The sequence below is a fragment of the Pezoporus wallicus genome, unplaced genomic scaffold (assembly GCF_028554395.1).
Source record: "Pezoporus wallicus isolate ANWC-B61680 ecotype Strahan unplaced genomic scaffold, APGP_CSIRO_Pwel_v1 contig_7118, whole genome shotgun sequence".
NCBI classification, from domain to species: Eukaryota; Metazoa; Chordata; class Aves; order Psittaciformes; family Psittacidae; genus Pezoporus; species Pezoporus wallicus.
The window spans coordinates 42,820-186,998 of record NW_026636008.1 but is presented as its reverse complement, the minus strand read 5'-3'; the positions used below and the strand labels follow the sequence as shown (position 1 = coordinate 186,998).

General features: G+C 43.1%; 1 protein-coding gene and 1 pseudogene across 1 annotated transcript; one reads left to right on the top strand and one right to left on the bottom strand.

Moving 5' to 3' along the window:
• Nucleotides 1-26,459: 26,459 nt before the first annotated feature.
• LOC130593593 (ubiquitin carboxyl-terminal hydrolase 10-like) lies at nt 26,460-74,726 on the bottom strand. The gene is made up of 15 exons (XM_057398856.1): nt 74,706-74,726; nt 74,429-74,545; nt 65,753-65,821; nt 62,660-62,705; nt 55,789-56,799; nt 42,977-43,068; nt 41,288-41,397; nt 40,779-40,834; nt 39,304-39,407; nt 38,425-38,524; nt 37,003-37,183; nt 33,310-33,475; nt 30,599-30,743; nt 29,378-29,443; nt 26,460-27,106 (listed from the first exon to the last, which is right to left on the bottom strand). The coding sequence occupies exons 1-15, from the start codon at nt 74,724-74,726 to the stop codon at nt 26,919-26,921; spliced, it is 2,472 nt and encodes an 823-aa protein (XP_057254839.1). The 3' UTR covers nt 26,460-26,918.
• Nucleotides 74,725-80,904, top strand: LOC130593595 (kelch-like protein 36; annotated as a pseudogene).
• Nucleotides 80,905-144,179: the final 63,275 nt, after the last annotated feature.

Below are 144,179 nucleotides of genomic sequence, written 5' to 3'. Positions count from 1 at the left end.
TCCAGATCTGCAGTAGGTTTTCCATCCCACTTCCTCATGATCCCATAGGTAAAACCATAGGGTGGCCTGTGGAATATACCTGCTGTATCTTATCTCTCGAGCAGTAGGACGCCTTTTGTTAACAGCTGAGACATGGGCTGGTACACGTGGGGAGCTGGATAGATCAAATAGATCGTCTCTCAATTGTTTGAACTCCTGAGACAGATGTTCCATAGCTGAAATGATGGAAGGTGTGAGATTGTCTTAGAACTCCTTGAGTTGTTGAATCATTTCATCCACTGTTGGTGGTGCTATATCATTCCACGTTATTGTTGCCAATGAGTGGGCATATGATGACAGTGTATTCTGTGTAAATTTCCGCCATATGCGTCGTGTACTTTTGACTTCATCTGGATTTATGTCCCCTTTCCCGGCATCCTGCTTGCAAAAGATCATCTCTACAATGGCTGATTCCCCCAGAGACTGGATGACTTTCTCTAGAGTAGTCCACTTGGCCGAACAACTCAAAACATCATCCTTGTCGGGATACCTTTCCTACACAGCTGCCAAGAGCCGCCTCCAAAGGCTGAGGGACAGCTTCTCTTTTGCAATTGCTTTGTCATTCCCCCTTCCCTAGCAAGTGATCCCAGCTGCTTGGCTTCTCTACCATCTAGTTCGTGACTGTTAGCCCCATTGTCCCAGCATCGGAGCAAACAGGCGATGATGTGCTCCCCTGGTTGATGGGTAAAATCTTTTTGCATATTCCGTAGCTCGATTGAACTCTGGGATCGAGAAGTCACCTCTTCTTCCTCTGAATCACATACTAATAACTCCTGGTCAGATGCTGTCAGTGGTGAGTACATTGTTTCTTGATCTTGCTTAATCTTTCTTGCCTCTTCATTGGTTTTCCCTTTGTGTACAAGTGTTAGCGGCGAGGAGAAGCAAGACATGCCAACCCAATATGGGTGATAAGCAAGCTTTTGCTTTATTTGTGGTGCACTTCACTTATATAGGCATGTGGTGTTTAGCCACGCCTACTAGTCAGAACAGTATTGGTTAGTTCTACACAGCTTCCTTCACATTCTCCTCCCACATCCGGTATCCGGTTACCTGTGAGGCCTACACCTTGCTTTGCTCGCACAAGGCCTCTAAGGATCCATGGCCTTGCTCTTGAAGCCATTCTGCAACAATTCCCCCCTTTTTCTTTTGTGCGAGCAAAACATTGTGGGTCGTTCTGTTCACTTGTTTCATCACGCAACTATAAGCAAGTCTAACAACTGCAATGATTGAAATAACAATGATACATAAGCGCAATCCTTAAAATAGAAGTGTTTTAAGCCAAACTGTAATGCCCCATGAGGACAACCATTTGGCTATCCCTAGGTCATTGCTCACTTGCAATTGCTGGGTAAGCTGAGCCAGGGTTTTCAGCTGTGCATGTATCGAATTAGAATGATCAGAAAGATTCATACAACACATTCCATCAAACTCTTCACATCCATGTCCCTGTGCAAACAACAAAAAGTCTATAGCCGCTCTGTTCTGCAGTGTTGCATGTCTTAGAGAGTCAACATCAAACAACAAATCAAAAATTGCCTTCGATGTAGCATTTGTCTGCTTAGCAACTCAGCAACCCAGATTGTTTAATTGAGCCAAGGCCCCGGCTGAAGCACTTACAGTGATTTGGCATATTATGATTGGATACATGTCTTGAAGACCCTTAGTGACTAGCATATAATTGGTTAAACACAGGTGTGAGAACTCAACCTTGAAAGCTTGCCAACAGTCCACAGTTCTCATTAACCTGGTGAATTCCAGCCTCTTATCTTGCTTGCTTAAGCTTCTTCAGGCCTCTCATGGCCTTGCTGTATCTTTCAGGATTATTCAGAGTTTATGTACCAATTATGCATTCTCCCGTGAGAACACTGTCTCCACATCTCCCCCCTTTTGTTTTATCCAGTAACAAGAAGTCGCTACTACAGCAAGGCACACACATTTACATTAGCAGAGTAACTATTACAGGGTGCAGCAGCATGTTGAAGATGCTGATGGCAGTGAGGGACTAGCCAAAGAAATTTCTTACCAGTGGAATTCTCCCACCCTCTTCATTTGTTCCATTACCTGCTTTATAACACTACCATTGTATTAAAATCTTTCTAGCTTTTGCCTTAGCATTTTTCTAGCAGCTACTGCAAATTTGCATACTCTAACATCTCTTTTACAAGTGACAAATCTATACAATACAAGGTGCAGTTTCTTATTAGCAACTAGCTAGTAAATACAGGTGGTTTTATACACAAAATCACAACCTCTAATAATAGCTACTTTACAAGCACACATATTCAGGATGTTACTTTTCAGTTGCCCCCAAGTGATGTTTTGCAGTTATTTGTTCTTTCTCTTCCTCTATCTCATTCTGCTTGGGGTATTCACGGTCAGCTCCTGTAGCTGAGGCATCAGGTTTTTCCATTCGTCTGTCCAGCTCATGGCAAGGCTTCACAAACTTTGCAGACAGTCACCATGGACATGTAGTAAGGAGGACACAAATATACCCCCTCCCCCAGGTTATCAGTTGTTGAGAAGTAGACAGGTTAAACTGCATATTTGCAGCATCATTACTCTCTCCCCCCCCTTTTTTTTTTTTAATCCCTGAAAAAGCCGGCCTGCTGGGCAGCAGCAAAAGCGGCCTGCCTGCATCAGCAGCAACCATAAATACCTGCCGGCAGCCACACTTTTACATTAACCCTTTCATGCCCGAAATGTTAGCTACCTGTTTAAAGCTTTTACATGAACCCAACAACAAGAAAAATACACAGAACACCGTCTGCCCTCAGAGTGCACACACACACACACTTATGGGATCCCACAAGCACACGCCACACAATTACAATATTTGAAGCACAAAATCCAGACAATCATTACTCCCACTACAGTTCCATGTACAGAACGTGGAACAAGGACCCTGTGGAAACTAATAGCAAACCAGTTCCGAGAAGCATCATTGCAGTGTGAGGTGGCAGGCTCAACCTTAGCGGGCGTCCCTGCAGAGGCTCTGCCTCCCCCACATCGTATGAGGCTTGGGCTTTTATACTGACCAAAATGCACACTCATTCCAACACAGGTGGCCAGCCTGTGCTGGAAGAAGTGGCCAGCAATATCTACAAAGGTCTCCAAGGGTTGATAGAAACCTGGACATACTTATTTTTACCAACTTCTAGTACATGAGTGTCACAGAGAAACTGTATGAGCTCCCCCTGTCAATCGCAAGAAAAAATCATAACAATACAGCTTGAGTATAAGAGGATTTTAACCCATACGTGGTCACTGCTTGTCAGGCCTCCTTAACTATTTTGAGATCAAGAGCTTCCCACTCTTTAGCCCCCTGCTGTGTAGTAAACACAGGATATGCAGAGAGGCCCATTGCAGAAAATTCACCAGTAATGATCGCATCTTTGATTAACCCATGCCACCAGTGCGCAGGATTTGTGCCCCCCCCCCCCCCCCCCGATACCTCTCCCACCCCCTCCCCCTGTTTGCCTTCTTTAAGGAAGGGGTTTTACGGAGGATAGATGTGTCAATGAGTCTCAAGGGCTTCAAGCTTTTTCATCAATTGTTGCAGCTGAGCGTCTCCAGGGCCAGTAAGTCTGAGCAGACTGACCCAGGAGACAAAGAGTCAGAGTCTGGAAGCAGAGGATATAAATCTGGCTTGGATTCAGGGGATTCAGGGTCTGATCCTGGGCCGAACTCAGGGTCTCCATTGTTCGCAGCTATGTCTTTCTTGTCAGATGTCTCTTGTTCGTTATGTGGCCATCTGCAGACCTGGCTCCTCCATAACTGAGTTAAAAATTTCCAATCTAGGGCATAATGGGTTGGAAAGGCTTGCAGTTCCTTCAAATCTCCCGCTAGCGCATAATCTCTATTTTCTACTGCGTGCTTCAAAATGGCGCCCCAATCGATCTGGCGCCGAGGCACCACCCTCTTCCTTTCAGCTTCCTCAACATTCATCATGCGTATCTCTTCTAATATACCTTCTCTGTCCTTTTCAAAGTCCCTGCTTTCGGAACTGGGGTGGTGGGGGAGCAGGGGGTTGCACCTCCTCCGCTGCACCTTGTAATGAAGAAGGAGGGGGAGAAAAGGACGGGGGGGGGGAACAACCCTGTGCTCCAAGCACAGGGAGTGCCCCGCGAGTTGGGGGAAACAACTTGTAATCTTCCCCTGGCTTCAACCAACCGGGGACGTCTGTTCCTAGGTTCTCTGTTGCTATAGCGGCAGTTTTCTTTTCCGCCTTGTATCTTTTTATACAATTTATTACTTCTCTCCGTGGCTTACCGAGTTTCTTTGCCGTTTTATCATCATTAAGCACTGAGTCAAATAGTTCATCACCAAACTTTCGCCACTCACTCTCCTCAAAAACTGTATTAGGATCTACAAAAAATCCCTTAGCCTTCCCTACAGCCACTAGACCTGCTAGCTGCTGAAGAGTCTCAGGCTTAATTCCCCGCTTTTATAAAAAGCACTGTAATAAATCAGGGGCTACCTCTCGGTCCATTTTCATGGCTGGCCTTTTCCGGATCGTCCTATTCTGGATCGTCCTGTAACCTCGGTCTCCGGATCGTCCAATACTGGATCGTCCTCCCGATGCAGCAGTGCCTGGTTCACCCCAGTGGCGGACTCCTTTCGGTCAGTCCAAGCACCCGGGTCAGTCATGCCACCGTAGTAGCACTGCCCGCGCTCCCCGGCCGCTGCCGCCGGTGCCGCTCACTCGCCGTTCCGGGTCCCCGTTACTCAGGGCCCTGTTATCCGGGTCCCCGTTATCCGGGGCCCTGTATTCCGGGTCCCAGTTATCCAGGGCCCTGTATTCTGGGTCCCCGGTAACCGGGGCCCTGTAGTCCTGGTCCCTGTTCGGGCGCCATTTGTAAGCAGCGAGGAGAAGCAGGACAGGCCAACCCTATATGGGTGATGAGCAAGCTTCTGCTTTATTTGTGGCGCGCTTCGCTTAAATCCTCGTGGTGTTTAGCCACGCCTACTAGTCACAACAGTATTCGTTAGTTCTATCCAGCTTCCTTCACATTCTCCTCCCACATCCGGTTTCCAGTTACCTGTGAGGCCTACCCCTTGCTTTGCTCGCACAAGGCCTCTAAGGATCCATGGCCTTGCTCTTGGAACCATTCTGCAACATACAAGGGCAACCAATATTGGTGCGAATTGGTTCTCACGTTTATCTGCAGTTATTATCACTGTGGTCAGAGTGGCTGCAGTAGCTGTTCCTGGGGTTTGGGTTTCTGCTGTACTTGTCACTGGGGCTGGTGTAGCTGCTGTGCTTGGAGCTGGAGTAGCTGCATTGTCTGTTGCAGTCAGAGTTTGAGTAGGTTCTTGTCCTGGATTCAGCAGTAGCAGTCATGTTTCTCCTTAGTGGTAGCTGGTGCAGTGTGGTGTTTTGACTTCCAGCCTGGGAACAGTGTTGGTGATACCGATGTTCTCGGTTGCTGCTAAGTGATGTTTACCCTGACCAAGGACTTTGTGAGCCTCATGCTCTGCCAGAGAGGACGGGAAGCTGTGAGGGAGCAGAGACGGGGCACCTGACTCAGGCTAGCCAAAGAGGTATTCCATACCACAGCACGTCATGCCTGGGGTGGGGGTTAACTGGGAGTTACCCGGAACGACACGGGCTTCCGGGTGGGACTCGTTTCCTGGCCGGTGATATTGTATTCCCTTCCCTTGTTATTTTTTCTTATTGTTGTCGTTGGTAGTAGCGGTGGTGATTTGTGTTGTACATTGGTTGCTGGACTTAATCCATGCTCACTTAATCCATTTTGCAAAAATTCTAATCCAGGTCCCAGAAGGATAAGTGTCAATAATAGTTAGATTGGGTAACATAGCACCTAAGGTTCATGCCCACTTCCAGTTGGGGGGTAGAGTCTTATAGGCATTTTCTTCACATAACCAATACCATCCTTTCCCTTTAGGAACGGGCCACCACTGAACTACGATACCATCTATATTAATAGTGTGATTGCAATTTGAATGGTGACCTACATCTGTGGCATTTAAACAAGCATGATCTCCTACCCTGGTTCCTGGTGCAATGCATCTTTTACACAGGTATAATATTCTTTATTTGGATTAGGATTAACTAACCAAATCTTAACCTTTCCTTCGGACTCAGATTTGCTAGTATTCACCCACAAATTTGTCCATGAGATAGCGTTGGAAATTGGAAAGCCAATTAACGAAAGGTCCTGATCTTCTTCTGATATAGGAAACTGTGCACACACCCAACAGTCACTACAATTAAACTATCAACAGCCTATTATCAGTCCAGTGATGCTGTCAGCATGGGTCCCTGAATAGGTTAGTCGAATCACCCTCTGATACAGTGGGCTCTCCAGGGGTTGAAACACAGCCCTACTATCATCCATGGACTGATCCAGACTGCACTGGAACAGGGGCAAGCTTCCAGAACACCTGCAATACACTGATGACATTATCGTGTTGGGCGATACGGTGGAAGAAGTCTTTGAGAACGGGAGAAAAATAATACAAATACTGCTGAAAGCCAGTTTTGTTATAAAACAAGTAAGGTCAAGGGACCTGCACAGGAGATTCAATTTGGCAAAACGGATGTCACCAGATCCCCACAGATGTGATGAACAAGATAACAGCATTGTCTCCACCAACTAAGAAACACAAGCTTTCTTAGGTGTTCTGGGGTTCTGGAGAATGCACATCCCGAATTACAGTTTGATTGTAAGCCCTCTCTATCACATGACCCAGAAGAAGAATGATTTCAAATAGGGCCCTGAGCAACAACAAGCCTTTGAACAAATTAAACGAGAGATAGTTCATGCAGTAGCACTTGGACCAATCCAGACCAGGCCAGATGTGCAAAACGTGCTCTACACCACAGCCGGTCCTACCTGGTGCCTCTGGCAGAAAGCTCCAGGGGAGACTGAAGGTTGACCACTCAGCTTTTGGAGTTAGGGATAAAGAGGATCTGAGGCCAGCTGTACCCCAACTGAGAAAGAGATACTGGCAGCCTATGAAGGGGTTCGAGCTGCTTCAGAAGTAATTGGCACTGACGCACAGCTACTCCTGGTACCCCAGATGCGCGTGCTGGGCTGGATGTTCAAAGGCAGGGTCTCCTTTACACATCATACAACTAATGCTACATGGAGTAAATGGGCTGCACTAATTACACAACGAACTCGAATAGGAAATCCCAGTTGTCCGGGAATTCTAGAAGTCATTCTGGACTGGCCAGAGGGCAAAGATTTTGGAATGTCACCAGAGGAGGAGGTGATGCATGCTGAAGAAGCCCCACCATACAATAAACTGTCAGGAAGTGAGAAGCAATATGCCTTGTTTACTGATGGGTCCTGCCATATTGTGGGAAAGCGTCGGAGATGTAAGGCAACTTTATGGAGTCCCCTACAAATAGTTGCAGAAACTGCTGAAGGAGAGGGTGAATCGAGTCAGTTTGTTGAGGTGAAAGCCATCCAGCTGGCCTTGGACATTGCTGAACAAGAAAAGTGGCCAGCACTTTATCTCTCTACTGACTCATAGATGAAACCACCAATGTCCTGTGGTGGTTTCAGCAACGGAAGCAGAGAAACTGGCAGTGCAGAAGTAAACCCATCTGGGCTGCTGCAGTGAGGTACGTCACTGCCCGGGTGCAGAACCTGGTGGTGAAGGTACACCATGTAGATGCTCATGTACTCAAGAGTCGGGACACTGAGGAGCACCAGAAAAACCAACAGGTGGATCAAGCTGCTAAAATGGAAGTGGCTCAGATGGACTTAAATTGGCATCATAAGTGTGAACTATTTTTGGCCTGGTGGGCCCATGACACTTCAGGCCATCAAGGCAGAGATGAAACATATAGATGGGCTCGTGATGGAGGGGTGGATTTAACAATGGACACTATTGCCCAGGTTATTCACAAATGTGAAACGTGCTGCAATTAAGGAAGCCAAGCTGTTAAAACCTCTCTGGTATGGTGGACAGTGGCTGAAGTACAAATACGGGGAGGCCTGGCAGATTGACTATATCAAAATCCCACCTGAGACCAGGAAGTAGAAATGAAATATAATCCTTTGTAAATAAGTAAGCTCAGTTCTGCTTTGTGGCTATGTAGCTTGGTGGGTTTGTTACAGTAGCAATGTGGAAGTATCTTGGGTATATGTTTCATCACAACCAGCCAGAACCGGACTAGTGGTTGCTAACATGACTTTCATGACTAACAGGACTTTCCAAACCTACAGTTCAGCCATAGGACGAAGTGATGAAGAGGAAGATGATGAAAAAACGAGCACCAGGGGTCCCAAAGACCACTATCACATTCTTGTGCGCATGCAGAAATGGGAGTGGAATTATGTAAAATGTTTCTCAGAAACATAATGAATATGTATGACATTTGCTGCAAATATAAGCACTATGTATGTTGATCAACAATATAAACACAGTCTATTTGATGCTTGGATGAGACACATTAGGAAGAGATATCCCACATGTCTCCCAGCGCTACACTTCAAATCACAATTACCCGTCAAGGCAAGAGCAATGTGCTTACCATTGTTGCGTATCAAAGACAGACTCCAATTCTGGTGAAATCTGAAGATCTTTATTGCGCATCTCACATCCCTTTTATAGTCCACTAAGTGCTAAGCAGTAACTTTCCACTCTCTTACTTCCTTGTCATCCTGATTCAGCAAAACCACTAAGGGTTACAAATATTTACATAGTTTGGTCTGTCAATCCTGCTTTATCTTGCAAACCGCCTGCTTTGTTTTGCTAACTGATCTTGACACTTCATTGTTCTCTTTACTGTTTCCCAAGGTTTATGCCCTACCAAGCCAATAATGCTTGGATCCATTTCATTAACCATTTCTGTCCAGTCACCCACATACCATGGTGGAAGCAACCACCAGATGGCTGTAAACATAGGCTGTGCCCCACACCACTGCCCGGAACACTATCCTGGGCCTTGAAAAACAAATCTTGTGGTGACATGGCACCCCAAAAAACATTGAGAGAGACAATGGGACTCATTTCTGGAACAACCTTATAGACATTTGGGCCAAAGAGCATGGCATCAAGTGGGTATATCATACCCCCTACCATGCACCGGTCTCTGGGAAAATGGAACAGTACAATGGGCTGTTAAAAACTACACTGAGAGCAACAGGTGGTGGGACTTTCAAACACTGTGACACACATTTAGCAAAAGCCACCTGGTTGGTCAACACTGGGGATCTGCCAACAGGGCTGGCCCAGCCCAATCAGAACTTTTACATACTGTAGAAGGGGATAAAGTTCCTGCGGTGCACATTAAGATTTTGCTGGGGAAGAAAGTCTGAGTTATTCCTGCTTCAGGTAAAGGCAAACCCACTCATGGGATTACTTTTGCGCAGGGACCCAGATATACTTGGTGGGTGTCGTGGTTTAAACCCAGTCAGGTAACTCGTTCGCTCACTTCCAGTGAGTGGTGCCGAGCTGACAACAATCAAAGTCCGTGTCCGTCTCCCCCCCCCCCCGCACCGGGGCTCTCCCCTTCCCCGCTCCCGGAGGAACGGGGAGGAGGATCGAGAGAGTGCAACTCCTACGGGTTGAGACAAGAACAGTCCAGCAACAAATCACCACCGCTACCTTCAGCTAAAACAATGATAAGGGAAAATAACAAGGGAAGAGAATACGATACCACCGGCCAAGAAAACGAGTTCCACCCGGAAGCCCCTGTCCTTCCGGGTAACTCCCAGTTACCCCCCACCCCGGGCATGACGTGCTGTGGTATGGAATACCTCCCCGGCTAGCCCGGGTCAGGCGCCCCGTCTCTGCTTCCTCACAGCTTCCCCTCCTCCCTGGCAGAGCATGAGCCTCACAGAGTCCTTGGTCAGGGTAAACATCACTTAGCAACAACCGACAACATCGGCTTCACCAACACTGTTCTCAAGCTAGAAGTCAAAACACAGCACTGCACCAGTTAACACAAAGGAAAAAACATGACTGCTACTGCTGAACCCAGGACATTATCCACCCCTTATTCCATACCATTCACGTCGTGCTCAGATCCCACATTTTCAATACACCATCGCTCTCCCACATATATACATCCATATACATACAGACCAAGAGGAAAAAAATCATTTTCTTAGTGCATGGACCAATCCCTATAATGCTGCCGAGTCCATTCGGTCCATGATGTTCCAAGTTCATTCTCTGTTGGGATGATGGCTGGAGGGAAGTCAGGGCCAGTCGCTGGTGACCTGGAGACATCTAGTTGATGGGCTATAAAAGCATTACACAGCAGGCAACAGCATACAATTGAGTTCACTGGCTGTTTTCCCTTAAAATCAAATCCCCTTGAGGTATACATCGGACTTCCCCATCTTCCCGCATTACCCACCAAGTATATCCAGGTCCCTGAGCAAAAGCAATCCCACGAGTGGGTTTGCCTTTACCTGAAGCAGGAATAACCCAGACTGTCTTCCCCAGCAAATTCTTCATATGCACCACGGGAACTTTGTCCCCCTCTACAATATGTAAAAGTTCTGACTGGGCTGGGCCAGCCCTGTTGGCAGATCCTCTGGTGTTGACCAACCAGGTGGCCTTTGGTAAATGTGTATCCCAATGCTTGAAAGTTCCCCCACCCATCGCTCTCAGTGTAGTTTTTAACAGCCCATTGTACCGTTCGATTTTCCCAGAGGCTGGTGCATGGTAGGGGATGTGATATACCCACTCAATGCCATGCTCTTTGGCCCAAATATCTATAAGGTTATTCCGGAAATGAGTCCCATTGTCTGACTCAATTCTCTCTGGGGTGCCGTGTCGCCACAAAATCTGTTTCTCAAGGCCCAGGATAGTGTTCCGGGCAGTGGCATGGGGCACAGCGTATGTTTCCAGCCACCCGGTGGTTGCTTCCACCATGGTAAGCACATGGCGCTTGCCTTGGCGGGTTGGTGGCAGTGTGATATAGTCAATCTGCCAGGCCTCCCCATATTTATACTTCAACCATCGTCCTCCATACCAAAGAGGCTTTAACCGCTTGGCTTGTTTAATTGCAGCACATGTTTCACACTCATGAATAACCTGGGCAATAGTGTCCATTGTTAAGTCCACCCCTCGGTCACGGGCCCATCTATATGTTGCATCTCTGCCCTGATGGCCTGAAGTGTCATGGGCCCACCGGGCCAAAAATAATTCACCTTTATGTTGCCAATCTAAGTCCATCTGAGCCACTTCAATCTTAGCCACTTTATCCACTTGTTGGTTGTTCTGGTGTTCCTCAGTGGCCCAACTCTTGGGTACATGGGCATCTACATGACGTACCTTCACCACCAGGTTCTGCACCCGGGCAGCAATATCTTTCCACAGTGCAGCAGCCCAGATGGGTTTACCTCTGCGTTGCCAGTTGCTCTGCTTCCATTGCTTCAACCACCCCCACAGGGCATTTGCCACCATCCATGAGTCAGTATAGAGATAAAGTACTGGCCACTTTTCTCGTTCAGCAATGTCCAGGGCCAGCTGGATGGCTTTCACCTCGGCAAATTGACTCGATTCACCCTCTCCTTCAGCAGTTTCTGCAACTTGTCGTCCAGGACTCCATACAGCTGCCTTCCATCTCCGATGCTTTCCCACAATACGGCAAGAGCCATCAGTAAACAAGGCATACTGCTTTTCACTTTCTGACAGTTTATTATATGGTGGGGCCTCTTCAGCGCGCACCACCTCCTCCTCCTGTGACATTCCGAAATCTTTGCCCTCTGGCCAGTCCATGATGACTTCTAGAATGCCTGGACGACTGGGATTTCCTATTCGAGTTCGTTGTGTAATTAGTGCAGCCCATTTACTCCATGTAGCATCAGTTGCATGATGTGTAGAGGAGACCCTGCCTTTGAACATCCAGCCCAGCACGGGCAACCGGGGTGCCAGGAGGAGCTGTGCTTCAGTGCCAATCACTTCCGAAGCAGCTCGAACCCCTTCATAGGCTGCCAGTATCTCTTTCTCAGTTGGGGTATAGCTGGCCTCAGATCCTTTGTATCCCCGACTCCAAAAGCCGAGGGGTAGACCTCGAGTCTCCCCTGGAGCTTTCTGCCAGAGGCTCCAGGTAGGACCGTTCTCCCCAGCTGCAGTGTACAGCACATTTTTTACATCTGGCCCGGTCCGGACTGGTCCAAGGGCTACTGCATGAACTATCTCACGTTTAATCTGCTCAAAGGCTTGTTGCTGCTCAGGGCCCCATTTAAAATCATTCTTCTTCCGGGTCACATGATAGAGAGGGCTTACAATCGAACTGTAATTTGGGATGTGCATTCTCCAGAACCCCACTGCACCCAAGAAAGCTTGCGTTTCTTTCTTATTAGTTGGTGGAGACATTGCTGTTATCTTGTTGATCACATCTGTGGGGATCTGACTACGTCCATCTTGCCATTTTATTCCCCCAAATTAAACCTTCTGTGCAGGTCCCTTGACCTTACTCCGTTTTATGGCAAAACCGGCTTTCAGCAGGATTTGGATTATTTTCCTCCCTTTCTCAAAGACTTCTTCCGCTGTATCGCCCCACACAATAATGTCATCAATGTATTGCAGGGGTTCTGGAGCTTGCCCCTGTTCCAGTGCAGTCTGGATCAGTCCATGGCAAATGGTAGGGCTGTGTTTCCACCCCTGGGGCAGTCGGTTCCAAGTGAACTGGACACCCCTCCAAGTAAAAGCAAACTGTGGCCTGCACTCTGCTGCCAAAGGAATGGAGAAAAATGCATTGGCAATATCAATCGTGGCATACCACTTGGCTGCCTTTGACTCTAGTTCATACTGAAGTTCTAACATGTCCGGTACGGCAGCACTCAATGGTGGTGTGACTTCATTCAGGCCACGATAGTCTACTGTTAGTCTCCATTCTCCATTAGACTTTCGCACTGGCCATATGGGGCTATTGAAGGGTGAGCGGGTCCTGCTGATCACCCCCTGACTCTCCAGTCTACGGATCAGCTGATGGATGGGAATCAGGGAGTCTCGGTTGGTGCGATATTGCCGCCGGTGCACTGTTGTGGTCGCAATTGGCACTTGTTGTTCTTCAACTTTCAGCAACCCCACAGCAGAGGGATCTTCTGAGAGACCAGGCAAGGTGGACAGCTGCTCAATTTCCTCAGTCTCCAAAGCAGCAATACCAAAAGCCCACCGGTACCCTTTTGGGTCTTTGAAGTACCCTCTCTTGAGGTAGTCTATGCCGAGGATGCATGGAGCCTCTGGACCAGTCACAATAGGGTGCTTTTGCCACTCCCTCCCAGTCAGGCTGATTTCAGCCTCCAGCACAGTCAACTCTTGGGATCCTCCTGTTACTCCAGAAATATAGATGGGTTCCACCCCTTGACAGCTTGATGGCATCAGGGTACACTGTGCACCGGTATCTACTAGAGCCTTATACTTCTGTGGGACTGATGTGCCAGGCCATCTGATCCACACAGTCCAGTAAATCCGATTGTCCCCTACCTCCACCTGGCTGGAGGCGGGGCCCCTCTAATGGTCGTCACAGCATTGGACACTTAAGTCGTGTTGAAAGGGATTATTCTTCGTTATCACAGGAGCTGGAGTAAAATCAGCTCTTCCACTCCATCTGGGAAACTGCTCACCAGAGACTGAAGCCGTAGCTCTCATGGGACGATCAGTCTTGGCCCTTGCTCCCCTCTTCAGTTCACTCACCCGTTCCTCCAAAGCTGAAGTAGGTTTTCCATCCCACTTTGTCATGTCTTCTCCGTGATCCAGCAGGTAAAACCATAGGGTACCCCGTGGCGTATACCTTCTGTATCTCCTCTCTTGAATAATAGGACGTCTTTTGTTAATAGCTGAGACGTGTGTTGGTACACGTGAGGAGCTGGATAAATCAGATACATCGTCCCTCAATTTGTCGAGGTCCTGGGACAGTTTTTTCACAGCTGAGATGATGGAAGGAGTGAGATTGTCTTCGAACTCTCGGAGTTTATGAACCATTTCATCCACTGTTAGTGGTACTATGTCATTCCAGGTCACTGTTGCTAATGAATGGGCATATGATGACGGTGCATTCCGTGTAAGTTTTCGCCACATGGGTCGTGTACATTCAACTTCATCTGGATCTATAGGTGTATCCCCGTTATTCGGCTTGATGTGATAGATCATCTCTACGATGGCCGATTCCCTCAGAGACTGGATGCCTTTGTCTATAGTAGTCCACTTGGCCGAACGACTCGTAACATCGTCCTTGTACGGAAACCTTTCTTTCACAGCTGCCAAGAGCCTCCTCCAAAGGCTGAGGGACTTTTTCTCTCTTGCAATTGCTTTGTCAATTCCCCCTTCTCTATCAAGTGATCCCTGCTGCTTGGCTTCTGTACCTTCTAGTTCGTGACCATCGGCCCCATTGTCCCAGCATCGGAGTAACCAGGTGATGATGTGCTCCCCTGGTTGACGGGTAAAATCTTTTCGCATATTCCGCAGCTCGGTTGAGGTCCGAGGTCGAGAAGTTACCTCTTCTTCTTCTTCTTCGTCATGTGATGATGACTCCTGATCAGATTCTGGACCGGGTGGTGAATTCATTGGTTCTTCATCTCGCTTCACCCTTTTTGCCTCCTTTTTGCTTGTTCTCTTGCGTACAGGGGCAACTGATATTGGTACGAATTGGTCCTCTGGTTTGGCTGCAGTGATTATCACTGTGGTTTGAGTAGCGACTGTACTTGTTGCTGGGGGTGGTGTAGCTACTGTGCTTGGAGCTGGGGTAACCGCGCTGTCTGTTGCAGTTGAAGTTTGAGCAGCTGCTGTACTTGCCACTGGGGTAGCTGCGCAGTTCATTGCAGCCAAAGTTTGAGTAGCGACTATCACTTTGCCCTCAAATCCGCCGACATTCTTTTCCTTTTGAAGGTGCTGGATAGTGTTGAACAAGGCCCTGTAAGCATAGGCCAAGCCCCAGCACGTTGCCGTGATTTGTCCATCTCTGGTATGGCCAGAATGACCACACACCTCATTTAAGTGTTTTACTAATTCTTCTGGATTTTGCAGTTGTTCGGTAGTGAAATTCCAAAATACTGGAGGGGCCCACTGACCTAGATACTTGCCCATACTATCCCACACACCCTGCCACTCATGGCTGTCCAGCCTCTGGGAAAATCTCTCGGTCCTCCTACATCGTCGTTTGACCTCAGACAAGACCCAAACCTGAATCTGCTTAACTCTTGAAATCAGTAGTGGGCAAAACACACTCTGTATGCGTGTTAGCATGGTGATTCCCATCACCATCAGTAAACAAGTCTCAACAGCATTAAAAGGCCATTCAAAAAATTCAAAACTCTCAAATGTAAATGGTCTGGGGGGACGACTAGGAGGGTAAAAGGATGTCTCCTTCACAGGTTGAGCACCTGAGAAGGAGAAAAAAGATGTGTAATTGCTAAGCACCTCCATCATATACCTCCCAAAGTATAAAGGTGGTGACCACACTGGGAACATAAGCCAGATCAGTTTCATGATCAATGATTCTATTGTATTACAAGTCATTACCATAAAGTACAATGGGATAAAAACCTTAGCCCAAGCCCCACACTTGAAAAACACTAATACAGCCAATACCGGATGGACGTAAGATATGGTATACTGAAACTGTGAGATCAAGAGGAAAAACCTTGAGAGCCAATAAATCAGCATTGTGACGAGTGACTATCAATCCAGTCAGATCTGTTCTTATCTCAACCCCTCGTGCCCCACGTTGGGCGCCAAAAAGAACTGTCGTGGTTTAAACCCAGTCAGGTAACTTGTTCACTCACTCCCAGTGAGTGGTGCCGAGCTGACAACAATCAAGGTCCGTGTCCGTCTCCCCCCCCTGCACCGGGGCTCTCCCCTTCCCCGCTCCCGGAGGAACGGGGAGGAGGATCGAGAGAGTGCAACTCCTACGGGTTGAGACAAGAACAGTCCAGCAACAAATCACCACCGCTACTACCAGCTAAAACAATGATAAGGGAAAATAACAAGGGAAGAGAATACGATACCACCGGCCAAGAAAACGAGTTCCACACCGAAGCTCCTGTCCTTCCGGGTAACTCCCAGTTACCCCCCACCCTGGGCATGACGTGCTGTGGTATGGAATACCTCCCCGGCTAGCCCGGGTCAGGCGCCCCGTCTCTGCTTCCTCACAGCTTCCCCTCCTCCCTGGCAGAGCATGAGCCTCACAGAGTCCTTGGTCAGGGTAAACATCACTTAGCAACAACCGACAACATCGGCTTCACCAACACTGTTCTCAAACTAGAAGTCAAAACACAGCACTGCACCAGTTAACACAAAGGAAAAAACATGACTGCTACTGCTGAACCCAGGACACCCAGTCTTGCAGCCTGGTACAGCCATGAAATCCTCTCTGGCTGCTCTTCTCCACCAGCCACATTCTCAAAGATGTACTGACAAAGAGTTCCTATTTACTTCAAAACAAGTTGTGTATGATGGTACACAAAACCAGCAACATGACTCACGGCCCTCAGAAGATGCCATTCACTCCAATTACCAGAAAGCTGAATTAACTAATTTTAAACCGCATGTACCAAAATGCAAATGATTTCCAGACTTCAGGGAAACTCGGTATTTTGTAATCTCCACAAACGTTCCTACTGGAAATTAATCCCTGTAGGATGGTTTGGGCTAACTTCTCCATCAACCCTGCTGCTTAACAAAGATTTTACTTTAATTTAGTTTTTTAATATACACCAGTAGGCTTTCACTGTACAACTCATACATGGTTGTACTTTGGGATGAGGAGAGCCTGGAATGAGATATTTTATCCACCTCATTTTGTCTTAAGTCAGCAGTTTCATGTCATACATTTGACCAAAGCCAAAACAATCAGAAGTTACTTTTAATCATTCAGCATAATTACTGCCCTGATTAGAATGTCTCCTTTTCATATGTGGTAAAGCCACGTAAAGCAGGCTGCATATACAAGTATATATTAGGAGAGAAGGCTTTTAATGTAATAGCCAATGAATAGGAAGAAACAGAGATTACACTATGCCCTACTAATTGAACATGCAGACAGCATGTCTTGATTTTCAACTACAGCAAAATTCCCCTTTATTTCCTATTCAAATGGTGGTTCAGGAATAAAGACACCAAAACTGGGCAGGGGCGGAGCAAAGAGCAGGGTGAGAGGCCCAAAGCCATAGTGCTAATTCCTGTTGTATCTGGTTTGAATTCCAGCTCCAGATGGCTCCTTACATCCATACACAAAATGAGGATGCCCCAGCATCTCAACTATATGGCGTGATGCTGCCTTGGCATTATCCAGAGGCTGCACCAGCAGGTTATTTGACAGCGCAGGGATCCTGTATCTCTGGAGTGAAAGGCAGGCATTTATAGATTGACTCCCAGACACAACTAATGTTTGGCACAGTGAACCCCTATTTATTCTTTCTCACTGCTCTCCTGTTCTGGGGCAGACTAGACTGTGACCACCTGGGTTCATCTGCAGCTTCTTTTCCTCCTCATAATAAAGAGCATCTCCCCAAATGTTTAATCTGCTGCTGATATACAAGAAAACTCCTCACAAAACTTCCCAAAGCCAGTGCTGTTTCCTCAGTGCCCAGGTAAAAACTGAAGTAAGACAAGGAAATCAGAAAACAAATACAGAAGCAAATTCAGACAATTTTGGAAGCACTGCTAACCCCGCCAAGTACAAGGGAAATGTGAACTAAAAACTCCCCCCCTTCCTCCCCCCACTCCCAGAGATAAGAACAGTCCAGTAACTAAGGTATAACACAAAACCACTACTACTACCACCAATAATAATAATGATATGGGAAATAACAAGGGAAGAGAATACAACCGCTCACTGCCTGCCGAGCGATACCCAGCCTGACCCGAGCAGCGATCTAGCCCTTTCGGATAACTGCCCCAAGTTTATATACTGGGAATGATGTGCTGTGGTATGGAATACCCCTTTGCGTAGTTTGGGTCAGGTGTCCTGTCTCTGCTTCCTCCTGGCTTCCCCTCAACCCTACAGAGCATGAGACTCAGAAAGTCCTTGGTCACAGTAAACAATACTTACCAACAACTAAAACCACCCCAATAGACTTTCGCACTGGCTATATGGGCTATTAAAAGGTGAGCGGGCCCTACTGACCACTCCTTGGCTCTCCAGTCTAGGGATCAGCTTACGGACGGGAATCAGCGAGTCTCGGTTGGTGTGACATTGCCACCGGTTCACTGTTGTGGTCACCATAAGCACTTGCTGTTCTTCAACCTTCAGCAACCCCACGACAGAAGGATCCTCTGAGAGACAAGGCAAGATGGACAGCTGCTCAATTTCCCCTGTCTCCAAAGCAGCAATAACAAAAGCCCATTGGTACCCTTTTGGGTCTTTGAAGCACCCTATCCTGAGGTAGTCTATGCCGAGGATGCATGGAGCCTCTGGACCAGTGCTTTTGGTGCTTTTGCCACTTCCTCCCAGTCAGGCTGATTTCAGCCTCCAGTACAGTCAGCTCTTGGGATCTTCTGGTCACTCCAGAAATAGAAATGGGTTCCACCCCTTGACAGCTTGATGGCATCAGGGTACCCTTTGCACCGGTATCCACTAGAGCCTTATACTTTTGTGGGACTGATGTGCCAGGCCATCTGATCCACACAGTCCAGTAAATCCGATTGTCCCCTAGCTCCACCTAGCTGGGGGCAGGGCCCCTCTAATAGTGATCACAACATTAGTCACTTATGTCTTGTTGACAGGGATTAATCTTTATCACAGGAGCTGGAGTAAAATCAGCTCTTTCACTCCATCTGGGAACCTACTCACCAGAGACTGAAGCCGCAGCTTTCATGGGATGATCATCCTTGACCTTTGTTCTCATCTTCAATTCAGGCACTCGTTCCTCCAGAGCTGAGGTAGGTTTTCCATTCCACTTCGTCATGTCTTCCCCATGATCACACAGGTAAAATCATAGGGTGGCTCGTGGTGTATACCTCCTATATCTTCTCTCTCGAGCAGTAGGACGCCTTTTGTTAATAGCTGAGAGGTGGTTTGGTACATGCGGGGAGCTGGATAGATCGGATAGGTCGTCTCTCAATTGTTTGAACTGAGACAGTTTTTCCACAGCTGAAATGATGGAAGGAGCGAGATTGTCTTAGAACTCTCAGAGTTGATGAATCATTTCATCTACTGTTGGTGGTGCTATGTCATTCCAGGTTATTGCTGCCAATGAGTAGGCATATGATGACGGTGCATTCCATGTAAATTTCCGCCATATGGGTTGTGTACATATGACTTCATCTGAATCTATGGGTGCATTTCTAGCATCCTGCTTGCCATAGATGATCTCTACAATGGCTGATTCCCCCAGAGACTGGATGCCTTTCTCTAGAGTAGTCCACTTGGCCAAACGACTCAAAACATCATCCTTGTCGGGATACCTTTCCTACACAGCTGCCAAGAGCCACCTCCAAAGGCTGAGGGACAGCTTCTCTTTTGCAATTGCTTTGTCAATGCCCCCTTCCCTAGCAAGTGACCCCAGCTGGCTAGATTCCCTACCTTCTAGTTTGTGACCATCAGCCCCATTGTCCCAGCATCGGAGCAAACAGGCGATGATGTGCTCCCCTGGTTGACGGGTAAAACCTTTTTGCATATTCTGCAGCTTGGCTGAGGTCTGGGGTCAAGAAGTCACATGTTCTTCTTCTTCCTCTGATTCACGTAACAATAACTCCTGATCAGATGCTGTCCCCTGTAGTAAGTGCATTGGTTATTCATCTTTGTTTGCTATGCTTTTTGTGCCTCTTTTTTGCTTTTCCCCTTGCGTACAAGGGCAACTGATATTGGCGCAAATTGGTTCTCTGGTTTATCTGCAGTGATTATCACTGTGGTTGGAGTGGCTGCAGTATGTGTTGTTGCGGTTGGTGCAGCCACTGTGTCTGGGGTGTGAGTATCACCGGCAGCTGCACTGTCTGTTGCAGTCGAAGTCTGAGTAGGTGCTGTACTTGTCACTGGGGTTGATGTAGCTGCTGTATTCGAAGTTGGAGTAGCAGCATTGTCTGTTGCTTTGCCCTCAGATCCAGAGACATTTTTTTCCCTTTGAAGGTGCTGGATAGCCAAGCCCCAGCATGTTGCCATGATTTGTCCCTCTCTGGTATGACCAGGATGACAACACGCCTCATTTAAGTGTTTTACTAATTTTTCTGGATTTTGCACTTGTTCAGTGAAGTTAAAAAGCACTGGAGGGGCCCAGTGGACTAGATACTTGCCCATACTATCCCACGCACCCTGCCACTCATGACTGTCCAACCTTGGGGAAAATCTCTTGGTCCTCCTATATCGTCATCTATCCCTAGACAAGGCAAAAACCCAACTCTTCTCAACTTTTGAGATCAGACGAAATGGTCGTGTGTAAAACACACTCTGTATGCGTGCCAAAATGCTGATCCCCATCACAATCAGCAGGAAGGTCTCAAGGGTTGTCTCCTTCCCTGGAGACATTCAAAACTCGCCTGGACACATTCCTGTGTAACATTATCTAGGTGTTCCTGCTCCGGCAGGTCGTGGTTTAAACCCAGTCAGCAACCCAGAACCATGGATCTGCTCACTCACTCCCCCCCCCCCCCTTCCTTCCCATGCTCCCAGAGGGATGCAGAGGAGAATCAAAAGAATGTAACTCCCATGGGTTGAGATACGAACACTCCAGTAATTAAGGTATAACACAAAACCACTAATGCTACCACCAATAATAATAACGATAAGGGCAATAACAAGGGAAGAGAATACAACTGCTCACCACCCACCGACTAATACCCAGCCCTACCTGAGAAGTGATCTGGGCCTTCTGGGTAACTGTCCCCAGTTTATATACTGGGCATGACGTGCTGTGGTATGGAATACCCCTTTGTCTAGTTTGGGTCAGGTGTCCTGTCTCTGCTTCCTCCCGGCTTCCCCTCCTCCCTGGCAGGGCATGAGGCTCAGAAAGTCCTTGGTCAGAGTAAACATTACTGAGGAACAACTAAAAACATTGGTGTTATCAGCGTTGTTCCTGTTCTAAAAGTCAAAAGCACAGCACTGCACCAGTTACTAAGACTGAGAAAAAATGACTGCTATTGCTGAACCCAGGACACAACTCACTATAGTTCCTGGTTACATCTGCAATAAGCTATTTTGAAACACACTTTTTTAATAATCAAACTAACTGATCCAGATCTGCAGACTGAAACAGTTCAGAAATATTAACCCCACACACCCATATCTTTGGAGATTTCACCTGGAAACAGAGAAGGTGAATTGCAGTCACAAGCTCTACAGACATTACATCTTATTATTTGCCAGTACAAATTCTTTCCAAAATCCTTTGGGCCATTAGAAATAGCCCAGAATTAACCCACGGCTGTGTGAATCCCCAACACCTTGGGAACACCACTGCTTGTCAGACACTCTATTCATTCCTGTTCAAACCCAGTGAGATTTAGGGTACTTTTATGAAGATAAACCCCTTGCTGACATCCCAGGAGGTCCCCAAAACCTGGGCAGTAATTCTGGGAGCAACTTCAGAGCTGCAACACCGCAAAACTTGGGAATGCTACCACTGCCCTCTGATGTGACACATCTGGGACCGTCCCATGACATCAACACCAGGGCATAATTGTGGAAAACAGTACAATTTCTTAATTAAAATTCACATGACCTCTCTCCACCCCCAAATACCTTGTGCTTTTAATAATCCTTCTCCCCACCCCATCAAATCCATTCCCACCCAGATTTGGCTTATGGAACAAGTTTCCTTTTGGCCTCACACATCCCAAGTTTCTAGATGAAAACTTTAGGTCTTAATGTGGGTATTTTAAAAGCCATTTCTTCAAACCTGGTTTAAGCATCAGTAAATAACCACCAGATTTGTGGAGTACTGGAAGGGAGTTGGGCGTTGGGTTTTTTTTCTTTTACATAATTACCCCCAGACAAAGCAAATATCCAAAAGGCTGTAAAATCCTTCTTTTGCAACAAGGGGAGGAGTCGAATACAGAAAATAAAAATTGTGGTTATGTGTCCACATCATACTCTTGCCAGATACTTTTTTCTTTTCTGGCCTTTGAGCAATATGCTGTTAATATCCTTAGTGAAAAATCAATAAATTAATTTCCATTTCATACTAAGGGAGGATTTCAACACCTGCTTTCTAAACCAGCAATTACTCATTATTTCTTTAGAATTAATAACACTCGTAACCTGTTTCTGCTTGTCATGGTTTAAACTCAGTCAGCCACGCACTCTCGCTCACTCACTCCCTCCCCTTTCCTCCCCCTGCTCCCGGAGGGATGGGGAGGAGAATCGAAAGAATGTAACTCCCAAGGGTTGAGATAAGAACAGCCCAGTAACTAAGGTATAACACAAATGACTACTGCTACCACCAATAATAATGATAAAGGAAATAACAAGGGAAGAGAATACAATACCACCTGCCGATCAATGCCTAGCCCGACCCAGCAGTACACCAGCCCTTCCGGGTAACTCTCAGTTATATCCTGGGCATGACATGCTGTGGTATGGAATACCTCTTTGCCTAGTTTGGGTCAGGTGTCCTGTCTCTGCTTCCTCCCGGCTTCCCCTCCTCCCTGGCCGAGCATGAGGCTCAGAAAGTCCTTGGTCAGAGTAAACATTCAAGCAGTAACTAAAAACATCAGTGTTATCAGCACTGTTCCCAGGCCAAAAGTCAAAAAACACAGCACTGCACTAGCTACTAAGGAGAAAATTGACCGCTACTGCTGAACCCAGGACACTGTTAAATAAAATGCAGGACTGAATATACAGGCTCAGGGTGAACTGCATCTTTGCAGCAGGAACACTTCTCGTCACCTTCCCTGGTCGTGACAACTTTACCAGGTGTCTACACAGGTCTTCTACAAAGAGGAAAGGTCTCGGTTGTATACCAGAACCATGTTGTAATATAAATTCATTTCCTATTTTTACCCCAGGGAATTATGCACAGGACATGGGAAAAGCTCCAGGAGCTCCCACAGCTACAAAGGAACACGGCACCGTTCAACACCAAAAAACTTCTGTAGCAACTCTAAGCAAACTCAAGCAGAAATACAAGCACAGCTAAATTAAACAATACTAAAATCTCATTAGTTGTACACCGATTCTTTTGCATCCTACTTTTCATTTCTTCCTCTCTTCTTCGCTTTACCTTTTTAAAGCTATTTCTGTTGTGTTGGACTCCACTCGAAACTGCTCCTCACAGAGGCACCTGCTAAGGGTGGAACACTGTTGTTTCTGAGGCTGATATGCTACCTACAACCAAGACTTATTTTATTCACAGCAAGACTGAGATGAAAACATTCCCTTTCCAACTGACGGTGGAAGAGAAGACTTCTGATAGCAGAAAGCCAAATTTCACTGCACATTCCCACATCCTGGGAAAGCCTCACAGGGCAGTAACCATCCTCAAAATAAAAAGTATTTTATTACACTTTTATTTTAAAAGTGCCTGTATTGCAAATCCATCTACAACTGGTTAAGACATCTGTAAATAGAAAAAGCTTTTTGCTAGAAACCCCCTCACCTGTAGAAGTAGACCAACAACACAAGGTCCAATTTGTTTCTACTAAATATACCTGACATCTGACCTGCAAAGGTGAAGCCGGAATTTCTGAGTAACATCAGTCAAAACTCAGCAGCCAAACATCTTGTCCAGTCAAAACCAAAGTTAACTGCAAGGACCTGATATCAAGTAATATATTGAGTGCTGATTACCTGCAATTTTATCTGGGCTGCTCTGTGTCCTGGGTTCAGCTGTAGCAGTTATTTTTCTCCTTCTTAGTAGCTGGTGCAGTGCTGTGTTTTCAGCTTTATTCTGAGAACAATGCTGAGAACACACTTAGTTGCTGGTAAGTAATTTTCACTCTGATCAAGGACTTTTCAGTCTCATGCTCTGCCAGGGAGGAGGGGCACGGGAAGCCGGGAGGAAGCAGAGACAGTACACCTGACCCAAACTAAGCAAAAGGGTATTCCATACCACAGCACATCATGCCCAGTATATAAACTAGGGGCAGTTATCTGAAAGGGCTAGATCACTGCTCAGGTCGGGCTGGGTATCGGTCAGCAGGTGGTGAGCAATTGTATTGTGCATCACTTATGTTTATTGTTTACTTTTCCTTTTCCCCTTTTAGTTTTATATTCTCTCCCCTTGTTATTTCCCTTATCAGTATTATTGGTGGTAGTAGTAGTAGTTGTGCATTATACCTTAAGTTACTGAATTGTTCTTATCTCAATCCATAGGATTTACGTTCTTTCGATTCTCCTCCCCATCCCTCCAGGAGTGGGGGGAGGAAAAGTGGGGGAGTGAGCGAGCAGCTGCATGGTTTTGAGTTACCAGCTGGGCTTAAACCACCACAGCCTATGCTATCAGAAAGGGACCTTTCCACAGTCCACTGGAGGTACAGATCAATACTCAATGCAGCTTCAAGGGGGAGGGGGGGAAGGAAAATAAAGGGATTTCTGTAGTACAGGGAACTACTTCAACCAGGGTGCAGACACAGGGCATGAATAACAACAGAACAATTTCAAAATCTGTTTTTTTTTCTGTTTGGAATAATCCCCCACTCCTCTCAGATGTCAGTGCCCTATGAGCAGTCAGGAGCTGAGGTTTTCCTTGAGACCACCCAAAATCAAACCAAACTTTGGACAGAAAATTGTTTTTGGGTTGGTGGAATGTCACCAAAATCAAGAACAGTGAGAGTCACAATTTTCAGTTCAGAAAATACTAATAAAATTTGCTTAATAAATACAACAAAAAATACCTATACATTTGGGTATCAAAACAACTGACAAAACACCATACAATTTTCTCAGCATCAGGATCGTGGTAGTGATTTAAAGTTAACACTGTCCAATTATTCAAGAAAGAAACAGAAAAACATCTTTCTGAAGACCACGCAGCTTTGAATAGGGAGAAGAGGACCATCCCAGACAGCCTGTCCCCATGCAGAAGAGCATCTCCAGGGGCGACTCAGAGGCAGGCAAGTCCCCAGCTCTCCACCACCCCATGGTAGGGTAGAAAAGTCAGAGGGCAAATCAGGAGAGCTTTCTTCAGCAGGTCTCACTGCTCACCCAGCACCAGGGCAAGTGGCAGTTTTGTTTCCACTACAGAAGCTGTACATCCACCACAGGAGCTGTACATCCACCACAACAGCCCCACACAACACATCATGCAAACCACAGCTGTGATTTAACATCCCCCTATTTCCAACTCCATCCCCCCCAGGAAGAAGCCATGAACAACCTTCAGCGCTGTATGATGAGGGCAGAACACCTGAGAGGGAAGTCTGTGCCAAAGGGCACATGCTGGAAATCCAAGGCGCATGCAGGGCTGTTTCATTCTCCTGAAAAAAACCAACACTACTTTTCACTGAAGATCAGCACTCATCTCCTGGACAGACAAAGTGAACTATATTTGATCAGAGTATATGCAGCTTAACCTTTAATTAACAAGCCATGTTCAAATCAGCCCTGTTTTCACTGGCAACAATCGTAATACCTCTCCAATAAGCACAGAACACCACTAGCATCAAATTAAGACTTAAACAATGTCTAGACTTTTATCATCATCTTCAGCAGCAGGGAAGGCAACAGGAGCTGGTAAAGGAAATACTTTTACCAAATTTTTCAATGAAAATGTCAATGGGCAAAAGAAGGGAATACTTCAGTCAAACCAAACAACATCCGCCTTGAGAGCACCTATGCAGGGCTTTCATGGGGATTCAATTCCTTTTCGGGCCAATGGGTGTTCAGCCCTGGGACCATCACAACCTGGGTGTGGGCCCACCTTGGACCTGGAGTTGTTGTGGAATGACTAACAGCCTCTCCCTTTCCCTCTCCCCTCAAAGTTCAATTCCATCTCAATGCCAAATGGGAACATTTCCAAAGTCTCAAGAAGTTGAAAAAGTAATCCATGCTAATTTGGGGAACACTATCTACAGCCTGTACAAGTGCTACAGAGCAATTTTTTGAGCTTCCAGGGGTAGAATTTACCGTTGAGGAAAAACACCTCCCCCCTTAAACCAACTTTGTGACTTTTATTGATGGGCAACAACTTTATACTTCTAGATATCACTAAACTGTGTACAATTAGGAACTCAATATTATAGAAGAGCAGACAGCAAAATTAAACAAAGCAGACAAATATAAATCTTAATTATTTTGCCCATTTTGTTTTAATTTCATGTACACAGAAGCATAAATGCAGTTGAAAATTTCTTAATAGCAATAAAGTTACAATCACCCATTTATATAGACTAACAACTCCAAATATTTGAGCTGCAATGTGTATTGAAGCAGATTCTCATCACACAATTATTAAATTATGTCTTCCTATTAGGAACCAGCAACTTTGCATTTTGTATGTTTGTACATGTTTTGAAGCATGTAAGACGATTTCCATCTCATATACACCGGCTCATATTTTACCACGTATCAAAAACTATCGAGGAAGTAAAGAGCGCTTTTCAGTTTGTTGTTTTGTTATGTTTGTTTTGGTTTTTTTTTACTTAAGTAAAGAGAAAACATTTTCACAGAAATCTACAAGTTCTGTTGCTGGTGCAGGGTTTTCTACTATGCAATTAGGAAGTGGGAATCAAATGCAAATCCCCTTTTATTATCTTATGATTCATCATTAACTCAGATTAATTATTTTTTTTTTCATATTTTTCTGATTCGTGAGACCAAGTCTTTCAACCAAGTGACTTCATTCTGCAAAGCCAAAAGTCAACATAAACTATATTGTGCACAAACCCATGGCAGTTTCCTTCATCTCTATCCCATAGTTGCAAGGAAAAAAACCAACAAAACAACGAAAAAAAACAAACCCCAAAAAAACCCATTCACTCAAAAGAGCATTTACAGGAGAAAAAAGTTAGTGATAGTTGGTGTTCTACAAAGCAGGTATCTTGCACACACAGCGTAGAAGGGCAAGGTTTCACAGCAGGTCAACTCGGCGGTAGTACAGGAGGTAGGCTGTGCGTTCTGCAGACGGCTTCACTACCTGGTTCTGACTGATCACTTTGACTGCCTGGTCATCAATGCGTAACCAGCCGTTTAGACCAATTTGGAAGACGTCCGTCGTGTAATGGCCACCAGTTGCACTGTTTCCGTGATGATAGACAACTGCAAAGAGAAATTCATGATGTACATATGCACTATACGCTGATAAATAGCCACTGAAAAAGTACATAAAGAAAATGTCACATATTGCTTTATCCATAGCATACTCATGGTTTAGCCAGATGATATGATCTGGCTTATGCAAGAATCTGGGCTTGTTCAGCCTAGAGAAAAGAAGGCTCAGGGGAGACCTTATCACCATGTTCCAGTATTTAAAGGGTGGCTACAAAGTAGATGAAGGCTCCCTTTTTACAAATAGTCAGATGGAAAAGACAAGGAGTAATGGGCACAAGTTACTCCTGGGGAGATCCTGAATGGGCACAAGGGGAAAATTTTTCACGAGAGCAACCAGCCACTGGAATATGAGAAGTGGTGGACTCCCCAACATTGGACACTTAAGATTCAGCTGGAAAGGATGCTGGGACATCTAGTCTAGGTCATGTTTTGCCAAGGAAAGTTGGACGAGATGATCCTTGAGGTCCCTTCCAACCTGATACTCTATAATTGAATCCTTTAAGTGTTAGTGCTTGCTTGCTTACGTTTGATGCTATGTAGTATTAGTAATGTTTCTCCAGCATACCAGGTCTCATAAGTCTAAGTAAATTAAGAATCAAAATTATTAAATTGCTTTTTATAACTTCCTAGGGGATTTTCTGGGAAAGATGTGCCTCATAAAGGTCATCCAAAACAGTGCAGTGCATCCTTCAGAACTTCCAACAGGAACTGCTATTGTTAGTGAGATACTCTAAGCTACACATTGGCTTTGTCTGCAGAAGACAACAGTATGTTGTTGTAACTATTTGTAAGGAGAAAAAACAAAAATCAGGTAAAACTATGTAGTAGTCAAAAGGGAAGAGACCTTTTAGTACATAATTCTAGGGATGAATAAGGGAAATTGCATGCAACTCCTAGGAACATGTGAGCCCTAACCATATACTTAACAAGAACAAATAAAAAAAAGAAGGAATTGCCCTATTTTACATAAGAGCAGAGGTATGTAATTATGAAATTGTTTACACTTGTTCAAGACTAGAGTCACGCTTCAAACTTACTCAGATTTTCTTCACACTTTAAGAAAATAAACATTTTAGAATAACTGGAGTTAAGCAAAAGGAAAGTGTATACTACATCTATAGGTAAGGGGGGGGGATTCAGGAAATAATTCTGTTGCAGTAGCTTAAACTTAAATTATTGATTTTCTAAAATTTAGTGGTAGATAATTAGGCAAATCCTGGATGACAGCTGAAACTTAATTCTTCAAAAGTTAATTTTGGTAATATAAGATTCATCTAACAAGCTCAGTTTCTGTGGATAAGAACTCCTATACTGACTGAAAAATTAACTATTTTCCACAGGACTTAGAAAAAAAAATACAGTGACACATTTTCTTCAAGCCACCTTAAATACACTGTCTAAACTTGTCCCATTAAAAAAACCCACTACCAATAAAAAAATATTACACTGGCAGAAGCACTCCTGAATTTCCACAAGAGACAAGTATGTTATTTTCCTCTGTAACCTCAGCGGTCACAAAACTGGATCAAAACCACCAAGTCACACAAGGCCACTAATAACTGGCACAGATTTGGTGATATAGAAATGAAGACCTCTGGTTCTCCACTTTATTATGTTCTCCTGATGCTAACACAAATAAGCAGGTCCAAACTGAGTAAGAGTTTTAAACTTCAGGAAATTCATTACTGCCCAGAAATTTTTTTGTTCAATATTCAAATGCTTTTTATGAATTTTTACATAAGCTTTCAATCTTAACTACTAATTTAGGTATTGTGCACCTCATAGACACTCTAAAAAACATTGAGTCCTCACACAAAAATTATCATCTCCAAGTTCAACTTTTCCACCTACAGTACACTATTCATACCCTGCCAGCAACACTCATCTTGAGGGCTCAAAAGGATGCAAAGCCAGCATTCAAACAGCCATTTCAAAAGACATCTGAAAGATTATTCTGAGAATATGTGGCGTATTTTAGGCACAGTTATATTACAGCTGATATTTTTCAGGGTGAATCTGTTATGGAACTCTGGTTTTGCACAATGCTGGATCAGCGAGATATAAATACAGATATAACAATGTATGTGTATATGCACATATGCAAAAAACTCCACTAAATAAAAGATTTTGACACCCACTAGCTACTTCCATCTAATTTAAAAGTATTTTATAAAATCCAGGAAGCTCCAATGTTTCTAGAATTCTATATGTAAAATTTGTATTTGCAATACAGGGACTATAAGCATATAGATAATATACCTGCAAAGAGCCGGTAGGTTCTTTGGCCTTTAAAAATTTTACTTTTCACACCAGGAGATAGTAGCTCTGGAGGAAAAAGTCACAAAGGCAATAGTTAGCAAGTTTAGAAATGTAATTTCAAAAGGATCAATTAATTCTCTGAGAAACCAACACTACCATAAAGAAGAAAGTTTAATTAAAATGCCTTCTGTGGCCACTAAAGAATATTCATGGTTCTCATACCTGGTAACCAAGGGAATGAATTCTGAGGTTTCCTGAACACTAATATCAATTGAAGGTTTAAAAATACCACCAGAAAAAAAGAAGGGGGGGGGGGGCGGGGGGAAGACAAGGATTGATTTGCCTTGACTGACAAGGCAAATTGAACTAGTTCAACAAGTTTATATTAAGAATTTTTTAAAAATTAAATATTAAGTAATATTAAGTACTGCCTGACAATGTACATCTCTCACTTGAGATATGAGTAACCATTTGTCTAATTTCCCCCACCCCCATCTGAGCTACTGGACGGCTTACAGTCAATTTGTCATATCAAAACAAAGTGCATTTAATTTGGCAAGCTTCAGGTGCTGGATTATATGCAAACTCTGACACTTTAAAATCAGTATCTCTCAAGATATTTGTTAAATGAAAGAACTGGGCCGGTTAACCCCTGAACTACAGCTTGTCTACCTTCAGGCTCCATTTTCTATAAAATACCAGTTTCCTTTAATCAGCCACTGTATATTACAATAATTTGCCACTTCTCTGAATGAAATCTGAGATAAAAGTATCTAGTGCTACTTGGCAACAGCCCTCATTCAGCAGGATCACTTCCAATATTTGTCCTCAGCAGTCTACAACCTTACTCCTTAAATCTGCAGGGACCTCTTATTTTGCCAACCCAATGTCTAGGACATGCCAAAGGTGTTAAATCTTTTGCCACATTGTTCTTTGCAAAATAGATGCCCAAACTCCTATACAGGCAACATCAGGTTCAGCAAGACTGAATCCAGAAACCCAAATATATTCTTTTTATGAGGGAGGAGAAAAAAAAACAAACACAAAAAAAAAAAACCCAAAACCCAGCATACAAGATTATTATTAATATTAATAATACTAATATATCAATTATCCAAATTACCAACTCTCCACACAACAATGGAGAAAAAATCTTGTGCACAAGAAAGGAGAAAACTGAAACACAGATACCCCTAAGAAATTCTGTTAAAATATCTTTACCTTTACTAATTTCCAGATCAACAAGATACTCAACATTCTTGATAAGCTTCTGACATCCACCAGTTTTCTCATATACAAACCGCTTGAGATGTAAAACAAGAACAGGGGGAAGTTCTTCTAGTGTCACTCTTCGACTGATCTCCACCTAACACATACATAGGACAAACATGAAGAAAATCGGTAATTTTTTGTTAATTGGAAAAATTACCCTTTTAAATGAGGAATATTTAATTTTAAATATACTAGCAGAAAAAAACACAGATTTGTTATTATAATATTAATTTAAGGTAAACACTGCAGTTTAGGACTAAAGTGCACTGAAACTTCAACCAAAGAGTTGTCTTAAAGAACTCAACACTTTCAGCAGAATGTAATGCTACTAATGTAGTGCCCCACCACCGTAACAGGAAAGAATTTCCTCCTTATATCCAATCTAAACTTCCCCTGTTAAGTTTTAACCTGTTACCCCTTGTCCTGTCACTACAGTCCCTAATGAAGAGTCCCTCCCCAGCATTCTTATAGGCCCCCTTCAGATACTGGAAGGCTGCTATGAGGTCTCCACACAGCCTTCTCTTCTCCAGGCTGAACAGCCCTAACTTTCTCAGCCTGTCTTCATACGGGAGGTGCTCCAGTCCCCTGATCATCTTCAGAGCCCTCCTCTGGACTTGTTCCAACAGTTCCATGTCTTTTTCATGTTGAGGACATCAGAACTATACACAATACTCCAGGTGAGGTCTCACAAGAGCAGAGGGCCATGATCACCTCCTTTGAGCTGCTGGTCACACTTATTTTGATGCAGCCCAGGATATGGTTGGCTTTCTGGGCTGTGAGCGCATACTGCTGGCTCATGTTCATTTCCTCATCAACCAGTACCCCCAAGTCCTTCTCCGCAGGGGTGCTCTGAATCTCTTCTCCACCCAACCTGTAGCTGTCTGGGGCTGCTCAGACCCAGGTGTAGACACTTGCACATGTCATGGTTAAACTTCATAAGGTTGGCATCAGCCCACCTTACCAGTGTGTCAAGGTCCCTCTGGATGGCATTCCTTCCCTCCAGCATATCAACCAAACCACACAGCTTGGTGTCATCGGCAAACTTGCTGAGGGCTCGCTCAATCCCACTGTCCATGTCAGTGACAAAGATGTTGAATAACACCGGAGCCAACATCAGTCCCTCAGGGACACCACTCATTACTGGTCTCCAGCTGGACACTGAGCCATTAACCATCTTTGCATGTGGCCATCCGGCCAGTTCTTTATCAGGCAGCATTTCCCCTTAGTGAAGCCAACCACCTCGTTGTTTTTCATGTGCCTTCCAGGAGAATCTGCTCCAAGATTTGCCAGGCACAGAGGTGAGACTGACTGGTCTATAACATGAACAGTATGCAAAAATTCTAAGTAATCCATGCACACCAGAGATGTTCTTCACTAATGCACATTATAGGAAGCAATACCTCAGTGAGGAAAAAGGTTAATTTATTTCCTTATATCACGTTGTCAAACTGCAATGCCAAAAGCATGCTTTTCTTCCTGTAAAGTATTTTTCTATTGCTATTATGTATCATATTTGAAAAGTAAGACAAAAAGTTTGCAGAGCTGCATGAGAGTACAGAATAAAATGTCCTGGTTCTGGGAAGTGACAGCAAATGACAGGGCTTGGAGATCTCAAAAGACCCTCCACTACATCCCCTCTGTATCAATTACAACAATTAGTGTAAATTCTACTGGTGCTTCTCCAACTTTCTCTTAAAGCAGCGAGGACAACTCTACAAGCACCACAGGTAACATCTAGTCTAGGCCCTATTCCTGTTTACTGTCCAAGCATCACTGCAAAAGATCAGCCTTTTCCTTTTTAGAGCAGCCATGACTTATAAAGTTTTACATCTGTTTCCATCTCTCTACTTCCACATTTTTTCTTCTTTTTAAGGCTGTGTACAGCAAGCCAGTCAACTACACAGCGCCAAGAACACTACTGAATGGAGATGTTACTGGTTATTGGAAAAATTTCAGATTAATCCAGAGAGAAAGATCATCAGATGTTTTCATGAGTTACTACCAGGCCTACCACCAATGAATATTTTCATTTTTGATTTGTGAAATGTGTAAATCAAAACCCCTCAAGAAGAGCCAAAAAAACAGTAACACAAGTGTTCTGCTACAGGAGTTTTCTTCTTAAAGCTAGAGTATGCTTTCAAATGATACTCTGAAGAGCTGCTCCTTACTAAGAACATTTGGCAATCCCCAGGAGTCAGTATGTTAAGATCAGCTAAAAGGTATTTAACTCATAATAGTATGCATTAACACAGTTCACCCTGTTAACACACACTCCAGTAAAATCTCCAACCAATTACTACTCCAATTTAGAAAAAGATGCCTACTTACAGGCTTAGTTTTGATAGTTCTCTTCCTTTGAGTGTACGCAGCATCATAGAATAGTTAGGGTTGGAAAGGACCTTAAGATCATCTAGTTCCAACCCCCCTGCCATGGGCAGGGACACCTCACACTAAATCATGTCACCCAAGACTCCATCCAACTTGGCCTTGAACACTGCCAGGATGTGTAATATGTTTTAGTACTGCAGGACACTTTGAAGAGGTCAGTACCTCTTTTGTTAACATAATAGTGTTCAAGTAACTATTTGTAAAGCAAGAGCTGTGTAAAAAGCCTTTAAAATTTTAATATTTGACTATAAAGAGGAGTCAACAGAGCACACCTCTTGCTTGCTTTTTGTGGTATAACCCTGGACAGACTCTCTTGCCACCAAACTTTCCAACGCATCCTGGACTGTGCGTATCTTGTCTGACTGGATATCCAGTTGCAGGGTGAAGAAAGGTTGCAGTGTAGCAGACTCCTTAGAACTCTGCTGGTAAACAACAGACCTATGGAAACAAAAAAGAGAAAATGTAACAAAGCAGAGTAATTTTCAACAATATAGAACCTTCAAGCAAGAATGGACCGAAGTCTACTTTAGTAACTTGATTTATAGTTAATCTAAAACAACACACACGAAGGTTAAGCTTAAATGTCAATAACCTGAATTCACTTTACTGCAATTTAAATAATTTTCACATCCACTTAGAGCATGAGTGGGGTTATATTTGGTTTATTTATGCAAGGATTAAAACACTTATTGGATTAGCATCAAAAGTTTAAATTTTTTGATAATGCAGTTAAAAAGACGTGCTTCTGGATTCTTTTTATGTTAAAGAGTTTTGAAATTATGTTTTCCAACAGATCCTTGGAAGTGCAAAACACTAGTGCTCATCTAATTGTCTGTTCTATTGTAAAATCACAACTGATCCAGATTCTCCAATAAAGCACACAATGTTTTCAGTAATTTCTTAAAGACCAATTTCACAGTGATTTTAAAATATTTACTTAAATCTTGCCATAGGAATATATAAACTATGCTCCCTCAAGGACTGGCATTTCCCCCCACCCCTTCCTGTGTCCAGACTGTGTCCGTGTATTCCTTTGTATGTAAACTGAAGTCTTTCAGAAAACTGGCAGGAGTAACGACCTAGGCCATGAGAACATGTTTCCCATTTGGCTTTGATTTTGGTTTGAAGCATGTTCAGTTGCAGTTTTCAAGTAGCCTGGTTTGGTGATCATTGTTTTGTACAATGAGCAGTGCACTCCTCAGCCATGTCATTGCACTAAATGGACTCTTCCTGATTTTAATTTTTCTTAACCATCCAACATGAAGATTTTTATTTTTTTTCAAAGTAGTGCTTACATTAAAAAGCTCCAGCTGCTACAAAAAAGTGGTTTTATGCATCCAAAGAAATCATTAATTTCTTATATTGTTACGCTTGTTACAGTGCGTTACAAAGCTTGGTAGTAGCAAGGTGGTTAACACAGCTTTCTAATCCATGTAGCCAGGTCATGTATGAAATGTTAACATACAGGTTTAATGCTGTACTGCAAACTCCTGTCAAGAGCCCCTTGGACTCAGGCAAAGCCCTGAAGCACCAACAGAAAGGCAACACATCTTTATAGAATCATAGAATCCTTTAGAGGAAAGAGAGCTCATGAAAAACAGTAGCATCTTTATTTCAGTTAAACACTTCCTTCTTGATTATATTTAAGGACAAAACCTTCAACACATGACAGTGTTTCAACAAACAAACCCTTCACTGTGTTAAGTCTTGCTGCTTTTGTATATACTTCCGAAACCCTTTTTAAGCTAACCATTACTTACTGCAATAATCAACAGAAAACAGCTGGAGTTAACATTTTTCAAGTTCATGTATTAAATAGTAAGAATACCAGTAATACTCTGAAAATACAATGTTAAGGAAAAGCTTAAAAAAATAAAAAAAAATTAGAAATTAAATTGTAACATCTATGCAGAAATTGATTTGATAGCAAAATCTTTGCAGGACTATGACTTTCTATAACAACATAATTTATTAGAACAATTACAAATTTCAATTAGTCAAGGGAAAATTCTTCATTTTCAAATGAAGTATTACTCTTGTTTACTGTAAGAACTCTACAGTGAGAATTTCTCAGGAAAACAGGCACTGCCCATTGCTACCCTGCTTCAACTACAACAATGTAATTGAGGTATTTTCTTAAAATAACAGTGCATTTGAAGGGAGAAGTTGGTACTACTCATGGAAATATTTAGCAGACTTCTAATTGGCCTGTGAGCTAGCTTGCATTTGAAATTCACACAAGTTGAAAGTCAAAGAGGGATTCCTGTAGGTGGACAAACCAAATCCTGATAGAACTGTGTAACTTCATGCTTAAAGCATTAAAGTCTCACTTTGCTCAAGGAAGACATTTTTGGGTTGTTTCGGTTTTGGCTGTTTGGTGGGGGTCTTTTTGAGTTTTTTTTATGTTTGTTTGTTTTTCAGTTATCATGCCTAAATAGGCATTTAACAGACAATTAAAGACTCAAGAGGACAGCCTAAAGTTTCCCAAGCCAAAAGATGCCAATTCAAATAATTTTTCCTAGCTGCTTTTTCCATTCGATTTTTCCAATTTCAGATGTTTTTGTTTAGTAGAATTCTACCGTATTCAATCCTTCCTATCTCCACCCTCAGCCTCCAAGGATGAAGCTTTCCAACATGACATGGGATACTGTTTCTGTGGTAAATTATGTGACCTGGTTTGGAGGCTAAATAAAGTGGATGTGGTGACAGAAGCCAATAGATGTTAAGATTGGACCCTGTGGTTATTTTGCTTGCTGCAAGTTTTTGCTTTTTTTCAGTATTACCTTTGCTTTATGTCATTTTCAGTGGACTTCTACAGAAGACAGCATTCTCTTGGTATTAAATTAAAAACCAATGGAATCATGTAGAGATCTAATCAATTCAGACCATGATAAATATACTAAGGGTATTAACAATACCTTGGGTACATGAACATATCAACGTCGAAATTCATCAGTACATACAGACATCTTTAGGCCAATTTTTATGGAAAATATCATTTGCCAGCTGTCTGACTCAAATCCCAGAAGAATAATTTCAGTGCACTTCACGGGCAGAAAGCCTTAGCCCCATTATTCACACCTCTAGACCAAATATCTGGCAACAAAGGGAGTCAAACACTAGCAATTAAGTGTCTGCCTCCAATTTAAAAATAATTCTTCAAGTCTAGCATTTTGTGTTTTTGAGTATGTTTTTAGCAAGTGCTTACCTTGCTTTCATTTTAAATTACACATTTCTCCAAACAAGTCATAAGGCTTACTTTACAGAAAATATTCTTTCAGTTACTTTCTGCCTTCATCTGGTATCAGACCTGAACATAAATAATTTCACACATTCTTTTCATTACTGTAACATTTCATAGTAATTTCTATTTTTCCAAATTTCTTTGGCCTTTACTATTTATTAACTATCACGCATAACTTTCCTACCTCTGGGAAGCATAACTGTTTAAAACCCCCAAAGTTTACAATTTCTTTATTTAATTCTTTTACTGACCAGATTTAACATTTAGCAAATCTCACTATGCCTTCATATCCTTATTTACAAAATGAGTCAAGACTCCTCAGAGATCATAAAAATTAGGCTGTAAAGTTCTTTGGAATTCTTAATACATAAATATACAAAGCACACATATTTCAAACTCCTCTACATGCAATTCAGGTTTTTTGTTATCTAAACAATCTATTCTTTTAAGACACTTTAAAAGATTCAGACTTTACAGTAATTCACAGAATCATCTGGTCACTGATCAATCCTTTGATCATTCTGGTCCATCTTCTGAACTCTCTTGCATAACAAATGCTTCATGGTAGAATGTTCATCTTTCCTGGCCTGAACAAACTGCATAACAGTTTCTTCCATCCAACTATCCAATGGTGAAAACTACAGACAGCAAAGCAGAGGAAAAAGTTACCTGTAAAGGCAAAGCAGCCTGTAGTCTCAACTTTTACAGAAAAGTACTATACCTTATATGACCACCAAAAATATCAGTAATTGGAGTCTGAACAAAATCAGCTTGTCGAGTAACTGATGATTTGTTGCGAGGTCCCACTTGCTCCCATTCATCCTCACTGCCTTCCCCTTGTTCATCTTGCTCCTCTTCTTCATGAACAGTCTGAGCCTCAGAGCCATTGGAAACCAAGAGTTCTTAAAGTGAAGAAGAAAAAAATCATTGATTTTTGTACAAATAAACCACGTATACAGATAAAGAATTTAAAAGGCAAAAAGCCCCAGTACAAGTAATTTTCAGAGGATAAAATATTTTCATAGATCATAGATTTGAGAAAGTAAATGAGAACAAGTATATTCCAGGCTCACTCACAGCTGATGACTGTATGTAAACAGATAAAGTTTTCTAGAAAAGTCTGGTATATTTTTAGTAGTAAATTCATGGGGAGGAAAATTAGAAAGTTAAGTGTTATTCTGGAAACATAGTTATGCCATTATTAAATACAACTCCTTTTCTGCACAGATATTTTACAGAGAACCCAAGGCTTAGCAAATATTTTCTTTGCAAGTGCCAGAGTCGAGAGGCTATAAGATGTACACCGCTAAAGAACAAAACATGGAATGATCATTTTGTATCATAAAAAATTTACCCTACTGAAGAGAAATTGGATAACTAGCGATCTTAATTCTATACTTGGCTAAGACTAATAGTGTTTTGTTTCATTTTTAATAGTGGACCCAGATGTAAAGCCACTGCAAAATAAAATGGCATTTTACTCTGCATACAAATTCTAATACTACTTTAAAGAAAATTTTTCTCCAGTTTCATCAAGAAGAAATTTAAAACAATTTCATGTGTTCTGTTTTACATTAGATATAAACTAGTCATTAGTCCAGAAGTTTCCACTTCAAAAAAATATCTTAATGGTGGTTTTAAAGATTAGTGGAAAAAACACTGATAAATTTTTGAACTACCATGGAGAAAGCTAAAACCCCAGTAAATAACTGACATGGCAGGTATTATAAGTGGCAGACAAACATACCCATGCTTAAGACAAGACTAGTCAACTTAAATTGCTTAGTTGAGCTCAGTAAAAATTTGTAATACTGAAATGTGTTATTTAGGACCACCAGGTAAATGATTTATTATTATTGTAATTCAGAACATTTACAGAATGATTATGCTTTTCCAAGTACCCAGTAACACTTGAGATCACTTGCAAACTGGACAGAATGGACTCATTTTACCTTTTGGATAGATTTTAACAAAAGATTATTTGTTAATGTCCAAGTTAACTAAAACACGGCATTCTACCCCTATCTGAACATCTACACAAAACATTACTCTACTACAGAATCACTGCAAAAAGGAAAAATATTTGAAAGAAATTGTTTGCTAAAAAAAAACACAAAAAAACAAACAAAAAAACACCACTAACTTTCATTATGTGGAGAGAGAAGTTTCTTTAGGGTCAGCATTTCTTCATGTAGTCCATTGAGGATAAATCCCAAGTACTCTTCAGCATCCTCTTGTCTGCCCTGAATAATTTTTTATTTTCCAATTATTATGACATTTTTATGTTTTCATTTCAACAGAAGGTTCATGACACTGAACATCTACCTTTCTCCTATTAACTTAGCTAATTAACCAACTACTCAGTCCAAGTTGCAAGGTCAAATAAAGTTTAAACTTTGCTATAACCACCCCTCATATTTAGCCAGGTCAAGAAGAACCAACACATTAACTGGTAACCTTCCACAAGCAGTAAGTACACACATAAGCTTGACCTGCATACAAACATTACCATATTCTTCTTAATACAAATTCAATTTAACATGGGAGTTAGGTGGAGGGTTTTGCTATTCCTTTTCAAAGCAATATTAGAAATTGCTGTCAAACCAAAAGCCAAATCAAAAGATGGCTTGGATTATTAATCTCCTCTTTAAATTGAAACTAAATTTGAAATAGTATTCTGAGGTCTCTGTATACCTTCAACCATTCCAAGCTGAATCCCAATCAGAAATGAACAACTGTCTGTTTCTTAAATATAAATCCATCGGCATCTTCTTTATAAAAAGAGATGTTCCATTCCAATAGTTGCGTTTTCATTATTCTGACATATCAAACTGACAAACTTGTAATTAACATATTCCTATAATTTAAGTCTCAAGACAGTCTAACTTCATTGTAACGAACTATCAACTAGTTGATCTTCATAGTATTTAGGCTGAGAACCTGACGTATGGCTTTACATTGTTTTAACAACAGTGACTTCCTTGCAATGCAATTACAGAAGTCAAAGACTGGGAGGTCACACCTTTTCTGACAGACTTGACTTTATAACTGTCAAAAGTCTATAAACGTATGCAGGTTCAAAAGCAGCTCCTGGTCGGATATCTCTCACAATTTTATCACCTAAAGCTGCAAGGCAAAAGAGAAGTACACATAAATAACAAGATGAAGGTATAATGTAGAAAACAGTCTACATGTTCTCTTCACACATCACTAGATTTCTGGAATCCAAAATTATTTTGTACTAAGAGTTTTATAACAATTTTACTGACTCAAGCTCAGAATTCATAAGATACAACTCTCTTACCTGTAAACTTTTCTTAACTGAAATACATCTTACATCACCCTACATACTTAGAGCAGTCTAAGAGTATTAACTCTTTTTTTTTTAAACTCAACACTCTGAAGATTAACAAGAATATCCCCAGCCATCATAAAATAACAACTCTAGTTTAAATTTTTTTTACTTTTGTATTCAAAGAACACTTCCTTAAATCTTTTATATCTTTCTAATTCTAATAGATCACTTTTCCTCACTGCAGAAAAAAACAGCAAAAACCCAGACAAGAAACAGTTTGACAGCATGTCAACCTTCAGGTTGACAAACTAGATTTGAAAACTACACAAGACAATAAAATGACCTAGAAACATAATGAGTTGCATCAGACAGCAAGATTTGTTTTACAGAATCGAAACCTAAACAGCAAACCACAGAAATCTCTGAACTGTTTGGAAATCTCTGGAACCAGCTCCTTGTGATATTTTCTTATAATGTTACATAAACACATTCCTGAAGCAGGTTTTTATTTCTGTAAGTCTGTAATACAAGAGATTTGGTTTAGAGATTGAAAAAAATGAAACCTACAAGATAAAATGATTTGCATAAAAAAAAAATTCTATTCCTCACTACATAATCATCACTGATCCTAAATACATATTAGCAAGGACTGTACACTTCTAGGTTTTAACACCAAAATAGTGTATAGGATGGAGAGGAATTAAGAGTTATGATAACATGCCCAAAGGCAATCTCTAACTGCTAAAAAGACATATTATGGCCCTATTTTGTTTTAAATAAATACAAGTGTTTAGTATTTAAGGAATAATGACAGAATAGAGGAAGTTGATAAGCTAAACATAGAAATATGTAAGGAAGAAAGCAAAGTAAAATACAGTGAATATCAAATGATTTTGTTAGAAAGGGCATGTTCTTAGACGATATCCTAACAATTAAGCTAACCTTCAACAAAAATTATTCTTATTGCACTTGTACATTTTATCTACCAAATAGAAGAAAAAAAATAAGGTGCAACACCTATGACTCCTTGACATGAATCACCAGTAAGAAAAAACCTTAACACTGGCAGAAATACAACAGCAAACTTCTTAAGATATCAAGAAACCCCAAAAGTCCAAAGAGCCATGAAGAGGATCAAACACCAGTATTTAAAGGTCTTAATTACATGATTTTAAGACTCTTCTCCCCCTATTCCCACTCACCTTGTTTTGCTTTAGGAGGTACAGGCATATTAGTGAATTCATTCATTAAACGAACACTGAAACAGAATGTAAGGAACAACTAGACATGAGCAGCAAGTTAAGACTGAGAAGTACAAATAATGAAACTAGATCACTGTCAAAAAATAAAATAAAATCAAAGAATATCATTATGAAGTCTGAGTAAAGTTCATACATAAAAATTAACCTGATCACTGCTTATGAAACCAAGGTGGTCAATTAGTTATTGCAGCTCTCACTGTTCATTTTTGCATATTAAAACACCATTTAAAACTGATATTCCTCAGGCAACAGGAAGGATCATCCTTGACTAGGCAAGCAATCATAAAATACCAAGGTCATTATAAAAGACATGTATCGCCAAAACACACACAACAAAAAAGACTTCTGTATACATAACACCTTTCAAAAACTGCACAATCATTCATTAGATATTGCTGAACGAGCTTAGTCAGATCACAGATTCATTCTATTTTTAACAAGCTACTTACAAACTGTCTATCATTGGTGTTGAGGTACATGGCCGCTGCGATTTTGAAAACATTGGAATGGACTTCATTAAATGATACATTGGAGGACAAGCAACCAAGGCTTGCAGGGTCTAATGCAGTGGCATTAAGGAAATATTCAGAGAATGTGATCTGCATATTAACCAAATATTCAATTATATTTAAAATTATATGCAAAGCAAAGCTAGGTCTATTATGTAGACCAATTCAATAACTAAACCGGAACAGATGGATGGACTTTTATCACAACATTAACTATTAAGAAGTTATACTAAAAAAACCCAGCAATCTTGTAACATGCAATGATTTCACTGACAATAATGTCAAATCTTTAATTTAAGGGGAAGGAAAGATTTAACCTAGGTGCAGGAGAAGAAAAGAACTTTCATAGGAAAGACTTGATAATAACAAACAATTTGAAAATTGGCAAGTGATAACTTGTAACATGTTTTCTGAAAAGAATGTCAGCAGCCAGCTAACAGGCTTCAAAAATTAAAAGGTGATGATTCCCCCCTGTAACCAAAGCAAAGCAAAAACATCCACTGTGATGTGAAACATTCTGCAGTGTAAAGAAGAGTTTGGAGTAACCAGTAAAACTACAGTGTATTTTGGAAGGAAATACTTTAAAAACATAAAAATCCATGCTACTTGGTGAGAACAGTGAATACAGGAAATGTATTAGAAGACCTGAGAACAGAAGAAATTACAAGAAAATGCAGCAATCTCAATAGCTAGAGACATATATTAACTTGATCCCTACAGCATGCAAAAACTGAGTTACAAATTCCCATGTAACATTTTAAGACTGAAAAAATGGGAGCTAATACATGAGTGCAGAAACTGGTTATGCAAGATAAAAGCTGAAGTTTAAAGCACAGTTGCTGGTCTGGAAATAGTTATTAAGTTCTGCAACAATCAGTCTTGAAACTGGTCTTAATATTTTTCTCTAGCAGTACTAGAAGTTAAAGTATCCTGTCACTTGCAGTGAGCCACTGCTAACACAGGAGATATAGATATATTAATAAAAAATATTAAAGTATCATAATACAGCACTGAAGAAGGCAGATTTCTGTTACCCAAGGTAAAAGTTATTTTTTCAGGGGAGTACAATTCTAATACGTTACGAGTGAGCTAATCTTCCATCCTGATGCAAAATGGTTATTTTAGACACTGCATTTACAGTGATACGATCATGACTGCCTGCTGAACAGAAAAACAAGTGATCGACTTACCAAATGGCCAAAACGAAACATAAGAGTAAAAATAGTTACTTCAAGTACAAAAGAGAAATAACCATGTAAGTTGATGCATAAAGAGCCATGAAATTACTAAAAATTACAAGGATTTCAGTCATAAGAAAGTTCTGAAATATTTTGATAGAGGGAACAAAGTGCAAACAGGATTGTGCAAACAAATGCAAGGGGACTCTGAACACAAGGTTCAGTGATCCAAAACACCCCTGGATTTCTAGACACTACCCTTAAACTCTTTAACCACAGTAGTAGGATATGGAAAGACAAACATTTTATAAAATACCACAGCACTGTACCAGCTACTAAGAAGGATAAAAATACCTGTTACAGCTGAACCCAGGACAATAATCCAGAAAAATTCTGACAGATACAATATACTAATTTTAAGTGTATTAATTTCTTCCCAAGGTAAGGATACAGCATTGATGTAGCACCAGTTTCCCTTGTTGATCAGTCCTCGCGGTTGCAAAGACACTGGTTTATGTATTAGTCTTACATTTTCCAATATTTCTGCAGAATGAGAAACAGTAAATTGAGCCTCAACAAAATACACATGCTAGCCATCAAAACAAGTATCTGCTGCTGTATTACAAAACAATTCAAATAAATCAACAAGATTCCCAGAAAATTCAGCAAGTAATTTTTACTCCATTTAAACACTGCTCATATTTCAAATGAGACATATTTCTTCAACCAAAGACAGACTGGAATTTAGGTCAGGAGGATGCTGATACAAAAACTAATCATCATACTTTCAGAACTGAGAAAACCTGCTTGTTTCCATTTTCCTAAAATCAGATACTTATATTCATATAGGTACATATATAGATATAAAATCCAAATAGCTGTAATCCCTTGACACCACTTCTATGTATTCCCCAAGTCACTTTGCTTTGAAGAGAGATGAAGCTGACTCAGCAGTCTGTTTACAAGTTTCAACATACACTAACTGACACCAAAAATATCTTAGTGCAAACAGGACAGGCAGATGTTAATGTTGTCTTCAAAACAGCATGTTTTATTTACCAGTTTAAGACTTCCAAAATCAACAAGATAACAGGCTTACATAATACAATGCCTATTGTATTCCTGCTTTCAAAAACTTCAGCAATGGCCCAAGTTTAAAAATTAGAAGCCATTGCACATAAATAAGTCTGTCTCAGTTATGAAATGAAGAGAGACAGGGGGAGTTTTTCCAGGAAGTTTGACCTGTTATATAGGTGCCTAAATAAAAACTGTTTAAGGAAAAAATGTATCACGTATACTTTAAATTTGCAAACTAAGGATAAGAGGCATACAAGACAAAATAAAAATTGCAAATAAACATAGCAATTGTCTACCAATGGTGTTATTTATTTTTATAATAAACATGAGGGTCTCTAAATCCCTTATATGCTATGTTGCTGTTGTGGTTTAAACCCAGTCAGGCAACTTGTTCACTCACTCCCAGTGAGTGGTGCCAGGCTGACAACAATCGAGGACCCCCCCCACCCCCCCATCGGGGCACTCCCCTTCCCTGCTCCCGGAGGAACGGGGAGGAGGATCGAAAGGGTGCAACTCCTACAGGTTGAGACAAGAACAGTCCAGCAACCAATGTACAACACAAATCACCACTGCTACTACCAACTACAACAAGGATAAGAGAAAATAACAAGGGAAGAGAATACGATACCACCGGACAAGAAACAAGTCCCACCCGGAAGCCCGTGTCCTTCCGGGTAACTCCCAGTTACCCCCCACCTCGGGCATGACGTGCTGTGGTATGGAATACCTCCTTGGCTAGCCTGGGTCAGGCGCCCCATCTCTGCTTCCTCACAGCTTCCCCTCCTCCCTGGCAGAGCATGAGCCTCACAAAGTCCTTGGTCAGGGTAAACATCACTTAGCAACAACTGAAAACATGGGTTTCACCAACAATGTTCCCAGGCTGGAAGTCAAAACACAGCACTGCACCAGCTACCACAAAGGAGAAACATGACTGCTACTGCTGAACCCAGGTATCATATTCTCTTCCCTTGTTATTTGCTGTATTAGTGTTTTTCAAGTGTGGGGCTTGGGCTAAGGTTTTTGTCCCATTGTACTTTATGGTAATGACCTGTAATACAATAGAACCATTGATCATGAAACTGATCTGGCTTATGTTCCCAGTGTGGTCACCACCTTTATACTTTGGGAGGTATATAATAGAAGTGCTTGGCAATTACACATCTTTTTTCTCCTTCTCAGGTGCTTAACTTGTAAAGGAGACATCCTTTTACCATCCCAGACCTCCCCCCAGACGATTTACATTTGAGAGTTTTGAAATTTTTGAATGGCCTTTTAATGCTGTTGAGAGTTGTTTGCTGATCCTGATGGGAAGGTTATTCCGGAAATAAGTTTATTCCGGAGAAATAAGTTTATTCCGGAGATAAGGTTATTCCGGAAATAAGTCCCATTGTCTGACTCAATTCTCTCTGGGGTGCCATGTCGCCACAAAATCTGTTTCTCAAGGCCCAGGATAGGGTTCCGGGCAGTGGCATGGGGCACAGCGTATGTTTCCAGCCACCCGGTGGTTGCTTCCACCATGGTAAGCACATGGCGCTTGCCTTGGCGGGTTGTCGGCAGTGTGATATAGTCAATCTGCCAGGCCTCCCCATATTTATACTTCAACCATCGTCCTCCATACCAAAGATGCTTTAACTGCTTGGCTTGTTTAATTGCAGCACACGTTTCACACTCATGAATAACCTGGGCAATAGTGTCCATTGTTAAGTCCACCCCTCGATCACGAGCCCATCTATATGTTGCATCTCTGCCCTGATGGCCTGAAGTGTCATGGGCCCAGCGGGCCAAAAAGAATTCACCCTTATGTCGCCAATCTAAGTCCATCTGAGCTACTTCAATCTTAGCCGCTTTATCCACTTGTTGGTTGTTCTGCTGTTCCTCAGTGGCCCGACTCTTGGGTACATGGGCATCTACATGACGTACCTTCACCACCAGGTTCTGCACCCGGGCAGCAATATCTTTCCACAGTGCAGCAGCCCAGATGGGTTTACCTCTGTGTTGCCAGTTGCTCTGCTTCCACTGCTGCAACTACCCCCACAGGGCATTTGCCACCATCCATGAGTCAGTATAGAGAGAAAGTACTGGCCACTTTTCTCGTTCAGCAATGTCCAGGGACAGCTGGATGGCTTTCACCTCGGCAAACTGACTCGATTCACCCTCTCCTTCAGCAGTTTCTGCAACTTGTCATCCAGGACTCCATACAGCTGCCTTCCATCTCCGATGCTTTCCCACAATACGGCAAGAGCCATCAGTAAACAAGGCATACTGCTTTTCACTTTCTGACAGTTTATTATATGGTGGGGCCTCTTCAGCGCGCACCACCTCCTCCTCCTGTGACATTCCAAAATCTTTGCCCTCTGGCCCGTCCATGATGACTTCTGGAATGCCCGGATGACTGAGATTTCCTATTCGAGTTCGTTGTGTAATTAGTGCAGCCCATTTACTCCATGTAGCATCAGTTGCATGATGTGTAGAGGAGACACTGCCTTTGAATATCCAGCCCAGCACGGGCAGCCGGGGTGCCAGGAGGAGCTGTGCTTCAGTGCCAATCACTTCCGAAGCAGCTCGAACCCCTTCATAAGCTGCCAGTATCTCTTTCTCAGTTGGGGTATAGCTGGCCTCAGATCCTTTGTATCCCCGACAACAAAAGCAAAGGGGTAGACCTCAAGTCTCCCCTGGAGCTTTCTGCCAGAGTCTCCAGGTAGGACCGTTCTCCCCAGCTGCAGTGTACAGTACATTTTTTACATCTGGCCCGGTCCGGACTGGTCCAAGGGCTACTGCATGAACTACCTATCGTTTAAGTTGTCCAAAGGCTTGTTGTTGCTCAGGGCCCCATTTAAAATCATTCTTCTTCCGGGTCACATGATAGAGAGGGCTTACAATCGAACTGTAATTTGGGATGTGCATTCTCCAGAACCCCACTGCACCCAAGAAAGCTTGCGTTTCTTTCTTATTAGTTGGTGGAGACATTGCTGTTATCTTGTTGATCACATCTGTGGGGATCTGTCTACATCCATCTTGCCATTTTATTCCCAAAAATTCAATCCCCTGTGCGGGTCCCTTGACCTTACTCCGTTTTATGGCAAAACCAGCTTTCAGCAGGATTTGGATTATTTTCCTGCCTTTCTCAAAGACTTCTTCTGCTGTATTGCCCCACACAATAATGTCATCAATGTATTGCAGGTGTTTTAGAGCTTGCCCCTGTTCCAGTGCAGTCTGGATCAGTCCGTGGCAAATGGTAGGGCTGTGTTTCCACCCCTGGGGCAGTCGGTTCCAAGTGAACTGGACACCCCTCCAAGTAAAAGCAAACTGTGGCCTGCACTCTGCTGCCAAAGGAATGGAGAAAAATGCATTGGCAATATCAATCGTGGCATACCACTTGGCTGCCTTTGACTCTAGTTCATACTGAAGTTCTAGCATGTCCGGTACAGGAGCACTCAATGGTGGTGTGACATCATTCAGGCCACGATAGTCTACTGTTAGTCTCCATTCTCCATTAGACTTTCGCACTGGCCATATGGGGCTATTAAAGGGCGAGCGGGTCCTGCTGATCACCCCCTGACTCTCCAGTCTACGGATCAACTGATGGATGGGAATCAGGGAGTCTCGGTTGGTGTGATATTGCCGCCGGTGCACTGTTGTGGTCGCAATTGGCACTTGTTGTTCTTCAACTTTCAGCAACCCCACAGCAGAGGGATCTTCTGAGAGACCAGGCAAGGTGGACAGCTGCTCAATTTCCTCAGTCTCCAAAGCAGCAATACCAAAAGCCCACCGGTACCCTTTTGGGTCTTTGAAGTACCCTCTCTTGAGGTAGTCTATGCCGATGATGGAGCCTCTGGACCAGTCACAATAGGGTGCTTTTGCCACTCCCTCCCAGTCAGGCTGATTTCAGCCTCCAGCACAGTCAACTCTTGGGATCCTCCTGTTACTCCAGAAATATAGATGGGTTCCACCCCTTGACAGCTTGATGGCATCAGGGTACACTGTGCACCAGTATCTACTAGAGCCTTATACTTCTGTGGGACTGATGTGCCAGGCCATCTGATCCACACAGTCCAGTAAATCTGATTGTCCCCTACCTCCACCTGGCTGGAGGCAGGGCCCCTCTAATGGTCATCACAGCGTTGGACACTTAAGTCGTGGTGAAAGGGATTATTCTTCGTTATCACAGGACGTGGAGTAAAATCACCTCCCCCCCTCCATCTGGGAAACTGCTCACCAGAGACTGAAGCCGTAGCTCTCATGGGACGATCAGTCTTGGCCCTTGCCCCCCTCTTCAGTTCACTAACCCGTTCTTCCAAAGCTGAAGTAGGTTTTCCATCCCACTTTGTCATGCCTTCTCAGTGATCCAGCAGGTAAAATCACAGGGTACCCCGTGGAGTATACCTCCTGTATCTCGTCTCTCGAACAATTTTGTTAATAGCTGAGACGTGTGCTGGTACACGTGAGGAGCTGGATAAATCAGATACATCGTCCCTCAATTGTTTGAGATCCTGGAACAGTTTTTCCACAGCTGAGATGATGGAAGGGGTGAGATTGTCTTTGAACTCTCGGAGTTTATGAACCATTTCATCCACTGTTAGTGGTACTATGTCATTTCAGGTTACTGTTGCCAATGAATGGGCATATGATGACGGTGCATTCCGTGCGAGTTTCCGCCACATGGGTCGTGTACATTCAACTTCATCTGGATCTATGGGTGTATCCCCATTATTCGGCTTGATGTGATAGATCATCTCTACAATGGCTGATTCCCTCAGAGACTGAATGACTTTGTCTATAGCAGACCACTTGGCCGAACGACTCGTAACATCGTCCTTGTATGGAAACCTTTCTTTCACAGCTGCCAAGAGCCGCCTCCAAAGGCTGAGGAACTATTTCTCTCTTGCAATTGCTTTGTCAATTCCCCCTTCTCTAGCAAGTGATCCCAGCTGCTTGGCTTCTGTACCTTCTAGTTCGTGACCATCGGCCCCATTGTCCCAGCATCGGAGTAACCACGTGATGATGTGCTCCCCTGGTTGACGGGTAAAATCTTTTCGCATATTCCGCAGCTCGGTTGAGGTCCGAGGTCGAGAAGTTACCTCTTCTTCTTCTTCTTCTTCTTCGTCATGTGATGATGACTCCTGATCAGATTCTGGACCGGGTGGTGAATTCATTGGTTCTTCATCTCGCTTCACCCTTCTTGCCTCTTTTTTTGCTTGTTCTCTTGCGTACAGGGGCAACTGATATTGGTACAAATTGGCCCTCTGGTTTGGCTGCAGTGATTATCACTGTGGTTTGAGTAGCAACTGTACTTGTTGCTGGGGGTGGTGCAGCTGCTGTGCTTCGAGCTGGGGTAACCGCGCTGTCTGTTGCAGTCGAATTTTGAGCAGCTGCTGTACTTGCCACTGGGGTAGCTGCGCTGTTCATTGCAGCCAAAGTCTGAGTAGGGACTGTTGCTTTGCCCTCAGATCCGCCGACATTCTTTTCCTTTTGAAGGTGCTGGATAGTCTTGAACAAGGCCCTGTAAGCATAGGACAAGCCCCAGCACGTTGCCATGATTTGTCCATCTCTGGTATGGCCAGAATGACCACACACCTCATTTAAGTGTTTTACTAATTCTTCTGGATTTTGCAGTTGTTCGGTAGTGAAATTCCAAAGTACTGGAGGGGCTTACTGACCTAGATACTTGCCCATACTATCCCACACACCCTGCCACTCATGGCTGTCCAGCCTCAGGGAAAATCTCTTGGTCCTCCTACATCGTCGTTTGACCTCAGACAAGACCCAAACCTGACTCTGCTTAACTCTTGAAATCAGTAGTGGGCAAAACACACTCTGTATGCGTGCTAGCATGGTGATTCCCATCACCATCAGCAAACAAGTCTCAACAGCATTAAAATGCCATTCAAAAAATTCAAAACTCTCAAATGTAAATGGTCTGGGGGGATGACTGGGAGGGTAAAAGGATGTCTCCTTCACAGGTTGAGCACCTGAGAAGGAGAAAAAAGATGTGTAATTGCCAAGCACTTCTATTATATACCTCCCAAAGTATAAAGGTGGTGACCACACTGGGAACATAAACCAGATCAGTTTCATGACCAATGATTCTATTGTATTACAAGTCATTACCATAAAGTACAATGGGACAAAAACCTTAGCCCAAGCCCCACACTTGAAAAACACTAATACAGCAAATACCGGATGGACGTAAGATACGATATACTGAATCTGTGAGATCAAGAGGAACAACCTTGAGAGCCAAGAAATCAGCATTGTGACGAGTGACTATTAATCCAGTCAGATCCGTCGTTATCTCAACCCCTCGTGCCCCACGTTGGGCGCCAAAAAGAACTGTCGTGTTTTAAACCCAGTCAGGCAACTTGTTCACTCACTCCCAGTGAGTGGTGCCAGGCTGACAACAATCGAGGACCCCCCCCCCACCCACCGGGGCTCTCTCCTTCCCTGCTCCCAGAGGAACAGGGAGGAGGATCAAAAGGGTGCAACTCCTAGGGGTTGAGACAAGAACAGTCCAGCAACCAATGTACAACACAAATCACCACTGCTACTACCAACTACAACAAGGATAAGAGAAAATAACAAGGGAAGAGAATACGATACCACCGGACAAGAAACAAGTCCCACCCGGAAGCCCGTGTCCTTCCGGGTAACTCCCAGCCACCCCCCACCCCGGCCATGACGTGCTGTGGTATGGAATACCTCCCTGGCTAGCCCGAGTCAGGCGCCCCATCTCTGCTTCCTCCCGGCTTCCCCTCCTCCCTGGCAGAGCATGAGCCTCACAAAGTCCTTGGTCAGGGTAAACATCACTTAGCAACAACCGAAAACATCGGTTTCACCAACAATGTTCCCAGGCTGGAAGTCAAAACACAGCACTGCACCAGCTACCAGAAAGGAGAAACATGACTGCTACTGCTGAACCCAGGACAGTTGCACAATCTTAAAAGAGTTTGAGCTGTTCACTAGAAGGACTATCTAAACAGACAAGATAACATGACATAGGTGGAAAAGAAGAGGCATTAAGCCATAGCTAAGCAGAGGAGGTGGCAGAATTGCAAGAAAAATCCATGTCCTTCTACTTCTGAACTCTCTCTTTACCGGTAAGATCCCATTTCCTGCTGACACCAAATAAAACCATAAAAAAGTTTAAAGCAGTCTTCTATTACATAAAGAACCTGCCACCTGAAAGGGCAGACAGGAAAATGATGCAAAATAGATGTTACCAGCTAGTGCTGATGTAGATAAATTTCTTCTGTGAATATTGATATAGATGTTATAAATTATAGATTAAGTATTTCAGAACTTATTGTTAAAGCAGCAGTTTGAAACATGATGTGCACAGACATAATCTTTCTGTTAGTATAACTAAGCACAGTTGAAAATTAGGATTAAAATAATGAAAAAAGTATTTTGTGATATGTCTGTTAATAACTTTATGTGAACTGTATTTTTTCCCATTTTTTGTATTAAAATATTATTAGGACCTTTAGCATCCTCTTGGGGCCATAAACCTGTTTTGCAAACAATGTTTATAGCAATTAGTAAGTTTTGTTTCCTTTAACATAAAGAAATTTTGCTACTTCAGCTATTTCAGCACTGCTACTGCTGAACCCAGGATAGTACAGCAACTTAATTCAATACCACATTTTAATGTCACATCTAACATTTACACAATAACTAAAAATTCTTACAAGCTATCAGAAGAAAAATACACTTGGAACTATGAGAAAACCTTCTTAAAATTTGAAAACCTGTTGGAAAGCACACATCACTTATTTCAATGAATTCACATTCCCTTTGGTGGATATTGACTGTGGCCTTGATTTGAAAACATATCTGGAACAGTATTACCATGTTTAGAAATTTCTGTTGGCAAGTAGAAAATGTTTTGCTAAGGTTCATTCACAGGGTGATGGTGTTATAAATACCAGTCAAATTAAAAAACAAACCAAAAGGTAATTCCCTAATCAAATCCAAAGGTTTTCTTTAACCATTTTAAGAGAAACCATGTGGATATGATCTCCATGCTGAAGAGATACATGTGACAAATTGGCAACTTAACACAGCTTGAGACCATTATTTGGCAAATATTATGTACATTGCTCGGATCTCTCTTCAAACATGGACAATGCCAGGACAACACTGATGGATACAAATCTTTGATACAAATTAAACTAAGTATTGTCTTGTTCACTGCAGTCTTGGGAGAGCAATGAATCACTGCCTTCTTTATGAATTTGTGTTACTCCAGCAATTTCATCTGACACAAAGTAAATCCAAATTTCCAATGTTTGCCAAAAAAAGTATGGTTTTCATATCTTTCTTCTGTTTTCGCTGCTGCACTGTTACATCTCCCTTGAGAAGTAATATCCAAAGATGGCATTTCCATCAAGTCCTCAACAGCAACAACAGAATTATATTTATCTTCCATATTTTCCATGTAAATTGGTATTAACACACACTGGAAAAAAAAATTTGCCTTCTTAAGCTTTACTAAGGACACTTATCAATTCCCTAGAACTTCCAGATCCTTTTATTCTCTAATACTATCACCAACCAACCATTTGTTCCTTGTGCTGTATGCTTCCATTTGATTTATGTTCTGGTGTATTCTTCCATACTTGCATTTATTGGCTTCCCCTCTTTCTAATTTAAAAACATTCTAGATTAGTCAGATCTTAAGTGTTTGTGTTCTTCATCTGAAATTCTGCCTGCTGTAAACAAGCTTTACATGCACTGTTAATTCCATCATCCACAACAAAAACACTGCAAGAAAACATGATTTGGAAAATCTTTTTAGCTTTTCCCACTGAAATTTTTCCTGAAGTTACACAGAACAGTTAAAAGAATAGCTAGATTTTCCAACCACTTGTCATGGTTTAAACCCAGTCAGATAACTTGTTCACTCACTCCCAGTGAGTGGTGCCAAGCTGACAACAATCGAGGTCCGTGTCCCCCCCCCCCACCGGGGCTCTCCCCTTCCCTGCTCCCGGAGGAACGGGGAGGAGGATCGAAAGAGTGCAACTCCTAGGGGTTGAGACAAGAACAGTCCAGCAACCAATGTACAACACAAATCACCACTGCTACTATCAACTACAACAATGATAAGGGAAAATAACAAGGGAAGAGAATACGATACCACCGGCCAAGAAAACGAGTTCCACCCGGAAGCCCCTGTCCTTCCGGGTAACTCCCAGTTACCCCCCACCCCAGGCATGACGTGCTGTGGTATGGAATACCTCCCCGGCTAGCCCGGGTCAGGCACCCCATCTCTGCTTCCTCACAGCTTCCCCTCCTCCCTGGCAGAGCATGAGCCTCACAAAGTCCTTGGTCAGGGTAAACATCACTTAGCAACAACTGAAAACATCGGCTTCACCAACACTGTTCTCAGGCTGGAAGTCAAAACACAGCACTGCACCAGCTACCAGAAAGGAAAAAACATGACTGCTACTGCTGAACCCAGGACTCCACTTATTTCCCAAGTTTACTTAGAACATTATATAGGGCATTATTAACTATCATAAGGTTATGCATCAGAGGGTAGTAACTGTGAAATGTGGCAAGTTTTTTTTTTTTACAAATACAGACCATTTATAACCTTACTACCCCTCAGAAACAAATTATTATGTTTGCCCTAGCATCTAAATTAGGCTAAGGTGAATAATTAGTATAGTTGTCCCTTTCTAAATGTGCAAGTGTTGTATGTGTACTTCTCTACCATTCTGATGTTATCTGCCTTGACTTTTGCCAAATAAACATCAATGGTTCATCGTTCGCTTCAGAAGTTGCTTTAACTTGCTCACTGGTGTTGCCAGTGAAGCTTCCTACCACAGACCTTAGCCACCTGTTAAAATTAACTCTTCAGTTGTTTTTTTTTTCCTCAGCAATATTAACATGAAATTTGTTCGGTTTATTTATTTTCTAGTCCTGATCATCTCCTTATCTTGTACAGCTTTTGTTTAAATTTGAGGACTAAGAAACCACAGATGCTTGCAGGTTGAATCAAGCGTCATTAAACTATCTTCAAGGTGCCTGTGAATCTTTAATGCACCTTGTAATAGCTGCTGAAATTAAGGCACAAACCAGCAATGTGTCTCCTTGTGTCCTGAGCACCCGATCTAAATGGAAACTATACAGAAGAGCCTCAGAGCTCCAACATTAAGTCAGAAGATTTGCTAGTTTTGCTTCTTAAACTCAAGATACTTTAGGTCTGGATTTTACCTGTGTTTAGTACCCTATGGCACTTGTGGTCAAAAATTCTTTCCCATTGGCATGAGTTGAAACTGGTGAATTCCCAGCAAATCCAATAACAGGATCTCAACTCAGTCACACAGAAAACAAAGAACACAATCAGCAGCTACCTACACAGTGGTGTTAACCTAGATAGAAGATTTTATATTAAATATGTACAGAACAAAGCAAATGATCTGCCTGGAAATCATAAACTGAAACTCACATAACATTTTTGAGTGTGGGTATATGAACAAACCACTGATGCACCTACTTTCCAAACAGCTGAGAATATTAAAAAAGAACAGACCATGAAGTCAGTCACCTTTTTGCACAGAGCAAAGCACCTATTACATGGCATTCAGATCGCTAAGTGAACATTTTAGACCAAAATCAATAGCATCTGAATTACAGCAATTGCAGTAATATAACTCCTATCTAAATCTGTGACAATAAGAAGATTAATTCCTTTTCACTGGAAAAGGATCTACATTCAGATTATTCCTCTGCAAAACCAGCTAGCTAATAGTGAAGGCGCAGAAGAAAACTGTCTAAAAATTATACCACCATTTAAATACATTAAAGACAAAATAAAAAGCTCTGCTCCCACCTGGTGGCAAAAAAAACAGTGCAAAACCTTTAGAAGTCTAGAAAATAGAAAGTTAAATTAAACCTGAAGCAACTTGGACAAGATTAAAAAAACACCAACTTTTTCTTCTATGGCAAGCAATTCTAGCTTTAAAGTTGCCATAAAATAGTTTTAACTTAAAATTCATTACCAAATGATGACTTAATATTTTAAGAGTACAACATGCTCTACATGTATTGATTCATACAAACCATAATCACCTGCTTATACATATTTTTTTTAATAGTCAACTGCATTTGCGACACCTAAGTGAAAAATACACAGAAATATAAATTTATTCTGACAGCTTTCCTCTTAAACAGTGAAACTTACTGAGTAAGGAGGGAATGAGAGGCAAGCATATACTTCTGGGTATTCTGTACAGAAATATCCAGGTCAGCCTCTGGTTAGAGTAGAAACCTTGAAGCTGTCACACACAAAAGGCCATTGTACTTGTATATTAGCTTGTAGCACGACCAGCAGGACTTCGCACAAGCCTTTTCACATGCAGACTATTTCACACATTCAAAATAATTATTTTTGTTCCAACACTCATGGGTCAGTGACACAAAATGCAACCAAGTGGATATTTTTCTTTATGTTTTCCAACTAAATCTGCAAAACATGATCTCATGCACATTCCAGAATTTCTCATTAGAACCACAAATACGACAGGACCAACGGTCAAAGCCTTTGTATCATGCACTGCCTTCCCTGATGTACCCTCTGGACAGTTTCTTATGGTTCTTGAACAGGCAATAGCTAGCATTGTTTCTAAATAAAATAATAGTATTTATAATACTGAAGGATAATTCTTCAAAATTTGACAGACATGCACCTCAAACAGCGTGCTAATAAATAAATAAATAAAGATATTACCTGAATTAGAATTTCCAAAGCAAGACCTATTTAAGCTCCTGTACGTGTCCAGGAATTTCAGCTACTTTGGCATAAATACATTAATACTCTTCCCTTCTTGTAATGGAATGCATTACAACATTGTAAATACTGGACAATATAATGCACCATTTTCAGAACAAACTTTTCAAATGTATTCTCCACCAGCCTATTTAAAATTCACAGATCACTTAAACAGTTTGACATGTAGCAATAATTTTACAGTATCCAGGATGACGACATGGTAACGCCTCATTGGGATGTTTACTTGGGGATACAAAACTAGCTTTAAATTACATCTTTCATGCAGGATTTGAACAGACATCTTACTAAGAACATTGACAGAGGAATTATCTCTACTGATATTATACACTCCTGCTTACAAGCAGAGTTAATACCCTTCCAGTGTAACATCCACTCATGTGTATTAACTATACCTGCAATCTTTATGGCTACAGGATCCTCCGAAACTGGAATAGGTCCCTCTTTGACTTCAACCTGTTTTTCAGGGACCAAAGTAGATGTGGCAGGAGGGGTATACTTAGTCTCAACATAGACCACAGATGTGGAAGCAGACGGCTTGGAACTGTGAAAAAGACTAGCCCACGACTTTGCAGGCTGATTAATAAGGACTGATCCTGCAACCGGGACTGTTGCCTCAGTAGTAGGTGAAGCTTCCTCAGGCTTAGCTTGGTCTGAGTCAGTGCTTTCCACAGCATGCAATTCTACCCCACTGGCAGCTGTGTCCTCACCAGAGGATTCAAGTGTTTGTCCATTAGTAACACCAAGATTTTCAGTAGTATCAGCACCAGCATAAGACTGTACAACAGCTGTCCTTAAAGGGCTATCTCTGCCAGTCTCTGAGGGGATGCAAAACTGTTCAGAATTAGTAACACAGCATATCTCAGGCTGCTCTGTAGTTCTGGTATTGTCTAGTGCACTAGAAACAGAATTATCAGAGACAGCTTCATTAATGAAGTCCACAGAGTTGTCCGGGCTGTTTAAAGTCCTTGGTGTGGCCAGTGAAGGTATGTCTCCCATCAGTTCTGTATCCTCTGCGCTTATACTGTTTAGTCCCGAGGAATTTGCATGGCCATTTACAAGAGCTTCTGTGGGAGCAATGCTGTCACTGACATCTTCTAAGTAACTGTAGTATCCAGGTGGTCTTTTTTTCTTCTTTTTACGCTCCCTTTGTCCAAGACCATCACTTTCAGTGTTAGAACCACTGTCCAAAGTGAGGTTTGGATCAGTGAACTGGCAGTCAATGGAGTTGTAGTTTGTTTCACTGAGAGTATCAGGGGTTTTCTGAGCAGGTGCACAACCAAGAATGAATTCTGGAGCCTGAGGATTCAGAGTACTTGAAATACTGTAATCTATGTTATTTAGTACAGATGACTGTGTCTCAATAACCTCATTAACACCAAATTCAATTCTCTGGTACTCTTCCCCTGGACAAGAGAAAGGAAACCTGAATTAATGAATGACACCCAATCAAAAAACTACAAAAAAAAAACGTCAAGAAAACAACCCCATATTTTCCTACATCTCAGAAAACAAACTACATTCCCTCAAATTAAAATAATTCTTATTCTCTATCTCAATCCTGAAGACTATTTCAAAACACCATTTTGTTAAAGATAACAGAGTACGATTCAGATTTTCTTACACAGGGTATGTAATTTCCCAAACCACTGCACAATTCCTGCATATGACTAACACCTATTAAGAAAAACTATTAAGGCCCAATGACTTCAGCAATAATTTGCATTAATTACTGGATAACTGTGTATAAAATGTGGTGCAATGCTGTAACTTCCCACTTCTTCTAAAGCCAGTCTTTTCCACTGACAATTACAAAATCCAAGCCTTCACCTGTTTAACTTTTAAAAATAATTTCCACATGTGGAGTTTGGTGTTGGGGTGGTGTGGTTTGCTTTTCCTGGTGTGTAAAGATTCATCATAATCCTTAATAACTGAAAAAGTTTTCATTAATTGTATGGAAACAAGGCAATTATATCTTTTGAAACTCTAGGCTAAAAAAAAAATTATGAACAGGTTTGGGTTATTTTGGTTTGTTTTTTGTTTTTTTTTTTTTATTTATTTATCTACCTTGGAACTTTGACATGCTCTTTACAGAAAGTCTAAGAAATACTCTCCTGGCAGGCTACAGTACCACAAAATATTGTCAGTCACAAAGTACTGCAATTTCATGGAACCTAGTTTCATAATGCATGTGAGGTAACTAGCAACACTGAATACTTCAGTTACAGAAATTTTCATAACTATCAAATAAAGAGATAAAATTGGTGAAACTGAGTCTCAGAATGTTAAAGGTAAACTCATATTTTAGCACTTAAAAGTTTTGTAGGTCTTTCAAGGATATGTATATTACTGTCTCAAAAGACATTAATTTTAGTATTTTCTGTTTCCTCAAAGACAAGGGAGCTAAAAAACACATTTCAGAGTTTTAAGAGTGTTACTAGAAAACCAAACAACACTAAATACTATTTCCAAAAGCAGTGTAAGTTGATGCACTGCTAAACTTTAAGGATTTTGTGCAACTTACATTATGTATGACACATCAGTACATGCATACTTCCAAGTATACCACTATATTTTGGCTTGTTTCCTAAAAAAAAACCAAAAACCAAAAAACAAACCAAAACAAACAAAAAAAATGCCAAATCCAACAAAAAAAACAAAACAAACCAAAAGAGCCAAACAACAAACCCCAAAACAAAAAAATAAAACCCACCACCACCACAACAAAAAAAAAAAAAAGGCAAGCAACAGTTCAGGGGGGTGGGGGGAGAAGGTTATTTGCACACCTAAGGAAATAATCACATGGGAGCACAGAGGCTAGTGGAGAATGTTTTGATAGATAACTGTCAATGTAACTATTTTTAAATACTCCAAATACTTTCTAGAAAAGTTTGCTAATGAAAATTTTAGCTTTAGAAAAAAAATTTGGAACAAAAAAAAAAAAGAAACAATCTACAGAATACATATTTAACAAACATTGTGTGTTGAGGCCTGACTTACACACGCAATACCAACATATTATGAATTAATAAACAAAGATATATATAATAGTGTTAATTACTTTTCTGTTTTGATCTTTTAACTGAGTAGTAAATACATTTCACTTATCAATTTCAATCCTGTTGCCAGTCAGACTAAAGGAAACAAACAAAAAAGATGAAGAAAAACTCTCCATACCCATCTGATTTCTCTAAATCATGTTAACAAGAGCCTAAATTTCAAGTTTTCTTCACCTCACCGCTACACTCATCAGAAACCATTCTATAACACCGTGCCTGTCAATCCACCATTCAGCAAGTACTTCTGCAATCAGTGACTTGCTATCACCAACCAGAAAAGAGGGCTTAAATTTCTTTTAATACAGATCAGCAGCCTAGAGGCAGGAAGGTGGAAAGCTACTGCCTGATACCCACTGAAGAGGGAAGGTCTGGGAGATCTCAGGCATCACCTAGCTGGTTAGCAGCAGCACTAACTGGCTACCAGCCCTGTCAGGACACACAGCTCAAAACCAGCCACAGCTTCATCTGCTTGCAAATGCAGTGCACAGGATTTTAAGAGATATGGGACACAAGTCCACAACAGAACTATTCCTCATTAGTTCTTCTGCTTTTGGAGCAACTTATTAGTTCAAGCATGAACCAAAAGCTAGTTCTTTACCCTTTGTTACAATAGTACAAAGCACAAGGACAACTCACAATTCCTAGTATTCCTCTGGCCATGATAAGAATGAACGACTGGGCACATTTCAAATCCCTACCAGTTCAAAATAATCTGTGACTTCTGCTTCTTTTCCAAAACCCCAATTAAAAAATAAAAAAAGTTAAAAAAATTGCTTTGAAACAAAAAATGTGTTGAGGTAAGTCTACCACAGCCAAAAGTCAAAGTGTTCACTTCTGCACTCCTCTCCTGCTCCTCTCCAGGAAGCTTCCAGCTCTTGTGGCACCAAAAGCTAAGATAGCAAAAGCAAAAAAAATCCAAGTTTTATTTTCCTAATTTTAGTGGATTTTACAGTGTTCTGTACAACAGACAATCACAAAAGCCAACTCAGGACAAGTGAGGATCAGAAAACAAAACACAGCCCTTACAATTACAGCACACTGGTAATTTAGCTGAAAGTCCAACATGAACATCGTAGGCTAAAACCTTGCTAAGAGCATAACCGATATTAAACTTTACACACTACAGCAGGATCAGAATAATAAATACCAGTAGCTACTGTACAGTTAGTCTATGGAATGATTGGAAGAAGCTCATTTGCCATAAGATTGTGTCAGGTTCATTTAAAGAAAATGAGAGGTCATTTTTTCTATTTGTTTTGACTTTCCACTTTGCTTCTGGGAATCTTTGTTTCAATCTACTTCACAGTGCTGTTCCTGAATGGACTGAAACAGATATATCTGTCATGAACAAAATGACACACACATTAAAACAAGTATCAACAGATTCTCCGAGGACAAATTCTATGTACTATAGTGCCCTAGGTATAGCTGTAACATTTATTTTTCTCCTTCTTAGTAGCTGGTGCAGTGCTGTATTTCAGCTTTAGTCCAAGAAAAATGCTGATAACACATCAATGTTTTAGTTGTCGCTAAGTAGTGCTTACCCCGATCAAAGACTTTTCAGTCTTTTATGCTCTGCCAGTGAGAAGGGGCACAAGAAGCCCAGAGGAAACAGACAGGACACCTGACCCAAACTAGCCAAAGGGGTATTCCATACCACAGCTCGTCATGCCCAGTACAGAAACTGGGGGGGAGTTACACAGAAGGCCCAGATCACTGCTTGGGTCAGGCTGGGTATTGGTCGGCAGGTGATGAACAATTGCATTGTGCATCACTTGTGTTTATTGTTTTCCTTTCCCCTTTTAATTTTATATTCTCTCCCCTTGTTATTTCCCTTATAACTATAATTACTGGTAGTAGAAGTACTTTTGTATTTGTTGTGGTTTCAGCCCAGCCAGTAACTCAGAACTATGCAGCCAATTGCTCACTCCCCCACATCTTCCTCCCCCCACCCCCAAAGGGATGGGGAGAAGAATCAAAAGAACTCCCACAGGTTGAGATAAGAACATTCCAGTAACTAAGGTATAACACAAAACTACTACTTCTGCCACCTATAAGAATAATGAAAAGAGAAATAACAAGGGAAGAGAATATAACCGGTCACCACCCACCCACCGATACCCAGCCCAACCCGAGCAGTGAGCTCACCCTTCTGGGTAACTGCCCCCAGTTTATATACTGGGCATGATGTGCTGTGGTATGGAACACCCCTTTGGCTAGTTTGGGTCAGCTGTCCTGTCTCTGCTTCCTCCCAGGCCTCCCCTCCCTCCTGGCAGACCATGAGACTCAGAAAGTCCTTGGTCAGAGTAAACATTACTTAGCAACAACTAAAAATATCGGTCTTATCAGCGTTGTTCCCAGGCTGAAAGTCAAAAACACAGCACTGCACCAGCTACTAAGAAGGAGAGAAATGACTGCTACTGCTGAACCCAGGACAGTACTATACTTTAATAACTGGAGTGTTCTTATCTCAACCCGTGGGATTTATGTTCTTTTGATTCTCCTCCCCATCCCTCTGGGAGTGGGGGGAAGGGAAAAAGGTGGGGAGCGGTAGAGCAGCTGAATGGCTCCGAGTTACAGGCTAAGCTTAAACCATGACATATAGCAAAAACTGTGAATACATATACTAATTAGTCTGAACAGAGCTCTGCATATTAGAGCTTCATCTGTGATGTAATTATTCCTAGTATGTATTAACAGATCTAATTCTGTAATAAAGTTAAATACTGAAGTACAGAAAAAAAAAATTATGGGGAGTAACTCTGTCAGTGTGCACCATCTTATTGTAATTATAATTACTCTGCATAAGCACAGCATTCCATTTTCATTTCTACAGCTTCTTATGCAGCCATTACAGTGATAATATGCATGCACAGTACAGTGCAAGCTTATTAAAGACATTTTTCAGGCAAAACTTAATTTGCTGTCATTACCTAATCTCAGGGCTGGGAGGGGTTCTCTCAGGGTCTAGGAATGATCTGAAAAACATTTGTACAAACCAACTTCCTGTATGGCTAGTGAACATTAAAATCTCAGTCTTAAAGAACAGAACTTAAATCCACAGTTAGACAAAGCAATATATGACTGGACACCTCTATCATCAACGAGAGACAATTCATACTATATGGTCCTTTTGATGAACTTTTCAAACTCCTATTAAAAATACTCAGGGTCCTAAACCTAGACTTGTACTGGAGCTCCTCAATTTTCAAAAATGTTGTATACCTGCTTTCACCCGTTTTATGACTGGCTCTTATTTTCCTTTATATGCAAGGCCAAAGCTGCTAAGCATAATGATCATGTTTTCTTAAACATTAACATGTGCACTTTGGTCCTCTTAAGTACTTTTTAGAACTGTCCAGTCTGACACTTGAAGTATTTTGAAGGAGATCTGGATGTCATTTGTATCACACATATACATCTGGGTAAGTCTCAGCTTCCTTGCTCTACCCTGGTTCAGGGAAAGGAAAAAAATAAAAAAGCAAGCACACACCAATTTACCTGCTGCTTAAAATAATGTTGATGCTTGGTTTAAACTATGCAGAGTGATGATCAAATACCTCCTACTTAACTGTCAACTTCATATAGCTATGAAGTAAGTCCAGTTTGTAAGGTGTATGGGTGAGGACAAGAATAGACGTATGACTGATACAGTTTTAAAACTAGAACTCTGTAATGTACTTTTACATCAAGAGTCATATCTTCACCAAAAAGGGGGAAAAAAGGGATTTTCCACAAAAATGGCTGAGCAGGACAAAAACAAGAATCAAAGGGAACACTGAACAGAGCACTGCTTGCAGAACTGTTTTTAGGTTGCAACTGCCAGAAAATACTCATGCTAAATGCCACACTATTTACTTGTTTCTTCAGTACAAGTTCTCTAGCAAGCTTCAGCCCCCTGTGTTTTTACAGCTACATCCCACAATATTTCAAGCAAGGCACTAAGATCAGGTGGTAGCACAATCAAGGAGTAAGCACGTCTATCCTAATTAGCTGAAGTTCAATGCACTATTTTCAAATACTTTCACAGATCTCATTCAATAAAGGTTTTTTTAAAAAAAAAAAAAACACCTGCCAAATATATGTATATATACTTGCTGAATGAGTTCTGAAGATTAAAGAAAAGCTGTAGTGAATCTAAGGGAAGTGTCACAACCTTGACGTTTAAAAAAAATGGATACTGATTTCTTACCATCATGAAACTTACCTGCGGGCTTAATACCACATGAAACTGTTTCATTGTATGGGGGGAGCTGTACAAAAAAGAAATGGAAGACAAAGCAACTCTTAACATTTGATACCAGTTTCATTTGAAACATCTGAATCCTTTAACAATAACATCATTAGTAAGGTCTGATTTTCTGAGAGTATGTCTTCTATATTTCTCAAATCCCACACTGTAGCTTCAAGAGTCCTTTCAGATTACCAGTTACTGAAAGATAAAAATTATCTTGGTTACACACCACAGGCTCATCAACTTCTCAAGCAATTTACCTCACAGCATCAGGATCTTCCTTCATCAACAGTAACTCACCATGATTTCAAAATGAGGAACATATCCTCTTTTTAGACAGAAACTAAGGTTGAACAAATGACCTGTGAAAGGATGAAACAAAGTTTTGCACAGACAATAGTCACACCTAAATTTTTCAACTCTCAACCTGGTTCAGCTATAGTGATGTCCTTGAAATGTTTCAATTAAGGTGTATTCTTAACCACATTTAACAGAAACAAAAAATTATGATCGTCAGCCTAAGTAAGTATAACCTAACCACAGCATATACTTATAAACCAGATAGAAACTATGTCTATTATAAAATACTGGCATCATTTTATAGTCTCAGTGGTCAATAGAACCCTTGCTATTGTGTAAGCACAGGTGGGCAATTTCTAATTCCCCCCTCACCTGCCTGCAAACTACCCAGCAGCTGAAAGCCTTTTCCTGTGCCTGCATGAACTGGGAGCTACTGCTACACTGCAGTCCAGCAGCTCTCTGGGTAACAGCTGAACTATTTCTGCAGTGGGAGATAAAACATTGAGTATAGTACAGTTTTATAATGCTATTCTAAATATTCATTGTAATGGTGTAACAAATATCAAAGGCTTCTCCATTAAAGTTTTCAATTCTCTAAAGTTACAGATAATTACATACTGCCTTCTTAAAGCACTGTAGACAGCAGTGCACTGGAAATGGCAAGAAAAATATTCCTAAAATTCTATTATTAAAAAGCACATAAAAAGATCACATACTGTAAATCAATTTATAAACCATACATTAACTTTCCTGGTCAAAAATTAAAATCAGTAGGTCAGAAAAGGCTCCAAGCTATTAAGAGCCTATTATCTATATGAATACTGAACACAGCTCCAATATGTTATAGTTAGAGCTAAAAAAGTTACTCGGAAAGCCTTCAGTCAGCAGTTTATGATAAAACTTGTAATTCTTGTTTTTCTCCAATTCAAAAGGCTTAATAAAATACAAATTATAAAATAAAAAAAAAAAAAAAAAAAAAAAGGAGTGCACCTATTGGTCCCCCATGTATCTGGTTAATCAACAGCACCTATGTGAAAGCAGAGATTTAGATTTCCGAGTCGACCTGTTTCATACAACTGGGTCATCTGAGTCATCTCAGACAACAGGTATCTGATATAACATGCATTAAGAAGTCCATGTATGAAGAGACATTCTAGACAGCTTTTAGCTTTAACTAGTCCCTTGCCTCAGTCCACCCTTCAGTCTATAGGGAAGGGACTTCAGAACACCAGCATCAACAGACACTGGGAATCCCAGGACTGGCACTGCCCCCAACAGAATGTATGTCGAACACCCACCACTGCAGTATTATAATCTCAGTCTTGTCTGTCTTGAATTTCACCTTATTTTTTTTCAGACCACTTTTCTCTGAAATATCTGCACAGTGTAAAACTAATAAGCATAATTTTTATTTCATCATCCAGATAACTGAAACATTGACCTGAACCAGATCAAGGACAAACTTAAAGAACATCGTTCAATACAGTTTTTTACTTTGATAGCTAACTGGTAAGTGGTACACTTGAGACGGTTATAAAATGAAGTAATGCTGGTTCTAATCCCGTAGGTTCATGTTTCCTCAACATACTTCATGAGAATAGCTTTATAGAAGTCAAGGAATGATGCTTTCATCTTCTACAACGTAAGTATTAGCACAGCTGACGTAGGACACTTGAGGTGACACTAGACAGGATGCAAACGTCACACTGCTGCTACTGTATTTAATGGTGGGAAAACAGCAATATAGGCAGAAGAAACAGGTACTACCTGAAAACCTATTCTGCATTACTTCCCACCTACCAGAGAAGATACAAAGCTATCCCTAAAGGCAAGCAGAAGCTCTCTTTTGCTTTCTAAACTTCCCCACCCCATTCCCTTCATGCACCTTTACTGTTTAGCAGTATACTATGCTAATTATACTTAGAAAATTAAGTTGCAGGAAACTAAGTCACATTAACAATGGTCATCAGATTTGTAAAATGCGACAAAAGGATTTCCCCTTCTATAGTTGTAAGTGCTCATTTCCTTTATGTTGAGGGGGGAGGATGGAAGCATGACTTAAATGTTAGAAGGATAAACATGGAACCTAACCTAGAGAAATATTATTTTCCAAGCCTGGAAATTAGGACAATGGCATAATACTCTTCCCTACAAAGTAAAACGGTTTCTTCATTCTTTACCAAGAACTACAAAGAATAAGAATCTACAATACTATCTGTAGTATGTTATAAACTCAAATACACAAAGACAACTGCTTCCACTCTGTAGTTCTCACTGCCACTGTAATTATTTCAATATTGATCCATTTCTCGGAGCTCATGCACAGCCTTCCTTGTATGCAGAGCTCTGATGGTTAGCAGTGCTCCACCTGCCAAAAAAATACTAAGAACCCCTGTGCTTCCAAAGGCTCACAAGACTTAGAAGCCCACCTTACAACTGAGAACACTGCTGAAAAAGTTTTCTCTACATGCACTTCAAAGCTGAGGTAGCAGGGCAGGACAACTCACTTTCCACATCCTATCACTACAGTGTCAGCTGTTCCAGCTCTGGAAGATGACAAGCAGAAAGTGGAATAATTAATTTCTTATTTCTAAAAAATTACTTAACATCCACACAGAAAGAAGACTCCTGTTCAATATCTGCAGTTTGTAAATTAGCAAGCTAAAAGAATGATAAAGAAATAATTTTAGTTTTATATTTCAAATATACACAAAGAGATGGAGCTTTAAAATGTAACTTCTAAAAGAAGTTTAAAGTAGATCTTACCTCAACAGAGCATCGCGGAGTCACAAAGAACTGATTAAATTCATCAGGACTGAATTCCCCAAAAATGTACTAAAAATAAAAGAGAAGCATCTTTGTTACAGAAAGATTTATATGCAATAAAATTAATAAATTAATTATGAATTCTATTAAGATACTAGCATTCCAAAAGACCTGTGTGTTGGGAGCCAGAAACTCATCTGTTACCATCCCAACTCTCATATTAATTCCTTCCCAAGCCTTTAGCAAGGTACTTCAGGCTCTAAAACTGTATACAATGCATTTTCCTTCAAAATCCCACTAGAGATAATCACAGCACAAACTGCACTTCATCCTTTGACCAGTCTTAAACCAACATGTAGGGCAAGAAATTGCATCAATTCATGTACGACCTAGGCACACACTGGTTTACCTTCCAAAACATACATACTTACCCTTCAAACAGGAAAAAAAAAAAAAAACAACAAAAAACCAAGAATTAGTTTTCCAGAGTTCTGCTAAACTAATGAGTTACACAAGACCAATGCTACCACTTACATGAGTGCAGAAGCAGAGAACTGAAACTGCCTAGGTATAGAAAAATACACGATCTAAATATCAGTTTTGGCACAAATCAGTTTGGCACAATATCAGTTTTTGCCTGAAACTCCATAAAATAAACCTAAGATGAAATGTCTTTTCCCAATATTATCTTCCTGTACCCTTCTAGATATTTCACATCTATATTTTTACTTAAAATAAAAAGACCACCAAAAAAAACACAAACGAAAACCACCAAAATACCACCAAAATAGGAGTTAATATTTAGTTTCCAGAAAATGCAACATTCCCAATAAGAAGGCCTTACATGTTGGCATTTCATAGCAACCAGAAGCTTCTATAAACTTATGGTCCAGTTTTAATTCACTGAATACCTTCTGAACACCCAGGACAGCAGAGGGATACTGGGACAGAAAGGAGTCAAACAAGAAGCTGAATAAACTGACAAAACACACAAGTCCACGGGACCTGATGAAATCCAGCCGCCGGTCCTGAAGGAGCTGGCAAAGGAAGTTGCTAAGCCACTGTCCATCATATTTGAAAAATCATGGCAGTCAGGTGACGTTCCCGACGACTGGAAAAAGGGAAATATAACCCCCATTTTCAAGAAGGGGAAAACAGATGACCCTGGGAATTACAGACCAATCGGTCTCAACTCCGTGCCTGGCAAAACCTTGGAACAGATTCTCCTGGAAGGCATGCTAAGGCACATGAAAAACAACAAGGTGCTTGGTGACAGCCAGCATGGCTTCACTAAGGGGAAATCCTGCCTGACCAATTTGGTGGCCTTCTGTGATGGGGCTATGGAACTGATGGTCAGGAATAGAGCAGTTGATGTCATCTACCTGGACTTGTGCAAAGCATTCGACACTGTCCCACACTACATCCTTGTCTCTAAACTGGAGAGAAATCAATTTGACAGGTGGACCACTCGATGGATAAAGAACTGGCTGGATGGCCGCATACAAAGAGTTGTGGTCAATGGCTCAATGTCCAGCTGGAGACCTGTGGTGTCCCTCAGGGATCGGTGTTGGGACCGGTCTTGTCGGTGACATGGACAGTGGGATTGAGGGCGCCCTCAGCAAATTTGCCGATGACACCAAGTTGTGTGGTTTAGATGATACACTGGAGGGAAGGAATGACATCCAGAGGGACCTTGACACACTTGTGAGGTGGGCTGAGGCCAACCTTGTGAAGTTTAACCATAACAAGTGCAATGTTCTACACCTGGGTCGGAGCAATCCCAGGCACAGCTACAGGTTGGGCAGAGAAGAGATTCAGAGCACCCCTGCAGAGGACTTGGGGGTGTTGGTTGATGAGAAAATGAACATGAGCTGGCAGCATGTGCTCACAGTCCAGAAAGCCAACCGTATCCTGAGCTGCACCAAAAGGAGCGTGACCAGCAGGTCGAAGGAGGTGATCCTGCCCCTCTACTCTGCTCTCGCGAGACCTCACATGGAGTACTGTGTACAGTTCTGGTGTCCTCAACATAAAAAGGACATGGAACTGTTGGAACAGGTCCATAGGAGGGCCACGAGTATGATCAGGGGACTGGAGCACCTCCTGTATGAAGGCTAGCTGAGAAAGTTGGGGCTGTTCAGCCTGGAGAAGAGAAGGCTGTGTGGAGACCTCATAGCAGCCTTCCAGTGTCTGAAAGGGGGCTATACAGATGCTAGGCTTGGACTACTGTTGTGGTTTAAACCCTGTTGTCATGTTAGTCATGCAGTCTCCCCTTCCTTGTGTACATTCAGGTTTTTAAGATAGTCTCGAACAAGATCCTCTCCTACAGTGGGCCTAGGTTATTCATTCTCACAGTCCCTGCGTCTGCTTTCCAAGACTTGGGTGGTGTGGTCATAGCCTTTGCCAGTGAAGACTGAGGCAAAAGTCATTGAGAACCTCAGCCTTCTCCAAATCCAGAGTAGCCAGTTCTCCCAATAGCTTCCGGAGGGGGCCTACCTTGTCCCTAGTCTGTTTTTTTTATTTGCTACATACCTATAGAATCCCTTCCTGTTATCCTTAACATCCCTAGCCAAGTTTAATTCTAACTGGGCCTTAGCTTTCCTAACCGGGTCCCTAGCTTCCTGGACAACATCCCTGTATTCTTCCCAGGCCGCCTGTCCTTGCTTCCACTTTTTATAAGCCTATTTTTTCCTCTGAATTTTTAGTCTTACTAACATGAGTGATCATCCTTCTAATGAGTGAATTATTTCTTACCATCCTTCTGATTATCAGTTAGTTTGGAGACAGTGACTCCCAAACATCTGCTAGCTTAGGATACTCCTTGTCTGCCCATCCTGTTTTGCTTGCAAGAAATTTTTTACAAAGGTCACACTGTTCTAAATCTTTGCCAGCTATCAGAAACTTACAGATATGGCTGGTTTCAGCTAGTTTTGGGATTACTGGGGCATCCATCTATGCAAAGGTGAAAAGTGCACCATGAGGAAGACTGCCTACTTCATCTTGAAGACCCTTGCCCACTACCATCAGAGAGCAGTACTCAATTACCAAAAGGGAGGAGACTTATGATAATGAGTACCTAAACTAATTGTAATATCCCTGCCCCCCTCTTGGGAACCTATTGAATATGCATGTTTTTTGTGTAATAAATATCTGCTTGCTTAACCCCTCGGTGTGCAAGTTAGGAGTAGCAATCCCCCTTGCACCCAGTGCCATAATAAACATACCTGCTTTATAACTTTCTTGAGTTGTAGAGTCTGATTCCATGCTTCAATATGCCTTGTTTACTGATGGGTCCTGCCGTATTGTGGGAAAGCATCAGAGATGAAAGGAACTGTATGGAGTCCCCTACAACAAGTTGTAGAAACTGCTGAAGGGTGGGTCAAGTCAGTTTGCAGAAGTGAAAGCCATCCAGCTGGCCTTGGACATTACTGAACAAGAAAAGTATCCAGTACTTTATCTCTCTATTGACTCATGGATGGTGGCAAATGCCCTGTGGGGGTGGTTGCAGCAATGGAAGCAGAGCAATTTGCAACACAGAGGGAAACCCATCTGGGCTGCTGCACTGTGGAAAGATATCACTGCCCAGGTGCAGAACCTGGTGGTGAAGGTAGGCCTCGTACACGCTCATGTGCCCAAGAGTCAGGACACTGAGGAACACCAGAACAAGCAACAAGCGTATCAAGCTGCTAAGATTGAAGTGGCTCAGATGGATTTTGATTGGCAACATAAGGGTAAATTATTTTTAGCCTGGTGGGCCCATGACAGCTTAGGCCAACAGGGCAGAGATGCAACATACAGATGGGCTCATGATCGAGGGGTGGACTTAACAATGGACATTATTGACCAGGTTATTCACAAATGTGAAACGTACTGCAAGTAAGCCAAGCTGTTAAAGCCTCTTTGGTATGGAGGACAATGGCTGAAGAACAAATATGGGGAGGCCTGGCAGACTGTATCACACTCCCATGAACCCACCAAGGCAAGTGCCATGTGCTTACCATGGTGGAAGGAAACACCGGATGTCTGGAAAAATACGCTGTGCCCCATGCCACTGCCCAGAACAACTAAAACGTTGGTATGTTATCAGCATTATTCTCAGACTAAAGCCAAAACACAGCACTGCCACCAGCTACTAGGAAGGAGAAAAATAATTGTTACAGCTGAACCCAGGACATAACTGCAGCTGCAAGTTGTGGAAAACTAAAATCTCTCCCCAAGAGCACCATGGCTAGGTAAGTCACCCACAAAATGCTTTTCACAAGCAATTTGTCAGGGCAGGATTTAAGATAACTAATTTTTTATCTCACTTAATTTTTGTCATCTGGACTCCATCCTGACAATGAATACAAATTAAGGCCCTCAGAAGGCAGTTGAGACCAGCTACGCAGGACTGATGTGCCTCTTTTGAAACCTTGTCTTCCTATCTCAGCCCTAAATTTCAGAAGTGCTGAATGCTTAGAACCACAGGTGAGTGAGATTTAATGTAGAAAGTTTAATATTAATCTCAGTGCAGTGCAAAGTCCTATCAGAACCACTTTCGCCACCAAGAAAAGATAAAAAAGACAATGCAAGACACTACACAAATGTACAAAATGTACAAAAAAAATTTACAAAAACAGTGACAGTAAGAGAAAGCACCACCTGCTGCTTTCACCAAGACCACACAGATTTTATTTGGCTTCTTGTTTTGCTGGATTCACAATCCCACCTCTTGTGCTGCCCCAGTTCTGGCACACACTCAATAATCAGCACAGCGATTATACTCTACCTGAGAGGAAATGATCCAATGATTTTTTTATTTGTTTTCTTCACTGGGGGAAGGAAGGTTAAGAGAGGATGAAGAACTAGCATAAAGCAAAAGATGAAAGCGGCCATGAGTGACAGCAGAGGACTCATTTTACTAGCTGAGACTAACCAAGTTAAAATTTACCTAAACAAAACCATACATATAGAATCATAGAATAGTTAGGGTTGGATCTCAAGAAAAAACAAGACAAAAGGCAAAGAATATTCTTTAGCTATCCAGCTCACTGTGTTACTGTAAAAGTCAGTCAGAGAAACTCTCCAAGACTCAATTTGGAGTTTCAGAAAGCAGGCATTCTTTACTGCAGCACTGGGCGCACACGTGAATCATTTTGCAAAGGTGAGCGCACCTGATACTTGCCAACAGAAGCTATATATTTAGCATACTCCTGCATATTCACAGCTTTTTATAGGAACTAATTATAATATTTGCATCCTAATTACACATTTGCTTTCTTGCTGAGTGGGAGTCTTTGGTGGTCATCAGTGTTTACCGAAGGTCCTAGTGCTGAGCTAGCAGCTGATATGTCTTTGCTTCTGTTCTGTTCTAGTCTCACCCCACGCTGGGTGCCGCTCTGCTATCTTGAAGGCTGGCATCCTTGGTCTTATTTACTGTCTTCCTATTTGTTATCAGCCCCATGGTGTTCCTTCCCCCATCAGCCAAACATTCCTTTCTCTCTCTGTGTTAGTAAGTTAGAACAGTTTAGCCTATTCTACTGCATTAAAGGCACGCATACTACTGTTAAAGATTTAAGGTTACAACTGAACTGGGAACTATTCCTCACAAAGACAGAAGAGAGGCCAACCTAAGACCATAAAAGGAAGATAATGAGAGAAGTTCAGCCAAAGGTCAACAAAGATATGGCCATCAGGGGTTCCAAAGACCCTTGGGACCCTCACTCAAAATAAACAGCCTATGTTTCCAGTGGGTAGTAACCTATGTTAATTAGTTTTGGGAAGAAATTATAATATTTATAAGACTTCTGGGAATTATAATGTATGAGATGAATACTTATAAGCAAGAAACCTGTAAGAATCTGCATGCACATTTGCCAACCTTATGAAGTTTAACCATGCCATGTGCAAGGTCCTACATCTGGGTTGGAGCAATCCCAGGCACAGCTACAGGTTGGGCAGAGAAGAGATTCAGAGCAGCCCTGCAGAGAAGGATTTGGGGGTGTTGGTTGATGAAGAAAATGAACATGAGCTGGCAGCATGTGCTCACAGTCCAGAAAGCCAACCGTATCCTGAGCTGCACCAAAAGGAGCGTGACCAGCAGGTCAAAGGAGGTGATCCTGCCCCTCTACTCTGCTCTCACGAGACCTCACATGGAGTACTGTGTACAGTTCTGGTGTCCTCAACATAAAAAGGACATGGAACTGTTGGAACAGGTCCAGAGGAGGGCCACGGTGATAATCAGGGGACTGGAGCACCTCCCGTATAAATGGCAGGCTGAGAAAGTTGGGGCTGTTCAGCCTGGAGAAGAGAAGGTTGTGTGGAGACCTCACAGCAGCCTTCCAGTATCTGAAGGGGGCCTATAAGGATGCTGGGGAAGGACTCTTAATTAGGGAATGTATTAGTAGGACAAGGGGTAATGGTTTCAAACTTGGGAATACTTAAAACACAGTCTTAAATGCATATGTTACAATTTCATAAAGTAAAGTCAGGGTTTAGAATCCCAAACTTAAAATATCAGACACAAAATTTTTCACCATGAAGCATAACCCTTTGTTCCATAATTCCCAGTTGTATGTTTAATAAACACGTGAAACACATCAGAAAGAAAAATCGCAGTTCTAGAATGTTTATTTCTTTGGAAATTATCATCTTACATTGCTGAAATGTGACAACCATAATCCAGTGGCCCAAGGCCAGCAACTTCTATTACAAAAGAATTGGCTGTTTTGTATGACACAGCATGTTACATGTGTATCACTAAACAGAAAAGAGACTGCTTAGTTTACCTATAAATGAAAGTCCACTTAACTGTACAAGTATTTTAACAGCTACATGAATGGAAACAGCAATTTATCTAAGCAACTGCCTACAAAAACTGATTAATAGGTAAATGGCTGTATCTATTCTAAGAAGTCTCCCAATCAGTGCTATAGTCTAGAATGCACAGAATAAATAGCAGCAACTCACAGAACCTGTGGATTTTATTCTAGTATTTGCATGCTGCCATTTAGTTCCAAATTTGAGTTCTATGTCAGCTTTCTCAGATTTCTTTTTTTAACCAATCCACATTCACCCACTGTACTCTGCATGGATTCACCATTCACATTTTAGAAATCAAATAATACCTTCTGGCTATCTAAATTTACAGCTTCAGCTGCAGCCTGAATTCCAGAGACCACAGAAGCCTACGACAACTACTCCCTCCACTGGCAAAAGTTTTAGCAAAATGATGAACCCAGGCCTTCAGAGCAATGAAAGCAAGACTCAGAAATGAAAGGAGACAAATCCAGCTTCTTCATCCCTTTAAGACAAAGGACAGCAACTGTTCTTTGTTTGGACAGGAGAGAAGCAGCAGCTACAGCAAGACGATGCACTCCAACACCTCTGTCCAAAACCACCACTGGCAGCCCTTGCCCAGGGCCACCTTTCATTTTGTGTTCAGGGTGTCACCCCTGCTAGTTTCAGCTTGTTTCATAAACCTGACAGACAAAATCTACATTGCCCTCTTCCCAAACACTTCCTTTTGTCTGTAAGGACCCTGTAACATTAGACACATCAACACAGATGCAAGCAAGCTAGCACTCACCCAGCAAGAAACTCATGCAGCTGCAGAATAACTTTTTTTTTAAGATTATTTTGAAGACAGATCGATTTCCTAATTAAGGTCACCCACACACATCAGCCAAAGACAGCGCAGAAAAAATGCGTACAGACTGCAGCCTTTTTTTTTGTCCAGAAACAGTGCTGGCTTGAGGGAACATCAAACTACACCCTGTCAGGGAGCAACACTCCAAGGGGCCATAAAAGAGACAGTTTGCAGTGCAATATTTCAGGGAGTTAAACTGCATGCCATGTTCTGAGTTCTAGTTATTCTGGTTGCCAAGCCAGACAGAGGCTTGGGTGAGGATGAGCAGCAACTGCCCTCAGAACACCCACATTAACAAAATAACATCCCTCATTCTTCCAAACATAAATAAATCAAGCTGGATAAGAAACGTCATAATAATTTTCACTACTTGCAGGCTTTTGTTTATGGAAAAATTGTTGTCAGTGCCACTAATGCACAACTTTATTAGATGCATACCTTAACTGCCATTCAGGAAAGCAGGACACAGAATAAAGCATAACCTTGTTTCAAACATTTAAATTGTATGGAAGATATTTTCTACCACAAAAGACACAGTTTCTTAATAAACTCATCTTTAACATGATCAAATCTTTTTAAACTTTATTATTTGCTAAAACCAAAATTCTATGAAGTCTTGCAAGTAAACACCTCAGTGCACCACACACATGGCCTGACATTTTTGCTTTAAAGCTTTGGGAATTAAAATTTTACACAAATAGTGAAGTTATCTCATTCAATCATTTGCTCTAAGCACACACTAGATTAGACCAGGAATTGAGACGCATCCCCATGCGCAGTGATCTTAGAACACTCAGCCCTTTGCACTACAATGCACAGAAGTTTATTGAGTGCTTGGGCAGGGGGGTGTGTGTGTGTGAAAGGATTAATCCACAAATCTTATCCCCTTCTTATTATAGAATCGCTTCTATCTCTTCCTTCCTCCAAAAACAAAAAAGCCCAAATTTCTCCCCCCATCATCTCTTTGCAGTGACTTAAATAGGGGCACAACACGGTCTTCTCCCCGTCAAGGCTCTGCAGGCCGCCTCCGCCTCTCCGCTCCTTCCCCTCACCGAGGCGCGGTGACACCGGCGAGGCGAGAGGGCGAGCCACAACACGCTAACTCCCTCCGCGGGGCCGGGAGCGCAGAAGGTCGCCGTCCCGGCGAGCAGCAAGGCCGCTCCACCGCCCTGAGAAGATCCAATGAAACTGCAAAATCACCCTAGGCCTTGTCTGGGCCACCACGCTCCCCCAGTTAGCGAATCGCGCCGTAGGGCCAGGCCGCCCCTCACAGCCCTTCAAAGGAGCCCCCGCGACGCCTCGGGCCGGCAACGCGAGACTGAGCAGTACCTGTGCGCTGTTGACCGCCATGACAACGCCCACCCGTGAAAAAATCAACGTCTCCCAAAAAACTCACACCGCCGCCATCTCCTCTCACACGCAGCGCGCAGTCGGCACGCACTGCGCTTGTGCACGGAGGGGCTGGGTGGGCGCGCCTCTGCGCCTGCGCGCGGACCGAGTGGTGGTGGCTGGTGGTGGCTGTGTAGCTGTGGTGGCGGCTGGGACAGTTTTGTGGGAGGTGGGATTGTTCAGAGGATGGGTGAGATAAAGTTAAGAACTTCGCTTTCGGGCGAGGTGGGTCTAGGCTGAGGCTAGTCGGCGGTGGGAGCCTGGTCCCCCATTACTGAGGCTGCGGGCAGCTGAGTAACCCAGGGAAGGCAGCGCGGCCGGCCTTGTCCTACCGCAGTGAGGTAGTGCGGTGCAGGAGAAACGTAGTTGGAAAACTGCACGTAGCCAGGCTGCCCCCAAGGAATTAATGCAGGGTTCACCTTGAAAGGCTGTAAAAAGCTGCATGTCACTGCTTGCTCTGGCAGGTGAGAGGCAGGATGCGTATCCATGCAAGGCAGAGTGAAGCTATACTAAGTATGTCCCAAATGATGAGCATGGGAATGGGTTCAGCATTTGTATCTGGAACAAAACAACCCTCAAGGGATTAAGCCAATTTCATGATTTTGAGAGGACTGACTCATAACTGAATACTAAAACTTCCAGGCAAGAATCCATTATATTTGTTGCTAATTTACTCTGTTGTTTGGGTTTTTTTTTCCTTAAACTACCAATTTCTGCAGAAGTATAGTTCAGTTGGGATGCAAGTAGTAGAGGAAGATTAACCATAAAAATCGAAGAGAAGGAAATAAAGAACTATGTGGCTTTGGCTACTCAGAGAGGAGGTTCACTTACAGCAGAAAGAAGATTCATCCACCTTTCTATGATAAGAACATTTCAGTCTTGTTCTATGAAATGCAATGCTTCATGTGTGCTCATGGAATGATTTTCTGTATTGGCCTTTGTCCTTTTAGCAGACACATCCTGCTGCCGCTCCGTTCTTTTTCCAGCAAGTGTTGCTCTTCTGTCTTAAGGCAGAGAACTAGCAGTGAAAACAGCTGTTTAATATTAAAAGAGAGAAACAAAGAAGGGAGACAATTGTATAGGTATTTTGCATACAGCATTTCAAAGGTCTGAAATCCCCTCTCCACTCACAAGTCTAATTTACAAGGTAAATAATGGAGTGGCTCATCTGCTTAAAGGCAAAATTCCCTTCTGCTCACAGTGCTACCTAAATAAACAGCCTGTTTTTGCTGGAAAAAAGACCCTTCAAATGACTGAAAATACAAATGAGGATAATGCCTCCCTCCTGAAAGCCAGTTAATTCAAATACCAATGCTGTTAAATGCTGTAACTAATGGCGAAAACTGACATGGGCAGAAAGGATGTCACTATCTCATAGTTCAGCAACATTTAAAACAACCCATCCTGGTAGTTTCATTGGAAAATGTGTTAATTTACCACAAATATTTTGCAATAATATCAGTTTTGTAAGATTTATTGTAATTGAATGCTTTACAGAAACTTACCTGCTGGGAAGCATGCACCTCAGTTCTTTTTTATCGTTCACATTTGCCATTTTAATGGCCTGTTATTGCATTACTGCTTACTGTATTGCCCAAATAAGTTTACATCTATCCTTTATGCCAGTGGTGTGAAATACAAACTCACTCCTCTAAACAAGATAACAAGGTTTTATTGAGGGACAAAGTCAATAAACCAAAAGCAACAGCGCTGGACGCATGACCGTAGCCAGAGGTGCAAGTGATTTCTATTTGCTACAGGTTTATATATTTTCTCTATTACATTAGTTACATACATATTCATAATCCCTGCATGCAGGCGGGGAGTATTATAACTAGCTCCAAGAACTTATTATCATAAGTCTCCTCCTCTTGGCCTCTGCACACTGCTCTCTGGTGATTGTGGGCAGGGGTCTTGAGGATGAAGTAAGCAGTCTTCCTCTTGTGAGTAGGGGTCTTCAAGATGAAGTAAGCAGTCTTCCTCGCAGTGTACTTTTCACCTTTGGCATAGTTGGATGCCCCAGTAATCACACGACTAGCTGAAATCAGCCATATCTGTAATTCTTCTGATAACTAGCAAAGATTTAAAACAGTGTGACCTTCCTGCAAAATTTCTTTCGGGATGGGCAGACAAGGAGTATCCCAAGCTAGCAGATGTTTGGGAGGCTCTGTCTCTAAACGAACTGATAAGTAGAAGGATGGTGTGAAATAACTCATTCATGTTTAGTGGGGCCACTAAATCCTGTTAACTCACTACAGACTTACAACACAAATATTGTTCTTTAAAGGTAAAGGTACTTTAGAAGACTAGTGTGAAACAATTTACTCATGTTTACTGGGGCCACTAAATTCCACAGACTTACAACACAAACATTGTTCTCTTTCTACAACCTATGTTAAGCTAAAAAGTACTTTAACTCATGTTTTCCAGGCACTGGCTTTTCTTATATCAAGCTCCTCCCCCTTTCTTTTACCTTTACAAATTCTTTTGCTATGTGACTCCATTTTGCTCCAGAGTTCTCGCCATTTTCAACTTGTTGTCTAATCTTGTGTCCTTAGTGAACTTTGTTTTTGTTATTGTGAATGCATACAGTTATATTCACATAGCCACACCTATGATTTGGGAAAGCCAATACATTTATGTGTTTATCACAATACAAAGCTACTGCTACTAGCTCTAATAATAATGATAAGGGAAATAATAAGGGGAGAGGATACAATTGCTCACCATGTGCAGACCAGTACTCAGCCCGACCCGAGCAGAGATCTGGGCCTTCTGGGTAACTCCTCCCCCCTCAGTTTATATACTTGGCATGACGTGCTGTGGTATGGAATACCCCTTTGGCTGGTTTAGGTCAGGTGTCCTGTCTGCTTCTTCCCGGCTTCCCCTCCTCCCTGGCAGAGCATGAGACTCAGAAAGTCCTTGATTGGCGTAAACATTAGCAACAGCTAAAAACCTCAGTGTGTTATCAGCACTGTTCCCAAACTGAAGTCGAAAACACGGCTCTGTACCAGCTACTAGGAAGGATAAAAATGACTGCTACAGCTGAACCCAGGACACCATTCCTCTGGAAGGATGGCCCTAAAAGCCGCATTGCCTGACATACTGGGGTAACCAGCCCCTTCAATATGTGTTCTGCAAGACATTCAAAGAGTAACAAAAACATTTCCATTTTAGTGGTTCTTAAGACTGGTAATGTGAGTCTGTGAGAAAGAGGCAAACATTGGTTGCTTCACAAGCTCTGTGGCATGTACAGAGCTGGTGGGAAGAATGTCTGGACTGGAGGCATCCCAGAAAGGCACTTAATGGGCATGTTCTGAGGGCATTTTCCTCCTTTTTTTTTTTCAGGAAAATACTTAGTTGTATTCATTAAAACATAAAATACCTTGGCTTCTGGAAATAAGTAGTCTTCTTATGAGAATAGGTTATCCACATGTGTGGCTTTGCACATAAATAAACAGCTATTATTTTTAATGCAGTGTGTGCCTGGAATAATATGGAAAGAAAGAAAGAAAGATTTTACCATAACAAGCTTGGAAATGCAGAGCTCTGAGAAGATTTAAGAGGGGGCAGCTGTCAAGTAAGCACTAACCCAAACAAAATACATGTCCTGAATGAAATTTGTCATACTGCTGCATGTTTCTCTCCCACTGCAGATATTTAGCAAGTAACTCGGTTGAGAAAAACTCTGCAAGAAGTCATTTGGGAAACAAGTAAGAAAGGAAATTTCAACAAGATGTCTCAAAGACAATGAGTTTCAGAAAACTGTGCCTGTATAAATCATCAGAAAAGAGGTTTGGATGAAGCACTGTGGAGGAGATAGGAGTAACATTTTTTTATATGTGTATATATATAAAGGGTGAGTAGGAAGCGGTTAAAGTCTGCATAGGCCTTTCAAAGTGAAGGTGAGGCACTTGGGTGCTTGTACTATGTTGCTTGCCAGCTGTTTCAAGTCAGAATTGATCATAAATGTACAGCACAAGTAATCATTCTTGTGCTTGCGTATGACCACATTTGGTGGAAAACCACTTTTGTACACACTGAAATTTATCTTGGTGAAGATAACACCTACCTGATAGTGTTTGTTTATTCCAGGTATACAGGTGGGATGACCACTCCAATATAGTTCTTCAGAGCCTGAATGAGCAGAGGCACCAAGGCCTCTTCTGTGACATTGTCCTTGTGGTGGATGAACAGAGAGTCCCTGCCCATCAGATCCTCCTTGCTGTTTGCAGCGACTACTTCAACTCTATGTTCACCATTGGTATGCAAGAAGCCCACCAAAAAGAGGTTGAACTTTTTGGAGCCTCTTACATTGGTCTCAAGGTTGTGGTGGATTTCCTTTATGGCAGTGAGCTGTCTTTAGACGGAGGCAATATCGACTGTGCTCAAAACAGCTCACCTGCTGCAGATCTGGAAGGTGGTTGATTTCTGTTGTATCTGGAGAATGAAGTCAGTGAGGAGAACTATTTGTACCTGCAAGAGCTGGCCTCTATTTACAACCTGAAGAGCCTTGACTCCTACATTGATTCTTTCATCTTGCAGAACTTCGGCACACTGTCTTTCACCCCAGACTTCCTGCAGAACATTTCCTTGCAGAAGTTGTGCCAGTACCTGGACAGCAGCAACGTGCAGCAGGAGTGTGAGCATGACTTGCTGCAGGCTGCCTTGCAGTGGCTTACCCAGTACCCAGAAAGGGAGAACGAGGCTTACCAGGTTCTGGATAACAATCATTTTCCCTTGATACCTAAAAGTGATCTTCTCCATCGAGTCAAGCCTGCTATCTGCTCTCTTCTTCCCAAAGAAGCAAACTATGAGGGGTTTATAGAGGAGGCAGTGCACTATCACAACAATATCACGGCTCAGCCAGTGTTGCAGAACAAGTGGACAGTCCTGCGGACTTGCAAGGACAGGCTTCTCTTTGTGGGTGGAGAGGTTTCCGAGTGCTGCCTGGAACTGAGCGATGATACCTGCTTCCTGGACACCAGAAAGGGGCAGTGGGTAGCAGAGACCCCTCTCCCAGCCAGGTGAAGTCACCACTGTGTTGCAGTCTTGGGAGGCTTCATCTTCATAGCTGGAGGCAGCTTTTCAAGAGACAATGGAGGGGATGCAGCTTCAAATCTCTTATATAGGTATGATCCCCTCTGTAACCAGTGGATAAAGGTGGGACATGAGCTGTATTATTTCTCTGTTTAAAGTCCTTAATGTTTAGAGTGTTTTCTTCTTTTTGGTGAAAGGACAGGGCTCATTAGAATAGCCAACACAGCAATACTTGCAAATGGAAATTCAATCTATTTAAGTTGAAAAAGCAGCTACTTGAATCCTTTGTGGGAGTGCTTATGTTACAGCAGAAGACTTTGGGGCAGATTTTCAACTTCACTTGGGATTTGGGTGTCTCATCTGTGAAACTGTCAGCATCCATCTGCAACTCTAGAGTACTTTGGGAATAATGCTACAAAGGACTTAGAGAGATGATTGCTTAGTTCATCTTTCTCAAGCAGTAACACATATAGTTATATCAAAACTGGGTATGATATAAAAAGAAAATGTCTCTGACTCTTGTCAATGTCTCTGTGCTAAATGTCTCTTAGAACAAGCTATTCAATCCCAGTCCTGTAAAACCCTGGGGCCAGCACAGATTCCTGTATGAACCAGTCATCCTTTGTTGTTCAGTTGTGGTTTTTAGTGATTCCAGTATATTTCTTGCAGAGTTTTGGAAGGAGGACCATGTAAGACAAAACTTATAGAGTAACATGTCTCTTGGATGCTTTCTGTTGTCCCCTTTTTTGGAAATTAATGCTATGCAACATGCTACTGCAGAAAAACAAAAGTATTTTATGAACATAATGGTCAAAACCAGTAGCTCTGCTTTCCAAATACATGGGAAGAAGCAACTATCCTATCCTCAGACATGAATGTACCTTCAGTCTGCTTGCTTACCAGATGTTTGAAGATGTCAGCATGTTATTCTTTTTGACAGGTTGCCTCCATGAGACAGCGCCATGTAGATTTCAACCTAGGAGCTGTTACGGACATGCTGGTAGCTGTTGGTGGCAGGAATGGAAATGGGGCACTTTCTTCAGTCGAGACCTACACTCCTCAGGATTCATGGTCCTATATAGCAGGCTTGCCCAGGTAATAGAGATGTTTGGAAAGTTATCCTGTGTTTGAAGAATGCTAGTAAAGGGAGCTGATGAATGGGTGTCTCTAGAAGAGAGGCAAGGGGATATGTAAACACACGGTATCTGCAAGTAACAAACCATATATTTGAGCAACCAGCTCTTCTGTGACAGCGTGCCTCATGTCAGCTTGATTAGCTGTAATGTTTGTGTTGAGGTACGTCTGAAGGACGGGAGGGAGAGCTCTTGTAGTTTCGCTCTACTTTTCTTAAAATATTTTTTCTGAGGTCATCTGGAGCTGAATCGTTTCAGAGGCACCGTTTAGATCTTGAGCAAAGGCTTTTATAATTTATTTGGCTTTACTTTGTCACCTTGTGTCCTAGTTCAGCAGTAGCAGTCATTTTTCTCAGTCTTAGAAGCTGGTGCAGTTCTGTGTTTTTGACTTTCAGTCTGGGAATAACGCTGATAACACCGATGTTTTCAGTTTCTGTTAAGTAATGTTTACTCTGACCCAAGGACTTTTCTGAGTCTCATGCTCTGCCAGGGAGAAGGGGAAGCCAGGAGGAAGCAGAGACAGGACACCTGACCCAAACTAGCCAAAGAGGTATTCCATACGAAGGCACGTCATGCCCAGTATATAAACTGGGGGCAGTTACCCAGAAGGGCTAGATCTCTGCTCGGGTCGGTCTGGGTATAGGTCGGCAGGTGATGAGCATTTGTATTCTCTTCCACTGTTACTTCCCTTATTATTATAGAATCATAGAATAGTTAGGGTTGGAAAGGACCTTAAGATCATCTAGTTCCAACCCCCCTGCCATGGGCAGGGACACCTCACACTAAACCATGCTACCCAAGGCTCTGTCCAACCTGGCCTGGAACACCGCCAGGGATGGAGCATTCACAGCTTCCTTGGGCAATCCATTCCAGTGCCTCACCACCCTTACAGTAAAGAAAGTCTTCCTTATATCCAATCTAAACTTCCCCGTTTAAGTTTTAACCCATTACCCCTTGTCTTATCACTACAGTCCCTAGTGAAGAGTCCCTCTCCAGCATCCTTGTAAGACTCCTTCAGATATTGGAAGGCTGCTATGAGGTCTCCACGCAGCCTTCTCTTCTCCAGGCTGAACAGCCCCAACTTTCTCTGCCTGTCTTCATACGGGAGGAGCTCCAGTCCCCTGATCATCCTCGTGGCACTGCTCTGGACTTGTTCAAACAGTTCCATGTCCTTTTTATGTTGAGGGCACCAGAACTGTCCCTAATACTCCAAGTGAGGTCTTGCGAGAGCAGAGTAGATGTAAGCGGCGAGGAGAAGCAGACAGGCCAACCCAATATGGGTGATAAGCAACTTCTACTTTATTTGTGACGCAGTTCACACATATATAGGAGTGGTATTCAGCCACTCCTTCTCGGCATAACAGTATTGGTTAGCCCCCACAGTTTCCTCCACATTCTCCTCCCAGGTCCCGTCTCCGGCCACCTGTGGGGGCCACCCCCTGCCTTTCTTGCACAGTCCTCCAGAACTCTATGGTCCTGCTCTTAGAGTCATTCTGCAACAATTCCCCCCTTTTTCTTTGCGCAAGCAAGGCATTATGGGTTATTCTGTTCACCTGTTTTATCACACAACTATAAACAAGTCTAATAGCTACGATGATTAACCTAACAATGATACATAAGTGCAATACTTCAAACAACAGTGTTTGACTCAACCTGTAATGCCCCGTGAAGACAACCATCTAGTTATTCTTAGGATATTGCTCATTTACTATTGCTGGGTAAGCTGAGCCAGGGTTCTCAGCTGTGCGTGCATCGAATTAGCATACTCAGACTCATACAACACATTCCATCAAACTCTTCACATCCATGTCCCGGTTCCAACAACAAAAGGTTCTGCAGTGTTGCATGTCTTACAGAGTCAACATTAAAACAAATCAGGAATTGCCTTCGATGTAGAACTGTCTGCTTAGCAACTCAGCAACCCAGTCTGCTTAGTTGAGCCAAGGCCCTGGATGAAGCACTTACAGTGATTTGGCATATTATGATTGGATACATGTTTTGAAGACCCTTAGTGACTAACATATAATTGGTTAAACACAGGTGTGAGAACTCAACCTTGAAAGCTTGCCAACAGTCCACAGTTCTCATTAACTTGGTGAATTCCAGCCTCTTATCTTGCTTGCTTAAGCTTCTTCAGGCCTCTCATGGTCTTGCTGTATCTTTCAGGACTATTCAAAGTTTATGTACCAATTATGCATTCTCCTGTGAGAACACTGTCTCCACATCTTCCCCCTTTTGTTTTATCCAGTAACAAGTCACTACTACAGCAAGGCACACACACATTTACATTAGCAGAGTAACTATTACAGGGTGCAGCAGCATGTTGAAGATGCTGATGGCAGTGAAGGACTAGCCAAAGAAATTTCTTACCAGTGGAATTCTCCCACCCTCTTAATTTGTTCCATCACCTGCTTTATAACACTACCATTGTATTAAATTTTTTTCTAGCTTTTGCCTTAGCATTTTCTAGCAGCTACTGCAAATTTGCATACTCTAACATCTCTTTTACAAGTGACAAATCTATACAATACAAGGTGCAGTTTCTTATTAGCAACTAGCTAGTAAATACAGGTGGTTTTATACACAAAATCATAACCTCTAATATAGCTACTTCACAAGCACACATATTCAGGATGTTACTTTTCAGTTGCCCCCAAGTGATGTTTTGCAGTTATTTGTTCTTTCTCTTCCTCTATCTCATTCTGCTTGGGGTAATCACGGTCAGCTCCTGTAGCTGAGGCATCAGGTTTATCCATTCGTCTGTCCAGCTCATGGCAGGGCTTCACAAACTTTGCAGGCAGTCACCATGGACCTGTAGGCAGGAGGACACAAATATACCCCCTCCCCCAGGTTATCAGTTCTTCAGAAGTTCTTGTTTTTTTTTTAGACCCTGCAAAAGCCATCATTACTCCCACTACAGTCCCACGTACAGAACGTGGCACAAGGACCCTGTGGAGACTAACAACAAACCAGCTCCGAGAAGCATCATTGCAGTGTGAGGTGGCAGGCTCAACCTTAGCGGGCGTCCCCGCAGAGGCTCTACCTCCCCCACATCGTATGAGGCTTGGGCTTTTATACTGACCAAAATGCACACTCATTCCAACACAGGTGGCCAGCCTGTGCTGGAAGAAGTGGCCAGCAGTATCTACAGAGGTCTCCAAGGGTTGATAGAAACCTGGACATACTTATATTTACCAACTTCTAGTACATGAGTATCACAGAGAAACTGTATGGGCTCCCCCTGTCAATTGTAAAAAAAATCATAACATATACAGCTTGAGTATAAGAGGATTTTAACGCATACGTGGTCACTGTTTGTCAGGCCTCCTTAACTATTTTGAGATCAAGAGCTTCCCACTCTTTAGCCCCCTGCTGTGTAGTAAACACAGGATATGCAAAGATGCCCATTGCAGAAAATTCCCCAGTAATGATCACATATTTGGTTACCCATTGTTACAACTGAGCGTCTCCAGGGCCAGTAAGTCTGAGCAGACCCACCCGGGAGACAAAGAGTCAGGGTCTGGAAGCAGAGGATATAAATCTGGCTCGGATTCGGGGGCTGATCCTGCGCCGAACTCGGGGTCTCCGTTGCTTGCAGCTGTGTCTTTCTTATCAGATGTATCTCGTTCGGTATGTGGCCATCTGCAGACCTCGCTCCTCCGTGACTGAGTTAAAATTTTTTCACTCTAGGGCGTAGTGGGTTGGAGAGGCTCGTGGTTCCTTTAGATCTCCCGCTAGCGCATGATCCCTATTTTCTACTGCGTGCTTCAAAGTGGCGCCGCAATCGATCCGGCGCTAAGACACTGCCCTCTTTCTTTCGGATTCCTCGACATTTATCATGCGCATACCCTCCAATACACTCTCTCTGTCCTCCTCAAAGTCCCCACCTTCGGAACTGTGGTGGTGGGGGAGCAGGGGGTCAAACCTCCTCCGCGGCACCTTCTGATGGAGGGGGAGAAAAGGAAGGGGGGGGTGGGAAACCCTGTGGTCCCGCGAGTTGGGGGGAACGAGTTGTAATCTTGCCCCGGTTTCAGCCGACCGGGGACGTCTGTTCCTAGTTTCTCCGTTGCTACCGCGACAGTTTTCTTTTCTGCCTTGTATCTTTTTATACAGTTCATTACTTCCCTCCGTGGTTTACCGAGTTTCTTTGCCTTTTCACAATCATTAAGCACTGAGTCAAACAGTTCATCACCAAACTTTCGCCACTCACCCTCCTCAAATATTTTATTAGGATCTGCAAAAAAAATCTCTTAGCCTTCCCTAGCCACTAGACCTGCTAGCTGCTTTAGAGTCTCAGGCTCAATTCCCCGCTTTTATAAAAGGCACTGTAATAAGTCCAGGGCTACCTCTCGGTCCATTTTCTTGGCCAGCCTTTTCCGGATCGTCTTCTTCTAGGTCGTCCTGTAACCTCGGTCTCCGGATCGGCCTCCCGACGCAGCAGTGTCTGGTTCGCCCCAGCGGCGGATTCTTTCAGGTAGTCCAAGCACCCGGGTCCGTCACGCCACCGCAGCAGCATTGCCCGCGCTTCCCGGCCGCTGCCGCCGGCGCCACTCACTCGCCGTTCCGGGTCCCCGTCGACCGGGGCCCTGTATCCCAGGTCCCCGCTAGTCGGGGCCCTGTATTCCGGGTCCCCGTTAAACCGGGTCCCTGTATTCCGGGTCCCCGTCAAACCGGGTCCCTGTATTCCGGGTCCCCGTCGGCCGGGGCCCTGTATCCCGGGTCCCCGCTAGTCGGGTCCCTGTATCCCGGGTCCCCGCTAATCGGGGCCCTGTATCCGGGTCCCCGTCGGCCGGGGCCCTGTATCCCGGGTTCCCGTCGGCCGGGGCCCTGTATCCCGGGTCCCCGTCGGCCGGGGCCCTGTATCCTTGGTCCCCGCTAGTTGGGGCCCTGTATCCTTGGTCCCCGCTAGTCGGGGCCCTGTAATCCGGGTCCCCGTCGACCGGGGCCCTGTAATCCGGGTCCCCGTTAAACCGGGCCCTGTATCCCGGGTCCCCGCTAGTCGGGGCCCTGTAATCCGGGTCCCCAGCTACCAGGGCCCTGTAGTCCGCGTCCCTGTTCGGGTGCCATTTGTAAGCGGCGAGGAGAAGCAGACAGGCCAACCCAATATGGGTGATAAGCAACTTCTACCTTATTTGTGACGCAGTTCACACATATATATAGGAGTGGTATTCAGCCACTCCTTCTTGGCATAACAGTATTGGTTAGCCCCCACAGCTTCCTCCACATTCTCCTCCCAGGTCCGGTCTCCGGCTACCTGTGGGGGCCACCCCCTGCCTTGCTTGCACAGTCCTCCAGAACTCTATGGTTCTGCTCTTAGAGTCATTCTGCAACAAGTAGAGGGTCAGGATCACCTCCTTTGAGCTGCTGGTCACGCTCCTTTTGATGCAGCCCAGGTTATGGTTGGCTTTCTGGGCTGTGAGCGCACACTGCGGACTCATGTTCATTATTGGTGGTAGCAGTAGTGGTTTTGTTTTATACTTTAGTTACTGGACTTTTCTTATCTCAACCCGTGGAAGTTACATTCCTTCGATTCTCCTCCCCATCCCTCTGGGAGCGGGGGGAGAAGGTGGGGGAGAGTGAGCGAGTGGCTGTGTATTTCTGGATTGCTGGCTGAGCTTAAACCATGACAATTTTTTGGAAAACCACGACACCTTGGTGTGATGATTTTCCTTGTAAGGTGTTTCTGGCTGCTCTGGTTGGCTGTTGCAGACAAACCGCATTGACCTGTATTGCAAATAGGTAACCCTGGCAAATATGACCTCTCTTTCTCTCAGTCTGAGTTAAAACTTAGCTGTGCTACTTCTGAGAGGCTTTAGTACTGCAGCTCTTGTAACAGCAGCACAGGACATTGCTAGTATTTTGTATCAATATTTGATTGGTGACTTAAGAATGGTAGGATAGCTTTTCATTTGTAAACAGCTTTTCAGGTTTAAAAATAGTTAACATGCATGGAAATTACAAGAGTATTGGCTACGTGGATGGTGTTTTCATGATGTCTGAAACCCGTGACATCAGCAGCAGCACTTGCTTTCTTAATGGCATTATGAGTAAGATAGTTGCAGTCTGATTTCTAAGTTTAGTCTTTTTCCCTTGTTCACTCAGCCACAGAGCTGCAGAGCCAGAGGCAGCCAATGCAGGCACAGGTGACTGTTGCTCAGTTCTATTTTGGGTGGGTGCTGCAATGCGAGTGTGATCCAGACTAACAGCTGGGCTTGAGTGCTCTTCAGAACCAGGGTGCTTTTATCCTTTTTATTTCTGCTCACACAGGAAGACTGAGCAGGTGAGGTTAAACACCGCATTCTTTCCTGGGAAGCTGTGTATAAGAGCATCTCCATTTCTAAGCCTTCCTGTTAACTGGAGTGACCCGAGAGATCCCAGTAACATCTCATAGAAATTGTAGCACAGCTTTTCTTTTAAACATTTTTGAAAGAAATGTAGGTGTGACCTGACTGTCTTGTATGATGTTAGAAAACCACCTTAGAACAGGTATGGATATTTTTGCTCATAAATGATCCTGGGGATGTTTGCATGATTGTCTTAAGCCAACCAGACTGCAAGCTGTCCAAAACGGGGCAGTTTGTCTTCATGTTCCTCCTGCTACCTGAGTGCTGGCTTTGGGAATTTTGCAGCTGCAGTATTTAAAGGTGAACTTGGACATAGGGCATGTTGATGAATTTTTATTTTTTTTTTAATAAATTGCCTAGCTGATCCACTTGGACAAGGAAAAAGTTCCCCTTATGGGATAGACCCCACTTACACTGACTTACCTGGTCACTCGCTAAGCTGCAGGATTAGTCTATACAGTGACTGTTTTAAGTTATTTCTGCATCCCCGAGAAATAGTTTTGCATCCTCTCTTCCTGCCTGCTCTGTCCTCATCCCATGCTAACTGTCCCTTGTGCCAGCTCTGGTGTTCCTAAGGAACTAGGTAGTTTCCCAGTCTTCCATGTAGCTGCATGTTAATATGTCTTTAGTTAGATCTTAATGGACACTTACTACCTAGAGCTTTTCTGTCTTTTCAGCCCCCTTTCTCCTTTTGGAGAACTCTTGCTTTGGGCAGCATATTGTTTGCAACAACCACTTTCCTGCACAGAAGGAATAAAGGAAAAAAGTACTTCATGCAGCTTGCAAAAGGCAAAAATCAGCACAGAGGTGGACAAAGGAAGAAACCTTCCTGAATGCAGGAACAGGCAAATACTGCTTGAGCTCAGAGAGGAGCAGCTCAGGCTGATGTGGGTGGCTGCCAGAAGGGACCTGGGCAGTCCTTTCCTGATTGTCCTGGGTTCAGCAGTAGCAGTCATTTTTCTCCATCTTAGTAGCTGGTGCAGTGCTGTGTTTTTGACTTTCAGCCTGGGAACAGTGCTGATAACACCATTTTTTTTAGTTGTTGCTCAGTACTGTTTACTCTGACCAAGGACTTTCTGAGTCTCATGCTCTGTAGGGTTGAGGGGAAGCCAGGAAGAAGCAGACAGGACACCTGACCCAAACTAGCCAAAGAGGTATCCCATACGACAGCACATCATGCCCAATATATATAAACTGGGGGCGGTTGCCCAGAAGGGCGAGATCACTGCTCAGGTCAGGCTAGGTATCAGTTGGCAGGTGGTGAGAGGTTGTATTCTCTTCCCTTGTTATTACCCTTATCATTATTATTATTGGTGATAGCAGTAGTGGTTTTGTGATATACCTTAGTTACTGGACTATTCGTATCTCAACCCATGGGAGTTACATTCTTTCTATTCTCCTCCCCATCCCTCTGGGAATGGGGGGAGGAAGGGGGGGAGTGAGCGAGTGGTTGCATGGTTCTCGGTTGACAGCTGGGCTTAAACCATGACAAGTTGCAATAACAAGGTGAGGTGAGTTTTTAGTTCACATTTCCCTTGTACTTGGCGGGGTTAGCAGTGCCTCCAAAATTGTCTGAAATTGTTGCTGTGTTTGTGTTCCTATTTCCTTGACTTACTTCAGTTTTTACCTGGGCACTGAGGAAACAGCACTGGCTTTGGGAAGTATTGTGAGGAGTTTTCTTGCATATCAGCAGCAGATTAAGCATTTGGGGAAATGCTCTTTATTATGAGGATGAAAAGAAGCTGCAGATGAACCCAGGTGGTCACAGTCTAGTCTGCCCCAGAACAGGAGAACAGTGAGAAAGAATAAATAGGGGTTCACTGTGCCAAACATTAGTTGTGTTTGGGAGTCAATCTATAAATGCCTGCCTTTCACTCCAGAGATACAGGATCCCTGCGCTGTCAAATAATCTGCTGGAGTTCAGTTGGTAAGGCCACCCATACATCAATTCATATGGATTCACTTGATGTCTTCCTGGCTGTATTTGTATCCTTAAAGCAATTGGTAGGGCTTGTGTAACCAAGTTAAACAAGTTTCTTGACATATTTTACTTAACTGTAGTTTGAGTGTCTGATTCATACATTCCACTTTCCCACTAGCCTGAGGTCTAGATAGGGTATGCAGATCCCACTTGATTCCCTAACATTCTCCCACCTTCCTAATTACGTCTGCAACGAAACGTAGACCTCTGTGAGGACAAGCCTGCTGGTACACCATATTGGGGTATTATTTGATTCAATAAATATTTTACTACTTCACAAACCATATTGTTGTGACAAGGCAAAGCCTCTGGCCAACCAGAAAACGCATCTATTAGTACATATATATATATATATACACACACATACACCTGAGCCCATTGCGCTGTGGCAGTTCTGTAAAGTCCACTTGCCAGTAGTCTCCTGACAGTTGCCTTTGTTGTTCCAGGTGGGAGTCTCTTAGCATGGTAAACAAGGTTCACACTTCTTTATAACACTTTTATAATTCCAGTCATTTGCATACTCAGAACTTGGAGCTTTAAAGCCTCAGTCATTGATTCTCTTCCCCCTTCTGTTGCCTGGTGGTTTTCTTCTCACAAGAGGTTGGGCAACTATTACTTGCCTGTTTGGTGTAACCCACCATCCTTCATTCTTCTTGGTTCCTAATAGACTAGGTAATTTCTTATCCTCTGTCTGGTAACCTGGAACTTCATTATCCAAGCACTGATACTTATGAGTCAATATTAATAAAAGGTCCCCACACATAGCTTCTTTGGCTGCTTTGTCAGCAACATGATTACCAACATTCACTGGAGTGTTATCAAATTGATGTGTCTTAAAAGCAAATTTTGACTTTCTGACAATTCCAGAAGTCTCAGTAGTACCATCAGCTTCTTGTGGTGATGTGTGTGTGGGGGGGAGATATAGGGCTTCAACCTCCATTATCTTATGTTTGGCTATCACAGCATAATCCTGCTTTCCAGTTTCCATTTTCATAAAGCTGCTACCATCCAGAAACAATTTGTAGTCCACATCCTTCATGGATATATCTTGAAGGTATTCCAGTATGACTGGAATATACCTGCTCAATAGTCTGTAAACAGTTGTGAGTCAGCTCTCCTCCTTCTGGATCAGTTGTCAAAACCACTGCTGGATTTAAAAGGTTAGTTACTTTCAATTCTATGTCCTCTTGCTTCCAGTTTTATAGGATATTGTTTCTGTCTTACTGGTCTGTTGTTTGGTTTCAGATGAATAGTACTGGTTCTGCATTTCACGATTGTCCTGGTTCTCCAGCAGCCCATACTTGTGGGGTATATTCTCCATTTCTGGTCTATCCAACTCAGTATCTGATTTCTGTAACATAAAAACTTGTGCCTCCACATCCTTTTCATGAGGAACATGTATCTGAATCTTCTTTCAGCCTAAGTTATGCATGTAATTTACTCAGTATATCTCTATCCAATAGCAGCATGGGGCACTCAGGCATGCAAAGAAATTGATGGGTCAATTTGCCAATTTTTAAAATTTAAAGGTTGAAAGAAAGGCCAGGTTCCTGTCCACACTGTGACACCAATGCCTGAAGCTCTTTCTTTGTTTGTTTAGTTGCCATTTAGAAGTATTTATAACAGAATAAGTAGCTTCTGTTTCTACGAGAAATTTTACCTTATCATTCCCCAACCTAACTGTAGCTGGGGGTTCTGCTAGGGAGGGTTTTGAATCTTCCCCCAGTCCTCCTCAATATAAATCAGGGGACGGCACCAGGAGGGACGGTGGCAGATGACAACCATTCATCATCAGCCACTAACGGTCATTTGGCGAGGTGAGTAGCTCCAGAGAGAATGCCTTCAACACTGGAGCGAGGGGAATCACAGTGTCCAGGAGCCTCAATTCTGAGTGGCAAGAGCCACCGAGGGAGTCTTCGACAGGACTTGCCCAGGAGCAGGCAGCTCTGCTGATGTGAGCAGCTGATTCACAGCAGGCAGCATCAGCCCTGAGTGGTTAAAACATGCCCCAGCAATCATGAGCAACCAGGAGCATGGTGAACAGGGTGGGCAGGCAGGGTGTGCCATGGCAGTTCATGCAGGCAGAGTGAGTGGTCAGTGAGTGTGATGGTGAGCACTTGTCTCAGGCCCACAGCTTGGTCTGGCAGCTCTGCTCTGGCTGCCCTGGCTGCCCTGGCAGTGGCCAGCGTCTGCACCCAGACAGAACTGATGAGGGGAGGCTGCAGTGCAGACCTTGGAGTATAGTTGGTACCTCCACTTGTCCCTTGAGGCAAGGGTGCACAATGGGCAGGGACGCATTCAGTGTGCCCTGGTAGAGGTCCTCCTGCAGCAAGTGACTGATCTGCGGGAGACTGTCAGTAAGCTAAATGATGTCAGGGAAGCTGAGAGGGAGCTGGGCTGTTTCCCCAGACCCAAGCTGTGCAAGGGCCACAAGTATCCACCATAGCACATCCAGAAAAGGAGGAGGGCATTAATGCTGGAAGCTGAGAACTAGTAACAAAAAAAACAAAAAAGGGGAAAAAAAAAGCACAAAACCCAACCAAATCCCCCCCACACACACACACATGCAGAAAGTAGAACAGAGCAAGCCTGATGGAGTGGCTCGGTGACACTTCACATGCTGAGGTTTTCAACTCCAGTTCCTGCTCTAACCTTCAACCACAAAATTAGGCTCAGCTTCTGCCAGAGGCAGCTGCAATACTTTGTGTTTTTCAGGGCAGTGTTTTTCACAAAACAGGAATTCAAAATGAAGAAGGAAGTTTATTTTGATACCTTTTTTTTTTTTTATCTTTTAATCACATTTTCTGTATCTGCACGGGTAGTAGCTCTTATCTCCTCCAGCAAAATGTAGAAGATGGGGTGTGGGCCAGAAAGGAAGAGACATAGCAATAGGAAGGGATATTTAGCTTCTGTGCCCATCTCTTCCTACACTTTTTTACTGACTAGCAGCCTTCCAGTATCTGAAGGGGGCTTACAGAGATGCTGGAAAGGGATTCTTCATTAGGGACTGTAGTGACAGGGGGTAATGGGTTCAAACTAAAACAGGGGAAGTTTAGGTTATATATAAAGAAGAAGTTCTTTACTGTGAGGGTGGTGAGGCAGTGGAATGGATTGGCCAAGGTAGTTGTGAATGCTCCATCCCTGGCAGTGTTCAAGGCCAGGTTGGACAGAGTCTTGGGTGACATGGTTTAGTGTGAGGTGACCCTGCCCATGGCAGAGGTGTTGGAACTAGATGATCTTAAGGTCCTTTCCAACCCTAACCATTCTATGATTAATATGAAGCTGTAACCCTAGACCTTAAACTGATGACAGTGTGTGCACCTTTAACTCAGTAGAATAGACCAAACTGTTCTAACTTACTAAAGCATAGAGAGAAAAGAATGTTCAGCTCATGGGGGAAGGAACATCACAGAACTGATAACAGCTAGGAATACAGCAAATAAGAACCAAGGATGCCAGCCTTCAAGATAACAGAGCGGCACCCAGCATGGAGCAAGACTGGAACAGAACAGAAGCAAGGACATGCCAACTGCTAACTCGGCACTAGGACCTTGCAAGTGTGCACAAGCACTGAGGTCATTCAGTAAACACAGTGAGGAAGACTATCGGCGACCACCAGAGACCCCCACTCAGCAAGAAAACACATGCGTAATTAGGATGCAAATTTTATAAGTAGTTCCTGGGAATCTAATGAATATGTAAATAATTCACAGGAACCTTATGAATATGCGTGGATATGCTAAATATATAGCCGCTGTTGGCAAATATCTGTTGCACTCACCTGATTCGCATGTGTGCCCAGCACTGCAATAAAGAATGCCTGCTTTCCGAAACTCCAAACTGAGTCTTAGAGAGTTACTTCGACTGATTTCTATGGTAACAAAGCAGGGTATGTGCAATTTTGGCTGGCCATTTCAGAAGTCAGGCAAAGTGAAACATCTCCAACATATTTCAATGAGTAATATTCCTGCACTTAAAAATAACAAATTGATGGTCAATTTGGTTCTTCAGATTTGATTGCCTCTTTCAAATGATTCTTGTATCTATTGCTGTTCACTAGTGAAACAAGGGGGCACAAAATCACAAAATGGAATATAGAAACCTTTATAATTAGTTTTAAGTAATGTTAAGCAGGGGGCTTCTTGTGGTTTGGGTCCTGAAAGACACAGGGGGTTTCTTGTGGAAATGGTTTTGGATTTTACTGGCACACACCCATAAGAAGCAGGGGGATTCTTGAGGTTTGGGTCCTTCAAGACACAGGGGGTGTCTTGTGGAAATGGTTTTGGATTTTACTGGCATACACCCATAAGAAGCAGGGGGCTTCTTGAGGTTTGGGTCCTGCAAGACACAGGGGGTGTCTTGTGGAAATGGTTTTGGATTTTACTGGCATATACCCATAAGAAGCAGGGGTCTCCTTGTGGATTAGGTCCTGAAAGACACAGGGGGTGTCTTGTGGAAATGGTTTTGGATTTTACTGGCATAAACCCATAAGAAGCAGGGGGATTCTTGAGGTTTGGGTCCTGAAAGATGCAGGGGGTGTCATGTGGAAATGGTTTTGGATCTTGCTGGTATTTATTTTGTGGCTTGTTACATAAGGATTTTGGTCTTGTGATTTTGGTATCAGTGACAGACTGTTACAACTAAGCAGGGGATGGTCTGAGCCATAGGGGTTAGGATGTATTGCTTTTGTTTCTACTGGTATTCGTCTTATTTTGTGGCTTTTTACAGTAATGATTTTGGCACTGGTGACAGGATTTTATAACTGTGTTATTAACTGTTGTTTGTTTGGTTGAATCTTTGTCTCAAGTGTTGTAACTGTGTGGAGTGTGTCTGTGGGATCCCGTTTGTGTATGTGTGTGTGTGAATGTGAGATTGATAATGTAAAATCAGCAGAGTGAAGACATCTTGAAAAAGAGTCTTTTGGGTGCATTTTGGCACACTGGAAAGAACTTGGAGAGTCTCCTGGGGGCTCGGTAAATAAGAAAACATTGGTAAAATATTGTAACTGATGGTGGCCTTTGTATACTTTGGAAGATCAGGAAAAATGGCCTAAAAATGGAACTCTGAACTATAATACATTGTTACAATTAATGTTGTTTTGAGGGGGCAAGGAAAATGGCATGAAGTAATGTATGCAGATATGTTTTTCACTTTAAGAAATCACGCGGAGTGACAGACTGAATACAAATTAATATAGCTCTGCCAGATCCCTTAATTTTGGCTTTGGAAAAGGACAGGGAAAAACTGAAAGTTAAGCTGGAGAGATGTTGTTCAGCCTGTGATGTTGGGGAAAGATGTTTAAAGTTAAAAAAACAGTAATCCGGAAAATAGGTTGAAAATTATGTATCACAGGTATGCGTGATATGTATCACAGGTACCTCCGAGAGAAGCAGCCTCTGTATCCGTCCTATTTGATATTGATAAGGAGGAAGAGATTGCTGTCACTGGCAACAAGCAGCACATTCACATTCAGAGTTAAGAAGGGGTTAAACCAGAAGTGCTGTTGCAGAGGCAGGCATCTGCAGCCCCTGCAGAGCAGGGTGAGCATCTGTGAGGAAAAAAAAAAAAAGGGGGGGGAAAAACCAAGGGGGAAAGGGGGGGGAGCTCGGGCAGCTCCTGTGTTTGAGCATGAGAGGAGGGATGACGGGCGGAGGTTGGGGGAGTGGGCTCTTCTGTGGAAACGGATCAGTGTTCGTGCTATGGGGAGTTTGGACATTGGAAGTGAGACTGCCATGGGGTGGTCCCGGTGACTGAATTGGAACTAGACTGACAGGGACCTGGAGAATCTACCCTAGCAGATCCACTGATTAAATTAAAACTACGGACTAGAGGAAATAAAGAGGAATTTTAGGAATTTTAGTGGATACAGGAGCAACTTATTTGGTGTTAAATCAGAGAGAAAAGAATACGTTACAGATGTGGGAGCTACTGGCCACCAAGAAAAAGCAGAAAAAAAAAGAAAAAAGAAAAAAGAAAGGCATTCTTTCTGAAACCTTTAAAGTACAAACTGGGAAAACAAATAGGAATGCATAAATTTTTAAGCACGCCAAATTCTCTAACATCTTCATTAGGGCGAGAAGCAACATTTAAAAAGGCAAAATGGAATTTAGAGTTAAAACCAATCAATTAATTGCAGTTTTGAGTTTATCTTTAATTCAACAGAAAAGCAAAAAGGAGGACCTCCCTGAAATAGAAGAGATCCTTAATCAGGTATATGTGGGAGTATGGGCATCTGAAGTTCCAGGTAAGGCAAAAAGTACTTTGCCTGTTAAAGTGGAAATAAAAAAGGGGGGCCTGCCCAATTAGAATAAAACAGTATCCCTTAAAATCAGAAGATCAAAGGGAATGAAAAAAAATTGATAAATTTTAAAATATAGATTATTAATTGAATGTGAATTGGAATATAATACTCGTATCTGGACAGTAAAGAAATATGATGGGAAAAGTTGCAGATTGGTTCAAGATCTCAGGGTAATCAACAAAATTGCAGAGGATATTTGTCCAGTAGTAGCTAATTCGTATGATTTATTGACTAAATTGAATAATAATCAGAAACGGTTTGCCATCCTGGATTTAAAGGACACTTTCTTTTGCTTACCATTGGCCAAAGAAAGCCAAAATTATTTGCTTTTGAATGAGAAAATCCTGACACAGGAAGAAAAACTCAATTAACTTGGACAGTATTACCACAGGGGTTTAAAAACAGTCCAGTGATTTTTGGAAATCAGTTAGCACGAGAATTAGAATTATGAAAGCCACCTGCTCATATGGGGACTCTGTTACTATATGTGGATGACCTGTTAAATGCTACAGAAACAAAGGAAGAATGTGTCCAGTGAATGGTGGGATTATTGAATTTCTGGGACTGAATAGTTACCGGGTATCCAGACAAAAAGCCCAACTAATCCAAACCCGAGTTTCCTACCTAGGATATGAAATAACAGGAGGACAGAGAGAACTTGGAACTGCCAGAAAAGAAGCCATTTGTTAGACTCCACAACCGTCGACCATCAAGGAGCTCTGGACATTCCTGGGAATGAAAGGATGGTGCAGACTTTGGATCCATGATTATGGTGTTCTGGTAAGACCTCTATACGAACTGTTGAAGGGAAACCCTCCCTCTTTGGACTGGACTGATAAAGCAGAGGAGGCTTTTAGAAATTTAGAGTTAATGAGAGCTCCAGCTCTGGGACTTCCGGATGTGATTAAACCATTTTGGCTATATTCCTATGAAAAACAGGGAATAGCCTTGGGGGTCCTTGCTCAGAAACTAGGACCATACAGAAGGGCAGTGAAACAGCTGGATGAAGCGAGCAAAGGATGGCTCGGATGCCTAAGGGCTGTAGCAGCTGTCATCATGAATATTGATGAGGCTCGCAAACTCACCTTGGGACAAAAGATTACTGTGCTAGTGTCCCATGTGGTATCAGCAGTCCTGGAACAGAAAGGAGCCCACTGGTTATCTCCTTCACGTTTTTTAAAATACCAGGCCACTACTGTAGAACAGGATGATATAGAAATCGTGGTCACTAACGTTGTGAATCCAGCATCTTTTTTGCAGGAACAATCGACAGAACCACTAACACACGACTGCTTGACCACCATAGAGACTGTATATTCGAGCCGACCAGCTTTGAAACAAAAACCTCTGGAAGATGTTGATTCTTGGTTTACTGATGGTAAAAAAAAGCTTCATGAATAATGGTAAACGAAATGCAGGATATGCCATTACCATCACTTCACAGGTAATAGAAGCTAAACCTTTACCTGCGAACACCTTTGCCCAGAAGGCAGAAATAATAGCATTAATGAGAACCCTGGAACTGGCTAAAGATAAAAGGATAAATATTTGGACTGATTCTAAATATGCATTTGGTGTGGTACATGCACATGGTGCTATCTGGAAAGAATGAGGACTTTTGAACACACAAGGGAAACAGATTAAACATGCTACAGAAATTCTACGATTACTGGAAGTTGTTCAGCTACCTGAAGAAGTAGCTATTATGTACTGTAAAGGACATCAACAAGGTGACTCTGATCAGGAAACTGGAAATAATTTGGCTGATTTTGAAGCCAAACGAGCACCTGAACAATCTCAAATCATGTCCTTAATCCCTAATGGCAAACTAACAATTGAAAAATCTAAACCTAGGTATTCAAAAGAGGATAGAAAATTGATTGAGGATCTAAAGGGACAGGAAAATAAAGAGGATTGGGCTCAAATACCTGATGGGAGAATTGTAATCGATATTTGTTGGTGTTAATGGATACTTTTTCAGGCTGGCCAGAAGCATTCCCCTGTAGGATAAATAATGCAAGACAGGTTATTAAAACATTATTAAATGAAATAATACCTCGTTTTGGAGTACCAGCAGCAATTTCTTCCTACCAGGGTTCACGCTTTAGTGCAAAATTGTCACAAGAAATTAGCAAAAAATTAGAAATTGATTGGCAACTACATGTTCCGTATAGGCCTCAGGCCAGTGGGCAAGTACGAAAGATCTGATTAAACAACAGATTAGTAAAATATGTCAGGAAACGAATTTCGATTGGTACCAGGCATTACCACTGACTCTATTAAGAATTCGAACTAAACCTCAGTCAAAAGAAGAGGTCAGTCCATTTTAGATTTTGTATGGAAGACCATATCAGTCCCAGTTTAAAGGAGAAAGTCTTCAGGAAGTGGGAGAAGGCTATCTCCGACAGTTTCTGATCAATCTGGGAAAACAATTTTAGGAGATAAATTAGAGAATAGTAGGGACAAGAGCAAGAGGTTTGGATTATCCAATTCACCCTTTCAGATCTGGAGACTGGGTTTATGTTAAGAATTTTTCAGGAGATCCTCTACAGGAGAAGTGGAGCAGACCGTACCAGATATTACTGACCACCTTTACAGCAATGAAGATAAAGGAACAACCTTCTTGGATATATTATTCAAGAATTAAGAAAGCACCAGAGCCAGAGAAGACATGGCGGATCAAACCTTCAAGACCCTTACTTATGAAATTGCATCGGTCATAATTTGGACTCATATGATAACTGGCGCACAAACTTGGGGCCAGAACTTATACCTGAAATTAGTGCAGAATGTTACTAATGTTTTTAACCGTAGTGATTGTTGGGTGTGTGCACAGTTGCCTAAATCAGGAGAAAGCCCGGATCTCCCATTAATTGGAGTTCCAATTCCTACCACTGTCTCATGGACAAATTTGTGGGTGAACGCTAGCAATCTGTATTCGAAGGAAAGGTTAAAATTTGGAATAGTTAATCCTACTCCAGGTAATAAATATTACACCTGTGCACAAAGATGTATTACACCAGGAACCAGGGTAGGAAATCTTGCTTAAATGCCACAGATGTAGGTCACCATTCAAATTGCAATCATACTATTAATATAGATGGTATCATAGTTCAGTGGTGGCCTGTTCCTAAAGGGAAAGGATGGTATTGGTTATGTGGAAAAAATGCTTATAAGACTCTATCCCCCCCCCCCAACTGGAAGGGGGCATGCACCTTAGATGCTGTAATACCCAATTTTAACCAGCCTGTCTAAAGTGGTATTACAAAACCAAATGGCTCTAGACATGTTATTGGCATCACAAGGAGGGGTTTGTTCCATAATCAGTGAAAGCTGTTGTTCCTATATAGACCAAAGTGGCAGAATCGAAACAGATCTGGAGGAAATTTGGAAACAAACAAAGATATTTCATGAAATGGCCATGGATGACACCTCCTGGGGTTTTGAAGAAATATGGAAAAAAATAACTTCATGGTTACCTGAACCTCTCCTGGTTGAGGCAACTGGTTGCAGGAATACTGATGTTAATTATTTTAATATTGATTACTCTTGTGGTATGATACAATATTCCCTCTGGTGTTGTAAACGGTCTAGGATTGGAAAAGGAATGAAATTAAGCACCAAGTAGAAATAGGAAATTATTTCAAAAAGAATTTTGATGGTAATGGTAATATATAAAATGTTGCAAAAGAATTTGCAAAAGGACAGAAAAAGGGGGGAATTTGAAACAAGGGGGCACAAAATCACAAAATGGAATATAGAAACCTTTATAACCAGTTTTAAGTAATGTTAAGTTTGATGGCTTTGTAACAGTAGTGATGGAAAATTACTGAGGTGCATGATACATAGAGAAAAAAAATAGAGTGCAGCTAGAGAACATACTGAGAATTCTCACAAGATAAATTGTTATAGTTGTGACATAGTTTAAGAAAAACAGTCTAGAAGAACAGGACACAGGGCTAAGGAGTATCTGGGAACCGCAGGTGTCCAGGATGGGCTACAGTTAAACTAACTGATAAGTAGGAGGATAGGAGGATTATTATGTCTCTGGTGCTAACGCACCAATTAAACTGGTATGAGCTCATGCTTCAAAGGCTGCCAGAAGTGATGAAGATTGTTGGAAGAAGTAAACGACCCTCAGAGACCACCACCACAATTCTGTATGCATGCAGGGAACTTTCTGGAAAATGATGTAATCCATACGTAGCCTCATGCCCAGTGGCTATAAAAGGATGGCTTGTGTGTCAATGGGGAGACACACGTTAGGAGGAGCTATCCCCCATGTCTCCCGGCGCCGCAATAAAGAATACCTGCTTGTCAGTTTGAAAACTTTGTTGGCAAGTTTGTTCCTGGAGTTTTCTCCGAATCACTAGGCATAGCCACTGACTGTGGCAAAAAGAAAAGCATCAGCTTTTTCTGTAGCTGTCTAAGCTAGGCTGCTTGCATGTGCTTGGGAGAGTGTTGCTTGCTTATCTGTACAGAACTCCACTTTCCAGTTAGTGTAGGAAAACATTGAACCTACTTGAACAAAGGTCATTCAAGTTTTTCTTAACTTGCTGTCATTTTTTAAAATGCTGAATGTAATGTGTTTGCTGTCAGAAGCACAATAACCCCAGGCTTTGTGCTGGATCCAGTGTCATTTTACTGTTCTCCTGACTCCTCAAAGCTATCTGTTATCTGGCACTACCTCCACAGTGGAGCATGCTGCACATCCTCCAGGTGGTTTGCTGGTTAGATGTGGGTTTAAAATCTGGTGCAGTTTGAGTAAGGAGATGAATTCAAGTTGTTCATCCCACTTCCCAGATAGGTAGTCCACTTCTTAAGACCCATCCCTGGATACAGAGAAACAAAGACTCCAGCAACCAGACTGGGTGCCACTGGAGACATATGCTAATGGTTCTTGTCCGTAAGAGACCACAAATAAGGTTGTCCTGGGTTCAGCAGTAGCAGTCATGTTTTTTTTTTCCTTTGTGCTAGCTGGTGCAGTGCTGTGTTTTGACTTCCAGCCTGAGAACAGTGCTGGTGAAGTCGATGTTTTCAGTTGTTGTTAAGTGATGTTTACCCTGACCAAGGACTTTGTGAGGCTCATGCTCTGCCAGGGAGGAGGGGAAGCTGGGAGGAAGCAGAGACGGAGCGCCTGACCCGGGCTAGCCAGGGAGGTATTCCATACCACAGCACGTCATGCCCGGGGTGGGGGGGTGCCCGGGAGTTACCCGGAAGGACACGGGCTTCCGGGTGGAACTCGTTTTCTTGGCCAGTGGTATCGTATTCTCTTCCCTTGTTATTTTCCCTTATCATTGTTGTAGTTGATAGTAGCGGTGGTGATTTGTGTACATTGGTTGCTGGACTGTTCTTGTCTCAACCCGTGGGAGTTGCACTCTTTCGATCCTCCTCCCCGTTCCTCCGGGAGTGGGGGAGAACCCCGGTGGGGGGGGGACACGGACCTCGATTGTTGTCAGCTCGGCACCACTCACTGGGAGTGAGTGAACAAGTTACCTGACTGGGTTTAAACCACGACAGTTCTTTTTGGTGCCCAACGTGGGGCACGAGGGGTTGAGATAAGAACAGATCTGACTGGATTGGTAGTCACTCGTCACAATGCTGATTTATTGGCTCTCAAGGTTGTTCCTCTTGATCTCACAGTTTCAGTATATCGTATCTTACGTCCATCCGGTATTTGCTGTATTAGTGTTTTTCAAGTGTGGGGCTTGGGCTAAGGTTTTTGTCCCATTGTACTTTATGGTAATGACTTGTAATACAATAGAATCATTGATCATGAAACTGATCTGGCTTATGTTCCCAGTGTGGTCACCACCTTTATACTTTGGGAGGTATATGATTGAGGTGCTTAGCAATTACACATCTTTTTTCTCCTTCTCAGGTGCTCAACCTGTGAAGGAGACATCCTTTTACCCTCCCAGTCATCCCCCCAGACCATTTACATTTGAGAGTTTTGAATTTTTTGAATGGCATTTTAATGCTGTTGAGACTTGTTTGCTGATGGTGATGGGAATCACCATGCTAACACGCATACAGAGTGTGTTTTGCCCACTACTGATTTCAAGAGTTAAGCAGAGTCAGGTTTGGGTCTTGTCTGGGGTCAAACGACGATGTAGGAGGACTGAGAGATTTTCCCTGAGGCTGGACAGCCATGAGTGGCAGGGTGTGTGGGATAGTATGGGCAAGTATCTAGGTCAGTGGGCCCCTCCAGTACTTTGGAATTTCACTACCGAACAACTGCAAAATCCAGAAGAATTAGTAAAACACTTAAATGAGGTGTGTGGTCATTCTGGCCATACCAGAGATGGACAAATCACGGCAACATGCTGGGGCTTGGCCTATGCTTACAGGGCCTTGTTCAACACTATCCAGCACCTTCAAAAGGAAAAGAATGTCGGCGGATCTGAGGGCAAAGCAACAGTCGCTACTCAAACTTTGGCTGCAATGAACTGCGCAGCTACCCCAGCGGCAAGTACAGCAGCTGCTCAAACTTCAACTGCAACAGACAGCGCGGTTACCCCAGCTCCAAGCACAGCAGCTGCACCAACCCCAGCGACAAGTACAGTCGCTACTCAAACTTTGGCCTCAATGAACAGAGCAGCTACCCCAGCGGCAAGTGCAGCAGCTGCTCAAACTTCAACTGCAACAGACAGAGTGGTTACCACAGCTCCAAGCACAGCAACTACACCACCCCCAGCAACAAGTACAGTTGCTACTCAAACCACAGTGATAATCACTGCAGCCAAACCAGAGGACCAATTCGTACCAATATCGGTTGCCCCTGTACGCAAGAGAACAAGCAAAAAGGAGGCAAAAAGGGTGAAGCGAGATGAAGAACCAATGAATTCACCACCCGGTCCAGAATCTGATCAGGAGTCATCATCACATGACGAAGAAGAAGAAGAAGAGGTAACTTCTCGACCTCGGACCTCAACCGAGCTGCGGAATATGCGAAAAGATTTTACCCGTCAACCAGGGGAGCACATCATCACCTGGTTACTCCGATGCTGGGGCAATGGGGCCGATGGTCATGAACTAGAAGGTACAGAAGCCAAGCAGCTGGGATCACTTGCTAGAGAAGGGGGAATTGACAAAGCAATCGCAAGAGAGAAAACGTCCCTCAGCCTTTGGAGGCGGCTCTTGGCAGCTGTGAAAGAAAGGTTTCCGTACAAGGATGATGTTACGAGTCGTTCGGCCAAGTGGACTACTATAGACAAAAGCATCCAGTCTCTGAGGGAATCAGCCATCGTAGAGATGCTCTATCGCATCAAGCCGAATAACGGGGATACACCTATAGATCCAGATGAAGTTGAATGTACACGACCCATGTGGCTAAAACTTACACGGAATGCACCGTCATCATATGCTCATTCATTGGCAACAGTAACCTGGAATGACATAGTACCACTAACAGTGGATGAAATGGTTCATAAACTCCGAGAGTTCGAAGACAACCTCACCCCTTCCATCATCTCAGCTGTGGAAAAACTGTCCCAGGATCTCAAACAATTGAGGGACGATCTATCTGATTTATCCAGCTCCTCACGTGTACCAACACACGTCTCAGCTATTAACAAAAGACGTCCTATTGTTCAAGAGAGGAGATACAGGAGGTATAAGCCACGGGGTACCCTATGGTTTTACCTTCTGGATCACGGAAAAGACATGACAAAGTTCCCGTGGTGCATGTGAAGAATTTGCTGGGGAAGACAGTCTGGGTTATTCCTGCTTCAGGTAAAGGCAAACCCACTCGTGGGATTGCTTTTGCTCAGGGACCTGGATATACTTGGTGGGTAATGCGGGAAGAATGGGAAGTCCGATGTATACCTCAAGGGGATTTGATTTTAGGGGAAAACAGCCAGTGAACTCAATTGTATGCCGTTGCCTGCTGTGTAATGCTTTTATAGCCCATCAACTAGATGTCTCCAGGTCACCAGCGACTGGCCCTGACTTCCCTCCAGCCATCATCCCAACAGAGAATGAACTTTGAACATCATGGACCGAATGGACTCGGCAGCATTATAGGGATTGGTCCATGCACTAAGAAAATGATCTTTTCCTCTTGGTCTGTATGTATATGGATGTATATATGTGGGAGAGCGATGGTGTATTGAAAATGTGGGATCTGAGCACGACGTGAATGGTATGGAATAAGGGGTGGATAATGTCCTGGGTTCAGCAGTAGCAGTCATGTTTTTGTTTTTTTTTATCCTTTGTGCTAGCTGATGCAGTGCTGTGTTTTGACTTCCAGCCTGAGAACAGTGTTGGTGAAGTCGATGTTTTCAGTTGTTGCTAAGTGATGTTTACCCTGACCAAGGACTTTGTGAGGCTCATGCTCTGCCAGGGAGGAGGGGAAGCCGGGAGGAAGCAGAGATGGGGCGCCTGACTCGGGCTAGCCAGGGAGGTATTCCATACCACAGCACGTCATGGCCGGGGTGGGGGGTGGCTGGGAGTTACCCGGAAGGACACGGGCTTCTGGGTGGAACTCGTCTTCTTGGCCGGTGGTATCGTATTCTCTTCTCTTGTTATTTTCCCTTATCATTGTTGTAGTTGATAGTAGCGGTGGTGATTTGTGTACATTGGTTGCTGGACTGTTCTTGTCTCAACCCGTGGGAGTTGCACTCTTTCGATCCTCCTCCCCGTTCCTCCGGGAGTGGGGGAGAACCCCGGTGGGGGGGGGACATGGACCTCGATTGTTGTCAGCTCGGCACCACTCACTGGGAGTGAGTGAACAAGTTACCTGACTGGGTTTAAACCACGACAGTTCTTTTTGGTGCCCAACGTGGGGCACGCGGGGTTGAGATAAGAACAGATCTGACTGGATTGGTAGTCACTCGTCACAATGCTGATTTATTGGCTCTCAAGGTTGTTCCTCTTGATCTCACAGTTTCAGTATATCGTATCTTACGTCCATCCGGTATTTGCTGTATTAGTGTTTTTCAAGTGTGGGGCTTGGGCTAAGGTTTTTGTCCCATTGTACTTTATGGTAATGACTTGTAATACAATAGAATCATTGATCATGAAACTGATCTGGCTTATGTTCCCAGTGTGGTCACCACCTTTATACTTTGGGAGGTATATGATTGAGGTGCTTAGCAATTACACATCTTTTTTCTCCTTCTCAGGTGCTCAACCTGTGAAGGAGACATCCTTTACCCTCCCAGTCATCCCCCCAGACCATTTACATTTGAGAGTTTTGAATTTTTTGAATGGCATTTTAATGCTGTTGAGACTTGTTTGCTGATGGTGATGGGAATCACCATGCTAACACGCATACAGAGTGTGTTTTGCCCACTACTGATTTCAAGAGTTAAGCAGAGTCAGGTTTGGGTCTTGTCTGGGGTCAAACGACGATGTAGGAGGACTGAGAGATTTTCCCTGAGGCTGGACAGCCATGAGTGGCAGGGTGTGTGGGATAGTATGGGCAAGTATCTAGGTCAGTGGGCCCCTCCAGTACTTTGGAATTTCACTACCGAACAACTGCAAAATCCAGAAGAATTAGTAAAACACTTAAATGAGGTGTGTGGTCATTCTGGCCATACCAGAGATGGACAAATCACGGCAACATGCTGGGGCTTGGCCTATGCTTACAGGGCCTTGTTCAACACTATCCAGCACCTTCAAAAGGAAAAGAATGTCGGCGGATCTGAGGGCAAAGCAACAGTCGCTACTCAAACTTTGGCTGCAATGAACTGCGCAGCTACCCCAGCGGCAAGTACAGCAGCTGCTCAAACTTCAACTGCAACAGACAGCGCGGTTACCCCAGCTCCAAGCACAGCAGCTGCACCAACCCCAGCGACAAGTACAGTCGCTACTCAAACTTTGGCCTCAATGAACAGAGCAGCTACCCCAGTGGCAAGTACAGCAGCTGCTCAAACTTCAACTGCAATAGACAGAGCGGTTACCCCAGCTCCAAGTACAGCAGCTACACCACCCCCAGCAACAAGTACAGTTGCTACTCAAACCACAGTGATAATCACTGCAGCCAAACCAGAGGACCAATTCGTACCAATATCGGTTGCCCCTGTACGCAAGAGAACAAGCAAAAAGGAGGCAAAAAGGGTGAAGCGAGATGAAGAACCAATGAATTCACCACCCGGTCCAGAATCTGATCAGGAGTCATCATCACATGACGAAGAAGAAGAAGAAGAGGTAACTTCTCGACCTCGGACCTCAACCGAGCTGCGGAATATGCGAAAAGATTTTACCCGTCAACCAGGGGAGCACATCATCACCTGGTTACTCCGATGCTGGGGCAATGGGGCCGATGGTCATGAACTAGAAGGTACAGAAGCCAAGCAGCTGGGATCACTTGCTAGAGAAGGGGGAATTGACAAAGCAATCGCAAGAGAGAAAACGTCCCTCAGCCTTTGGAGGCGGCTCTTGGCAGCTGTGAAAGAAAGGTTTCCGTACAAGGACGATGTTACGAGTCGTTCGGCCAAGTGGACTACTATAGACAAAAGCATCCAGTCTCTGAGGGAATCAGCCATCGTAGAGATGCTCTATCGCATCAAGCCGAATAACGGGGATACACCTATAGATCCAGATGAAGTTGAATGTACACGACCCATGTGGCTAAAACTTACACGGAATGCACCGTCATCATATGCTCATTCATTGGCAACAGTAACCTGGAATGACATAGTACCACTAACAGTGGATGAAATGGTTCATAAACTCCGAGAGTTCGAAGACAACCTCACCCCTTCCATCATCTCAGCTGTGGAAAAACTGTCCCAGGATCTCAAACAATTGAGGGACGATCTATCTGATTTATCCAGCTCCTCACGTGTACCAACACACGTCTCAGCTATTAACAAAAGACGTCCTATTGTTCAAGAGAGGAGATACAGGAGGTATAAGCCACGGGGTACCCTATGGTTTTACCTTCTGGATCACGGAAAAGACATGACAAAGTTCCCGTGGTGCATGTGAAGAATTTGCTGGGGAAGACAGTCTGGGTTATTCCTGCTTCAGGTAAAGGCAAACCCACTCGTGGGATTGCTTTTGCTCAGGGACCTGGATATACTTGGTGGGTAATGCGGGAAGAATGGGAAGTCCGATGTATACCTCAAGGGGATTTGATTTTAGGGGAAAACAGCCAGTGAACTCAATTGTATGCCGTTGCCTGCTGTGTAATGCTTTTATAGCCCATCAACTAGATGTCTCCAGGTCACCAGCGACTGGCCCTGACTTCCCTCCAGCCATCATCCCAACAGAGAATGAACTTTGAACATCATGGACCGAATGGACTCGGCAGCATTATAGGGATTGGTCCATGCACTAAGAAAATGATCTTTTCCTCTTGGTCTGTATGTATATGGATGTATATATGTGGGAGAGCGATGGTGTATTGAAAATGTGGGATCTGAGCACGACGTGAATGGTATGGAATAAGGGGTGGATAATGTCCTGGGTTCAGCAGTAGCAGTCATGTTTTTGTTTTTTTTTATCCTTTGTGCTAGCTGATGCAGTGCTGTGTTTTGACTTCCAGCCTGAGAACAGTGTTGGTGAAGTCGATGTTTTCAGTTGTTGCTAAGTGATGTTTACCCTGACCAAGGACTTTGTGAGGCTCATGCTCTGCCAGGGAGGAGGGGAAGCCGGGAGGAAGCAGAGATGGGGCGCCTGACTCGGGCTAGCCAGGGAGGTATTCCATACCACAGCACGTCATGGCCGGGGTGGGGGGTGGCTGGGAGTTACCCGGAAGGACACGGGCTTCTGGGTGGAACTCGTCTTCTTGGCCGGTGGTATCGTATTCTCTTCCCTTGCTATTTTCCCTTATCATTGTTGTAGTTGATAGTTGCGGTGGTGATTTGTGTACATTGGTTGCTGGACTGTTCTTGTCTCAACCCGTAGGAGTTGCACTCTTTCGATCCTCCTCCCCGTTCCTCCGGGAGTGGGGGAGAACCCCAGTGGGGGGGGGACACGGACCTCGATTGTTGTCAGCTCGGCACCACTCACTGGGAGTGAGTGAACCAGTTACCTGACTGGGTTTAAACCACGACAGTGGGACTATACATTACTTAGCAGCAACTGAATTGGTGTTATCAGCATTGTTCCCAGGCTGAAAGTCAAAAACACAGCACTGCAGTAGCTACTAAGACTGAGAAAAATGACTGCCGTAGCTGAAGCAGGACAATCGGAGAAGTGGTAAAGCAGGTGAATAACTCATTAAAAGGACAATTACATTTATCATGACTGCAGATACACTGTGCTGTGGACAGTAGTGGGTAAGAAATGTGATTCATGTTTCTGAAGCTGTCAAAGGGGAAGGCAGCAGTAGTTTTCTTGGTTAATAGCCACCCTCAAGTCTGAGAGGTACCATGATTATTTCCTCTTTCTGTCATAGAAACCCTTGCTGAATGTGGACAGGGTTTTTTTCCTCTCTGGCCCTCTCAGACTGATCCAACCCATGCACTGGAGCAGGAAAATGGGAGTGAAGACCATGCCAACTAGAGCAAGATGTGTTACTTGTGTTGTTTGACACACTGTAGAGGATGCCTTAAAAAGTGACTGTCATAGCTTTAGCATTCTGCAGTGTAGGGTGGAGCACTATGGATGAGAATAGTTACTGGGTAACTAACAGGGTTAGGGATTCTTTTGTCTTTAGTTACTGTTTACATTGTACTTTAATAGCAATCCTTGTTGAACACTGTGTGTCTTGGTGAAATCTGTGAGCATTAAGCCAGATCATTTTTGGTTGCCTGTCCTAGATTTACCTACGGCCATGCTGGAACAGTCTACAAGGAAGGGGGCGCATCTTCTGAAGCCTCAGAAAATGTACAGTTGAATGTGATTTTGGAATTAAGCTCATGTTTAAGATAAAAACAACAAAAGAAAAAAAAAAGGAAAAAACCTCAAACAAAAAATCTGAAGCACCCCAACCCACCTACTATATAAGGAGTGAGATGGCAAGAGAGGTTGTGCTGCTTTCCTGAATGTTAAGGCTCAGTCTTTTACTTCTGTGTTTTTTGGCATTTCCACATATGTCATATTATATCGATGTTTTTAAAATAAGGTTGAATCTGTGGCTGAGGTGATAATGTCAAGGGAGAGGAAGGAGGCAGAGTAGTGAGTGTCTGGTTTGAAGTTACAGAGCAGTTCAAAGGAGTTCAGAAGCAACTGCTAAGAGAAAATGAAATGGATCTTCACTGTTATAGATCTTGAATTTTTAAAATGTTAAAATTCATTTACAATACATTCTTGAGATGTAAGTATCAGATTTCTGGAACACATGAGTATTCAAAGAGGATATTGCTTTTGGTGAATGAAGGTCAGGTCAGCTTGAAGAGCAAATAACTCCACTGTACTCTTAAGATTAAGACCTTACTGTGTGACTGAAGAATAGATGGGATTGACTGGGGTTTGGATTGACAACACTGTGACTTGGAAACCTGGGAAAGGTGAAATGACTTTTGCATCCCTTGTCATAGCACTTTTCAAATCTAAACACAATCGCAAGTTTTCCTTGGGCTTTAAACCGTGTTCCAGATTGAGGGGAAAAAAATTACTGAAAAACTAGAAGATTTGAGGATTTGGATGGAAACTGCACAATTTGTCTTGGGCTTCAAAGCACATGGAACTGATAGAACCCACTGCAAGTCTGGAGTTTGCTGAATAGGGTAACAGTGGGGAAAAGTGGCAGGAGGATCCCTCAGGTGGACTTGAAGCGATCAGGAAGGGATTCTATGGGTACGTAGCGAATAAAAGACAGACTAGGGACAATGTAGGCCTCCTCCAGAAGCTATCAGAACTGCCTACCCTGGATTTGGAGAAGGGTGAGGTTCTCAATGACTTCTTTGCCTCGGTCTTCACTGGCAAAGGCTCTGACCACACCACCCAAGTCTTGGAAGGCAGACGCAGGGAATGTGAGAATGAAGACCTTAGGCCCACTGTGGGAAAGGATCTGGTTTGAGACCATCTTAAGAACCTGAACATACACAACTCCATGGGACCTGATGAAATCCATCTGTGGGTCCTGAAGGAGCTGGCAAAGGAAGTTGCTAAGCCACTGTCTGTAAGCGGCGAGGAGAAGTAAGACACGCCAACCCAATATGGGTGATAAGCAAACTTCTACTTTATTTGTGGCGCACTTCGCTTATATCCACGTGGTGTTTAGCCACGCCTACTAGTCAGAACAGTATTGGTTAGTTCTACACAGCTTCCTTCACATTCTCCTCCCACATTGGGTTTCCGGTTACATGTGAGGCCTGCACCTTGCTTTGGCACAAGGCCTCTAAGGATCCATGGCCTTGCTCTTGGAGCCATTCTGCAACAATTCCCCCCTTTTTCTTTTATGCGAGCAAAACATTGTGGGTCGTTCTGTTCACTGGTTTTCACTTGTTTTCATCGTGCAACTATAAGCAAGTCTAACAACTACAATAATTAACATAACAATGATACATAAGCACAGTTCTTCAAATAGCAGTGTTTTAAGTCAACCTGTAATGCCCCATGAGGACAACCATTTAGTTATCCCTAGGTCATTGCTCACTTGCAATTGCTGGGTAAGCTGAGCCAGGGTTTTCAGCTGTGCATGTATCAAATTAGAATGACCAGAAAGATTCATACAACACATTCCATCAAACTCTTCAAATCCATGTCCCGGTTCCAACAACAAAAGGTTCTGCAGTGTTGCATGTCTTAGAGAGTCAACATTAAGCAACAAATCAGAAATTGCCTTCGATGTAGTATTTGTCTACTTAGCAACTCAGCAACTCAGTCTGTTTTGTTGAGCCAAGGTCCCGGCTGAAGCACTTACAGTGATTTGGCATATTATGATTGGCTACATGCCTTGAAGACCCTTAGTGACTAGCATATAATTGGTTAAACACAGGTGTGAGAACTCAACCTTGAAAGCTTGCCAACAGTCCACAGTTCTCATTAACCTGGTGAATTCCAGCCTCTTATCTTGCTTGCTTAAGCTTCTTCAGGCCTCTCATGGCCTTGCTGTATCTTTCAGGATTATTCAAAGTTTATGTACCAATTATGCATTCTCCCGTGAGAACACTGTCTCCACATCTCCCCCCTTTTGTTTTATCCAGTAACAAGTCGCTACTACAGCAAGGCACCCACACATTTACATTAGCAGAGTAACTATTACAGGGTGCAGCAGCATGTTGAAGATGCTGATGGTAGCGAGGGACTAGCCAAAGAAATTTCTTACCAGTGGAATTCTCCCACCCTCTTAATTTGTTCCATTACCTGCTTTATAACACTACCATTGTATTAAAATCTTTCTAGCTTTTGCCTTAGCATTTTCTAGCAGCTGCTGCAAGTTTGCATACTCTAACATCTCTTTTACAAGTGACAAATCTATATAATACAAGGTGCAGTTTCTTATTAGCAACTAGCTAGTAAATACAGGTGGTTTTATACACAAAATCACAACCTCTAATAATAGCTACTTTACAAGCACACATATTCAGGATGTTACTTTTCAGTTGCCCCCAAGTGATGTTTTGCAGTTATTTGTTCTTTCTCTTCCTCTATCTCATTCTGCTTGGGGTATTCACAGTCAGCTCCTGTAGCTGAGGCATCAGGTTTTTCCATTCGTCTGTCTAGCTCATGGCAAGGCTTCACAAACTTTGCAGGCAGTCGCCATGGACCTGTAGGCAGGAGGACACAAATATACCCCCTCCCCCAGGTTATCAGTTGTTGAGAAGTAGACAGGTTAGACAGGTTAAATGCAGCATCATTACTCTTTCTCTCCCCTCCCCCTTTTTTTTTTTTTTTTTTTTTTTTTTAAATCCCTGAAAAAGCCGGCCTGCTAGGCAGCAGCTATAGCGGCCTGCCTGCTTCAGCAGCAACCATAAATACCTGCTGGCAACCGCACCTTTACGTTAACCCTTTCATGCCCGAAATGTTAAACAGCTACCCATTGAAAGCTTTTGCATGAACCCAACAACAAGAAAAATACACAGAACACCGTCTGCCCTCAGCACACACACTCACACAAGCGTATGGGATCCCCCAAGCACACGCCACACAACTACACTATTTGAAGCACAAAATCCAGACAATCATTACTCCCACTACAGTTCCAGGTACAGAACGTGGCACAAGGACCCTGTGGAGGCTAATAGCAAACCAGCTCTGAGAAGCATCATTGCAGTGCGAGGTGGCAGGCTCAACCTTAGCGGGCGTCCCCGCAGAGGCTCTGCCTCCCCCACATCGCATGAGGCTTGGGCTTTTATACTGACCAAAATGCAGTCATTCCGACACAGGTGGCCAGCCTGTGCTGGAAGAAGTGGCCAGCAGTATCTACAGAGGTCTCCAAAGGTTGATAGAAACCTGGATATACTTATTTTTACCAACTTCTAGTACATGAGCATCACAGAGAAACTGTATGGACTCCCCTGTCAATTGCAAGAAAAAATCATAACATATACAAGAGTCAGAGTCTGGAAGCAGAGGATATAAATCTGGCTCGGATTCAGGGGATTCGGGGGCTGATCCTCGGCCAAACTCAGGGTCTCCGTTGCTCACAGCTATGTCTTTCTTGTCAGATGTCTCTCGTTCGGTATGTGGCCATCTGCAGACCTGGCTCCTCAGTAACTGAGTTAAAAATTTCCACTCTAGGGCATAGTGGGTTGGAAAGGCTCGCAGTTCCTTTAAATCTCCCGCTAGCACATAATCTCTATTTTCTACTGCGTGCTTCAAAATGGCGCCCCAATCGATCCGGCGCCGAGGCACCACCCTCTTCCTTTCAGCTTCCTCGCCATTCATCATGCGTATCCCTTCTAATGTACGTTCTCTGTCCTTTTCAAAGTCCCTACTTTCGGAACTGGGGTGCTGGGGGAGCAGGGGGTTACACTTTCTCCACTGCACCTTCTGATGAAGGAGAGGGAGATAAGGAGGGGGGGGAGCCCTGTGCTCCCGCGAGTTGGGGGAAACGAGTTGTAAACTTCCCCCGGCTTCAACCGACTGGGGACTTCTGTTCCTAGTTTCTCCGTTGCTACAGTGGTAGTTTTCTTTTCTGCCTTGTATCTTTTTGTACAGTTTATTACTTCTCTCCGTGGTTTACTGAGTTTCTTTGCCATTTTATCCTCATTAAGCATTGAGTCAAATAGTTCATCACCAAACTTTCGCCACTCACTCTCCTCAAAAACTGTATTAGGATCTACAAAAATCCCTTAGCCTTCCCTACTGCCACTAGACCTGCTAGCTGCTTTAGAGTCTCATGCTCAATTCCCCGCTTTTATAAAAAGCACTGTAATAAATCAGGGGCTACCTCTCGGTCCATTTTCATGGCCGGCTTTTTCCGGATCGTCTTCTTCTGGATCGTCCTGTAACCTCGGTCTCCGGATCGGCCTCCCGAAGCAGCAGTGTCTGGTCCGCCCCAGCGACGGACTCCTTTCGGTTAATCCAAGCACCCGGGTCCGTCACGCCACCGCAGCAGCATTGCCCGCGCTCCCCGGACGCTGCCGCCGGCACCGCTCACTCGCCCTTCTGGGTCCCTGATACTCAGGGCCCTGTATTCCGGGTTCCCGTTAACCAGCGCCCTGTATTCCGGTTCCCCACTAACCGGGGCCCTGTATTCCGGGTCGCCGTCAACCGGGGACCTGTATTCCAGGTCCCTGCTAACCAGGGCCCTGTATTCCAGGTCCCTGCTAATCGGGGCCCTGTAATCCGCGTCCCCGGTAGCCGGGGCCCTGTAGTCCATGGTCCCTGTTCGGGCGCCATTTGTAAGCGGCGAGACGAAGTAAGACACGCCAACCCAATATGGGTGATAAGCAAACTTCTACTTTATTTGTGGCGCACTTCGCTTATATCCACGTGGTGTTTAGCATCGCCTGCTAGTCAGAACAGTATTGGTTTGTTCTACACAGCTTCCTTCACATTCTCCTCCCACATCCGGTATCTGGTTACCTGTGAGGCCTACACCTTGCTTTGCTCGCACAAGGCCTCTAAGGAGGCTCTTGGAGTCATTCTGCAACAACTGTCCATCATATTTGAAAAATCATGGCAGTCAGGTGAAGTTCCCGACAACTGGAAAAAGGGAAATATAACCCCCATTTTCAAGAAGGGGAAAACAGATGACCCAGGGAATTATAGACCAGTCAATCTCACCTCTGTGCCCAGCAAAATTTCGGAGCAGATTCTCCTGGAAGGCATGCTAAGGCACATGAAAATCAACGAGGTGCTTGGTGAAAGCCAGCATGGCTTCACGAAGGGGAAATCCTGCCTGACCAATTTGGTGGCCTTCTGTGATGGGGCTACAGAACTGATGGACAGGGGTAGAGCAGTTGATGTCATCTACCTGGACTTCTGCAAAGCGTTCGACACTGTCCCACACGACATCCTTGTCACTAAATTGGAGAGACATCAATTTGATCAGTGGAACACTCGATGGATAAATAACTGGCTGGATGGTCACATGCAAAGAGTTGTGATCAATGGCTCAATTTCTGGCTGGAGACCTGTAATGAGTGGTGTTCCTCAGGGATTGGTGTTGGGACTGGTCTTGTTCAACATCTTCGTCGCTGACATGTATTGTATAGATTTGTCACTTGTAAAAGAGATGTTAGAGTATGCAAATTTGCAGTAGCTGCTAGAAAATGCTAAGGCAAAAGCTAGAAAGATTTTAATATAATGGTAGTGTTATAAAGCAGGTAATGGAACAAATTAAGAGGGTGGGAGAATTCCACTGGTAAGAAATTTCTTTGGCTAGTCCCTCGCTGCCATCAGCATCTTCAACATGCTGCTGAACCCTGTAATAGTTACTCTGCTAATGTAAATTTGTGTGTGCCTTGCTGTAGTAGCGACTTGTTACTGGATGAAGCAGGTGAAACTCTGCATTGACAACAAGGTGCAAGGACTGAGGCTAACAAAAGGCCTGTTACCAGAATCAAGGGCAAGACTGGGTTGGCCACTGTGTTTGCCACCAAGAAGAACCTTTAGCTCCGCTGTTGGCTGCAACCGAGCAGGCGTGGAGCGGTGAGGACGCATGCCATGCCAGACCTTGATGTGAAGGATGGCCTTCCCTGTTACCAGAGATCCATACAGCTGAAAAAAAAAAAAGGAGCAGGCCCAGCAGCCTGTAGTTGGCATATGTTGGAGATATGATCTAGCCCAAATCCCCTACTCAAGTAGAGTCACCCAAAACGTATATAAAACAAAAAGGGGGAGATGTGGAGACAGTGTTCTCACGGGAGAATGCATAATTGGTACATAAACTTTGAATAGTCCTGAAAGATACAGCAAGGCCATGAGAGCCCTGAAGAAGCTTAAGCAAGCAAGATAAGAGGCTGGAATTCACCAAGTTAATGAGAACTGTGGACTGTTGGCAAGCTTTCAAAGTTGAGTTCTCACACCTGTGTTTAACCAATTATATGTTAGTCACTAAGGGTCTTCAAGACATGTATCCAATCATAATATGCCAAATCACTGTAAGTGCTTCGGCGGGGGCCTTGGCTCAGTTAAACAAGCTAGGCTGCTGGCTTGCTAAGCAGACAAATGCTACATCGAAGGCAATTTCTGATTTGTTGTTTGATGTTGACTCTGTGAAACATGCAACACTACAGGACAGAGCCGCTATAGACCTCTTGTAGTTGGAACAGGGACACGAATGTGAAAAGTTTGATGGAATGTGTTGTATGAATCTCTCTGATCATTCTAATTCGATGCACGCACAGCTGTGAACCCTGGCTCAGCTTACCCAGCAATCGCAAGTGAGCAATAACCTAGGGATAACTAAATGGTTGTCCTCACGGGACATTACAGGTTGACTTAAACACTGCTGTTTGAAGCACTGCGCTTATGTATCATTGTTATGTTAATCATTGTAGCTGTTAGACTTGCTTATAGTTGTGTGATGAAACAAGTGAACAGAATAACCCACAATGTCTTGCTCGCACAAAGAAAAAGGGGGGAATTGTTGCAGAATGGCTCTAAGAGCAAGGCCATGGATCCTTAGAGGCCTTGCGCGAGCAAAGCAAGGGGTAGGCCTCACATGTAACTGGAAACCCAATGTGGGAGGAGAATGTGAAGGAAGCTGTGTAGAACTAACCAATACTGTTGTGACTAGTAGGTGTGGCTAAATACCACGCCTATATAAGTGAGCTGCGTCACAAATAAAGTAGAAGTTTACTTATCACCCATATTGGGTTGGCGTGTCTTGCTTCTCCTCGCCGCTTACAAGAGACAGACAGCCCAGCAGTGGGTTTGTCAATCCCACGTGCATTTTTCAGCATCACATAGGCTCTTTTTGGAACTCAGAGTGTCTTTGGGAAAAAAATGTACCTTTGGTTTTATCTTGATGGGTCTGGTGACAGAACATGAAAGGAAAGTGAGACAGAGACTTGTGGGTTCTTTCAAGACTGCAGCCCTAAAACAGATGATTGTATGAAAGAAGAGAAGGCTCATGTTGAAGATAAGAATAAGCCACAAATAATTCAGCCAAAAGGTCTGTATAGGTAATTGAAACACCAAACACAGTGAACCAAGCCTCCACAGGATCTACTAAAGGCTTACCCAGACTTCAAATTTGGTTTAGGTTAACTTGAACTGGTCTATGCTGAAGTTCCTTACATTGGCAAATTAAATGCATTTGTTAGATATTTCCAGCAAATTTAGGAATATAGAGTTTGAAGTCAGGTTTTCATTAATGCATTCTTGGATTGAAACATTTGCTACTGGTGTCCTGTGCTACTCAGCTCACTGTGTCTGCCCGCTTCTCTCCCCTGCAATTCAGACCACAGCAAGTTAAAACTTATTCTGCAATCTTGTTTTGGTGCTCAGGGTACTCAGAAGTACAAGACTTTGGGAAAGCCTCAGAAGCATGACATGACATGATAGCTTGACTTCGCGAACAAAGATTTGGGAAGGGCTTTACCCACGCTTACTGCAAGCCGAGTAAACCCTTCAGGCCTGTGGAGTGGATTTTTTAGGTGGGGCACAGCGTGCGCAGAACTGGACCCACCCTTTACACCTGAGGTTTATCTGCCAGGGCCTAGCAATCTTGGATGGTGACAGCAAAGTCCTCAGGTCGTAGGTTTTGTTAGAGTATCCTTCTCTTAGATGGATGGCCTTACAGGGCTAGACGAGCTCCATCTGCCCGGGTTTGAAATTAGAGTTGTCATTCTCCTATCCAGCAACAGCAGCTGTCCAAAGAAAGAGGTTCAACAAGAAGTACCTAAGCAAGTTCTTCAAAGGAAGGAGAAGCACTTTATCAGGGTTGTAAATATGTGTTGTTATAGCCATGAGCAGCAAAAGGGACCTCCTTCAGCAGTGACTTCTGTTCCTTCTTCACAGGCACCACATCATGCAACAGCCTTTGGGCCCCCACGACCACAGTGAAAGCAGCTTGATCTACCTCCCTCCAGCAAAACTCATGGCACCTCTTGTACCTCATGCTGGAGGAGCTCCATGACAGCTTTGCTTGGCAGGGTACATCAACAACACCTCTGGGGATGCTGGCCTAGAGTAGGTTCATTTTAAATGGAAAACATGAAATGAAAGGAGCCAACAGACCCATGAGCAAACACCCCTCCTGGCAAGCCAACCAGGGTAGATGACTGCTGCCTCTAAGTACTTTATGATAGGCAGTGGTATGGACAGAGTGAAAAGACCTCCCTCCCCAACAGTTTTTGTGCCATTATGGGCACAAGGATGGCACCACAATGGCCCCTTAGACTCTTGGTGCTTTAAATAAGGTCTCTGCTATTTCTCTACACAGCAGACACCTTTCTGTGCCTTGGTTCCCCCCAAAATACAGCACAGTGCTGTGTTTCTTCTTCACAGTTGAATCCCATTACCAGAATGACCAGAGAAGTAGCAAAGCCCTTCTTTTACCTAGAGACTGTTTGTCCTGGGTTTAGCAGTAACAGTCAGTTTTTCTACTTCTTGGCAGCTGGTGCAGCATTGTGTTTTGACTTTCAGCCTGGGAACAGTGCTGCTAACACCAATGTTTTCAGTTGTTGCTAAGTAATGTTTACCCTGACCAAGGACTTTGTGAGGCTCATGCTCTGCCAGGGAGGAGGGGAAGCCGGGAGGAAGCAGAGACAGGACACCTGACCCAAGCTAGCCAAAGAGGTATTCCATACCACAGCATGTCATGCCTGGGGGGGTAACTGGGAGTTACCCAGAAGGACATGGGGTCTGCTGGGTCGGACTCATTTTTCATCAAGTGGTATCGTATTCTCTTCCCTTGTTATTTTCTCTTATCATTGTTGTCGGTGGTAGCGGTGGTGATTTGTGTTGTATATTGGTTGCTGGACTGTTCTTGTCTCAACCCATGGGAGATGCATTCTCCTCCCCATCCCTCCGGGAGCGGGGAAGGGGAGAGCCGCCGGGGGGGGTGGAAGCGGGCTTCGACTGCTTCCAGCCTGGCACCACTCACTGGGAGTGAGTGAACAAGCTGTCTGGGTTTAAACCACGACACTGTTGGAATAAAAGTTCTGCATTTCTGAAGAAAAAGTCTTCAGAGCTTAAAAAGCTCTTGGCACTGGGAGGAACCTTTGCATGGACAGCAGGAAACATACCACAGTGATCAACTAGTTCTTGCAACACTCCTTGCAGCACTCCAGGAAGATACTCTCCTCCACCCTGAAAGAATGGATGTGTGGGTCCTGGTTGCTTCAGAAAAGTCATATGTATAAATCCTTCAACTCCTGGGAGCTGTTGTGACTGGGGTGTCTTCCTGCAAGTCCCAGATTTCTGTTGGGTATCGGTCAGCGGGTGTTGAGCAATTTCACTGTGCATCACTTTGATGCAAGGAATAGTAACGGACTAAGAAAAGAGTTTTCTTCAAGCTATGCATTGTCTTAACTTAGAATAGGGAACAGGTATGTTCTTGTTCTTGGCAGTTAAACTATAACCCAGAACAGAATAGGTAGTCAAACACATTGTTTAAAATCAGAGACCCTTTTCCCTCAAGAAGATGAATGCCTGACAGGAATTTGTTTCAACAAATTTCCATAAGACGTGAGGTTGCCAACTGGGGAAACTGTGCCAAGGGTGAAAAGTGCACCGTGAAGAAGACTGCTTACTTCATCTTGAAGACCCCTGCCCATGACCATCGGAAGGCAGTGTGCAAGCGCGAAAAGGATGGAGACTTACTTATGATGAGTACCTAAACTAATTGTAATATCCCCGCCGAACTCTCGGGAACCTAATGAATATGTATGCTTGTGCATAATAAATATGCAGCTTGTTGAGCTCTCGGTGTGCGAGTTAGGAGGAGCGATCCCCCTCGCACCCGGCGCAGCAATAAACATACCTGCTTTACAACTCTTTGTGAGTTATGAAGTTCTGTTCCGTAAATCAACTTGGGTTTATTCTTTTTTTCCTTTCCCCTTTTTGTTTTATATTCTCTACCCTTGATATTTCCCTTATCATTATTAGTGGTAGTAGTAGTAGTAGTTTTGTATGGTACCTTAGTTATTGGACTGTTCATATCTCAACCCAAGCATCACTGTTTAAGCCCAGCTGGTAACTCAGAACCACACAGCTGCTCATTAACTCCTGCCTTCTTCCTGCCCCCGCTCCCAGAGTGATGGGGAGGAGAATAGAAAAAATGTAACTCCCACGGGGTTGAGATAAGAACAGTCCAGTAACTAAGGTATAACACAAAACCACTACTGCTACCACCAATAATAATAATGATAAGGAGAATAACAAGGAAAGAGAATACAACCGCTCACCACCCACCGACTGATACACAGCCCAACCCAAGCAGCCATCTGAGCCTTCTGGGTAACTCCCCCCAGTTTATATACTGGGCATAATGTGCTGTGGTATGGAATACCCCTTGGTTAGTTTGGGTCAAGTGTCCTGTCTCTGCTTCCTCCTGGCTTCCCCTCCTCCCTGGAAAAGAATAAGACTGAAAAAGTCCTTGTTCACAGTAAACATTACATAGCAACAATTAAAAAGGTCCATGTTATCAGCGTTGTTCCCAGGCTGAAAGTCAAAAAACACAGCACTGCACCAGTTACTAAGACTGAGAAAAATGACTGCCATAGCTGAAACAGGACAGTATCCAGCCCTTATTCCATACCATTCATGTCATGCTAAGATCCCACATTTTTCAATATACCATCACTCTTGTCTCATACTTACATATATATACATCCACACAAACACAAAGAGAGATATCATTCTTTAGTCCATGGACCACTCCCTATACACCTGCTGAATTCATCCAGTCTATGATGTTGGGCTCCATCTCTTGTAACAGTCTTTCAGAGCAGGAGAGACAGTCTGCAGTGTTGAACTGTTGCCTGCTGATGACACCGCGGAACTCATCACTGCTGAGCTCATCTGGTTTCGTCAAACTTCATTCCTTGTTGGGGTGCTGATCAGAGGGGAGTCAGGGTCAGTCAATGGTGACCTGAAGACATATAATTGGTGTGCTATAAAAGTGGTATATAGAAGGCAAAAGCATACAAATGAGTTCATTGGCTGTTTTCCCCTAAAATCAAATCCTCTTGTGGTATACAACGGACTTCCCCATTTTCCTACATTACCCACCAAGTATATCCAGGTCCCTGAGCAAAAGCAATCCCACGAGTGGGTTTGCCTTTACCTGAAGCAGGAATAACCCAGACTGTCTTCCCCAGCAAATTCTTTATGTGCACCACATGAGATTTATCCCCTTCTACAGTATGTAAAAGTTCTGATTGGGCTGGCCACCCCTGTTGGCAGATCCTCTGGTGTTGACCAACCAGGTGGCTTTTGGTAAGTGTGTATCCCAATGTTTGAAAGTTCCCCCACCCATTGCTCTCAGTGAAGTTTTTAACAGCCCATTGTACCGTTCCATTTTCCCAGAGGGTGGTGGCTGGTAGGGGGGTTATATACCCACTCAATGTCATGCCACTCAATGTATCCACCACTCGGTGGATAAAGAACTGGCTGGATGGCTGCACGCAAAGAGTTGTGGTCAATGGCTCAATGTCCAGGTGGAAACCAGTAACGAGTGGTATCCCTTAGGGATCGGTATTGGAACCGGTCTTGTTCAACATCTTTGTCGGTGACATGGACAGTGGGATTGAGTGCGCCCAGAGCAAGTTTGCCAATGACACCAAGCTGTGTGGTTTGGTTGATACAATGGAGGGAAGGAATGCCATCCAGAGGGACCTTGACATGCTTGTGAGGTGGGCTGATGCCAGCCTTATGAAGTCTAACCATTCCAAGTGCAATGTCCTACACCTGGGTTGGGGCAATCCCAGACACAGGTACAGGTTGGGCAGAGAAGAGATTCAGATCAACCCTGCGGAGAAGGACTTGGGGGTGTTTGTTGATGAGAAAATGAGCATGAGCTGGCTTCAGTGTGCGCTCACAGCCCAGAAAGCTAACCGTATCCTGGGCTGCACCAAAAGGAGGTGATCCTGCCCTTCTACTCTGGTCTCCTGAGACCTCACTTGGAGTATTGTGTGCAGTTCTGGTGCCCTCATCATAAAAAGGACATGGAACTGTTGGAACAAGTCCAGAGAAGGGCCACGAGGATGATCAGGGGACTGGAGCACCTCCCATATGAAGATAGGCTGAGAAAGTTGGGGCTGTTCAGCCTGGAGAAGAGAAGGCTGCGTGGAGACCTCATAGCAGCCTTCCAGTATCTGAAGGGGTCCTACAAGGATCCTGGAGACTCTTCATTAGGGACTGTAGTGATAGGACAAGGGGTAATGGGTTCAAACTTAAATAGGGTAAGTTTAGATTGGATATAAGGAGGAAATTCTTTCCTGTTAGGGTGGTGAGGCACTGGAATGGACTGCCCAGGGAAGTTGTGAATGTTCCGTCCCTGGCAGTGTTCAAGGCCAGGCTGGACAGAGCCTTGGGGGATATGATTTAGAGTAAGGTGTCCCTGGCCATGGCAGGGGGGTTGGAACTAGATGATCTTAAGGTCCTTTCCAACCCTAACTATTCTATGATTCTATGCTCTTTGGCCCAAGTGTCTATAAAATTGTTCCGGAAATGAGTCCCATTGTCTGACTTAGTTCTCTCTGGGGTGCCATGTCACCACGAAACTTGTTTCTCAAGGCCTAGGATAGTTTTCTGGGCATTGGCGTGGGGCACAGCATGTTTTTAGCTGTCTGGTGGTTGCTTCCACCATTGTAAGCACAGGGCATTTGCCTTGGCAGGTTGGTGGGAGTGTGATATAGTCAATCTGCCACGCCTCCTGAAACAAAGAAATTCAAAACAAAGTATAATCTTTTGTAAATAAGTAAAATCAGTTCTGCTTTGTGGTTAAGTAACTTTGAGATTGTTAGGTTTGCAACAATAGCAACGGGAAAGAACTTTGTAGTGATTCGGAGAAATTCATGACGACTGCTGCCACAGCCCTTAGGCATCCGGGCCATCCTTTGCTCGCTTCATTCAGATGTTTTGAAAAATACGCCACTGCCCTTCTGTATGGTCCTAGCTTCTGAGCAAGGACCCCCAAGGCTATTCCTTGTTTTTCATAGGAATATAGCCAAAACGGTTTAGTCACATCCGGAAGTCCCAGAGCTGGAGGTCTCATTAACTCTATCTTTAAATTTCTAAAAGCCCTCTCTGCTTTATCAGTCCATTCTAAAGAGGGAGGGTTTCCTTTTAGCAGTTCATATAGTGGTCTTACCAGAACACCATAATCACGGATCCAAAGTCTGCACCATCCTGTCATTCCCAGGAATATCCAGAGCTCCTTGACGGTTGACCGTTGTGGAGTCTGGCAAATGTCTCCTGTTCTGGCAGTTCCAAGTTCTCTCTGTCCTCCTGTTATTTCATATCCTAGGTAGGAAACTTGGGTTTGGATTAATTGGGCCTTTTGTCTGGATACCCGGTAACCATTCAGTCCCAGAAAATGTCCACTGGATACATTCTTCCTTTGTTTCAGTAGCATTTAACAGGTCATCCACATATTGTAACAGAGTCCCCATATGAGCAGGTGGCTTTCATGATTCTTGTGATAACTGATTTCCAAAAATCACTGGACTTTTTTTAAACCCTTGTGGTAATACTGTCCAAGTTAATTGAGTTTCCCTTCCTGTGTCAGGATTTTCTCATTCAAAAGCAAATAAATTTTGGCTTTCTTTTGGCCAATGGTAAGCAAAAGAAAGCGTCCTTTAAATCCAGGACGGCAAACTATTTCTGATTATTATTCAATTTAGTCAATAAATCATACGAATTAGCTACTACTGGACAAATATCCTCTGCAATTTTGTTGATTGCTCTGAGATCTTGAACCAATCTGCAACTTTTCCCATCATGTTTATTTACTGTCCAGATAGGAGTGTTATATTCCAATTCACATTCAATTAATAATCCATACTTTAAAATTTATCAATGATTCTTTGATTATCTTTCATCTTCTAATTTTAAGGGATACAGTTTTATTCTAATTGGGCAAGTGCCGCAGAAAATATATGGACTCAGTCAGAGATCAATATGATCAGACAAAAGCCGTTTATTACAAAGCCTTACCCCCTTAAATACTGTTTCTTACATGCACTTACAGTGATTTGGCATATTATGACTGGATACATGTCTTGAAGACCCTTTGCAACTAGCATATAATTGGTTAAGCACAGGTGTGGGAACTTGACCTCGAAAGCTTGCCAACAGTCCACAGTTCTCATTAACTCTGTGAAATCCAGCTTCTTCTTATCTTGCTTGCTTAGGCTTCCTCGGGCCTCTCATGGCCTTGCTGTATCTTTCAGGATTTTCAGAGTTTATGTACCAATTATTCATTCTCCCATGAGAACACTGCCTCCACAAGGGGTTTACTAATTTTTCTGGATTCTGCACTTGTTCAGTGGTGAAATTAAAAAGCACTGGAGGGGCCCACTGGTCTAGATATTTGCCCATACTATCCCACACATCCTGCCATTCATGACTTTACAGCCACGGGGAAAATCTCTTGGTCCTCCTATATCGTCATCTAACCTTAGACAAGGCCGAAACCTGACTGTTTAACTTTCGAGATCAGACAAAATAAATGGTGGTGGATAAAACACACTCTATATGTGTGCCAACATGGTGACCGCCATCACAATCAGCAGGCAGGTCTCAAGGGTACCCAAAGGCCATTCAAAACCTTCAGAACTCTCAAAGGATGCTGTAAATAGTCTGGTGGGGAGGCTGGGAAGGTAAGGGAATGCCTCCTTCATAAGTTGACCACTCAAGGAGGGGAAAAAAGATGTGTAATTGCTAAACACTTCCATTATATACCTCCCAAGGTATAGAGGTGGTGACCACACAGGGAACATAAGCCAGATCAGTTTCATGATCAATGAGTCTATTGCATTACTAGTCATTACCATAAAGTACAATGAGACAAGAACCTTAGCCCAAGCCTCACCCTTGAAAAAGACTAACACAGCAAATACCGGCTGTAAGTAAGGTGTGACATGCTGAAACTGTGAGATCAATAGCAACAACTTTGAGAGCCAATAAATCAGCATTGTGACGAGAGACTATTAATCCGAAACAATGAACGCTCATCAAAAATATGGTTAGACACACTCCAGTCGGATCTGTCACAATCTCAAGCCTTCGGGCCCTACGTTGGGCTTCAAAAAGAACTGTTGTGGTTTAAGCCCAGATGACAACCCAGAACCACGCAGCCACTCACTCACTCCCCCCCCTTCCTCCCCCCACTCCCGGAGGTATGGGGAGGAGAATAGAAAGAATGTAACTCCCATGGGTTAAGAACACTCCAGTAACTAAGGTATAACATAAAACCACTATTGCTACCACCAATAATAATAATGACAAGGGAAATAACAAGGGAAGAGAATGCAAGCGCTCACCACCCACCGACTGATACGCAGCCCGACCCAAGCAGTGATGAAGCCCTTCCGGGTAACTGCCCCCAGTTTATATACTGGGCATGACTTGCTGTGGTATGGAATACCTCTTTGCCTAGTTTGGGTCAGCTGTCCTGTCCCTGCTTCCTCACAGCTTCCCCTCCTCCCTGGCAGAGCATGAGACTCAGAAAGTCCTTGTTCAGAGTAAACATTACTTAGCAACAACTAAAACCATTGGTGTTATCAGCGTTGCTCACAGGCTAAAAGCCAAAACCACAGCACTGCACCAGCTACTAAGAAGGAGAAAAATGACTGCTACTTCTGAACCCAGGACAGTGGGCGTATAATGATGGTGCATTCCCTTTAAGTTTCCGCCACATGGGTCATGTGCATTTCTGTTCATCTGGATCTATGGATGTATTCCCGGCATCTGGCCCCCAACAGATCATCTCTAGAATGGCTCAAATCATAGGTGTGGTTATGTGGATATAACTGTACCAGTTTATAATAACAGAAACAAAGCTCCCTAAAGACACAAGATTAAACAACAAGTTAAAAGGGGCCAGAACTCTGGAGCAAAACAGAGTCATATAGCAAAAGAATTTGTAAAGGTAAAAGAAAGAAGGGGGGGGGCTTGATATAAGAAAAGCTAGTGCCTGGAAAACATAGTTAAAGTACTTTTTAGCTTAACTTAGGTTGTAGAAAAAGAACAATGTTTATGTTGTAAGCCTGTGGAATGTAGTGTCCCCAGTAAACATGAGTAAATTGTTTCACACTAGTCTTCTAAAGTACCTTTAGTTTTAAAGAACAATGTTTGTGTTGTAAGTCTGTAGTGAGTTAACAGGATTTAGTGGCCCCACTAAACATGAATGAGTTATTTCACACCATCCTTCTACTTATCAGTTCGTTTAGAGACAGAGCCTCCCAAACATCTGCTAGCTTGGGATACTCCTTGTCTGCCCATCCCGAAAGAAATTTTGCAGGAAGGTCACACTGTTTTAAATCTTTGCTAGTTATCAGAAGAATTACAGATATGGCTGGTTTCAGCTAGTCGTGTGATTACTGGGGCATCCAACTATGACAAAGGTGAAAAGTACACTGCGAGGAAGACTGCTTACTTCATCTTGAAGGCCCCTACTCACAAGAAGGAGACTGCTTACTTCATCCTCAAGACCCCTGCCCACAATCACCAGAGAGCAGTGTGCAGAGGCCAAGAGGAGGAGACATACGATAATAAGTTCTTGGAGCTAGTTATAATATTCCCTGCCTGCATGCAGGGATTATGAATATGTATGTAACTAATGTAATAGAGAAAATATATAAACCTGTAGCAAATAGAAATCACTTGCACCTCTGGCTATGGTCATGCGTCCAGCGCTGTTGCTTTTGCTTTATTGACTTTGTCCCTCAATAAAACCCTGTTCTTTCTATTAGAGGAGTTAGCTCATATTTCACAGTATTATACTTTAGTTATTGGACTGTAACCCATGGGAGTTACATTCTTTTGATTCTCCTCTCCATCCCTCTGGGAGCAGGGGGGGGAAGAAAGGGGGAAGTGAACAAGTGGTCGTGTGGTTCTGAGTTACTGGCTGGGCTTAAACCATGAGAAATGGAATGCTTGATAGTCAGGTTAACTTAAATGCAAATAAGTATCTTTAATTACCAAATCCAAACCAGGCAAAGTTGCAGAGCCTTTAATAACATGTAAGAGAAATGAAAGGAGGTGGAAAGGAAGCACATTTTTGCATTAAACCTAAATTAACTCTGAACAGTTCTTGCTGCAAGACCCTGGGTCTGGCCCAGTTTTATATCCTCAGGCTGCATTTCCAAAAGTGACATCCTGAAAAGGCATATCAGCCCATATCTACATGGCAAACAGTCACACAGATGACCTGATGTCTATTCAAGGCTCTCAGACATTCAACCTTTCCTTCACCAATCTGTTGCTTCTCCTAGAAATCCTAACTTTAAGCCATTAATGCATTGGTTAAACCATGGTGAGACAACCTCCTACCCGCCTGGGCAGGATAGGTTCAAGTCCTAGAGTCAAGTTTTCTCCCCTGCATGCAACCCTTGCTCTAGATCTGCGCTCTGTGTACATAATTTGGTAATTGTACTTCTATCTGAGGAGATAACCAGGACTGAGGCATGCAGCTCACCACTGGCCAGACATGATGGCATCCAATCTTCCTGAGCTAACACCAACCTCGGGAACCTTGCCTCCTACCTTTTAGCAGTTAGTGGTACAGTGACAGGCATTCCACCAAAGGTGAGACCCAAATTAATAACCAAGTGTGCCACTCTTAGTGTGATAGCCCAGTGGTTTCCCTTTAGTTTTGCTTATGTTCTTCTTTAAACAATGGGGACTAAGCTGCCAAAAAGCCTTCTGTTGGAGTAACCTTGTACATGCAAGCGTACAGAGTTAAACCAATCTAAGTGAAGAGGCTTCAATAATTATAGGTTTAAGAGGCTTCAATAATTATAGGTTTCCTGGGCCAAAACTTTTTAATTTGCCTTATACTCATTGCCTAATCAGATCACTGAGCCTAAAAAGGAAACTCTGGCATAAACAACAAAGTAACTTCCATTGAGGAATAAAACTGGCAGAGATCTGTAACAGAAAAAAATACAGGGTTTAAGGATTGTGAAGTTTTTTATATTCACTTTTCTGAAGCTGAGAAAAGGTGGCATCACACAGGAGCCCAAATCAGAGATGAGGGGATGGAGGAGATGGGAAGAAGAATAAATATGGCAAAGGACAGTGGATGAACAGACAATAACTAACATCTTATAGCACCTTCTTCTGCATCTGACTCCTTGGGGACAGTTACTGGATTACACCAAAAACATATTCCCTCTAATATTCTCTTAATACCATCGTGCATAGTAAGATTACACCAGAACATGAAATTTGCCAGAGATCCCTATTTACTTGGCTGGATGTCAAATCAGCAGACACACACACCTGATAACTTGTACTCCCAAAAGCCTAGTTGTCATGCAGAACTGCTGCTACTTCAGAAATCAAGCATCAAATCAGGATGTATAGCAGTGAAGTATGAGAGGGAGACAGCATGTGTGTGCAAACTGAATCACTTTTACTGAGTTTCTTGCCACATTTATACAAAATCACACAAGCTATTTTTAGACAAGCTATTTTTAGATCTTAACTATTCAACTGTTATCCTTGTTTTTGTACTAGCTAAGCTTTGATCAGTTCCAACACTACAAGTCACACCATCCCCACTTATCAGCTCGTGTCCTCCCGTACAGGATATGCTGCATACCAACTTTTTTTATTCACATATGTGATGTTTTATGGCTGTTCTGGTTACGTCCCTCACATCTTCCACTGCATGTATTCCTACAATTCCCCTTTTTTGTTTTTAACAACATCATAAACATGATCTGCTTGTGCTTAATTTTGATGGCTCGTATTACTTTAATAGCTATTTCCAAGAGTACTATGAAAATCACTGTGAACAGTAATCCGATACCTAGAAATACCCAAGTTTGCAAATTTAACCCAGAAAAGCAATTTTACAGATTTATCCATGAAAGGTAATCTCTTAAGGTTTCAAGAACTGATGTTTTTTGCATTTTTTGTAGGTTTTTAATTGATCTTGTAACTGATGTTTGAGAGCATTGATTCTGTTATGCAGATTAGTATCAAATGCCCCTTGAATATGTTTTTTAACTCTGTCCCATCCATGTATAGCCTGATTCCAAGGTAATGAGGTAACACACATATTCTACTTGTGGAATTCCCAGTCACATTGTTGAGATAAATGTATATGCAAAGCTTCTTATTTATCTCCTAACCATAATATTGAAGATTCTAAACCATCTAAATGAATCATTATCTGTTTGTCGCGATGTAAGCCCAGCTGTAAATCAGAAACACGCAGTCTCTGTCTCACTCCCCCCTTCCCTCCCCCCCCCCCCGCTACCGGAGTGATGGGGAGAAGAATCGAAAGAATGTAACTCCCACGGATTGAGATAAGAGCAGTCCAGCAACTAAGGTATAACACGAACCACTATTGCTACCACCAATAATAATAAGGACAAGGGAAATAACAAGGGAATAGAATGCAAGTGCTCACCACCCACCGATCAATACCCAGCCTGACCTAGCTGTGATCTCACCCTTCTGGCGAAACAAGGGGGCACAAAATCACAAAATGGAATATAGAAACCTTTAGAATTAGATTTAAATAACGTTAAGTTTGATGGCTTTGTAACAGTAGCAATGGAAAATTTCTGAGGTGCATGATACATAGTGAAAAAAAATAGAGTACAGCTAGAGAACATACTGAGAATTCTCACAAGATAAATTGTTATAGTTGTGACATAGTTTAAGAAAAACAGTCTAGAAGAACAGGACACAGGGATAAGGAGTATCTGGGAACTGCAGGTGCCCAGGATGGGCTACAGTTAAACTAACTGATAAGTAGGAGGATTATTATGTCTCTGGTGCTAACGAACCAATTAAACTGGTATGAGCATCTACTGCGCATGCTTCAAAGGCTGCCAGAAGTGATGAAGATTGTTGGAAGAAGTAAACGACCCTCAGAGACCACCACCACAATTCTGTACGCATGCGGGGAACTTTCTGGAAAATTATTTAATCCATACGTAGCCTCATGAATATGTATGTATGCCCAGTGACTATAAAAGGATGTCTTGTGTGGCAATAGGGAGACACACGTTAGGAGGAGTGCCCCATGTCTCCCGGCGCCGCAATAAAGAATACCTGCTTGTCAGCTTGAAAAATTTGTTGGCAAGTTTGTTCCTGGAGTTTTCTCTATATCACTGGGCAACTGCCCCCAGTTCTACATCCTGGGCATGACTTGCTGTGGTATGGAATACCTCTTTGGCTAGTTTGGGTCAGGTGTCCTGTCTCTGCTTCATCCCGGCTTCCCCTCCTCCCTGGCAGAGCATGAGACTCACAAAGTCCTTGGTCAGAGTAAACATTACTTAGCAACAACTAAAACCATCGGTGTTATCAGCACTGTTCCCAGGCCGAAAGTCAAAACCACAGCACTGCACCAGCTACTAAGAAGGAGAAAAATGACTGCTACAGCTGAACCCAGGACAATATCCACCCCTTATTCCATACCATTCACATCATGCTCATATCCCACATTTTCAATATACCATCATTCTTATCTCATATATATACATATATATATATACATCCAGAGAGAGAGAGGTTATTCCTCAGAGCATGGACCAATCCCTATAAAGCTGCTGAGTCCATTTGGTCCATGATGTTGGGCTTCATCTCTTGTAACAGTCCTTCAGAGCAGGATAGGCTGTGTGCAGTGTGGGATCGTTGCCTGCTTATGCTGTTCGTTCCTTTACCGCAGAACTTGTCTGGTTTCATAAAAAATTATTCTTTCTTGGTATGATGGTCGGAGGGAAGTCAGGGCCAATCACCTGAGGACCTCTAATTGGTGAGCTATAAAAGCACTACATAGCAGGCAACACCATACAATTGAGTTCATTGGCTGCTTTCCCAAAAATCAAATCCCCTTGCGGTACACATCGGACTTCCCCATCTTCCCACATTACCCACCAAGTATATCCAGGTCCCTGAGCAAAAGCAATCCCATGAGTCAGTTTGCCTTTACCTGAAGCAGGAATAACCCAGACTGTCTTCCCCAGTAAATTATTAATGTGCAACACAGGAACTTTGTCCCCTTCTACAGTATGTAAAAGTTCTGACTGGGCTGGACCAGCCCTGTTGGCAGATCCTCTGGTGTTGACCAACCAGGTGGCTTTTTGTAAGTGTGTATCCCAATGTTTGAAACTCCCACCACCCATTGCTCTCAGTGCAGTTTTTAACAGACCATTACACCGCTCAATTTTCCCAGAGGCTGGTTCCTGGTAGGGGATGTGATATACCCACTCAATGCCATGTTCTACGGCCCAAAGGTCTATAAGTTTGTTCCGGAAATGAGTCCCATTGTCTGACTCAATTCTCTCTGGGGTGCCGTGTCACCAGAAAAACTGTTTCTCAAGGCCCAGGATAGTGTTCCGGGCAGTGACGTGGGGCACCATGTATCTTTCAAGCCATCCAGTGGTTGCTTCCACCATGGCAAGCACATGGTGCTTGCCTTGGCAGGGTGGTGGGAGTGTGATATAATCAATCTGCCAGGAATCCCTGTATTTGTATTTTAGCCATCGTCCTCCATACCAGAGAGGATTTAACCGCTTGGCTTTCTTAATTGCAGTACATTTTTCACACTTGTGAATAACCTGGGCAATAGTGTCCGTTGTTAAGTCCATCCCTCGATCACGAGCCCATCTGTATGTTGCATCTCTGCCCTGATGGCCCGAAGTGTCATGGGCCCACCCTGCCAAAAATAATTCACTCTTATGTTGCCAATCTAAGTCCATCTGAGACACTTCAGTCTTAGCAGCTTTATCCACTTGTTGGTTGTTCTGGTGTTCCTCAGTGGCCCAACTCTTAGGTACATGAGCATCTACATGACGTACCTTCACCACCAGGTTCTGCACCCGGGCAGCAACATCTTTCCACAGTGCAGCAGCCCAGATGGGTTTACCTCTGCGTTGCCACTTCCTCTGCTTCCATTGCTGCAACCACCCCCACAGGGCATTTGAAAACATCCCTGAGTCAGTATAGAGATAAAGTACTGGCCACTTTTCTCGTTCAGCAACGTCCAAGGCCAGCTAGACTGCTTTCACCTCGGCAAACTGACTCAACTCACCCTCTCCTTCAGTAGTTTCTGCAAGTTGTCATTGAGGACTCCATACAGCTGCCTTCCATCTCCGATGCTTTCCCACAGTACGGCAAAACCCATCAGTAAACAAGGCAAACTGCTGTTCACTTTATGACAGTTTATTATATGGTGGGGCCTCTTCAGCGCACATCACCTCCTCCTCTGGTGACATTCCGAAATCTTTGCCCTCTGGCCAGTCCATGATGACTTCTAGAATGCCTGGATGACTGGGATTTCCTATTCGAGCTCCTTGTGAAATTAGTGCAGCCCATTTACTCCATGTAGCATTAGTTGCACGATGTGTAGAGGAGACCCTGCCTTTGAACATCCAGCCCAACATGGGCAAGCCGGGTGCCAGGAGGAGGTGTGCTTCAGTGCCAAACACTTCTTAAGCAGCTCAAACCCCTTCATAGGTGTCCTGGGTTCAGCAGTAGCAGTCATTTTTCTCCTTCTTGGTAGCTGGTGCAGTGCTGTGTTTTGACTTTCGGCCTGGGAACAGAACTGATAGCGATGTTTTGGTTTGGCCAAGGACTTTGTGAGCCTCATGCTCTGCCAGGGAGGAGGGGAAGCTGGGAGGAAGCAGAGACAGGACACCTGACCCAAACTGACCAAAGAAGTATTCCATACCACAGCACGTCATGCCCAGGATGTAACTGGGAGTTAGCCGGAAGGGCTGGGAGACTGCAGGGTTGGAGGAGGTATCGGTCAGAGCTTGGTCGGGCTTGGGGGCGAGTTATCGGTCAGCTGGTGCTGAGGTGTTGTATTCTCTTCCCTTGTTATTTCCTTTATCATTATTATCATTGGTGGTAGCAGTAGTGATCTGTGTTATACCTTAGTTACTAAACTGTTCTTATCTCAACCCGTGGGAGTTGCATTCTTTTTGATTCTCCTCTCCATCCCTCCGGGAGTAGCGGGAGGGCAAGAAGGGGGGGAGTGAGTGAACGAGTTACCTGACTGGGTTTAAACCATGACAATAGGCTGCCAGTATCTCTTTTTCAGTTGTGGTATAGCTGTCCTCAGATCCTCTGTATCCCCGACTCCAAAAGCCGAGGGGTTGACCTCGAGTCTTTATGGGCTCCAGACAGGACCATTCTCCCTGGCTGCGGTGTAGAGTGCATTTTTCACATCTGGCCCGGTCCAAGGGCTCATTTAATTTGCTCAAAGGCTGCTCAGGGCCTGACTGGAAATCATTCTTCTTCTGGGTCACATGATAGAGAGGGCTTAGAATCAAACTGCACTTCAGGATGTGCATTCTCCAGAACCCCACAACACCCAAGAAAGCTTGTTTTTCTTTCTCATTAGTTTGTGGAGACATTGCTGTTATCTTTTTCACATCTCTGGGGATCTGTCTACGTCCATCTTGCCATTTTATTCCCAAAGATTCAATCCCCTGTGCAGGTCCCTTGACCTTACTCCATTTTATGGAAAAACCGGCTTTCAGCAGGATTTGGATTATTTTCTTCCCTTTGTCAAAAACTTCTTCCTCTGTACTGCCCCACACGATAATGTCATCAATGTATTGCAGGTGTTCTGGAGCTTGCCCCTGTTCCAGTGCAGTCTGGATCAGTCCATGGCAGATGGTAGGGCTGTGTTTCCACCCCTGGGGCAGTCAGTTCCAAGTGAACTGGACTCTCCTCCAAGTAAAAGCAAACTGTGGCCTGCACTCCTTTGCCAAATGAATTGAGAAAAATTCATTGTAAATATCAATTGTGGCATACTGCATGCTTGCCTTTGACTCCAGTTCATGCTGAAGTTCTATCATGTCCGGTATGGCAGCACTCAATGGTGGTGTGACTTCATTCAGGCCACAATAATCTACTCTCCGTTAGGCTTTCGCACTGGTTATATGGGGCTATTAAAGGGTGGTTATATGGGGCTATTAAAGGCTGATCACTCCTTGGCTCTCCAGTCTACGGATCACCTTATGGATGGGAATCAGGGAGTCTCGGTGTGATATTGCCGCCAGTGCACTGTTGTGGTCGTGATTTGCAATTTTGTCCTTTGACCTTGATCAACCCCACAAGAGAAGGGTACTCTGAGAGACCAGGCAAGGTGGACAGCTGCTCAATTTCCTCAGTCTCCAAAGCAGCAATGCCAAAAGCCCATCAGAACCCTTTCGGGTCTTTGAAGCACCCTCTCCTGAGGTAGCCTATGCCAAGGATGCATGGCGCCCCTGGACCAGTCACAGTGCGGTGCTTCCTCCCAGTCAGGCTGATTTCAGCCTCCAGTACAGTCAACTCTTGGGATCCTCCTGTCACTCCAGAAACAGAAATGTGCTCCACCTCTTGACAGCTTGATGGCATTAGGGTACACTGTGCACTGGTATCTACTAGAGCCTTATACTTCTGTGGGACTGATGTGCTAGGCCGTATGATCCACAGAGTCCTGTATATCCGATTGTCCCCTACCTGCACCCGGCTCAAGGTAGGGCCCTTCTAATAGTGATCACAACATTGGTCACTTACGTCTTGTTGACAGGGATTAGTCTTTATCACAGAAGCTGGAGTAAAATCAGCTCTTCTACTACATCTGGGAACCTGCTGTCGTGGTTTAAACCCAGCCACGAAGCTCGTTCACTCACTCCCCCCCTTCCACCCCCCTCTTCCAGATGGATGAGGAGGAGAATCGAAAGAATGTAACTCCCATGGGTTGAGATAAGAACAGTCCAGTAACTAAGGTATAACACAAATCACTACTGCTACCACCAATAATAATAATAATAAAGGAAATAACAAGGGAAGAGAATACAACACCTCACCACCCGCCGACCGATAACTTGCCCCTTCCGACTGAGCACCGACCGATACCTAGTCCAACCCCGCAGAGAACTAGCCATTCCAGGTAACTCTCAGTTACATCCTGGGCATGACGTGCTGTGGTATGGAGTACCTCTTTGTCTACTTTGGGTCAGGTGTCCTGTCTCTGCTTCCTTCTGGCTTCCCCTCCTCCCTGGCAAAGCATGAGGCTCAAAAAGTCCTTGGCCAGACTAAACAGTAACAAAAAACATTGGTGTTATCAGCACTGTTCCCCGGCTGAAAGTCAAAAACACAGCGCTGCACCAGCTACTAAGAAGGAGAAAAAATGACTGCTACTGCTGAACCCATGACACCTGCTCACCAGAGACTGAAGCCACAGCTTTCATGGGATGATCATCCTTGACCTTTGTTCTCCTCTTCAGTTCACGCGCCCATTCCTCCAAAGCTGAGGTAGGTTTTCCATCCCACTTCCTCATGTCTTCTCTGTGTTCCCGCAGTTAAAACCATAGGGTGGCCTGTGGCATATACCTTCTATATCTTCTCTCTCGAGCAGTAGGATGCTTCTTGTTAATAGCTGAGACGTGGGTTGCTACACATGGGGAGCTGGACAGATCAGATAGATCTTCTCTCAATTGCTTGATCTCCTTGGACAGTTTTTCCACAGCTGAAATGATAGAAGGGGTGAGATTGTCTTCAGACTCTCGGAGTTTATGAATCATTTCATTCACTGTTGGTGGTACTATGTCATTCCAGGTTATTGCTGCCAGTGAATGGGCATATGATGACAGCGCATTCTGTCTAAATTTCTGCCACATGAGTTGTGCACATTCGATTTCGTTTGGATCTATGGGTGCATTCCCAGCATCTGGCCTGCAATAGATCATCCCTACAATAGCTTATAACCTCAGAGACTAGATGACTTTATCGTGGTCCAGTTGGCTGTACAACTCATAACATCGTCCTTGTATGGAAACCTTTCTTTCACAGCTTCAAAGAGCCACCTCCAAAGGCTGAGGGACCATTTCTCTTTTGCAATTGCTTTGGCAATTCCCCCTTCCCTAGCAAGTGATCCCAGCTGATTGGCTTCCCTACCTTCTATTTCATGACCGTCGGCCCCATTGCCCCAGCATTGGAGCAACCAGGTGTTGATGTGCTCCCCTGGTTGACAGGTAAAATCTTTTTGCATATTCTGTAGCTCTGGGCCGAGAAGTCACCTCTTCTTCCTCTGGTGCATGTAATAATAACTCCTGATCAGATGCTGTCCCGTGTAGTAAGTGCATTGTTTCTTCATCTTTTTTCTTCATCTTTCTTGTCTTTTTTTTTGCTTTTCCCCTTGCGTATAGGGGCAACCGATATTGGTACGTATTGCTCCTCTGGTTTAGCTGCAGTGATTATCACTGTGGTTGGAGTGGCTGCAGTATCTGTTGTTGGGGTTTGGGTAGCTGCTGTACTTGTCACTGGGGTTGGTGTAGTTGCTGTATTTGGAGTTTGAGTAGCTGTGTTGTCTGTTGCTTTGCCATCAGATCCAGAGACATTTTTTTCCCTTTGAAGGTGGTGGATAGTGTTGAACAGGGCTCTGTAAGCATAGGCCAAGCCCCAGCACGTTCCTATGATTTGTCCCTCTCTGGTATGACCAGGATGACAACACACCTCATTTAAGAGTTTTACTAATTTTTCTGGATTTTGCCCTTGTTTAATGGTGAAGTTAAAAAGCACTGGAGAGGCCCACCGGCCTAGATACTTGCGCATACTATCCCACACACCCTACCACTCATGACTGTCCAGCCACGGGGAAAATCTCTTGGTCCTCCTATATCATCGTTAACGCAAGACAAGGCCGAAACTCGACTCTGCTTAACTTTCGAGATCAGACAAAATGGCTGTGGGTAAAACACATTTCTGCATGTGTGCCAGCATGCTGACCCCCATCACAATCAGCAGTCAGGTCTCAAGGGTACCCAAAGGCCATTCAAAACCTTCAGAACTCTCAAGTGATGCTGTAAGTAGTCTGGTGGGGGGGGCTGGGAATGTAAGGAAATGTCTCCTTCATAAGTTGACCACTCGAGGAGGGGAAAAAAGATGTGCAATTGCTAAACACTTCTAATATATACCTCCCAAGGTATAGAGGTGGTGACCACACTTTGAACGCAAGCCAGATCAGTTTCATGATCAGTGAGTCTATTGTATTTCAAGTTATTACCATAAAGTACTATAAAACAAGAACTTTAGCCCAGGCCCCCCATCCGATAAACACTAAAACAACAAATACTGGCTCTAAGTAAGATACGACATGCTGAAACTCCAAGATCAAGAGCAACAACTTTGAGAGCCAAGAAATTAGCATTGTGACAAGTGACTATTAATACGAAAACAGTAAATGCTTATCACAAATATGATTAGACACACTGTGGTAAGATCTGTTGTTATCTCAAGCCTTCCAGCCCCACGTTGGGTGCCACAAAGAACTGTTGTGGTTTAAGCTCAGCTGGCAACCCAGAACCATGCAGCCGCTTGCTCACTTCCCCCCTTCCTCCCCCCTCTCCCAGAGGGATGGGGAGAATTGAAAGAATGTAACTCCCATGGGTTGAGATAAGAATAGTCCAGTAACTAAGGTATAACACAAAACCACTAATACTACCACCAATAATAATAATGATAAGGGTAATAACAAGGGAAGAGAATACAAACGCTCAAAACCTGCCAACCAATACCCAGCCTGACCAAGCAGTGATCTCGCCCTTCCAGGTAACTGCCCCCACTTTTATACTGGGCATGACATGCTGTGGTATGGAATGCCTCTTTGGCTAGTTTGGGTCAGGTGTCCTGTCTCTGCTTCATCCCGGCTTCCCCTCCTCCCTGGCAGAGCATGAGACTCACAAAGTCCTTGGTCAGAGTAAACATTACTTAGCAACAACTAAAATCATTGGTGTTATCAGCGCTGTTCCCAGGCCGAAAGTCAAAACCACAGCACTGCACCAGCTACTAAGAAGGAGAAAAATGACTGCTACTGCTGAACCCAGGACACTAACAAATCAGTGCTGCCAATTTGCAGGAGACTATAATAGCAATGTTTTCAGAAGAGTCATTCCAGATTTCAGTTCATGCAGTTAATAAAATTTGTTCTACATTCAATATTACATTAAACTCCTCCTTTTAACATTTCAAACCACTGCAGTGCTTTAAATTCTATACTTCCCCCTTTCTTACACTGTTCAGACACTGGTGTTCAGCAGCTAAAACCTAATTGTACAATGAAAATGATATATTGCTTGAATAAAAAAATTACACGAAATATATGAAGCAACTTTACAGTGATAGACTTTTACTCTGTAACAACATCATAGAAATTTAACACCAAGGGGAAGAAACGGTTTCAGCACAACAATTTAGTATGGCAGAAACAGATAATTAATTTGTTTTGCAGTGACTTTTTTTGGAGTCATTTCAGCAATACGTATTCTATAAGGGATAGAAAGATCCAAGGGGTCCTGATTAATGTGCAATGCCCTTCATTGCGTTACTGTAAGCAGGGCAGTAGATTCCCCCTTCTCACCAGGAGAGAAATCACATAGACTGGTCCAAGACAGGCCAATTTGCTACCAACTCCCTTGATCCAAACACAAAGACATTCGGATACCAGGAGGAGCAGGTGGTAAACTTCTCTAGAAGCCTTTTGTGCCCAATTAGCAACTGGCTTGGGGGTGCCCAGCCAAGCAGCTGAAGTGGTTCTGCCCTATCTTTCACTGGGGCAAGCAGGCCACTAGGTGGTAGCCTCTTCTGGCAAAACCAGGCTTTATGATGGCCCAGAAGTCTGTTTGCCTCCTTTGGTCTTTGCAGCAGGGTCGCAGGTCTGACTGAAGGCACATGCAGGACACCATCTCCACAGGCATTCAACTGAGAACTGCAGCTGAAGAAGACTCCTTTCACACTCACTGCGGAGATTAATACTTTCAGAGAGCAGTACAGGTCTCGGAGGTGCTGCATCAGCCTCTGAAAGCACTAATTTCTTTACATTGATTATAACATCACTGTTGGATTAACTGACTTTACTTAGAGGTCTCAGATATTTGTCTGACGCTGGGAAATAGAAAATCTGGGCCACAGCAACTGCAGAATTTCCATAAGAATAAACTAGTTGAGATAGATCTAGGTATGACATGATATATATAGAAAATAAATACGCTGGCAACTGAATTAAATTCCACCAAGGGGATGAAAAATTACATTGCAGAAAGGTATTTCAGCTAACACCCCAGGGAATAATCATGAAAACTGACTACCCTAATGCAAGAGGTGATGACTCCAGAGCAGGGGCAAAACTAATGGAGGTATCTCCCAGATTCCTTCCACACTATATCCATCTCTGGGTAATGGCTTAAATGCAGTTTTTATCGACTCGCTTGTAATGGTTGTGAAAAGTGACAAATTAAATTAAATGTGAACCTGAAACAGTATTTTGCTTTTAATCTTATTAAGAAATGCAAGTACACTAAAATTATTCAAGTAGTTAAAATAATTATACATCATGGAACAACAGTATTCCAAACATTAGTGACCAACAGCTCATATAGCTATAAACAATAACATTTTCCATACCTGTTTGTGTGTCTCAATGTATTTAGAGTGTTTTCACATGATGCCATCCCAGGAGAAATTGTAGCAATCTGAAGAAAACAAGCCACACATTAATAAATCACTTTGTACAGATGAAAGGGTAGATGAATTTAAATGAACATTTTTTTAAATCTCCATTTTCATTTGAGATGTTCTACAAAAACCGTCTACTATGTGCAGCTGTCCTAATACAATGACATCTCAAGAAGAGATGTCAAGTCAAAGCTTCAATTTAATTTTTTCAACCATACCTGAAACATTAAGAATTCATAGAAAATTCAATTTCACCAATTTCACAGTCTTTGTAACATAATATGCATATGCAAAACTCTAATTAAAAAAAAAAAGACTCCTCAAAGAGGGAAATATACAACTCAGTAGAAAGTAAGCAAAATGTATCCTGCAAACAGTTACCAGATTATTTTTATATATATATCTTTGTAGACTATTCAAGCAGACTAATTTGAGAAATTTTTTTTGGCCACAGTACAAAACTGTACTTAATAATATTAAAGATAAGCATGTGTTTAAATATTTTCCAAAGTAAAAATTTTTTTTTTTTCTTTTTTTCTGACCTGAACATTATCTGTAAATATTACTTGATAGCTAACTTATTATCAAACAGCTGGAATCTAGAAGTCTTTCCTTTACCAGTTAAATAAAATACCCTGAAGATCTCACCTTCTTTTTAGCACTCAGCAGAAAATAATAACTGTGGTCAGGCAACAGTGGCATCATTATTTGTCCTAGTTTCTCTCAGTAGTCCAATTTTTTCATCTGTTATTCCTTCAGGAGAGCCATAAAGTACTACCCAGGACAAGCCCCTCTACGATCCTACACTAGTGTTTTTTCAGACTGAAACTTATGAAGATTAGAAAATCCTAGTCTTCGCTTTAATCCTGTTGCTGACATTACTGTACAAAAGCACAGGTATTCATCATGAGAGGAATTTCTCCTACTGGAAAGAAAGGAAAAATATGTGGTGGGAGGAAGTTAGAAAGTCTAAAGAGCCTGCTATCACACAGACTTAAGTTTAAACCTCTACTACTGGTATGAATCAGTTAGTAATGAAAACAAGTGTAGATTTAAAAAGTTCATATGATTTCATGCCTCTCTATAAAGCATTCTGGGTGCTAAGTAACAAAAAGACCTACAAGTTGCTAAAATCCTTCCAAAGTCATTTAAAGTGAAAGGTATATGCATCTCCTCCATCAGTTTAATGTTTAGAGTATACTACAAAAGGCAAATGTCATAAGGCCCCAACTTTTGCATATAAGGTGCAGCTGCTATAGGGAAGTGCTGATACCCCCTTTAAGGACAGAAGAATCCATGCATAAGACTCAGTCTGTACTTCATCATATGTCCTCATGCCTCAACAAGTCCAGTCCAGCCAGGACAGGGGGACTCCAACCTGTCCGTCACTCGCTTCCTCATTCATGATTCCAAATGAGGATGAAAAAAGCATCACTATTTATGGACAGGAATATCCTTAAGACCTGTAACTACCATTCTTCCTATTTTGAATGTGTCTACATTACTTACAAGCCACCACAGTGGGATCATTGGCCTTTCTGGGACATTGAAGTCACCAAGTTCCTACTCTCCCCCCTGGAGAGCTGAGGGGTCTGGCACTTCATCTATGACTGCAGCATGTCAAGGATGCAACAGATCAAACATTAAATACCGGTTAAAAAATTAGACTATTCTATGTAGCTACCTTGCATATTTCAATTTATGATATCTTATCCTACTATGTAACTCTTCAAAACCAACTTGAAATATTATGGTAAATGCTCCATCCCTGGCAGTGTTCAAGGCCAGGCTGGACAGAGCTTTGGGCGACATGGTCTAGTGTGAGGCATCCCTGGCCATGGCAGGGGGTTTGGAACTAGATGATCTTAAGGTCACGACACCAATCCTAACCATTCTATGTTTCTATGATTCTATGTTCAGTTTTGGGCCCCAGAAAAATATTGAGGTGCTGTAGTGTGTCCAAAGAGCAGTAACGAAGCTGGTGAAGGGTCTAGAGAACAAGTCCTATGAAGACCAGCTGAGGAAACTGGGGTTGTTTAGTCTGGATAAAAGGAGGCTTAGGGGACACCTTATTGCTCTCTACAAATACCTGAAAGGAGGTTGTAGTGAGGTGGATGTCAACCTTTTCTCCCAAGTAACAAGTGATAGGATGAGAGGAAACAAGCTCAAGTTGTGCCAGGGGAGGTTTAGATTGGATATTAGGAAAAATTTCTTCACTGAAAGGGTTGTCAAGCATTGGAACAGGCTGCCCAGGGAAGTGGTTGATTCACCACTGCTGGAGGTATTTAATAGTTGTGTAGATGTGGCGCTTAGATACATGGTTTAGTGGTGGACTTGGCAGTACTAGGTTAATCATTGGACTCGATGATCTTAAGGGTCTTTTCCAGCCTAAATGATTCTACGATTCTATGAAATTACTTTTGAAAATATTTAAGGACAAGAACTCCATTAAAATTGCAATGACTGATAAAGTCCTATACCTATTTATGCTGACTGTATGCCACTGTATTTCTTTAGAATAATGCAGATCCTAGTCATAACTGTCCAAAGGGAAATTAATTTCAAAATATTTTTTTAATTTGACAAGACTAAATTTTAAAATCATATTTTAACTTTCTATACAGATGATATGCTCCATCCCTAAAGATGCAACTTTTAAAATTGCAACAAGAAATTCCGTAAATGATAAAAGGCAAAGTCAAATAAAAATTAAGTGTAGAAATTAACAAAAGAAATGTCACTCAAACACCCCATTTACAGATCAGTATATCAGAAAGTAAGTGAAAAAAACAAGGTAGGTACTTTATACCAGGATGCTTCAGGAATCTCTCAGAAAGTTAAAATCACAAGGTTTTACTACATCATTTTATATGCTTTCCATATTAAGAAGTATCACATATTTACAAAATGTCTTACTCTCTAACAGCACATTAGAACATTGGAATCCTTTTACAATAAATGCCTCCTCACTGACAAGCAAAACCAACATCATAAAAGAGGTAAAATTTTGATAACTGATCTTACATGTTCAATAAATAATGTTCTCTAATTGAATAATACTTCTATAGTGCAATCTCTTTAATTTATTTTGCCTGTAACAGGCTAAAATATTTTGGAGGAAATGCTACCATTATCTACGTTACCTTGTTATAACACTAATGTATAATTGTTTTGCGATGGTGGTGTGATATTTAAGAAGGGGAAAAAAACCTGCTGCGCAACAGCAGCAGAGAGGAGTGAGAATACGCGAGACAAACAACTCTGCAGACACCAAGGTCAGTGAAGAAGGAGGGGAAGGAGGTGCTCCAGGCACTGGAGCAGAGATTCCCCTGCAGCCCATGGTGAAGACCATGTTGAGGCAGGCTGTCCCCCTGCAGCCCATGGAAGCTAACGGTGGTGCTTCTAGACTAATTCCAGGGAGCCTGTGAAAAGTAACCAATACAAATGTATTGGGTCTGGCTGAGATGGAGTTCATTTTCCCCATAGCAGCCCTCATTGTGCTGTGCTTTGTATAAGTAGCTAGAAAGATGTTGCTAACACACCAGTGTGATAGAGCAGCTTGGTGAGCAGCTGGTGGGTAGCCAAGGTCAACCCACACAGAAAACAAGCCTAATAGTCAGTGTCCACTGCATATAGTTTGCATTTCCATAAAGAGAAGCATTAAGGTTGTACAAATAAAACCACTGGACATTTGTGCTTTTATCTGTCCTTTCCACCATCTGACAGAATTCTGTTTTCCAGATTGATGCAAATGCACATTTATACAGTATAGGACTATTCATCCCATCTATCTAAACTACTTCTCCCCTCAACAGCCCAGAGCATATTCTGATGCCTTTGATACCAATTCTAAATTTGCCTGTCATTTAAATATCATAACTCATCACTATACTTCCAGTCTATACCACCTTTTCCAAAATTCTGATTCAACAAACAGTACTCTCACAGTTTCACAGTATGCTAGAGATTGGAAGGGACCTCAAAAGATCATCTAGTCCAATCCCCCTGCTGGAGCAGGAACACCTAGATAATGTTACACAGGAATGCATCCAGGCGGGTTTTGAATGTCTCCAGGGAAGGAGACTCCACAACCTCCCTGGGCAGCCTGTTCCAGTGTTCTGTCACCCTCACTGAGAAGAAGTTTCTTCTCAAGTTTAAGTGGAACCTCTTGTGTTCCAGTTTGTACCCATTACCCCTTGTCCTATCATTGTTTGCCACTGAGTAGAGCCTGGCTCCATCCTCGTGACACTCCCCCTTTATATATTTATAGACACTAATAAAGTCACCCCTCAGTCTCCTCTTCTCTAAACTATAGAGACCCAGCTCCCTCAGTCTTTCCTCATAAGGGAGATGCTCCACTCCCTTAATCATCTTAGTTGCCCTGCGCTGGACTCTCTCCAGCAGGTCCCTGTCCTTCTTGAACTGAGGGGCCCAGAACTGGACACAATATTCCAGATGCGGTCTCACCAGGGCAGAGTAGAGGGGAAGGAGGACCTCTCTCGATCTACTAACCACCCCCCTTCTAATACACCCCAGGATGCCATTTGCCTTCTTGGCCACAAGGGCACAGTGTTGGCTCATGGTCATCCTGTCGTCCACTAGGACCCCCAGGTCCCTCTCCCCTACACTGCTCTCTAACAGGTCATTCCCCAACCTATACTGGAACCTGGGGTTGTTCCTGCCCAGATGCAGGACTCTACACTTTCCCTCTCATATAATTAAAACATTATTAAAAACAATCAAACAAAAAAACCCTCAAGCTAGAAGTGCTTCTAGCTATGTTCCTAGCTACAAAACTAGAATAAGCAATTAGAAAGGCCAATAAAAAGTGAGAAGGGAGCAAGTTACCTGAAATCTCTTCTGAAAGACTCACTCCAAATATAGTGTCAGTTAATGTATAAACTTAAGTCTAACACATCGCCAGTATCAAGTGTCCGGTTCTAAATATAAGATCCTAAATTCCCAGCTTCTTTTCTTTGTAATTGTTAAAACATACAGTTAACTAAAGAAACTTACCATACAGGTATGGGAGTTTTCTCCTATGAATGAATCTCTTAGCACTTGACTAAGTTTACTTGCTCTGAATGGTGTATGAGGTTTATTTCAGCCTAAGGCTCTAAGGCACTCCTGAAAGAACAGGTTGATATTTATTCAATCCATGTTAAAGAAAAATACGTAATACAAATGCAATTGAAATCAGAAAATATATGCCTTAGTTATGTTGCTGTCTTCTAAGGTATCATTAAAATTTACTATTAAGGCTTGAATTTAAAAAGCGTTAGGCTTTTACATCTCATTAAGTTCAGTAGAGAGGTAGAAACTTAGAAAGGATTTAAGAGCCTAAAAACATTCTGAATCTCATTCAAAATGTTTACATATATTGTATCCAACAACAGCAATAAAAAAAAAAAATCAGTGTTATTGCTAAATCTCCAGACTAACAACTATTTCTGATTATGAGCTGCAAAAGCCTGAATGATCTACAGCCTCTGCCAACAGAAGCAGCGTGGACAGTGACTCGTGTTAACTCTATCAGTTAAAAGCAGTAGCTTTAATTCTGGCTCTACCACTGACTTTCTTTAAAGCTCAGAAGAAAACACTGGTGCCCAAACTTTCTGAAAGCTTCCACAGGTCACAAACCTAGTAAGTATAGCTCTGTATTGATGTACTCAGTATTGGAAGACAATTGAAAATGTAAATCGTGTTCTGTTTTAGAATACTCTTCATGTGAAAAAACAGGGA

Excerpts from the sequence above, each read along its gene's own strand:
- LOC130593593 (XM_057398856.1), bottom strand. The coding sequence starts at position 74,726 with ATGGCGGTCAACAGCGCACAG. Across the intron at positions 62,706-65,752 it reads CTCCGCGATGCTCTGTTGAG|CTCCCCCCATACAATGAAAC; the intron begins GTAAGATCTACT and ends TTTTTTGTACAG. Across the intron at positions 41,398-42,976 it reads ACTGGTGCTACATCAATGCT|ACCCTGCAAGCCTTGGTTGC; the intron begins GTATCCTTACCT and ends CCACTGCATTAG.